The sequence below is a fragment of the Panthera onca genome, chromosome A1 (assembly GCF_046562875.1).
Source record: "Panthera onca isolate mPanOnc1 chromosome A1, mPanOnc1 haplotype 2, whole genome shotgun sequence".
NCBI classification, from domain to species: domain Eukaryota; kingdom Metazoa; phylum Chordata; class Mammalia; order Carnivora; family Felidae; genus Panthera; species Panthera onca.
In genome coordinates, this window is record NC_138339.1 from 27693804 (window position 1) to 27815699 (window position 121896).

The following is a 121896-nucleotide window of genomic DNA, read 5'->3' on the forward strand; positions in this document are numbered from 1 at the left end:
CTTTTTAACTATTTTAAAAAATTTTTTTAATGTTTATTTTTGAAGGATAGAGAGAGCGTGAGCAGGAGAGGGGCAGAGAGAGAGGGAGACACAGAATCTGAAACAGTCTCCAGGCTCTGAGCTGTGGGTACAAAGCCTGACACAGGGCTCAAACCATGAGATCACGACCTGAGCTGAAGTGGGACAATTCACCAACTGAGCCACCCAGGTGCCCTCAACTATTTAAAAGCTTCCATTAGATTGGTCGTTTCTCTTCTTACAAGAAAAAAAAAAAAAGATACGTAAAATATCTTGGAGAAATACTGTTCCCCATCACACATTTAATTCTTTTTAACTGTTGCATAATATTTCATAGTTTGATGGTGCTATATTTTTATTAGTTCCTCATTGATGCTTCCAGAATTTTACAGCCCTAAAAATGATGTGATGACTGTCCTATATATAAATGTCTTCATGCACACATGTGAGGACTATTTGGGTAATTTTCAAATTGCCTATTTTCACAATAGCTTCCATCATGTGATACAAGAATGCAGAGAACAAAAGTAGAATAGCGTATGCATCATCACAGCGTGTGTGAGAAAGAATGGCCTTTTTCTTCACACTGGTTGAATAAGACTCATCATTTTGTTTTCCTTATGTAAACTTGAAGACAGACTGCAAAGCCTTTAATAATTAAACCCACCCAACTTAAGATAAACACATAATACACTGTGTGGGGGAAATGTTCCCAGAACGTGTTGAAGCACAACCTTGTGCAACGTGGCATAACTGTGGAATGCTGGGTGCTGACAGCAGCAGGAACACTCTCCAGCAAAGATGGGGATGATGCTTTCTGAGCAGTTAAAAGGCAGGCTGCAAAGCTAAGCGGGGGCTGGGAAAAGCAACAGACCAAGGCATTCACAGAGTGGCAATTTCTGTTCAGCTTTGGGCAAAGAATTCAAGCGTGAGAGTTGCATATTTGTGAAACAGTCAAAGGACAAGAGCTCAACTGTGATGGTTGCCATGAGTAAGCCATAGGAGCCTGTCGGTTGAGAGAGCAATCAAAGTGGGTTTCAGCAGATGGAAAAGCTCCTCTGAAGAGGAAGAGATAGAAGTGAGTGGAAGGGAAGACATCCCTGCACATTCATTATAAACCAAGCCCTACCATGGGAAGAAACCGTATATTCAAGTACTGTGACCAGATGTACTAGATTATAAATGGAAGATGTGTAGGGGAGAGAAAGGAACAAAACACAGCCAAATACTGTAAGTTTTTAACGGGAGGAGAAGTAGCACGGGTTCCCTTTGTGTGACCTCTGGATGTTTTCAAACATATGCAAATTAAGTCAGGTTAAACACACTGAGTAGGCAAAATAGTGGACCTACCCCCTAAGAGGTCTATGTCCTGATTCCTGGAATATGTGAATATCTTATGTAATATGGCAAAGAAAAATTAAATTGGCAGAATTAAGATTGCTAATCAGCTGGGTTTCAATAACATTGTCCTGGGCTCTATGGTGGGGCTGACTTAATCAGAAGGGTCTGTTAAAGTGGAAGGAGACAAGAGTCAGAGATTTAAAGATGCTGCACCGGGGGGTGGCTGGGTGGCTCAGTCAGTTAAGCATCTGACTCTTGCTTTCGGCTCAGGTCGTGATCTCATGGTTTATGAATCTGAGCGCCCACGTTGGGCTCTGTGCCCACAGTGCAGAGCCTGCTTGAGAACCTCTCTCTCCCTCTCTGCCCTGCCCCCTACTCGTGCGCTCTCTCTCTGAATAAACAAACATTAAAATAAAGATGCTGTGCTGCTGGCTCTGAGGGTGGAGGCTGAAGCCACAAACCAAGAAACGCAAGTGGTCTGTAGAAGCTGGAAAAGGCAAGAAAACACGATTCTCCCGAAAGCCCCTAGAAAGAACCAGCCTCGTTTACACCTTGTCTCTAGCCCAGTGACAGCCACTGCAGACTTCTGACCTCCAGAACCATGACATAATAGACTTGTGTTGTTTTAAGCCAATAAATTTGTTGTGATTTGTTACAGCAGTGATAGGGAACTGATATCCATACTGAGGAGCTAGAGTCTCTGCTACTGGAGAGTTCCGCAAGATGACTCCAGGCTTCTTAAATATTGCAGAGCACTGATAATAAGCCAGGCACTTTGTTGAGTGCCAAAGGCTCAGTGGTGAACGTAACACCTCCCGCTCACAAGGAACTCACAACTGATCAGACCGGGGCCTGCCACCTGGTAGGGATTCAGTATTCACTGGGTGGGTGGATATTTAGATGAATGAATTGTCTAGAAGGCCCTGCAATGCTCTGCTCTTTCACAGACCCATTCTTCAGCCTCCTCATTCTTAATTGCCATTTTGCTCTTCCTTGAACCCACCAAACTTGCTCCTGCCTCAGGGCCTTTGTACTTGCTATTATCTTAAAATGTTCTTCTGACATTTGTATTATTTCTCCTTTATTTCCTCTGCTCAATGCTACCTTGTTAGAGAGGCCCTCCTTAACTACTAGCACAATCTATATGTCCACATCATTTTCTAGATCCTTTATCTGACTTTATTTTTCTCCATACAATTTGTCACTTTCATGTAAGGTGGTTCACCCAGTTGAGGGAGGAGGGGAGTCCTAAAATCCAGCCCACCCTCTAGTCCCAAAGCTTAACCACTTAACAGGGGGCCTGAGTCTGGATGAAGGAAGAGGCTTTTTTTTTTAATTCTAATTCACACAAAATTGTTGCCTATTCCCTCAGCTCTGTGTCTTTTTCTAACTTGCAGAGACATCAGACTATTTACTAATAGCCCTGTTTTTCTTTACCTAGTAGAATAGAAGCTCCAAGAGAGCAAAATCTTTGTCTATTTATTCGCTATTGCTTCCCTAACGCTTAGAACAGTATTGGGCACAGAATAGGTTTCTTCAATATGCATTTTTTTTTTTTCTGAGTGGATGGACAGATGCATGGAGACTGTGAGAAACTCAGAGAGTGCCAATATAATGGTGTCAAGAGGAGATTATGGATGGGATAGTGTGGGAGCTCAGAAGTAAGGTCTCTAACCCATTCTAGAGAGGACAGATGTGTTTTAAGAAATTATACAGTCGAAGGGAAATCTTATTTACATTTCCTGTCCTTAAGTTTCACAGTCTTTGAAGCTGAAATAATTAGGAGTTAATCACAGTTTATTTGGGGATGGAAGAATCTGGAAGGACCCTGTGCACATGCTTCCTCTGTGTGATTCTGTAACAGCGATGCTTGTTCAGGATCAAGGAAGGGACCGTGAGCCAACACACTGAAAGCAATGTCTGCCCAGATTACTAGCACCGCATTTCAGTTACTGAACAAAGTTTCAGCACATTTACCCGCGACTAAGGTTTACATTTGGGGACAGGGTGAAGATGGCAAGGAAAGAAAAAAACCACACACAGGTTTGACCTGTGTCTTTAACCTTCTTTTAATTTAACCTTCTGAGTCTTTAACCTTCTTTTAATTTTACAGATGAACTACTTCTGGTCAGAGCTAATTAAATGGAGGTGGAACAAGAGTGTCATTCTTAAAATGGGAATTCAGTGCCTGTTCTGGTACCTCACTTCCCTTCACCATGATGGGCAAAAGCCAGGGTTCAGGAAGGAGAAGTTACATTGAATACACTGAGAAACAAACTCCCAGCCAATTCCCAGAATGACAGAACATTAAAACTTTTCAGTTTGATGAAGACCAACTTAACAGTAAGGGAAATGAGAATTAGAGAACAGGAAACCAGTTCTTCCTTTTTATCCTCATATATGTTAAATACTGTTCATAGTAACAAATACTCTTCTTGCATAGAAAATCGAGACCCAGGGGCTGTGATTTGCCCCAGGCCACACGGAGTCAAAACCAGATAGGGGAAATCTTGAAGCTAGTTCATTGCTCTCATCCTTGTTCCATGTTGGGAGATCTCTTAAGAGACAGAATAAAGGGGGTGGGCTCTTTCTAAAATTTTGACTCAGGATCTTGAGCCAACAGTTTTAAACCTTAAGTTAAAAGGCTGTCTAGGTTTTCCTTAAGAGATATTTAAGCAAACTCATTTAAACAGCTCCTCCAACCTATCTTGGTTGGTCTCTCTTGGCAGTCTTGGATCAGTAGCAATTAACTTCATCCTCCGAACTGGAAAGAACAAACACCAAATCTAAACACCACCTTTGAAGTTCTTAGTAAATGTTTTCCTTCTCTCTCTACCGAGCCTGCTTTTTTGAAAATGAGGACACATCACCTTCAGCTTGACTTGCCATGGGTCCGTCGTTTATTGCAGGGTTCGTGATCATACTCTTATACACAAGGCTACGGAGCCGGTGCTGTTCCTTCAGGTACTAGCCACAAGCGCCCCTGCACCTGTCAGATCTGAATTATTGTTACTGTGTATGTCAGGCCACTGAAGAGGAGCGGTGGTATAAGAACACGTGCTGCATAAATCAGGGCTGTGTGGTGTTTGCCAAATGTGCCCCACCCCCTCGAAAATGTTCCTGGAACTGCTAATCATTAGCAGAATTAGTGGCCCATTGCTTAAACTACTCATTTCCTGCACTCCGCGTTCCTGATTAAGCATGGCTCAAATCTCACCGGGAGAGGCAACACAGACGGTGCCGACACCGTCAGTCATATCTGAGCCTTTTCTCTCCGCTCCCGGAGAGCCAGAACACCGGGCGGCGGAGGGGGTGCAGGGGGCGCGCAGGGGTGCGCCCATACAGCCGGGTACACCGTACACTACTGCTTTACGTAGGTAGGGTCGTGGAACCGGGCGCTCTCTTCCATCCTCCGATGGGATTTCTCTCCTCTCCCCGCATCTTCAACCCTGACAGGTAAAGTCCCTTCGAGAAAAACACAGGTGACGTTTCCGCCGCAGCTGAGGGAAGTTTTGAAGACAAGCCTGAGGCTGTGCGAGTCGCGCCCGGACAAAACAAAAAAGACCGGAAAGCCCAGGTTGGCCCCAGCGGCCCTGAATTTTCCGGGGCCGGAAGTTCCCCGCGTGGCTATGGCTACAGGCGCCGACGCTCCCGGCTCTGTTGGCGGCGTTCCGTTCCCATGGCAACCCCATTGTCTTCCGAGGCGGAACCTGGGCTGCTGGCGCGCCGCAGGCGGACCTCTCAGGGTCTCGCTTCCGCCAGGCACCTTTGCGGCTCCCTGAACGAGGTCCGTCGAGGCCAGGACGCTGACGCCGCTGGAGGAAGCTGAGCTCGCCGGCTGAGGGAGACGGGAAGGCTAGTTCCGGGGCGTGGCTTCTCTGCCCTAGGCCGGGTCGGGAATCAACCCCTCCTTTGCGGCGCCCCGCGTGTGCTTTTCCACGTGGAACCTCTGCGGCAGGGACACCGCCCGCCAGACAGAAGCCTTGGGATGCTCGCCTGGGGCTCGGGATGTGGCGTCAGGGTTTACGAAATTGCGGGGAGAGGAGAAAGGGTTTTGCGTTTGAGAGAGGCGCCAAAGTTTGGTGTTATAATTTATTCAGGGACGTATGGTACCTCGTTGAACAGAACTCAGGAGTTTGAGAACTCACAACTCCTCGCCCTGGCCATAGTTTTGAAAGTCGAGATTAGAAAGAGAAATTAATGAAGTTTCCTTCTGGTTTTTGGATTGTGGACGTTCCGGAGCCTGGGTCAGAGAGAGCTGCTCAGGGCTCAGGTGGGAATGAGTGACCTTCTGCAGGGTGAAATGAGGAGCGACTTGGCGGGTGTTAATGTTCAGTACAAAACCGTACATTCGATTTGGATTTAAGCGATGGGGAGAGCCGTGAGAATTGAATTTCACAAATAATTATCAATCGGATTTTTGCCACGAGTTTTCAACCATTTCCCCCCATCAGCTAACGACAATACCAAAATAGACGCGTGTGTGTTCCTTAACTGGGACTTTCTATTAAATAGTGGGAATGCCCTAGGGACAAGAAGAATTAACCGATAAACTGGCTATACCTCATTTAATACTAAAAGCTCCTCCTTTGCTTGCATCCATCTTGCAAAAACAATATCAGACTTGAGCAGAACATAGTTTTGGTGATTCAGGAGCTGTAAATGCACTGGCTTTAAGGGGGCAAGAAAAAGTCAGGGATTTTGGAGGTACTATGGAGTAGGAATTAGAGGAAAGAACTTTTGGGGCGCCTGGGTGGCTCAGTCGGTTAAGCATCCCACATTGGCTCAGGTTATGATCTCACAGTTTGTGAGTTCAAGCCCCACGTCGGGCTCTGTGCTGACAGCCTGGAGTCTGCTTCGGATTGTGTCTCCTTCCATCTCTGACCTTCCCCCACTTGTGCTCTGTCTCTCAAAAATAAATAAATGTAAAAAAAAAAAAAATGCAGAGGAAAGAACTTTAATTCAGAGGTTTAGTTTGACGAATGTCTTTAATTTCTGCTTTCCAGGTGTCTCTATGCATGAGTGTGTATAGTCTATTTTTGAATTTCAGATGGGTTATATATTTAGGCAGTTTCAGTTTGATGTTAACAGCATCCAACAGAGGGAAAATAGGATAGCTTTTTTCCCCCAAAGCCGACCTCACCTGTGATTCTTGGTAGGAAGAAGATGCAAGCCAGCCCCATCCGCATTCCAACCGTCAGCAATGACACTGACTGGGACTTCTGCTTCCACTTGTAAGTAGCTCAGAACCTTGACATCACACTCAGTCACTGGCCTGGAACACAGGGACCTCCCACTTCAGGCAAACCTGGAGTGAGGAGCTTTGAGCGCCTGTTACATAGAAGAGAAGGTTGAAGTTCTGTGATGTGTTTTAATTACGATTCTGCTCTAAGATCCATTTGTATTTGTGCAACCTGTGCAAGAAGGAAAATAATTTTTTCCTAACCTATTTTTTACAGATAGGTTAATTATAATTGTAACAAGATTGGTAAAGTCATGGAGAATTCAATATAACAGAGTTAATGAGCAAATTACAATTGTGTTGTGAAATAGACAATAAGTAAATTAAACTTTCACATCATAATAGCTAATACTTATTGAGCAAATACTGTGTGCCAGGCACTGTTCTAAGTGCTTCTGTATATTAACTCATCTAACTCCCAACGTCCCTGTAAGGGCGGTGCTATTATACTATTATAATTTTATAGCTAAGGAGTATGAATCAAAAACAGGTTCGGGAATTTGCCCAACACGGAGCTAGTGATTTAAACTAAGCGGTCTGACTCCAGAGTCAATTCTTGAACCATTCCTTTGTACCAAGAGTTCCCAACCTTGGCATTGCTGACATTTTGGGTTGGATAACTCTTTGTTGTGAGGGCCTGACCTGTACACTGTAGGATGTTTAGCAGCATTCCTGGTCTCCACCCACTGGATGCCAGTAGCACCGTCCCAGTAGTGAAAAGCTGAAATACCTCCAGAGGTTGCCAAATCTCCCCTAGGGGAAATGTCACCCTTGGTTGAGAACCATTGCTCTGTGCCAGTGCTATCAAATAGAAATATAATGCAAGTCATAAACGCCAGCCACATAGATAATTTAAAATTTTCCAGTAGCCGTACTAAAAAACAAAAAAGAAATAGGTAAATTGAAGTTTAATACGATGTTTATCTTAATGTGTCTGAAGTATTTTATAAAATAACTAATGAAATATTTTATATGTTTTCTTTAAACTAAGTCTTTGAAATTCAGTGTGTATTTTACACTTATAGCACATCTCAGTTCAGGCTAGCCACATTTCATATGCTTAATAGCCACATGTGACAAGTGGTTAATAGCTTAGTAATTCTGTCCCTCCTCATGAAATATCTTGAGGTTAAGGTTTATGTAATTTTTTTATATAATATAAAAATTGAAATTAAGATATAGAGTTCATAGTAGAGTATCTTGGAAGTAATCAGATAATTCATATTTATTATTACTAGTCAGAATTCATATTTATTATGGCAACATATAGAAGAAGTTACAAACCTGGCAAGGCAGACCTTTCATCCAACCTGCCTATTCTTATTTATTGACTTTTATTTTATCTTTCAAGGTATCTGGCCAGCATTCTCCAGTTGTCTTATCTTTCATAACAAGATGTTTAATCCAAAGCCAGTTTAAGGTTTTGCATTCTCATTTGTCAAGACCTCAATGTTTCTCCTCCCTTTGAGGTCCCTGCTGTTCAAGCTTACTGCCTTTGGTCTCGGCTTAATTTCATTGAAGGGTGAACTTCAAATATTTAGGGCGTGGGTCACCTGGGTGGCTCAGTTGGTTAAGCATCCGACTCCGGCTCAGGTCATGATCTCATGGTTCCTGAGCTCGAGCCCCACATTGGGCTCTGTGCTGACAGCTCAGAGGCTGGAGCTGCTTCAGATTCTGTCTCTCTCTGTCTCTCTCTGCCCCTCCCCCACTCACACTTGGTCTGTCTCTCCAAAATGAATAAACATTAAAAAAATTTAATAAAAATAAATAAAATAAAATAAAATATTTAGGGCTTATAATTTTTAAGATCCATAATTGACAATCTCTTTGGTGACCCTGATATATTGAACTTCTCCAGATCTGTGAAGTCTGCAGCCTAAGCAAACTGAGGGACTAAATTTTCTTTTATTTTTCTTGACTCACGATCTCTTGCCACAGACTCCCTCTATCTTCAGTATTTTTCAAGTATCCTAAAGACTACCATTTCTCTTTTCATTCATTTGTTCATCCTTTAACAAGCCATTCATTATTTGTTGTTACTGTAAGCCAGGTATCAGGGTTTCGGAAACAAATGAGATTTAGCCCTGGCTCTGGTGGAGTTTATTTGCTAGAAAGCGAAGACTCAGAAACAAAACAAATTTTGAAAATGAGACTATAATGTGATTTGCAGTATAGTAGAAATTTGGAGGAAATTTTTGCAAGCCCTTCTGCTTACTACTCCAGTGCAAGACTCCAGCAGAGGTGACGCCTGAGTTGGGTCTTGAAGGAGGAGTATGGAATTCACTAGGCAGAGAGGAGGGAAATGTAGCACCTACCTTCTGATCACATTACATCAGCCATGTTCTCTGGCTTTTCCATTGAGTTTGTGTGTCTTCTGAAAGCACACTTCTGTTTCTTGCCTGAAGAAATGTTGCTCTCCTATCCACTTGGCCTGGTTTGCTCATATACCTCTGGGTAGGTTATTTAGAACAGGAAGTCTGGATGGATATTAACATCTCATTTTTCAAACCTAATGTGAAAGATTTCACTTGACATTTGTTTTTCTTTCTGTATTTTCCTTTTTTTTTTTTTTTTTTTTACAGTGAACATTCATTACTTATCAGTGGAAAAGGAAGATAAATTTTATTCTTAAAACTATATAGGGGTTGAATTTTTAAAAGCTATTGTGAATACAGAAGTGATTCTTTTGGGGGACTTGTTTATAATTAATTGAACATTCTGTTGTTGCACTTAAGATTTTAGAATTCCATTTGTTCTGGATCACTTTGATTTTTCTGGCCATGTTAGGACATGGTTATGTCTTTGGTGTGTATAAGATTAACTCTTGACTTTTATCTTTACCGTTTCCAATCACCCATTCATAATTATGTTCAGCTTTGAAGTCAGAGATCTACATTGAGCAAGTGAGAAAGGAGAGGGGAGAAGGAGGGTAGGAGAGAGAGAGAGAGGTGAGTGGAGAGGGGGAGATTTTCAACCCACTCAGCTCTTTTTAATACATTTATCTGTAACACAACTGAGAAGTCCATTTTGCTTCTGAATCTGCTCTTGACTGTGTGGAGTTCCCTGGCCTCTCCTTGGTGGGGCCACATTTGCTTTAGTTAGTTGGCCACTACTTTTAAGAAATATGGAAGAGGACACGTGAAGTCTAGCCACAAACTGTTAATTCCCTTCCCATTAATTCATTATATCCGTTTTCTTTCCTGGTTTGAATCAGAATTTTAGAATATAAAAGATCTTTGAAATCTTCCAATTCACCACCTTCATTTTGTAGATGAAGAAACCAAATCATGGAGCTAATAAAATGATTATAACTAATGCTAAAATAGTACTTACTAAATAGCAGGCACTATGCTACGTGATTCATGAGTATTATCTGATTTAATCCAATCTCATTGGATTGACCTCATTTTACAAAGAAGCAAATTACATGATAACTTGCTTAGGGTCATGTGGTTAGTAAGTAGCAGAGCTGGGACTGTGGTGTAGGTGGGTGGTTTGCCAAATCTGTTTTATTTGAATCAACACATTGCCATCCTGATTCTGGGCTTCAAGGGTGACAAGAGACTTTATTCCTTCAAGTTTATGTTAGCATATCCCTAGCCCCCGGCTGGGAGGGCTCTGTCCTTCAATTTTACCTTGTTTGAGATATGCAGAGGTCAGATCTGAATCCATGCCCCTCGCTGGTATCTACAGGTCACAGCAAGCCAAGAAGCCAGCATACCAGCAAAGAGATGAACTGTATTCATCTAGCGGGTCTGGAGAGAGTGAAGAAGACACTAAGGCCACGGAGGAGATGGCCGTAGGCTGCATGTCTCTTCCTGAAGACAAATTGGCCCAATCCCAGAAGAAAATAGCTCAGCTGATTAAGAAAAAAATGGTAAAACCAAAAGCTCACTAGGTTTTAGTTTCCCTTTAAAAATATGTCCATGATTACAGAATCTCTGCCTTAACTGGAGATTGAAGCACTCAAAGTAGAGGAAGTTGTATTTCTTTATAGGTGGAAGAAACGAAAGCAGAGCATAGTTGGGTAGCCAGCCTGCCCTCAGGCTTCACACAGGGCTCACTGTGCATTCTTTGATGGAATAGCTGTGCTCCTGGCTTTAGACTAAAAATTAATGCTTTATTCTTTGTGTTGATGTTTGATGGGTGACCTTTCAGTAAAAAACTTTTCAAAAAGTCTCTCCTGAAAGGTTTCAGAATGGTATCTCTTGGGTGACAGGAAAGGCCAGGCTAGTGAGGCAGGAGGCTGAGAACAAGAGTAGCCGGGCTGAGGTCCAGGCTCAGAAGCAGCAAGGATATAAGTAAGATGCCAGTGGTTTCAGTGGACTCATAAGCAAATGAAAGCACCAGAAACAGGAGGTAGCAGCAGAGGTCGAAGTCCAGGTATGCATTTCTAAGAACAAGGCAAAGACTTGTAACTAGGACCTCGCTTAATGAGAGTGTTCAAAATGCAGGAACCTGAGACAGGATGACAGTGACCTTCACTATTAGAATGCGGGCACCCGTCTGCTCCCAGGGCATGATTTATCAGCAGAGGAATTCATGCAGTGACTTCCTGGCCAAGGGAAAAAATGAGCTTAAAATCATGTATGGAGAAAGGTCTGTAGATGGCTTTAGGAAAGGCTGAGAGACACCTCACAGGCAGATGATAGAGGCTGATACCCCTCGTTGGATCTACCTATACATTTACCCCACCTTTGTAAATTGTTCAGAGGACTTGCAGAGGACGGCCGCCTTGGCCTGTACCCATTAGTATCTCACAGACCCAGGCCAGAACCTTCACTTTTAGAGACAGACAAGTACCATCTGCCAGAGTCCAAGTATGGGTTTTTAAGGCTTCATAACTCTGTGGCCAGTTTAGATAATGACAAAGATTTAGATTTAGGAGATAAACGAGCCCCACCCAGCGCTCACAGGCCCGAAGGGCAGGAGGGTTGGCAGTAGGCGCAGACCTCTAGAGCCCACGTTGGTTATCTCCATTTTGCCAGGGCAGGGAGTTTGAGGATGGATGAATGCAGAATGTCCAGAGCCAGGAGAGCACGCAAGGCTTTGTACTCCCGTTCCAGTGACTTTTCATGGTATTCTGCTTCCTCCTCAAAATGAAACTTAATAAATTCTGTGGTGAGCCCATGGAGAACTCTCAAAACTTCTGACGGAATGGGTGTTTTTAAAGCACGAAGGGGCCTGTGCTGTCACCCTCTCTGCATGTGTATGTGTGAGCCTGGGACAGGTGAGGCGGCAGGTGAGGAGGGACACAGGGATGAGGCAGCAGCTGGAACCCAGGGTGGTCTTGCCCAGAGCACCACGGTCAGTAGACACTAGAACCAGAGCTGAAACGCCAAGCTTTGAGTCTTTGAAGTGCTGCTTTCACCTCACCAGGAGATACAGGCTTGATTTTGTCAGTCAGTGCAGCCATTTGATAGCTGTCTTTGTAAAGTCACTGAAATCTGTGACTCTAAAATGCAGTTCTGTGACTTCTTGGGGAGCTCTGCCTGTGAGTTCTACAAGCAGCAGGGGCTCTTTCCCCACCCCATCCTCTTCTCCTGGCTGAAAAAGAGATGACTCATTCAGCGCATGTTGAATGAGCATCTCCTCTGAACTGGGCATACGGTAGTGAACATGAGGAATAAGCTTCTGTTCTCAAGGAGCATCTATTTGGGGAGACAATTAATAGACAAAAAAATAACCATTAGTGTAATATCAGAGAGAGGTAAGTGCCATGAAGAAAAAAATAAAAGAAGTAATGGGATAGTAAGTGACGGGGGTGAAAGGCTGTTTTCAGATAAGATGCCAAGAAAGGCCTCTCTGAAGTGAACAAAATGAAAATGAAATGAGAAAGTGATTACGTATTCGAGCGTCCCAAGCGGGAAACAGTAGGTGCAAAAGCCAAGTTAGAAATTAGTTTGCCATGTTCAGGAGCATCAGATAGGTTTTCAAATCCATGCTTATAATAATAATAGTAACAAACTATTTGGTCACCAGTGGAGGATGCTAGTGACTGAACTCATTACTTTAAAAGCTAGCAAATAAAGGGAAAGAATAAGTTGTGTATCTTGTCCTTCTATTATAAACTGTACTATTGGGTAACCAAACAGGAGATGAGGGGAGAGTTGTCTGTAGAATTAATCCAGCTAACACATGAAGAAACACTGATAGAATTGGATATTGGCATTTTATAACATTTTATGAGTGAATCCATGTAGTTGTGCCAATAATCAGAAAAAAAGCCAACCAAACATAGGTGTCTTCTGATGGAAAAATGTATGAGAACTATGAAATCGTTTTGCTTAAAAAAATAATAAAGCTAAAGTAAACCCAACTTCTTTTTTTTTTTTAATTTTTTAATGTTTATTTTTGAGAGAGAGAGACACACAGAGCATGAGTAGGGGAGGGGCAGAGAGCAAGGGACACAGAATCTGAAGCAGGCTCCAGGCTTTGAGCTGTCAGCACAGAGCCCAATGTGGGGCTCGAACCCATAAACCAGACTTCGAGATCATGGCCTGAGCCAAAGTCGTATGCTCAACCGGCTGAGCCACCCAGACGCCCAAGCAAACCCAACTTCTAAATCCAGCTACCAATATAAAGGCAAGACAGGGAATGGAGGGACATGTTGAATGACACCATAAGAATGCATTCAAAAAATTTACATGTTTGGAAAACAGAATTTACATGTTTGGGAAACACTATCATCCAAATGACCCAATTTCTTCAACATACAATTTTCAATAAAAAGAACTAGAGGTGGAGATGGAATCTACAGAGGAATGAGACTCAGGAGACTGATCTCTATGTGCAGACAGACAAATTATCAAAAAAATACTAGATTTATGAGGTAATTATTAGATTTATGAGATCATAGATATTTAACATTACAGAATTACTGTTAATATTTTGGTGAGAGTGATTTTCTGGTTATGTGTCTAAGTCTGTGTCTTTTGGAGATACTTATGAGATATGAAATGATTTAATACTGATTTTCTTCAAAATAATAAGGTGGGTGGATAAGAAGGATGGATATGAAACAAGACTGACCATGAGTAGATACCTCATGAAGCGAAGTGAGCCATTCTCCATGCTATTTTTGTATATGGCTGACATTTTTCACAATAAAAGGCTAAAGGAAGTCACTCTGGCTGTGATGTGAAAAGCAGACTGGGGGAAGGGGGACAGGAGTGGAAGCAGGGGTGGCTGTCATGGTCAGCCAGGTAAAAGGTGAGGGTGGCTTGAGCCAGGCACTCGTGGCAGAAATGAGGAGAAGAGCTTGGTTTAAGGACTTAGGAATAAGGGACAGTCAGCAGGCCCTGTTGGATTGGGTGTGGGACGGGAAGGGAGGAGAAGAGACAAAGACAACAGGTGAATTCAGTCCTACATTCCCATGAGAAGAGAGTGGGCTGGAGCTGTCCCTCCTTTCCAAAAAAACATACTGACTGATTTGCTGTCTGCAGAATATCCAAGCAAACAAGGAGCTGATTCGCCGTGTCATCCTTTCTCGGATTATTTTTGGGGAAGAACACTGGAAATGTGCACAGGCTCTGGCCAGCCTGGCTTATGGCTACCTGACACTGAGAGGTACTTGGTTTCCCCAGCTGGGTCTGGGTGGGCCAGCTCGTGAGAGCCAAACTAAGCCAACCCACAGCCGTGGTGGGGGTGGGGATGACCGGGGGAGAGTCCTTCCTGCCCCCAACTCACACCTCCTCAGGAGGTGGGAAAGTCCGTGGATGAGGCAGTGTGTCAGGGATCTTAGAAATAATGATGATACTGATGATAGTTAATTTACTGAGTACTTAGCATGTGCCAAGCTAGTCTCATTTAGTCCTCTTAATATCCCTTGGAGGGAAATACGCTTATCATCCGTAGTTTACAGATGAGGGCACTGAGGCACAGGGGGCAGAGGACAATATCACGGGTTCCAGCCACAGGTCCACGGGGGGAGGACAGGCAATTATGTACGCTCAACATCAGGGTGGCAGACCCAGTAACGGGACCTGAATTCCATGGACAGCCCTCAAGTTCCTGGAAAGTCTGCTGAGGAAAAGACAGTCCTCATCCTAGAGAAATGAAGCTTCTGGAAGGTATTCTGTACAGAGGAACAAGATAGGAATGCATTTGCTAAAACTGAAACCTAAGTGTAAGATCCACAAGGGCAGGAATTTTGCAGTAGAGGCTTAGGAAATATTTGTTCAGACGGACTGAGGCCAAAACACATCTCTGGAACTGAGGACACAGTCAGCTCAGGGCTCTGTGCCCCTTGGCCAGCCACGTCCTCCAGTAGGGACATCTCTACCATGGATCTCTTTGTACAAACTCACATGTGCTTTGTTTAAATGCCTCTGTCCCTGAAACAGAAGCTCCATGAGAGCAGGGACTGGTCTCATGTACAGTGCCTGGTACACAGTGTGGATCAGCAGATGTTACCACTGGGTAGAACTGAGCCTCTGGCCCGGGGCTTTTTCACATACCCCTTGGACCTGAGTCTTCAGGTGGGGCATAGCTTATGTAAGTGAGTGACTTAAGGTCTTGAGAGATTTGAGGGCTCCAGGGGAAGGGAAGCAATATGCCTGGGCCATAAGGAGCCTGAATATCAAAAATCAGAGCTTTTGGAAAAGTTGAAATGGAATCCAATTTATTAACCACTATCATAAATTCTATTAAACTCAGAGCGTGTGTTCCTTCTTAGGGCTCCTTAGGCCCTTTTGAGCTCATGTTTTACATGAAACTTTAGATTCATTGACTACTGATGTGGCAAGCCCATGAGTGGTTGACACTGGGGCCAGTGAGGTCACAGGCTCCTTTAGGCCTTAGAACACATCTGTTGTGTTCTGAGAGAAGGTTGGCATGGCTAAAGACAGGAGGGGGTCCTCACCTACTGGCAGAATGGCAGCCACTTGTCTGTGAGATTTAAGAGACGCCAGGAAGGTCTTCAGCAAAAGGCAATTTTCTTCTAGAGCTACACTGTTCTTCATTTGGAATTTCTCTATTTCATCCTCATAAATTTGTTGCCTTCATGATAACAGTCACATTTTAGCTTTGTGCCACTTTAACACTTAGAGAATTCCTGTTCTAAGTCTGGTGGCACTGTGGTAGGCACCAGGGATACATAAATGAATACTGGTATTCTATAAGCATACAGAGATCTTATAATAGGCAGGAACAAGTTATAATAGAGGCGGGAACAAAGTTCTGGAGAAACAAATGAGGCAGGTGAGTGCTTCTGCCACTGGAGAGGGAAATCAGGGAAGGCTGCAGAAAGAAGGTGACATTTGTCCTGTCTTTGACAGAGGAGTACAAGTTTTCCAAGTAGATTTCGAGAGGAGTGGTAGAGAACACAGAGTTGGGCCTCCATATGTGTTGATCTGAGGAGATGGAGTGAAAGGGTGTTTTATTCTCTATGAAACTACTTGCACGGAACACTGTAGTTTCCCCCTGGACCAAGAAGTTAGGGTAGAACAGGAGACACCTTAGGACAGACGGGTCATGCCTGGTAATAGGACTGGAAAGTTAAGTTGGCCCCACGTATCAAGGACTTTAGGGAATTATTAAAAGTTTCTGAGGGAGGGGCACCTGGGTGGCTCAGTGGGTTGAGCGTCCGACTTCCACTCAGGTCATGATCTCACCCTCATGGGTTCGAGCCCTGCGTCGGGCTCTGTGCTGACAGCTCAGAGCCTGGAGCCTTGCTTTGGATTCTGTGTCTCCCTCTCTCTCTGCCCCTCCCCCGCTCACGCGCGCACGCTCTCTCTCTCTTTCAGAATAAATAAACATAATAATAAATTTTTAAAAAAGTTTCTGACTGAGGTGGTGACATAATCAAGCTTCTGTTAGAGACTCTGGAGGATGGGTTGGATTGATAGAAAAAGTAGAGGTGCAGATCAGTTAGGCCTTTATCCTGCCCAGACAGGAGTCAATGAAGGCACTGGCCACGACAGTTGGAATGCAGAAGAAATGACTCAGAAGTGGTGATGTTTAGTGGGCAATTCTACTTGGAGCGAGAAGCTGAGGGAAGAGCTGAGGTTGCACAGGGCATGACCTAGATGGTTAGCTGAAATGGAGAACTAGAGGGGAAGAGCAGGCATATGGGGGAAGGAGGAAGAGGATGCCGAGTCTGGTTTCAGAAAGGCTGGATCTCAGCCAGCGTGAGGTACTCAGAGGACATCGTGGTGGGATGGTCAGTAGGCAGCTGAGGAGTGGAGCTCGGGCTCAGGAAAGATGTCGGCTTGGGAGGGTTAGCACACAGGAGCAAGTTGAGGCCATAAGAGCGGATGAGCTTGACCAGCAAAAGGATGTAGAAAGAGAGGGAAAGAAGGCAGAGGAGAGAAGATAGGAGGATGAGAGCATCGGGAAGGTCCGCGGAAGCAGAGTCGGCAAAGGAAATAGAACAATCAGGGGGGGCCGTGTCGGAGAAAGGGTTTCAAAAAGAAGTGCAGTGTCAGGTGGCAGAGGGAGGTCAGATGACATGCGGGCTGAAGAGAGACCCATGGATTTGGCTGGCAGGTGGCAGATCACTGGTATTTGCTTTGGCACCGACAGGGACACTCTTGGGCCCTGGGAGAGCCCAGACTCGGCGAGACTGTCTAGGAGACTTGCTGAAACTGAGACTTGAAGTGATGGCGGCTCGAACTGGAGGGGAAGCCCCACGAGTGTTTGAAGGGGACATTTGTCTGAACGTGGGCCAGGCCACGGGTCCCTCCTTGTGTTGGGAGAGGTTATGGTGGTAGGTCTGTGGAAGGAAGTTGGTCGTCATCTTCTGAAATCAACCCATTCCATGAACGGTCACAAACAGACTCTGAGTTTTACTTTTCCAGTTAGGTTCCAGGCTGAGTCAAGATAGGTGAGTCGGTCCTATCACAAAAGATGGTGAGAACACCATCCTTTTTTCCTCGATTTACAGTTCTTCCTGTCACATGAATGGTGAACCACATTTGGGGTAGTATGTTGGAGGGAGGAAAAAAGTTTTCCCTTAAAGGAAGGTTTTGTTTATTTTTCCTTGATGGGAAAAACAACTTCCTGATTAGACCAAGTACCTATGTAGTTTAACAGTGCCCAGCCTTGAACCCAGACTTTCTGAAACCTAGCCTAGAATTTTTCCAGAATAGATTATGATCGTGACCTTTTCTTGAGAAAAACCTCCTATTTCAGTTATAATATTTACCCAGTCTCTTTACTTTAACTCTTTTTAAAGTCTGTGGTCCACGGAATAAACCATCCAAAGCTTTGAGAAATCACAAACCTTCAAGAGGGATGAAGTCTTGCTGAGCTCCACTTAGTTTTGTTGTCATTAATCCTCAGCTGCTGTAAAATGGGCGGAATTTATGAGCCAGCCTTCTGTGTAGGTGGGATGTATGCATCTGTGAGTGTTCATGCTTCACTGCACATGTGTGTTTTACAGCCTTCAGACCTTCTTGCCTCATTTCCTTGTGAGCCTCTTCCAGAACTGGGGGGTGGGGGTGGGGGTCAAGCCCAAGGGCTGACTTCTCTCAATAAATAGTCTTCCAGTGAGTATTTACTGAGAGACTTACATATTTGAAATACCATGAAGAGCACGTTGGGAAATTTAAGGTAGAGAAGGCACAGTCTTTGCCCCAAAGAACTTACCACCTCGTGTGGAAGGTGAACTACATACAGACATAGTTATGACAGAAGGCACCAGAAGTCAAATGCCATGTAAGTGATTTAAATACAGGGCTTTGGGGAAGTTGGGTGGAATCATTTCTGACTGAGGTGGTAAGTGGTAGACTCAGAGGGCAGGGGTCATTCAGGAAGACCCTTAAAGAATGTGTAGAGCTTGGGCAGAAGGAAGGGGTGGCCTTCTGGTGAAGAACAGAGCCTGGAGGGACAGCACAATGTGTATCTTTGAAAGCAGTGAGCAGGCTGTTGGGGTGAACCTGGAAAAGAGGGTGTGTTTGCAGACTGTGGTGGGTTTTATATATAGGCTAAGGAATTTGTGATTTGTTTGGTAGGCAAGGAGGACTCCTGGAGATTTTTCCAGCAAGGAGATGAATGAAGCAAAGTGTGCTTTTAGAAAGGTTAATCTAGCAATGATGCCAGAAGGTAAGCTATCCAGTCATCTAGGTGTATGTAGTAATAATGTGCTAGTGAAGTGACAAGTGGGATGACGAGAAGGTAAGGATTTAAGAGTCTCTGAAGGACAGATGCATTTATCTTTTATCTTCTTGGGACTTTTTCTTGAATACATACTTATAACATATGGATAAGATCATGCTTGGCAGCACTATTTATTGTCGTAAAAGATTGGAAAAAAACAGTGCCCTCACCACTAGAGGACTAATACCCACGGCAGGTTAAATGCAGCTTTAAAAAGGGCATGAGGAAGTGCCATATACTACTAGGAAAAAAGCTCCTGGATGCATCGTTAGGCAAAAGAGAATGTACAATATGGTATGGTGTTTAATATGCCTCATTTTGTGAGGAAAAAAGAAGGGGAGAGAGAGAATCTGTGTTTATATTTACATAAACACTGAAGGATACACAAGACAGAAGCAAAAACAAATTACCTAGTGGGGGATTGCAGTGAAAGGGAAGATTAGAAGTGAGGCCCCTCAACATTGACCTTCTCATACAATTTTAACTTTTGAACTGTGGAAATGTATTATCTATTCAAATATAACTGTTAAGCTTTTTTTTTTTTAAGTTTATTTATTTATTTTGAGAGAGAGAGGAGCAGAGAGAGAGGAGGAGAGAGAGAATCTCAAGCAGGCTCCATGCTGTCAGTGCGGAGCCTGATATGGAGCTCGAACTCATGAACTGTGAGACTGTGACCTGAGCCGAAACCAAGAGTCGGGTACTTAACCGACTGAGCCGCCCAGGTGCCCCCTCAAACATAGCCTTTAAAAAAAAAGGCTGTGAAGGAAGAATTGGCAGGATGTGATGTTCGATTAGGGGTTGAGGGGAATCGAGGCCCAAAGATGACCATGAAGGTCCAGCCCCGGCAGGTGCCATTTACAGGGGGAAGTAGGTCAGGGACAGGAGCGCACTGGGGAGAGGAGTGGTGTATCCAGGTTTTGGTGATTCTGAATTGCAGTAGAGAAATCCACTAGCACATTTTTGGGGCGCCTTGGTGGCTCAGTTGGTTGGGCGGCTGACTTTGGCTCAGGTCATGATCTCGTGGTCTGTGAGTTCGAGCCCCACCTCGCGCTCTGTGCTGACAGCTCAGAGCCCAGAGCCTGCTTCAGATTCTGTGTCTCCCTCTCTCTCTGCCCCTCCCACGCTCACGTTCTGTCTCTCTCTCTCTTTCAAAAATAAATAAACATTAAAAAAATTTTTTTTAGAAATCCACTAGCACATTTTTACCTGGTGCTGGAAATTTGGGACTAGAACTTGGGAGGACAGGAGGAGAGTCGCAAGCATGGAGGAGTGTTTGAGGGCAGACCTGGGAAGGGGACGTGGAAAGTTGTAAGCTTGGAGGCCAAGGTGGAAGTGCTAGGAATTGCTCAGACTTCCAAGAGGGAAAGAGAAGAAAAGGAAGACACTGAAAGACAGACCCTTGGAGAAGGGAGCAAAGAGTTATTAGCAAGTTATTAGTTATTAGCAAGAGTTATTAGCAAGGAAGCAATTAGAGAAGGTTTAGAAAGGAGAACTGGGTTGGTGCAGTGTCCTAGGGGCCAAGAGGAGAAGCCAAGCAGCTAAGAGTGTCTGAGAAACTGTGACTGGATTTATTTAGTAGGAGGTCTTTGGGGGCCTCAGGAGAAAAGTGCCAGCAGAGCGGTTGGAGCAAAAAGCCAGATCCCAGGCACGAAGGGACCGCGTGGGGGCCTGGGCCCTGCATACTGAAAGGAACAAGAGAAAAGTGGAGAGTAACTGGCCGAGCCAAAAAAGTCATGTGAAGATGATTTTAGAAGAGGAAGATTGTAGAGTGAGGAAAGAGCCCTTTAGTGAGAGCATTTGAAGGTTTTAAAAAAGAGGCGATTGATGGAATGGGATTCAGGAGTCGACACGAGAGAGCACAGAGCCTTTGCAGGGCACAATGTGAAGGCTGCTGTATGGTGGGCTAGAGCATGGGCCGGGGGTGGGACCCTAGTGCCAGCAGACCTGGGGACGAGCCTAAGGAGCCTAGCGCTTCAGTGGGTGAGCAAAGGGCAGGCACAGAACAACAAAGTGCTTGTCACCTAGTGGGGAAGTGTTGGCATGAGTTCAGGAAGAAGAATGTAAGTGCATAGACAAGCGGTTTCCTGATATTTTGCTTATTATTAATAAAGCAGTAAATTAGCCTGTTATTGCTGAGACCTTCTAGGTATCCCGGGCTCTATTATTACAAGTGCCGTAAAATACAGAAAAAAGAAGCGTAAGTTATGAACTCTACCTTCTCTGTCTAGTTGGTGAAAAAACAAAAGCAAAAACAACCCACACTGATACAGGGATAACAGGGAATGATAAAAACCAGGTGACCTGACCTGCAGGAAACCTCATGCCTGCCTGCAATGAGATTGCATTTGAGAATGCAGCCTTTTCCAGGGATTCTGTAAGCAGCTCTATGAAACATGTCCAAAGCAAGGGCACATTTAGTAAATGGCTTCAGAGAATGGACGCTGGTAGGAGGAGGAGGAGTAGTTTTCTCAAATTCATTTCGTTGCTATGTGCCAGGCACCATTTATTTTCATGAATTAATTACGTTCTTACAAGAACCCTACAGGGTAGAAAGTATTTTCATTACCATTTTATAGGTGAATAAACTGCAGCATAGATAAAGTAACTTGTTCAAGGCCACAGGGATAGTAGGAAGTGGCTGAGGCAAGAATGGTATCTGGGAAGTCCGGCTGTAGGCTGGCTTCTTAAATATAGATGATCAGAGGTGACAGCAGCAACTCCAAAGACTGGGTGTCTCCGAGCAGATTCCCTCTGGCCTGAGTCAGAATAACAGACATCAGTTGTGGAATCACATCCCAAACTAAAGCAAAATGCTTTGATATGTTTGGTGGACAATACTGGGACCCATTTCCAATTCACCAACATCCCCTGTAATTTCTGAATCTCAGGCTCCAGGAGCAGGTCTGATTTTTCCCTCTGTAATTGCCGAACTGTTGGCGCAGGGAGAAGGATGGTGTCCTTGGCTTGGAAGAAGGGCAAGTAAAGGAAAATGACTTGGTCTCTCAGAGTTGACATTGGAACTAGGGAGATGGGGCTTGGAGTTCAAGAACAAGATCATCACTCTGTGAGCCTCCTCCAGAGAGGGTTGACATGAGACTCATACATATACATCTATGCAATGTTATCTTTACATCGAAGAGGGTGTTCTTGAAATCAGTAAAATGCAAATCTATTTCAAATTATTATTGACACTGATTCATAGTACTTTTTGTCATCATGAATTTTCTCACGTAGGAAATGCCAGAAAAATATCACAAAGTGAGTTTTTTTTAACATGAGATGAGCTCTTTCATAGTTGAAAATATTGGAAAACGTTTGTTTAGAGCAGTGATCTCTTAAACTCTTGAGAATTAGCTCCCTTATCACTACAAAAAACTTGAGTACTCTCCATATGTGTGTATTTATGATAAGTTATGGCAGTAGTATTAATATCTTATATAATATATATTCATAAAAATAGAAAACAAAAATTTTAAAAACAGAGACATTTAGTTTTTTTCCCTACATCATTATGGCATCTTGCAAACTGTAGGGCTACATGCACCCCACTTTGGAGACCAGAATGGATTCTGGGAACAGTAAAGGAGTGTCTTTTTCCTTTGGGGTTGACTTTAAGGAGCCAATTTATTATTTTATTTTTTTTTTGAAATAAAAAAATGTTTATTTATTTATTTTGAGAGACAGAATGTGAGCAGGAGAGGGGCAGAGAGAGAGGGAGAGAGAGAGAATCCCAAGCAGGCTGTACACTGTAGCTGAAAGCCTGACATGGGGCTTGAACTCATGAACTGTGAGATCACGACCTGAGCTGAAATCTAGAGCCGGATGCTTAACCGACTGAGCCACGCAGGTGCTCCTAATGAGCCATTTTAATTTTTTTTTTTCAACGTTTTTTTATTTATTTTTGGACAGAGAGAGACAGAGCATGAACGGGGGAGGGGCAGAGAGAGAGGGAGACACAGAATCGGAAACAGGCTAATGAGCCATTTTAAATTGAGATCCGTGTTCAGTTTGTTTAAACCCAGTGGTTACACAGCTCAGCTTTTTCATCAGAAGGACCACACTGTGGGGCATGATAAAGTGGAGAAGAGGAACCCGATAATTGATTGGCTGCTGAACTTAGAGGAAAAGTATTCTTCTGGGGGTTTCACAGCCAGAACTGGACACTTAGGTGGGGGTGGCTGGCAGGGCGGACTTGCAAAGCCTCGGAACTATTTTCTCATTAGTTTCCCATTCAGGAGCCCAGAAGCAGCATTGTGCTGATTCAGGGGTGGTTTTCAGTGGCTCAGCCAGCTTCACTTTGCTCCTTCCTACAGACAGAGGGAAGCATCTAGATTGGGTTCCTTCACTTCTTGCTGGCACACTTCCAATGGCCTGTGTGGTTGTAGAAACAGCCTATTTGGTAAAAAGACTTCCTTAGTTTCCAGTTTTATTGTCTTTGTCTGATGTCCTTGGCAGGTTTTTCTGTAGCTGCTCCCTTCTTCAAGACCTATAAAGACTTCCCATTACCCACCAGATCAAATCCAGCCTCCTCAACTTGGCATCCAAGATTCCATTTTTCCCATCCAATTCACACGTTGGGTGTCTTTACATTTAAATCTCCCTTTCAGTCAGGCTGGTTTCCTTACTGCCTTCCATGGTGCTCCTATATGCCCCCACCCCACCCCACCAGCATATGCATGCACATGGGTGTGCCTGTGTGCATGCACGTGCACACACACACACACATACACACACACACACACACACACACACACACACGCTTGCCTATTCTGTCTTTATGGCCTCAGGCTGTTTACTACAAGTGGAAACCCCTCCTCATTCTTCTCTATCAGTCAAACTACCTACTCTTCAAAGTAAGATGAGTCCCACCTCTTGTATAAAGATTTTACTAAATGCTTTTCTAAGTGTGGTCTTTAGACAGCCTGCATCAGTATCACCTAGGATGGTTGTTATGAATGTAAATCCTTTGTTCTCACCTCAGAACCTGTCAACCATAACTACTGGAAACAAGGCTCAGGAATCTGCATTTTCACAGGGTGTTTATGAAGTGCAGTGCAATTTGAGGGGTGCTATTACCTGGTAACTTAGGGCACAGCCATCTCTTTTGCCACAGACTCCATTTATCTCTTAAGTTGAGACCTACAGAACAGGAATCTCTGAGTGTTCTACAAAGACTTCTTGGCTTCCAGGTCCCTTTTAGGGCTCTCCCAGGGAAACTTTGTTCCCCCTACCTTGTAGCGACTCATTAAGGAGGTCCTGCACATGGAATGTATGAGGGCCACAGGCCTCAAGACCTTTCAAGATCATCTTTGTGGCCATTCATTCTACCTGTACTGTGAAAACAGGCTCTAAGGGCCAGAGGCAGAGCGGACTGAGGGATGGGGCTGTGAAGTGAGAATTACGGGTGCAGTGGGCCTACCTGGCAGGGGTAAATATGTTTACCAACCCGCAGAGAGGAGAGCTGAACGTGAACACCAGCCCTAACTGTCTTCAGTAGAGCAGAGGAGATAATGTTCTAGGATAATATGTTCTCTGCTGGCCTTTCTCTTTTCTCTGGAGCTACTCTTTTCCCATCAGGGATCCCTTTGTCTTCTTAGTGGGGGCCTCACTGCCTTTAGCAATTAGAGTGTGCATGTGTGTGTGCATGTGTGTGTGTGTGTGTGTATGTGACCAATTAGCCTATCCAGCCTCATCTTGGATTGAAAAAAAAAAATCCCCAGATGGAAGTAATTGTATTCATAAGCCCTTGTATTTTTAGAATGCTTTTTCCAGAAAGCTCAAAGCGTAGCACTCTGTGGCCTAACCTAGTTTGTTCCTGGACTAGCTCCAGGTGTTCGGTAAAGGCACAGCTTCTATAATTATTGTCATTTTACATTTGGAGGATGGAGAAGCTTTGTGGGTTGAAAAGGTCACATGGCATTAACGGCAGGATTGGGAACAGGATACTCAGCTTCTACTCCTGGTCTACTAGTGATTTCCAGACTGGACCCCAGATAAATGCTCTGATGGCTGCATAAGAAGCACTTGTGGAATTAATTAAAAATATAGATTGCTGGACTCTATTCGTCTAGAGATTCCAACTCAGTAGGTCTGGGGTGGGGCCCAGGAATCTATATTCTCTACAAGCATTCCAGATCATTCTGATGCGCAGCCAGCTTTGGAAACTAATACTATAGAGCACATGACAGACACACTACCCACCTATTTCCTCCCAGAAATGTCTTTCACTGAAACATGACTTTTTAAGGTTTTTCTTCTTGCCACCCACCCTCAAACTTCCCCAGGCCTCCCAGCTCAGGCCAAGAAACATGCTGAATCTGCCAGGAGCACGCTGCTGACCTGGAAGGAAAAGACGACCTCAAACACGGAGAAAAAGGAAATCCTGGAAGCTCTGGTCATGCTGTACTACACCGTAGGGGTGGCCTGGCTCCTACAGAACCAATATCCTTCCTTTCCTGGCTGGGCCTGTGATCAGAGCTGGGGGGGGGGGGGGGGGGGGGTTGGTTGGGAGCACATGTCCCCAGGCGGGTCGTCTCACCTAGGAGCAGGGGAGATTGAACCAGGCTTTACAGCTCTATTCTGACATCCGGGGCCCCCCACAAGCCTCTTACCTCCATCTAGAAGGGTATGAATATTCCTCCTGTATCTGTTCATATAAACTCTGAGTTGAGCCATGAGAGGGGTCTCACTGGTGACCTGTCCCCTAGCCAGCTGAAAAGTTTTCGGAGTGTGTCCTGCTTGATTGAGCACCCAAGAAGACCAGTTTTAGCAGTGAGGACATGGGTGATAGTGGGTGGGGGGTGGTATAGGAGTGGGGAGAGCGGGTGGTAATTTAAAGCAATGTTTGTCAAACTAGGCAGCACCTGTAACACCTGGGGAGCTTTAAGAATTATTGCTGTTTGTGTCCCACCCTAGAGATTTTGATTTAGTAGGTCTGGGGTTCATCTGTTTATTGAGATTTTTTAAAGTCCCCCAGGTGATTGTAACCTGCAGTCAGAAGTCTCTGATTTAATGGACTCTTGATCATTTTTGTTTTTCTGAAATGCTGTTGAGAATACTGCCATGAAGCTGGAGGCCAAGCAAAAAAGACAAAAGAAATAGTTCTCTATGTCCCCAGAGGCGGACCATTACTCTTCAAAAAGCATGTGATTTTAACAGCCTTTTGGTACTATCTCTACTTGAAAACTGTGCATGGTATTTCGTGTTCACGATCGATCATACACTAAAGTTGGAACAATGCAGAGATTAGCGCGGCCCCCGAACAAGGATGATACGCAAATTTATAAAGCATTCCATATTAAACAAAATTAACCATGAGTCTTCTTTGAGACCATGTGTCCTTAATGTCTCCTCTTTACCACGTTCCCCTCTCTGCTTTTTTGGTCTTGGTACTCAACTTGTAAAAACTGATTCGTTGCCTTTCTCTGTTATGCCTTTAGAAAGGGCTACTGACTATGTGGGAAATAGGATATTTGGGAATTAAGGGGATTTTCTTTCTTGCTGTTTGCCTTTTGCCAAAAATCTGTTTTGCTTGGACTTTCTAAATGATCCAGAAAGTCCCTTTCAGCAGAATTAGTTCCTCTCTTTTACCATTCACAGGAAGCAACTTGGGAAAAGTGAGTATTGTCACACCATGGATGCCTCTAAAGGAAATCTGGCATAATTTACAGTTTCTGTTCACTTCTCCAAATGCTCACCACCCACCACAGCCCTGGATTCAGGCTACTGCCATGAGAAACCCAGGTCTCTGTTTATTTTCTAAAGAATTCTTGACCACATATACATCTAGAAGATAAAGAACATAGTAAAGTGCCTGTTTTTCAAATTCTGCTTCATTTTCTCAAGTGGCCCTTTTGTTTACTTATCAACCGTTGTCCCTGGGAAGTGGGGGAGTTTGTGTGCCTAGCATTTTCCTTGACTGTTTCACTGGCAGAGAGGCTTATTTCAACCTGCAGAAGGCAGAGAGAAACATGAAGGACCTGAAAGAATTATGTGAGGGAAGTGTTCACAGATTACAAGTCTCGGAGAAAGACCTGACAATTGCTTTGGGCAGGTAAGATCTGGGCTTTGAGAGGCTTAGGCTTTTGTCAATGAGGCCCGGTATCACATGATTGTTCTGTGCTCTTCTGTATAAGGGGAGAAAAAATCCTCAGGGCAAAAAACCCAGATACTCAGATGGTGATAAAAGAGGCTTTTTATTTACCAAACGCACACACCATGGTCTAAGCTTTATGTGCAGTGCCCATTGAATTCTCATAGACAGCACTGAGGTAGTTGGTGCAATTATTGTAGAGAGAGAGAGAGAGGAAACTGGGGCTGAGATTAAACAAACTGTCCACGGTAACAAGTGTTGGATCCATGGTCTAAACTCATGGACTCCTCGCCCTTATTCTGTCTTTCACACCTAGTCTCAAATTATGTCTTTTTCTACACTTGATCTTAGCCAAAAGGCCGAGAAGCGATTAAATTATGTCTTTTTCTGAATCGCCACCTACTTTTGTCATGAAGCATGGTATCTTAAAAGACAAGGAAAGAGTACTTAATGAAGACCGTTTGTTTATTGGAAGCCTATGAAAGCTATGCACGGCATATGCATTTTTAAGGAAAGTTCTGTTCCATATGGAAACCAAGTACTTGGGATGTGTTCAAGCCAGAACAAGACTTAACTGGTTTGCAGTTGAGTTAGGTATCCTTAGAGAGAATCACAGTATTTACATATAAGAGTGGGCCCAGCAGATTATCAGGAGAAAAAAAGAATAATAAAGCGTTTACTGTTCCTTAGATTTTTAAGATATCTGCACATCCACAATCTGGTTCCAAAACTGTAAACACTTGGCATGGTAGGGTCGATGACGGAATGGTAAGTAAATGAAATACATGAGTCATGCCTACCTGCTCTAAACAACCATGAACCTAGAAATCAAATGGGAAATGGTGGGGAGGTGTTTGAATGCCCAGTGTTAGGTCAAACTATTGATATAAGTCCACGGAGCCATAAATTAGAGTCTAGTGAAAGTCTGCTGCTGTCACATGGGTCAGTGGCTAAGGTTTTTGTGCCGTATGTGAAAGATAGCCTTGTTCCTTTTTCAGAATAAATACTAGTGCGTATTTCACTCATTCATTCTACAATATTTATTTAGTATCTATTTTGTACCTGCACCGTTCTAAGTGTTGGAACAGTGTAACTATCTCCAAGAACTATTCTAAGTGCGCTACATCATTTATTTAGTTCAATCCTCTACCGCAAGCTATGAGGTAGGTATTTTTGTTTTCATTTCACAGGTAAGAAAATTAAGGCACAAAAAGAGGAAGTAACTCAAGGTGACAGAATGACTAGTAGAAGATCCAACACTACAGATGGGTCTTCTTAATCCATGGCTCACCTTCTGTACCACATTGACTTATATTTCATACTGAGCAAATATCTATTAAGGGCAAATCCCCTTTCTCATTTTAAAGGTAGGGAAAATACACTGTGATTGTTTAGGCCAGACAACTTGGCTAATATCTCCCTACAAGCTCTTGATGAGAGGCATTTTCATTCTGTAACTTCTGCTGTAATAGTCAAAGGAAATAGTGGTCTGATTGATCAAATATTTTTTCTGGAAAGAATTACCGGATAACATGCCAGTGCTCTTTTGATTGTTAATCCCAATCTTCAGAGGAAGGATGAACCTTTCAGTTTAAAATAAATTGTAACTTGTGGAATGCCTTATATAAAATAATTTCATATACATACATATTTTTTCCACTTTGGGAATACAAAGATGGAAGAAGCAAAGGGGGAGGGGAAGTAATATTGATTGTGTATCCACTATATGTTAAGTGATTTCATGTACAATTTTTTATCTAATCTTTATAACAACCTTATAATTTAGGTATTCTTATTGTTTTATTTGGAAGGAAATGTAGACTCCTGGAATTTGACCATAAAGCTAATAACTGAGGGGGGCACCTGGGTGGCTCAGTCGGTTAAGTGTCCAACTTCAGCTCAGGTCATGATCTCATGGTTTGTGAATTCGAGCCCCACATCAGGCTCTGTGCTATCAGCTCAGAGCCTGGAGCCTTCTTCAGATTCTGTGTCTCCCTGTCTCTCTGTTCCTCCCCCACTCACTCTCTGCCTCTGTCTCTCTCTCTCTCTCAAAAATAAATAAACATTAAAAAAAATTTTTTTTAAAAGCTAATAACTGTGAGAACCAGCTTTGCACTGCCATGTTATTTGCCTGTGTCTTGCTGTCTCTAGAGGAATAAATTTTAATGAAATGCTTTTTTATTCTCATTTTTTAAATTATATTTTGTTTTGGAAGATTTGAAAATATAGATATGAAGAAGAAAATAAAAGTTAGTTTTAATTTCACAACCCAAACATAACTGCTATGGATATTTTAGAGATAAAGATTGATCAATCGATAGATAGATATGTCAGGGTCCATTTTAAGTAGTCCTGTCACTTTTTAAAATTTGCCACACTTTTAATTTCTCCTCATATTATTTAGTCTAAAACGGAAGCATGATTTTTAAAGCCTGAAGTATTTTATTATATGATGTGCCATAATTTATTGAACCACTGTCTTTTGGAAGGAGTATTTACATTGTTTTCTCTATCCTCATTTTTAACTGAGGAGGAATAAACTAAATCAAACAAGACAAAGCAATGGCTTTGTATTGGTCTGAAAGAGAGGGAGTCAGAATAAAATGTTATTCTGATTCTAGAAAGTCTGTGTTTATGGGTAAATAACCCATCTTGTGAACCACTGGAAGCCATTTTATGCTTTTTTATAAAATTAGACTATAGCATGCTGTATTAATGGGAGTGAATATTAGTCAGTGGAATCTGGTGGGTAAAACGCAGGTTAATGGGAGTTTGTTTATAGCAAGACTGGATTTTGGTCAACCACTCAGATAATTGGCCTCTAAAGGCCAAATCTTAGAATCATTCATTCTAAGAATGATTCACTGATTCATTCTTAGAATCAGTTCCTTTTGTGTCTGCAAAGTAAGGGGCCTCTCTGACTTTGCATCTTTGTCCCTCTTCTTATAGAGCCTCCTTGGCCGTCCACAGATTGAACCTTGCTCTGGCATACTTTGAAAAGGCAATTGGCAATGTTATTGCTGCTAGGGGTGATAGGACATCAGATCTGGTCAGTCTGTATGAGGAGATCGCGCAGATCGAGCAGCTGAGGAGGAACCATGATCAGGCCATCCAGTACTTGCAGCAGGTTGGTGAGTTGGCTGGAGCACCAGCCTACTGGCCTTCTTTGGCCCCATGCCCCATTCCCAGGACCAGGGAAGCTTGGGCTTCTCAGAAGAACTAGGGGGTGGGGTGGATTTCCCGCCAGATCCACACAAGAGCCCTTCCTCAACCTGAAACAACGTGGGCAGAGAATCCTGACTCAGGATGAGTGTATCTGCTGTTTGACCTGATCTGGGACCAAATTTCCCCTCCCAGGCTTCCCCTCATCTCTGTGGGTGCTGGGAAGAGGTAAGCAAGTGAGTCTGCTCCAGGGAAAAAAGCTGTAGGGGCAACCAAACTTAAGGCTTTAGCAAACACAAAGGGCTTTTTTAAAATGAAAAAAAAAAAAAAATCATGATATTTTGGTGTGATGCTGTCATTTGTCCTCTAGGCTAGCCCAGCTGGTTGTATCAACAAGTCTAAATTTAAACCGACAAAAGAGTATTTCACTTGGAGGTAACTAATTTGACAAATGCCCAGGGGAAAACAAAACAAAATAGGAAGGAATGTTGAGTCATTATAATGAAAACAGTGTGGGGCTTTTTGATGCATCCTGTACTTGAAACTTCCCTTGAAACTTATTAAATTCGCCTTTTCTCTCCTCAAATAACCTGTTTGTGGCTTCTGGTACCTCCGGAAGCCAAAAGTGGATTAGATTTCCTGTATCATAGAAACCGTGCAATGCAATTCAATGGTATATGTGAAAACAGTCTGATACTGTAGAAAAGGCATTGCAGGTAATCACACTGTGGAGAAATGTTAGGGGATGTTGGTCTGAAGGCAGGGAGTCCACTGTTTACAGAGCAAGCCATCAGCTTCTTGTGTCCAAGACTGTGCAAGCGGTGGTCAGATCAGGATTGCCAAAACAAGATATAGTCAGTGTTTCCCAACAGCAACACAAATAGTTAACATTTATGGACTGCTTTTACTATGTGCACTTGAGGATATACTCATTTAATCCATGCAATACGCTTATGAAGTGGAGGCATTATTATGATTTGATCTCATTTTAAGGATGAGGAAACGGAAGCTTAAAGAGTTACAGCTAATTCAGCTGAAGTTGTGTCGCTAACAAGTAGGAGAGCAGGGATTTGAACTTAGAGAATTTGAGTCCTCAGAGCCCGCACACATACCAGCTCTGAACTCTACCTTAGCTCCATAGTGTTGTCTGAAATCTCTGGGGCTCCTTGAGATACCTCACAGTGTCTGACCCGTGTGAACTATGAGGCACGGGGGAAGGGGGCTTTTTTCTTTCTGGTGGGTGTGGGCCAGGGGTTTCTCTCTTCTTTCTCCTTCCACTTTAGTACGAATGATAATAGTAATAAAATCTCCACTTCTGTCATGCTTAGGACATTCCAGGTGGTATCCTAAACACTTTACACATATTAATTCATTTAATCTTTACAGCAACTGCTTGTAACAGTCATTTTTGTCATTCCGGTTTTATATTTGAAGAAGTTTGTGACTTGCCTGAGTCATCAGTGGCTGAGCTGGGATAGGAACCCAGGCAGTATGGTTTTAGGGTCCATACTTAACTCTCCTGAACTTCCTTTGATAACGAACCTTTGAGAAGCGTAGCTAAAGTTGTGATTTTAGTTTTGCTATGACACCTAATAAGACATCATAGTGGCTAATATTTATTGAGAACTTACCATGTGATGGTATTATGTGTGCTTTGCATGTACCATCTCATTAATATTTTCCAAACCACAATTGATGGAAACTATATATTTCTTTTACATGGGAAGGTGAAGTTACTTGCTCAAGACTCACAGGAAATAGCTGGGACTCAAACTCACCTCTCTTATAACTCCAAGATTAGCTATCCACAGCTCTCAACTAGCAATTTCATGAGAGCTATTAGAAAATCCTCTGGGGGTGCCTGGGTGGCTCAGTCGGTTGAGCAGCTGACTTCGGCTCAGGTCATGATCTCACAGTTTGTGAGTTTGAGCCCCACGTCGGGCTCTGTACTGACAGCTCAGAGCCTGGAGCCTGCTTCGAATTCTGTGTCTCCACCTCTCTCTCCCTCTCCCTCATTCACACTCTGTCTCTCTCTTTCTCTCTCAAAAATAAATAAACTTAAAAAAAAAATAAAAAAAAAAAAGAAAATCCTCTGAAATACTGTCATTTGGGTACTCTTGATAATGATTTTCTCTATTCCAGGCCTATTCTATCTGTGTTTCTTTGTTCACTGAAGCCAGCCCCCAAACTGCAGAGGCAAGTGCGTTACTAGCCAAGGCTCATGCCCTGTCTGGAGAGGCCCAACACAGGGGTAAGTAGAAGAGGTAGCTTGCAGTTATCACCATTTCCCATGGTGGGGGGAAGCACACTGGCAATGGTCTATCTATCGATGTGAACAGGTTATAATTAGCTATTCATGACTGTGATGGAAAAATTAGACTGGAAGCCATTTTGTACAAAAGCATTTACACATGAATTTAGGCACAATAATATCTCCATAAATTAGTTGGGACATCAAAACCAATAAAACCATCTGGTTTCTATTTCCTTTATTCCCTTAGAATCTCAGCAGAACTCACCTGCATAAAGAGTAGAGATCATACACGCTATGAATGTGAGCTGTGAGATATTGGTTGATGAGGAAATCCAGTGATGAAAGACAAAAACATTGGCTCCTTCTTTCTTCCTCCTCCATTCTCAACCTCCTGGACTCTTTTCCTCTGACTGTCAAGAGAGAACGCTTGTAGCAGCTAGAATTTTTATGACTATATTCACAAGTGAGGTATTGGGGCTTCTGGAAGAAAGCCAGGTGATGAATTCATCAACAGTAGTCCTTTCTCAGACAAGGTCATCCTTTGGAAAGTGAGTAGCTTCAGGAGAGACACAAAAGAACGGATGAGAAAGGACTGTGTGCCGTGCTCAGCTGACTGGGTCAGATTAACGGACACTAATGGATTCAATGGCCCATCCGGAGGAATTTGAGATTTGTGAAAAATATGATTTAAACATTTTAAAATGTTGATTATCTCTGCTCATAAAAGGAATCCATTTAGGTGTACATTATTTTTCAGTCTTTTATGAAAAAGAGAGAGGAAGAGTGAGAGAGAGAGGGAACGAATCGCAGGGAAAGTTTTGCATCCTACTTTTCTCCACTCTTCTATTTTCCCAAGTCATTAAATAATTTTGTTCAGTTTTCAGAAGTTATTTTCATATTTTGATTACTGTTTCCTTTAGCATGAATGTTCATTGAAGACTTCCTGATTCTGTGTTTCCTAGCTAATCATCTTCTTTAAAAAGTTTTCTTGTGTATATTCAGAGTATTTGTACTCCATATGTACATCTGATTTTTTAAAAATAGTCTTCATGGTTATAACACATTTAATGTATTTGTGAATATGTAAAAATTGTGTTCAAGTGAGAAACTTCTATGCTTCTGGGTTGGGAGGTTCTAAGGCCACCTTATTCTTTTCTTGTATACTAATTTTTACCTGTAAAGATTTGGATCTTCACCTATCATTCACTAAATTCCAGATGGATCACATCTGACTGATCACAACTGAAAATATGAATTATCCCGAAGGAAATACAGCACTACAATCAAAACTCCTAAAATTAATAATTTAAGGAAATAAGAACTTTCTGAGCACACAAAGATATACTAGAAGAGATTGATAGATTTAATTTTAAAAAGATCTAAAACCTGTGTCTGTCACAAAGTACCATAAATAAAATAAAAAACAGTGTAATCCAAGATGAACAGATAATTTGAATAAGCCCTTAATTATTGGGAAAAAAAAAAGAATTTGTGAGAAAGATACATCAACATCCAGATGATTCCACTGGATAATTCTACCTAATAAAGTATTAACACCCATCCTGCATAATCTTCTCCAGAAAATTGAAGAGGAGGGAAAATTTCCCAACTCATTTTATGAGGCTTGCATTACCCTGACACCAAATCTAGGCAAAGACCTTACAAGAAAAAAAACAAAACAAAACTACAGAACAATACCTTTCATACACATAAACCCAAAAAATTCTCAAGAAAATACATAGCAAAGTATAAAAAAGAATAATACACCATGACCAAGGGAAGCTTTTTTCTTGAGAGTGTCAGCCTGGTTCAGTGTTTAAACCTGAATGAATGTTCTCTACCATATTAACAATCCAAAGATGAAAAGTACGTAATCTTATCAACTGATGCAGAAGAAGCATGTGAAAAAATTCTGCATGCATTCACAGTGGAAGGGGAACTTTCTCAATCTGATAAAAGACATGTACAGAAAACCCATAGCTAACATCATGCTTCATGGTGAAAGACTGCTTTGCTCTTAAGATCAGGAATAAGGCAAGGATGTTCATTCTCACTAAGCTTATTCAACATAGTACTGGAAGTCCTAGCTAGTGCAGTAGGCAAGAAAAAGACATACAGCCTAAAAGAAATAAAATGGTCCTCATTTGCAGCAATGCAGCTGTTTCTGCTGAAAATTCCAAGAAATCTGCAAAACTCTTAGAACTAGTAAGTGAGTTTAAGCTTAGCAAGATCACAGGATATAAGGTCAACCATAAAACCCAGTCACATTTCTATATATTAGCAATTCACAACTGGAAACTGAAATAAATATTACTTACAATAGCCCCTCCTCCCAAATGAAACACTTAGGTATAAATCTAACAAAACATGTACAGTATCTGTATGCTAAAAACTACAAACTCTGATCAAAGAAATCAGAGATGATCTAAATAAATGGAGACATAATGTATTCTTAGATTGGAAGATGTCTAGTAAAGCTGTCACTTCTATAGAAATTGATGTATGGATTTAACACAAATTATCAATCCAAGATCCCAGCAGGAATTTTTGTAAATATAGACAAGCTGATTCAAAAATTTATACAGAAATGCAAAGAAGTTAGAATAGTTGAAACAGTTTTGAAAACTAATAAAATTGGAGGAATCATACTACCCGATTTAAGATTTATTATAAAAGCAACAGTGGGGCGCCTGGGTGGCTCAGTCGGTTAAGCGTCCGACTTCAGCTCACGTCATGATCTCGCGGTCCGTGAGTTCAAGCCCTGCATCGGGCTCTGTGCTGACCGCTCAGAGCCTGGAGCCTGTTTCGGATTCTGTGTCTCCCTCTCTCTCTGACCCTCCCCGTTCATGCTCTGTCTGTCTCTGTCTCAAAAATAAATGTTAAAAAAAAATTTTTTTTTTAATAAATAAATAAATAAATAGAAGCAACAGTAATCAAGAGAGTTTCGTATTGGTGAAGGGACAGAGATCAGAGTCACGGGAACACAAAAGAGAGTCCAGAAATAGACCTGTGTAAATATAACCAATTAATTTTTGACAAAGGTGCTAAGGCAATTCAATGTGGAAAGAATAGTCTTTTCAACAAATGGTATTGGAACAATTGGAACAATGGTATTCACATGCCAGAAGAAAAAAGAGAAAAAACTCACTTTCGTAACATACACAGTCATTCAACATAGATCATTGTCCTACATGTAGGAGCTAAAATTTACATTTACTTTACAATAGAAAAATAGGGAGAAAAATAATACCAAACATTACATAAAACAAATGGCCAATAATCACAAAAAAGTTTCAATCATAGTAATAATGAATCAATATAAAACAGCAAGGATACCAAGTTTCCATCAGAATGTCAACATTTAAAAGAAATGATAGCATTTAGGATTGATGAGAGCAATTTGACACAAAATCTCTGAAAGATAATTTGGCAGAATGTTACACATCTTAAAACAATACATACCTTTAAAATCAGTTTTCACCTATCCTATGTAAAAATTTTTTAAATATGAAAATATCTAGTATTTGCCAGATTGTGGAAAAACAGTTCTGCTCACTCATAGATGGAAGGAGTGATAAGAAATTTGGAAAATAACTTGATAAGACCTAGTAAAACCAAAAGGAAACATGTAGAAGGATGTTTACTGTGGCACTCAGTCTGTAATTGTAAAAAAAATTGGAAACAACCTAAATGTTTATCAATTAGTGAACGGAATATTTGATATATTAATTGCATGGAATTCTGTAGTCTGTAAAAGGATTAGACTTTATAAATAAAAAGAAAGTTAAAAACAATATTAAGGAAAAAATACCTTGCATTTTTAGGACATAAAAATACTATTGTTTATAGTCACACACACATATGTATATATACATGAAAAATGAACTGCAAAGTAACTAAGACCGCATCAAAATGTACATCAAAATGTAAACAGGTAGAGACTTCTGTCTATGCCTTTGTGAAGAGATCTGTGAATCAACACACACATACACACATACAAATTAAGATGTTCCAAAAATAACCATTTGAGGACACTGGCAATAAATAAGCAGACAACAAATTGGAAAGCATTCTTGCAAAACTGCTAGAGCTTTGGGTAAAGAGAGTCTTCTTGTCTTTTTGCCTGAGGCTGCTCCCATCCACCCACAGCACCAGCTCAGACAGTGAGAATACAGCCATTTGATCAGCAGGTGCTCGCCAAGAGAACAGCAACTTTGTGGCAGAGGCTTTGGACTCCATTTGGAGCAAGGGGCAAACACATTGATTCATCAGATAAAAGTGGCAAACTCAGAAGAAATGCAAGGAGGGAACGCCTTCATACTTGGTAGCCTAAAGTTGCTGTCCTGGTTTGTAGGCATTAGAAGCCCGTCAGAAATCTTAGGAAGAACCTGGAAATGAGAGCCAAGAAAAGGCCAGAGAAGCTCTCCCAACATCCCTTGCCAACTGGGAAACTATTTACATGTGTAGGGGAGATATGGCAAATAACAACCAAAGAAGACTTGAAATGTGGCAGAGCTTTGAATGCACACCCTAATCTACATACAGATCAATCAACAGAGGATAGAAGTCATACATCGTAAAGGTTTTTGAGCACAACCTCTTTTCAAGTCAGTCACTTGGGTCAGCACTAAGCTATGCAGACACAGGGGTAACCCCAGGAATCCAGACCAAATTTTTAAAGGATAATCATTAGGGGCACCTGGGTGGCTCAGTCAATTGAGCATCTTACTTCAGCTCAGGTCATGATCTCACAGTTCGTGAGTTCGAGCCCTGCATCAGGCTCGATGCTGTTAGCCTGTCAGCGCAGAGCCTGCTTCAGATCTTCTGTCCCCCACTCTTTCTCTCCCACTGGCATGCTCTCATAAAATAAATAAAACATTTACAAAAAAAATAAGCATTAAACACAAAGATTTTAGATTTCTAGTCTGGCATATAGGGGCTTGGAGGTGGTCACTCCATCCTAACTACAAGTAAAAAGCTGAACAAACTGGAAAATCAACAGCTTTTCTTAGATCTGTCAGGGAAGTGAGGTCACAGGGCAAACTGATGCCCCTGAAATTGGAGAGACAAATAAATACAGAGAATCACAATTTGCCTGAGCAGATACCTGTCTACAGGAACCAGTACTGGGTAGGAATACCTGAACTATAACTGATAAATTTCTGGAAGCTCAGTGTGATTAAGACTGAGAGTTAAAAATTCCAAGAACCCAGTGACGGGGGCCGGGGGGGGGGGGGGGTGGTCTCCACACTCTTGTGAGATTTACCTCCAGGAGCTTGACCAGGTTCTCAAAGTGAATATTGGAGAAAAATGCCCCCTTGCTGCCAGGAGAGAGAGAGGGGGAAAAATAGCCAGTTAAAATATTCCAGAGCTGGGGCCCCTGGATGGCTCAGTTGGTGAAGTCAGTGGCTGACTTTGGCTCAGATCATTCTCATGATCTCACAGTTCAGTTTGTGGGTTTGAGCCCCTCATCCGGCTCTGTGCTGATAGTGCAGAGCCTGCTTGGGATTCTCCCTCTTTCCCTCTCTCTCTGCCTCTCCCCCGCTCACACTTTCTTTCTCAAAATAAATAAACTTAAAAGAAAAATCCTTTAAAAAATATGCCAGAGCTTTCTACTAAACAAGGCCTGTCCTCAAGAAAAATTATTTTACCAGAGCCTAAACTGTTGTTGTTGTTGTTGTTGTTTCAGAACCTAACCAACCCAAAGGGAAGGAAATACCCAACTTTAGCCCACTCTCGCTATCCCTTCCCACCTAAGGGAGAAAGGGGCTGAGAAGCACTTGCGAAGTTCACAGTCCAGGGGCACAGGCTCACTAAAAAACTGAGACCTAACATAGGATGATAGAATGCCTTCCCCTCAAAGCCCACATCTTCCCACCACGTAGCTAGTGGCCTATTTAGAGCATTTTTTTTTTACCCAGTACATCATGTCCACCTATCAAGAAAACTTCAAGGCTTAGTAAAAAGCAAAAGCAAAAACAAAAAACAAAACAAAACAAAAACAAACAAACCCACACAGTTTCAAGAAACACAGCAAGCATCAGAACCAGACTGAGATATAGTAGGGATATTCGAATGATCAGGCCGGGAATCTAAAACAATTATGTGATGTCCAAAGGCAGGAGGTAGACTTCCTAGCTCAGGATGAGCGAGAGAGAATTCACCCTTCCTCTACCTTTATTATTATTGTTTTTATCCTGTGAATCCTGGCTATTGGAGAAACAGCACCTTGTATTGGATGCTGATTCAGAGTATACACAGCCTTTGGGAGAATTCAAGTCTTGCAAAGTATTGCCACCTAGCTGGCACTGTAACTGTCTTCAAAAGACTGTACCACCATTCTATCAAGCTGGCTGCTTCAGTATGGTGGAGAACATGGTAAGACCAGTGAATTTCTTGACATGGGTCCATTACGGCCCTTCTTTTGCTGTGAAGTGAGTTCCTTGATCCAAAGCAATGTTGTGTGGAATACCATGATGATGGATGAGGCATTCTAAGTTTATGGATGGTAGTTTTGGTAGAATCATTGCATGCAGGGAAGGCAAATTTATATCCAGAGTAGAAATATTCCAGTTAAGGACAAAATGCTGCCCTTTCCATGAAGAAAATGGTTCGGTGTAAGCAACTTGCTACCAGGAAGCTGGCTAATCACCATACATAATGGTGCCATATTAGAGGCTCAGTGCTGCTGTCTGCTGCAGATTGGGCACTCAGCCATGGCTTTGGCAAGTAAACGTCCTTATTCTTGGGCTCATTCCTGGTTAATCAGGGTTTTCCAGAGAAATATAACCAACAGGAGTGAGGGGACCCCTGGTATAATATGTCTCAGAATCCAAAGGCCCAAGAACCAGGAGTTCCAATGTTTGAGGGCAGAAGAAGATGGATTTCCAGCCCAAGAAAAGAGTGAGAGAAAATTCATCCTTTCTTTGCATTTGTGTGTGTGTGTGTGTGTGTGTGTGTGTGTGTGTGCGGGTGTGTGTGTGAACTTGGTGAGGACAGATCTTCTTTGCTCAGTATACTGATTCAGTTGTCTATCTCTTCCAGAAACACCTTCACAGAGACACCCAGAAATTGTTTTATCAGTTATCGGGACATCCCTTAGCCCAGTCTAGTTGACACTGAATTAACCATCCCAAATGCCATATGTGGGCAAGTTATATGAAAAATCTCTGTACCTTCCACTCAGTTTTTCTGAGAATGTAAAGCTGCCTTAAAGAATAAAGTCTATTTTAAAGAAATCAAACACCTAAGCAAAGACATTAGCATTCAGACACCATAGAGGAGACAGATTCTGCCATTTGAGTCTAGGCAATTCACTAAAACAAAACAAGCAGGGGCACTTGGGTGACTCAGTCGGTTAAGTATCTTGACTCTTGATCTCAGCTTAGGTCTTGATCTTAGGGTTGTGAGTTCAAGCCCCACATTGGGCTCCATGCTGGGTGTGGAGCCTACTTAAAAAAAAGAAAAAGAATAAAACAAAATAAAAACCCACAAAAATATATCAGTCTGTTGTTGCTACTATATAATATCTAAAATGTACAGTTTTGGGGTGCCTGGGTGGCTCAGTCAGTTGAACATCCAACTTTGGCTCAGGTCATGACCTTGTGGTTTGTAAATTTGAGTCCCGTGTCAGGCTCTGTGCTGTCAGCTCAGAGCCTGGAGTCTGCTTCAGATTCTGTGTCTCCCTCTTTCTTCTCCCTTGATTCAATCTCTCTCTCTCTCTCTCAAAAATAAACATTAAAATTTTTTAAATAAATAAATAAAACGTGCAGTTTTGGGGGTGACTCAATTCAGTCAGTTGAGTGTCCAACCTTGGCTCAGGTCATGATCTGGCACTTCATGGGTTTGAGCCCCATGTTGGGCTCTGTGCTGACAGCTTGGAGCCTGGAGCCTCCTTCAGATTCTGTGTCTCCCTCCCTCTCTGCTCCTGCCCCATTCACACTCTGTCTCTCTCTCTCTCTCTCAAAAATAAATTAATAAAAAAATAAAAAATTAAAATGTACAGTTTTCAACAAAAGAAACATACGAAGAAACAACCCATAGCTTATACTCAGAAAAAGAGCCGTCAATAGAAATTGACTCTAAGTGGGTTAGATATTGGGTTTAGAAGACTTCAAAGCAACTATCATAAATATGTTCAAAGAATTAAAGGAAACTGTTAAAAGAATTAAAATACAATGAAAATTACCTAGCAAATAGTAACTATTAATAGAGAAATATAAACTATTTAAGAGCTCGCTTTTCTCCTTCTACCATCTTGGAACCTATGGAGGCCTGCTGGGAACAGGACTCCTAAAATGACAAATATGTCTGGAAGGCTGTGGTCCAAAGCCATTTTTGCTGGCTATAAGTGGAGTTTCTGGAACCAGAGGGAGCACACAGCTCTTCTTAAAATTGAAGGTGTTTCTGCTTGAGATGAAACTGAATTCTATCTAGGCAAGAGATGTGCTTATGTGTACAGAGCAAAGAACAACACAGTGACCCCTCATGGCAAACTGAACAAAACCAGAGTGATCTGGGGAAAAGTAACTTGTACTCATGGAAACAGTGGCATGGTCCAAACCAAATTCTGAAGCAAGCTTCCTGCTAAAGCCATTGGCCACAGAATCTGTGTGATGCTGTACCCCTCAAGGATTTAAACTAACTTAAAAGTAAATGAATAAAGGTGTAGATTTGTTCTCTTGTAAAAAATAAATAAATAAGTAAACTAAGAAAAAAAACAACCAAATGGAAATTCTAGAGTATATTACACTGTACGTTACAGTGTATATTCTACTGTATATTACAGTAATTGAATGAAAGAGTCATTAAATGGTCTCCACATCAGATTTGAGATGGTGGAGAACAGAATAAGATAACTCAAAGATATCTCACTAGAAATTGTCCAATCCAAACAGCAGACAAAAAAGGCATTGAAGAAAAACGAACAAAGCATAAGAGATCTGTGGAACAGCTGGTGTACCAACATATATGTACTAGGAGCACCAGAAGAGGAGGAGACAGAATGAGGAGCAAACTATCTAAAGAAATAATGGCTCCAAACTTCCCACGCATGATGAAAATGTATCTACAGATCCAAAATTCTCAATGCCAAGTAAGATAAACACAAAGAGAACCACAACTAGACCTACAGTCAGATTTCTGAATGACAAAAAGAAAATCTTGAAAGCAACAGTGGAAAAAGAGCTCCATACAGGGAAACAATATGATTGATGACTGCTTTTTCATCAGAATAAGGGAGGCTAGAAGGTAGTGGAAAAACATATTCAAAGTGTTGCAATACAATTCAGCTAAGAATTGTATATCCAGGAAAACCTCCCTTTGAAAATGAAGGTGAGATAGGCATTCCCTGATAAACAGGATCGTTGGTAGCAGTCTTGACCTAAAATAAATACTAAAGGAAGCCCTTAGGCTGAAAGAAAATGACAGCATACAGTAACACAAATCCACAGAAAAGAATGGAGAGAATTGGAACTGATATGTGGATAGGTATAATAGACTATACACACAAATGCAAATAGTCATCACCTTGGGAATGAGTAAACAAAATGTAGTGTATATCTACACAATGGAAAAGTACTCGGCAGAAGGAGGAATGAAGTACTAATTCATGCAGGAGCATAGATGAACCTCAAAGACAGCATGATGCATGAAAGAATCACAAAAGACTACATGTGTTGTATGAATCCACTTATGTGAAATTTCTAGAAGAGGCAAAAACATAAAGATAGAATGAAGATCAGTGACTGTCTGAGATGGGATGAGAGCAGGCATTGACTGCAACCAGCCATGAAGAAAATATTTTGGGGGTGATGGATATGTTCTAAAACTGGATTTCAATCATGATTATATAATTATAAGTTTACTAAAAGTTCATCAGACTGGGTAATTACAATGGTTGAAGGTGTGGTATGCCAATTATACCTTAATACAGTGGTAAAAAATGTTAATGGTGCCTGCTTCTGAGTAGTGTGTGTGGAGATAATTTTCATTTCTTTTTTTTTTCTTTTTTTTTGCTTCTATTGCATTTTCTAGACTGATTCCATAAACATCTATTATGTTTGGAATAAAAGACAACATTAAAAGTAAACTTTTAAGCAATAACAACTACATTTAAAGTACTTTTGAAACAAAAACTCTCTAACACACATAGGCACACACACACACACACACACACACACACACACACACACACACCCTAACAGGAATCCCAGTAAATAATACTCTCTATCAGAGTTTAATTTAGTTAAATATATAGTCTTTCATTACAGTTGGGAGTTTAATATGGTGACCATTTTGGGTCTTGGGATAAGCCTGTTCAGACGTAGCTTTCTTTCCCTACAGAAAAATCCATGCATTTAATCAAGAGAATAAAATTACATCAGTTGATGCCATCAAATTATATCTCAGACTTTCTGAGGGTCCTTATGAGACCTGGAATGAGAACAGGCATGGACTTGAAGTATGAAAAGCTGGTATTAGATACTTGGAAAGGCTAGCAGCTTGCCTTAATTAGTGTTTCCCTTTTTTTGCAGATGCTGTGGAGATATATTTTATAAAAAGTATCAGTGCATATCAAGCAACATTGGGCCCAACGGATTATGAAACACTGACAACCATTGAAGAATTTTGCAAATGGCTTGTCCAAAATGGAGAAAAACAGGTAAATATGAACAGGCAAATCAACTAGAGGCAGTGTGATCTTGGACAAGATCCTTAGCTTTTACTAGGGTCCATTCCTTCATCTATAATATGAGTATAATAATAGTTCCTCTCTCATAGAATAGCCATGAAGATTAAATAATTATTTATGAGTTAACTGTTATTATTAAATATAAGCATGAAATTTCAACTCTTCATAGAAACACATTGCTTAGGTGACATATCACAACTGACAGATCCTGGTAAGGCATACAATGCCACCTCCATAGAGTTTACGGAATAGAAATGGCATATTACTTCAGAATTGCCAGGATTATTTAAAAACGTTTTTTTTTTTAATTCCCTAGGAAGCTTACAGACTGCTAAAGGCCTCACTGAAGTCTCAGGTCATCAGCTATGGTGATTGTAGTGACAAAGTGGCTGAAACTTTTTACAACATGGGCAGGATCTGCTTTGCCAAAGGAGACCTCAGAAAGGCGATTCAGCTGCTAAGGAAGGTGCATGCTGGTTGGTTTGCGCATTTTCTCCTGGGCCTGTAAGCACTATGTGAGGAGTGAGGTGTGTGTGTGTGTGTGTGTGTGTTTGTGTGTGTGTGTGTGTGTGTATGCATGCATATGTTCCCTTCCTATCCCCTCCCCTCCTCTCTGTTTCCCTTCACTTCCTGTCTTTCTTTCCTGCCTCCTTTCTTCTTCCTTCTCTATTTCTTTTCTTTTTTAAGTGAAGTAAAAATTCACTTTCTAAGATGTGCTGAGGGAGATACAGAAATTTACTGTGCCTATGCTTGCACCAGAGTCCTAAAAAAATAACACCCCACGGGCACCTGGATGGCTCAATCGATTGGGCGTCTGACTTCGGCTAGGTCGTGGTCTCATGGTTCACGAGTTGGAGCCCCACTCCAGGCTCTGTGATGACAGCCCAGAGCTTGGTGCTTGCTTTGGATTCTGTGTCTCCTCTCTCTGCCCTTCCCCAGCTTATGCTGTGTCCCTTTCTGCCTCTCAAAAATAAATAAAAAACATTAAAAAATTTTAAAAATAGAAGAGTAACATGCCAGTGTTGGAATCTAGGTACAGCCGTGGCAGCACCCAAGGTTGGGCAGAGTCAGGAACACCTTATATAAGCCATTCTTACCCAAATACTGATTCCCCTTCCAGGGGGCTCAGACAACACTGGAAGTTCATGTCTTGTAGTAGAATCTGGCAAGAGGTGTGACCAAACAGTTGTTCCAGCTAGTCAGTCTACTGACAGACCAAGGCTAAAGACTTGGTAAGAGTGGTCAGGATGTCTCTACATAAAATCTAAGTTTGTTCAATGTTGGAGAAAAAGTTGGTAAAGATCACCCAATACTCATGTAAGCAGAGGGAGGAGTCAAAAGCCATCCACACATATACATTGGCAAACATCAGGTCTGGAGAGATTTTTATCTCATTTCAGGTTAACTAAACATAATCAGAAAATAAGTATGACAATAGTAAATAGCAGGAGAAAGGGGGTCTTATTTTGAAGATTCTGAGAAAAAGAAAGCCTTCTGAAAATAAGTTACAGTGACCAGTATAGTATCTTCAAGGAAAGCATGAATTTATGGATAGGAGCAGAAAAACCTATAAGGAGAGAAAACTTAAAAATGAAACGGTGAAACGGTGACAACTTGAGGCCAAAAGATGAGATGAGATTAAAATGTTAGGAGTGAAATAAGAAGGGACAAATATAAAATTCAAATCTACATGGAAAATGGTAAAGACTGTCTTAACATGTCATAGTGATGGGGAGCAACATTTCCCAAGTCTAAAATTGCAGCATTCAATAAAAATCAAAACAAAAATGAAACAAACTAACAAAAAATGATTCCTGAGCCCCACCTCACACTCTTAAGTCACAAGTTCTAAGAGGTTGGTCTAGAATCTGTATTTTTAATACTTCTAGAGATGCAATATCCTGCCAGTTGAAAGAATCAGAGATGTAGAGGACAGACTCAAAAAGCTGTCTTAGAATGCTGACAAAGGGAGAGAGGTGGTATAATGAGAAAGTAGTTGATGTAGAGGGCAAAGTAGAGATTCACCTAAAGAATTGTATATATTTCTGAAAAAAGCACTATTAATACTTGGAATAGAAACAGTAATCAAAGAAATCATTGAAGACAACTTTTCTGAAATGAAAAAAAAAAACAACAGCACACCTGTTATAAGGGCTTACCATGTTCTACACAAAATGGAAGGAGAGCCTGATCTAGATTTTACCTGGCAGTGGCTGTTTGATGGCACAGCTACATCATCCATTTGGAAAGGGACTCAACTTGGAGATTTAGGATACTGTAAGGTAGGCGGGGCTGCATCTTTGCCATGAGCTTTTATCCTTAGGGCTTTAGTCCCTACTTCAATGTCCCAGGCCAGAAAGGAGGAGAGGGATAGAAGGGCATGCTGGCAGTAAGGCTGTTGTTTTGAGGCTTGAACACCTTCCTCATGCTGAATGTCCACCATCAATGGGATGCCGGTGATGAAGTTTCTGAATTAGACTATGTTAATAGATGCTGTTCTGGGGATTGGAAACTGCTCCTGGAGCTAAAAAGAAGGTAAGAAACCTCAGCAAAAATTGATGCTAAGAGGAGGCCCCTTTGGCAGACAGAATAGAGCACAAAGGGGGCCATACATACAGAATCCTGGTGACACTTTTGTCTAATGTTTTTTCTTGGGCAGTTCAGTTTTCATGTAAAAGGAATCAAAGTTAAATGCAGTATGGTGGGGGTGAGAAGGTAAAGAAAAGACAAACATTAAAAATTACAATCTGGTGATAGAATACTTTTTATTCACATACAGTAAGCGGCACACGTTTTACAGTGTACAATTTGATCAGCTTGGACATCTCTATTGACCTGTGGAACCATTATTACAATCAAGATCATGAATGTATCAGTCACCCCCAAAAGTTTCCCCATTCCCCTTTGTAAATAATCAGCTTCACCCCTCCCCCACTCCCACCCCCAGGCAATAACTGATTTGCTTTGTCACCATAGATACATTAGCATTTTCTAAAATTTATATAAGTAAAATCCTATAGTTACACAGTTTTGAATCATTCTTTCAGCATAATTATTTTGAGAATTGTCCATATTATTGTGTGTATCCATGGTTTACTCTTGTTGCTGAGTATTACATTGTATGGATGCCATGATATTTTTATCCATTCATCTGATGATGAACATTTGGCTGTTTACAGTTGGGTTTCTTATAGATAAAACTGCCCTGAATGTTCATGCACAAGTCTCCGTATGGATATGTACTTTTTTCTCTTGGGTGAATACTTAGGAGTGAAGTGGTTAAGTAATATGATAGGTGCATGTTTATCTTTATAAGAAACTGTCAAAATTTTGGAAAATGGTTACATTATATTACATATTCCCACCAGAAGGGTATGAGAATTCAGTTCCTCCACATTCTTGCCAGTAGTTGGTGTGGTCAGTGTTTTTAATAGGTATATAATGGTATCTCATTGTGGTTTTTTAAAATTTTTTTATTTTTAAAAAATTAATGTTTATTTTTGAGAGAGAGACACACACACACACAGAGTGTGAGCAGGAGAAGGGCAGAGAGAGAGGAAGACACAGAATCCGAAGCAGACTCCAGGCTCTGAGCTGTCAGCATAGAGCCTGACGTGGGGCCCAAACTCACCAAGAGTTTGATCTCAGCGAGAGTGAGATGATGTCCTGAGCCAAAGTCTGACGCCCAACCAACTGAGCCACCCAGGTGCCTCTCATTGTGGTTTTAATTTGTGTTTGTCTTGAGCATCTTTCTGTGTACTTAATTTCTCATCTGTCTATCTTCTTGGGTAAAGTGACAATCCAAATCTTTTGCTTACTTTTCATTAGTTGTTTGCTTTCTTATGATTAACTTAATTTTACAAGTTCTTTATATATTCTAACCACACTGTATATGATGCCTGTAGACTTGTATATGACTCCTTTAATATTGTAAAGTTGCCTCTGGTGGGAATGCAAACTGGTGCAGCCATTCTGGAAAACGGTATGGAGATCCCTCAAAAAATTAAAAATAGAACTACCCTACGACCCAGCAATTGCACTACTAGGTATTTATCCAACGGATACAGGTATGCTGTTTCAAAGGGCACATGCACCCCAATGTTTATAACAGCACTATTGACAATAGCCAAAGTATGGAAGGAGCCCAAATGTCCATTGATGGATGAATGAATAAAGAAAATACACCCATACATACATACATACATACATACATACATACATACAATGGAGTATTAGTTGTCAATCAAAAAGAATGAAATCTTGCCATTTGCAACTATGTGGATGGAACTAGAGGGTATTATGCTAAGTGAAATTAGTCAGAGAAACACAAATTCATATGACCTCACTCATATGAGGACTTTAAGATACCAAACAGATGAACATAAGGGGAGGGAAGCAAAAATAATATACAAACAGGGAGGGGAACAAAACATAAGAGACTCTTAAATATGGAGAACAAACTGAGGGTTACGGGAGGGATTGTGGGAGGGGGATGGGCTAGATGAGTAAGGGGTACTAAGGAATCTACTCCTGAAATCATTTTTGCACTATATGCTAACTAACTTGGATGTAAATTTAAAAAATTAAAAAAAAAAAAAAGACTCTGAGACAAGATGAAACAGGGAAAGACTAAAAGGGAGTGTGTCCAGAATAAAGAGAAGAGCAGTACAAGATGAACTGGGAGAGGCAGGGGTTTACAAGGAAGGGGAGACCAGCAGGGCCTTTTGCACTAGAGGTTTAGGAAAGTGATATGATCAGGGGTGCCTGGGTGGCTCAGTCGGTTAAGCGACGGACTTCAGTTCAGGTCATATCACAGTTTATGGATTCGAGCCCCACCTCAGGCTCTGTGCTGACAGTTTGGAGCCTGGAGCCTGCTTCGGATTCTGTGTCTCCCTCTCTCTCTTCCCTTCCCCCACCCACCCTCTGTCTCTGTCTCTCTCAAAAATAAATTTAAAAAAACTTTAAAAATTTTAAAAATAAAGTAAAAAAATATCGTAAAGATGCCAATGTACAATTGTTGTGTGTTTGTGTAAACATGTTATGTTCCTAGTTCATGCCATAAATACTATAAAGTGGGAAAAAAGTTCTTCATATATTCTAGATACAAGTTCTCTATCAGATATATGATTTGGAAATATTTTGGCATGAAGTTTGCCTTTTCATTTTCTTAACAAGCGTCTTTTGAAGAGCAGAAGCTTTGCAATTTCATGCAGTCTAGTTTATCAATTTGTTCTTTTGTGGATTGCGTTTTGGTGTTTTACCTAAGAAATCTTTGCCTGACCGAAGTCAAAAATATTTTTCTCCTATCTTTTCTTCTAGATTTTTTGTAGTTTTAGGTTTAACATTTAGGCCTATGATCCACTTGAATCAGCTTTCCTGTATGGTACTAGGAATGGATCCCAGTTTGTTTATCTGTTTGTCTAGCATGTGGGTAGCCAGCTGTTCTAGCACCACTTTTTTTTTTCAACTTTTTTTTTTTTTTTTTTTTAATTTTATTTTTGGGACAGAGAGAGACAGAGCATGAACGGGGGAAGGGCAGAGAGAGAGGGAGACACAGAATCAGAAACAGGCTCCAGGCTCCGAGCCATCAGCCCAGAGCCTGACGCGGGGCTCGAACTCACGGACCGCGAGATTGTAGCACCATTTTTATTGAAATGAAATCCCTTTCTCTACTGAATTATCTTTGCACCTTTGTCAAAAATTCAGTGTGTGTGTGTGTGTGTGTGTGTGTGTGTGTGTGTATTATTTACGGACTCTTGTCTGTTCCACTGATCTGTTTTTCCATCTTCAGGTCAATACATGCTGTCTTGATTATTGTAGCTTTAAAACAAGTCTTGAGGGGCTCCTGGGTGGCTTAGTCAGTTAAGCGTCCGACTTCAGCTCAGGTCATGATCTCACAGTCTGGGAGTTTGAGCCCATGTCGGGCCCTGTGCTGACAGCTCAGAGCCTGGAGCCTGCTTCGGATTCTGTGTCTCCCTCTCTCTCTGACCCTCCCCTGCTCATGCTCTGTCTTTGTCTCAAAAATAAATAAAAACATTAACACAAGTCTTGAAATCAGGTAGTGTTGTTTTTTCAACTTTGTTCTTTTTCAATGTTGTTCTGAGTATTCTCGGTTCTTTGCGTTTCCACAGGAATTTTAGAATCACTGTATCGGTTTCCCCAAAAACATGTGCTCAGATTTAGCTTGAGATTACATTGAATGTGTAGATCAGGTTGGGGAGGATTAACATTTTAACAATCTTGAGCTTCTCACCCATGAACACGTGATATTCTCCCATTTGTGTAGGTCATCTTTAATGTCTCCCAATAATATTTCTTGTAGTTTTTTTTTTTTAACGTTTATTTATTTTTGATACAGAGACAGAGCATGAACGGGGTAGGGTCAGAGAGAGAGGGAGACACAGAATCTGAAACACGCTCCAGGTTCTGAGCTGTCAGCACAGAGCCCGACGCGGGGCTTGAATTCACGAACCGCGAGATCATGACCTGAGCCGAAGTCGGACGCTTAACCGACTGAGCCACCCAGGCGCCCCTATTTCTTGTAGTTTTTGATGTACAGGTCATGTGCACGTTTCCTTAGATTTATTCAGACTGATTTCCAATTTTTGCTATTTTAAATGTATCATATTTGAATTTCAATTTCTGATTGTTGATGCTAGTATATAGAAATATAACAATTTTTAAATATATAATTTTGGGTCCCATAACTTTGCTAAACTCACTTATTCTAGTAGCTGCTTATAGATTCATCAGATTTCCTACATGGATGATCATGTCATCTGCAAATCAAGTTTACTTCTTTTTTTTTTAATGTCTTATTATTTATTTTTGAGAGAGAGAGGTAGAGCATGAGTGGGGGAGGGGCAGAGAGAGAGGGAGACACAGAATCTGAAGCAGCTCCAGGCCCTGAACTGTCAGCACAGAGCCTGAAACTGGGCTTGAACCCATGAACCACAAGATCATGACCTGAGCCGAAGTCAGACGCTTAACCAACTGAGCCACCCTGGTGCCCCTCAAGTTTACTTCTTTCATTCCAATTTGGATGCCTTTTATTTCTTGATACATTGACCAGAACATCTAGTACAATGTTGAGTGGAAGTGGTGAGAACAGGCAACCTTGTCTAATTTCTGTTTTCAGGGGGAAAATTTTTAGTCTTTCATCAATTAGGTTTGTCGTTAGCTGTTGACTTTTTTATAAATACCTTTTATCAGGTTGAGGAGATTCCCTTCTACTCCTGGTTTGCTAAGGAGTTGTTTTTAACTCAGGAATGGATGTCGGATTTTATACAATTGGGTGTTGGCTATTGTAAAAACTATTTTTCTGTACCCACTGCTATAATCTATTATTTTTCTTTATGGATAGTTCTTATTCTTGTGCCTTTAGGTTCACTAATTTTTTTCTTCTCTAATATCAAACCTGCTCTTAATCCCTCCCATCCATCTTTTTACATTTTCATCTCCAGAAGTTTGATTTGGATCTTTAAAAAAAATAAATTTTTCATGTCCTCATTTAATTTCTTTAACATATGCAATGAAGTTATAACAGTTATAATATACTTCTCTGCTAATTCTAACGTCTATGTCAGTTTGGGGTTGGTTTTGATTGATACATTTTTCTCATATGGATAACACTTTTCTGCTTCTTTACGTGCTTTTGCAATCTTTGTTTGGATTCCAGGTGTTGTGTATTTTACCTTATTGGGTGTTGGATATTTTTGTATTCCTATAAGTATTCTTGAACTTTGTTCTGGAACTCAGTTTAATTATAGTGTAGTCCTTTTAGGTCTTGCTTTTTAAGATTCAGTAGATGAGACTAGAGCAGGAGTCAGTGAAGGGCTAATTATCCCCCATTACTGAGGCAGAAGCCTTCTGAGTCTGCCACCCAAAGCTCCATGAGCCATGAGGAGCTAGATTGGCTGACTGAAACAGGCCCTGTGCCCAGCCCTGTGTAAGCACCAGGCCCTGTTCCCGCCAGCCCCTTCAGCTGATTCCTTTCCCAGCTTTAGGCAGTTTTCTCACATAGACGTGCTAGTCAGTACTCTGCTGAATACACAAGGGGGATCCACCACAGATATTCCTGGATCTTTTTCTCAGCTGTCTCCTCTCTTTTTACTCAGCTCTGAGGGTCTCCGGGGACTCTCAGCTCCTTATCCTCAACTTAGGGAGTCTGCTGAGCTTCCCTCTGTTCCCTTCCCTGCATCATGACCTGGAACTACTCTCAAAGCAATAATCTCGGGGCAGTTTTAGGATTTATCTCACTTGTTTCCCTCTCTCAGGGATCACTGTTCTTTGTTGGCTGATGTTCAGTGTCTTAAGGATTGCTTCATATATTTTGTTTACTTTTTCATTTTTTGGTTATTTCGTGTGCAAGTGTAAATCTGATCCTGATTATTCCATCTTGATTGGAAAGAGAGGTCCATAATAAAATTTTAACTGGAAAACTGCCTAAGAGTAAAGTGATATAGGGGCACCTGGGTGACTCAGTCAGTTGAGCGTCGAACTCTCGGTTTCGGCTCAGGCCATGATCTCGCGGTTTCATGGGTTCGAGTCCCACATCAGGCTCTGCACTGACAGTGTGGAGCCTGCTTGGGATTCTCTCTCTTCCTGTCTCTCTCTCTCTCTCTCTCTCTCTCTCTGTCCCTCCCCCACTCGCACTGTCTCTGTCTCTCTCAAATAAAAAACTTAAAAAAAAAAGAGTAAAGTGATACAGCTTGAGAATGCAATGCAAATTTAGGACCCATACACCCAACTTCATTTATATCCATCCATTTGGTCATACCTATTTGGAAAATCTTGATGGAAACCACTACTACAGCCATGTTTGGGCCCTGTTACTCTCGTTATCCATAGCCACATGGTGGTGGCAGGTGCAGTGGGGTAGAATGACGCACATAAAGCATGGAGGTGTGCGGAGCCTTCCGTTCAGTCTCCTTTTCCTCCTTGGCTGGGAACCAGGAGGGGGGATGCAGGGCAGGAATTTGACACGGAAACTCGTGATACCTCAGTTCCAGTGATGCTCTTCTGAGTTTGGTTTATAAAGAAGGTGCTGGCTATCTGATTCTCTTTAACCTATGTTTCTCAACTTACCTACAGTGTCTGATGATTCAAATCCTTTTATATGGAAGAGAGCACAGTAAAAGCAGAGACACAAAAGACCTCCTTACCCTAATGCAGAGGTGAGTTGTGGCCCTGGTCACCAACCGGGTCATCAGTATGGATTTGTGGATAGCATGGCCTTGCCCAGATTCAGTCAGTTAGGGGGTGAGCGCCTCTGCGATTCTTGCTAGGGGGGCATAATGCCAACCTGGACTATGGATGTGGCCAAATCCTGTGGAGTAACTAGTCGATTTCTAGTAGTCTGTCAGAAGCCAATGCCGTAGGGGTCTGCTGCAATAATATTTAGTACTTATAGTATCTCTTTCAATGCTGAGCATTAGACCTAAGTCCTCTAAGAGTATCTCAGCTGTTAGCCTGTGACAAGGTATTCAAAGTAAATGAATATATTCAATTGAGTATATTCAAAGTAAATGAATATATTCAATGAATATATAAAATCTAGGTCCTTAAATATAAGACAAGTTTTGGGGGGATTTAATTAGCTCTAAAATTAGTAATAAAAGAGGCTCTTGAGAATCTTTTTTTAAATATTTAGAATTTAAGCTAAAAGAGTGTTTTGTGAAGATTTGCATCCTTCTTTATCTTTGTGTTCATCTCAGAATGACGTTGACCTTGAATTATTCTCTTCTAAGAAAGATGAAAATTAAAATTTGTTGAGTATATACTAAGCCCCTATAACTGAGCTAAGTCATTTTCATAAAGAATTTAATCCTCACAAATACTCAGTATGATAGCTCTCATTTGACAGAGGGTTTGGATCTAAGTAAGTGTGACTCTAACGGCCACATGCTTTCCCCCTAGAGCCTAATAAAGGGGCGGGGGGGGAGGGGACATTGTTGTGGAGCGAGAGTCAGGACCCTGACTGTAGTTCACTGGAGGCAGCTCACAATTGGTACCTTTCTCAGCAAGCTGGGCAGGTGAGGGACAAGATGAGCAGAGAGAACACATTCGGCCCATCATATCCCCACCTACCTGAGTCAGAGCCACACCTAAAGTAGGCCCAACAGAAGACTGTCTCCTGTTTTATCACCTTTCAGAAGGGGGTTCTCTAGCCTCCCTAGTGATGCCTGTGTTAGGACGGTAAACGGGGAACTTGGCCCCCTACCTGCTGGTGCATATGAAAGTATATTTTCCTGGTCGAGAGCCATAACGATATTTAAATAATGAGTATAACGTAGAACTTTTTCCAATTCCCTGGCATTGTAAAATACATCTACTATTTCTAACCCACAAATATTCCTATTAGGTAGGTATTTTTGCCTCCCATGTTCAGGTGATGAAACTGAGAATCAGAAAGTTTGAGTATCTTTTTTAAATACCTAGCTGGTAAGTATTAAGTAGTAAGATTTGAACCTACCTCTATCGTATTTCAAAAATGCACTTCCATTTCCTATAGAATAAGGGTTTTGACTCTCATGTACTTGAGAATATATATGGAGACACCTGGTTAGCAGGTAAGTCTCCAGAGGTGCATTTTACATACAGAGAAACTGAGGACCGATATGTTCAAGTTAATTTACCCAGGAAGAGGCAGAGCTGGGATTCGAAACCAGGTCTCTCTAACTCCAGAATGTGCTCCCTGTAGGCAATGTAGCTTACACTCTGAAGGTAGGCTGTCCGGATTTAAAACTCAGGCTTCAACATTCAGCTCTCTGACCTAGGTGAAGTTACTTAGCCTTTCTCGGCCTCTGTATATTCATCAAGAAAGTAATAATACCTTCCTCAAAAAGTGGGTTTTCTGAGAATAAGATCACATATAATACAGCACCCCTAGATCAGGTCCTGGCAGGTCTTCAATGCTCAGTGAATGTTGGAATCATCACCTTCGTCACCATCATCATCACCATCATCTCTCTGATGTGCTAGAGGTAATAGGTCCGAATGTTTAAATAAAAAGCTTTTGTATATCATGCAGCTATTATTATTTTACATTAGGAGTAATGCATAAAGAGTAGACATCTCACCCCGTGACAGGATGAAAGGATTCATCCCTGTCAACTTAAACTGCCCCTGCCACTTACTAAGTATGTGGCCTCGGGAAAATCATTTAACCTCCTTGAACCTCGGTTCCTCCATCATTAGACTACAGATAATAGTATACCATAGTAAATCATCGCGAGTTTTAAATAAAATAATGTATATAACATGCATAGGACAGTGCCTGGCAGAGTATGTGCTCAATAAATGTTAGCAAAACACCCTTCACCCCCCCCTTCTCCCTCAGAACTGGAACTAAAGTCCTACTCAGCTTGTATTTAATAAGAGGCACTTTGCAGGAGCTGGAGTGAATCCACTTCCACCGTAGCCTGAGGTTGCTTCTCCTCCCAGTCTTTTACTGTTCCTTGTCCATGGTTCGAAAAGAATCATAGGAGGAAGAGGAATTGGGAGGGGGGTGGTATAACCTAATTCAGACCCCAGGTAGGATGAATTTCTCTGGGTATGGGGAGATTAATTCTCTGTGTAAATGACAAGAAGACCTGGACCTGCTAAGAAAATCCATGTAAGAAGAAAAGGGTCTTCTGGAGGCCTCTGCTGTAGGAGAAGTGGAGTCACTGGAGGTTTTTCTTCCACTGAAACAAGCCATATCTCACTCCTCAAGCACTGCTGAGAAAGCCATAGGGGTAGCCGCCAAAGCCCAGATGTCAAAAAAACTAGTATGAGAATTGTTCTCCTTGCTCGAGCAACTCACTGGAATAATCAATCCCAGATGTTCTGGAGCCCCGCTAGTTTTCCGATGTGCTCTTGTATTTTTTACCCCACCTCCTCCGGAAATCCAATGACAACACTCGACTGGGCGTTCATTGCCAAGAGCCCAAATGCTTGGCTTTTAAAGCCTCTGCAAAGAAATGAAAGCAGAAATGGGCCCTTGAAATCGGAGTTAATTCTAAGGTTAAATGATCATTGCAATCCTCAAGTAAGATTTTAGTGTATCAGAAAGGCACAGAAAATCTCAGCCTTGGAAGTAAACTTTGAGGCAGTGTAGTCTTTTACCTAAATCACAAATGAACTCCAGTTTTAATTTTTTACATGTGAAGCTTCTTCTAAGCACTAGAAATACTAATATATATTTTTTTAATTTAATGTTTGTTCAGTTTTGAGACAGAGACAGAGTGCAAGCAGGGAAGGAGCAGAGAGAGAGGGAGACACAGAATCCGAAGCAGGCTCCAGGCTCTGAGCTGTCAGCACAGAGCCCGATGCGGGGCTTGAACTCATGAACTGTGAGATCATGACCTGAGCTGAAGTCAGATGCTTAACCAACTGAGCCACCCAGGTGCCCCAAGAAATACTAATATGTTTAAGATTGAGTCCTTTCAGAAAGACAGACACATGTGACCAGATTACTAGTCTATAGTAAAGCATTAACAGAAATGTAAACAAAGAGGACAAGTAATAAATTGAGAGGCTAGAGATAAGGGTGGAAACTGTATGTACGTTGGGGGCAGCATGCTGGGTCTTCAAAGAAAAGTAAAATATCAGCAGGTAGAAGAGAAGCCAGAGGCGGGCATTTCAAGTAGCATGAACAAAAGCATAGAGGCATGGAGATATCGATAGTTCTGAGAAAACACAAGTGATCAGGGGTGGTCATAGTTTAAGGTACATGGGTAAGAATATACTGCAGATGAGTTTGGAAGGATAAATTGGGGTGAGATTATGGGATGTTTTATGTGCCCTGCTGAGGAGTTTAAAACTTACTACTGAGAATATAAGCAGGATATGACATGATCAATTATTAGCTTTACAACATTACCTCTGACAGCAATGGGAGAATAGATGGGACCTAGGGAGAGATTAGAAGTAGGGAGATCAGTTACGAGCAGATACAACAGTCTAAGGGAGAGGTGTCAGGAGCCTTAATTATCTAAAGCCCTAGTAGGAGGAAGGTGGAGAGGATGGATTGAGAAACAATTTGTGGTCTCTTGTAACAAAGCCTTAGAACCAGTTAGATGTGGGGTGTAATACAGGCAGGAGTCACAGACAGCTTTGAAGTTTCTAGCTTGGACAGTTGAGTGAATGACCATGCTATTAAATGAAATAGTGTTGACAAGTGGAGATCATCCTGGAGGATGTCTAGGGGTTGTGAGGAATATGATTTCTGTTTTGGATGAGTTTGAGGTGCCCACAGTGCATCCACTTGGCAGTGTCTGATGGGCTGAATGGACCAGGAGCTCAAGGAGACAGATTCTGAAGTGAAGGGAATGGATAAGAACCCCATGGAATATGTAAATGTGAAATGAAAAGACTTAAGAAAGAACACTTACACTTACTTTAGAAGTGTGTATGCAGTGTGATTTGAAATCAAAACAGGGCTCAAATTTGAGCTTTCCCATTTGCAGTGAGACTTCCTATGTCTTCCTTTCTTCGTTGGAAAAAAAAAAGTGTGAAGGGGCATCTGGCTGGCTCAGCCTGTAGAGCATGACTCTTGATCTTGGGATTGTGAGTTTGAGCACAGAGAGTTTACTTTAAAAATTTTTAAATAATCTTAAAAATGTGAATAAGGGCACTCTATTATTTTAAAGGTTATTTATTTATTTTTGAGAGAGAGAGAAAGAGCACAAGCAGGGAAGAGGCAGAGAGACGGGAGAGAGAGAATCCCAAGCAGGCTCCATGTTGTCAGTGCAGAGCCCAGTGCATGGCTCGATCCCACAAACTGTGAGATCATGACCCGAGCCAAAATCAAGTTTTGGATGCCTGACTGACTCAGCCACCCAGGTGTGCCTGAGAGCATTCTATTTTAAGTGCTTTACTTAATGTATGACACATAGTAAGCTTCCGTGAAATGTTCATTCTAATTATTGTTTTTGTATTATTTGGGGGTAATGCAGAAAGAGGGTCTTCTGCCTTCCTTGTAGATTTTTTTTTTAAATAATATCAAAACAGTAGAAAAAACTCAAATGTCCACCAGTAGAAACACCAGTGCATGTTTATGATCAATATAATGAGGTCCATGTTTATGATCATATAATATGGTCATTAAAAAGCATGTAGTAGAGCTTTGAAGAGTTATGGAAGAATATTGCAGATAAATTGTTAGGGGTAAAAACATGAAAAATACATATTAATGAGCATTGTCTATAGTATAACCCATAAATAAATATATAAATGTGTGGTTAGTGAAGGTAATAGTAATTATCTCTGAGACATTGGATTATGCGGGACTTTCAACTTCTGTGTTATATATTTGTGTTGGCATTTTTTTACAACAAATATATATCTATGATAATAAAAAAGATAAATTTTTAAAAAGTATGGCACATGTATCAAACAGTAAGAGACAGTGTAATGTACTACAGCCAGATGCCTGGGTTATAATCCTAGCTCTGTTACTTATTAGTTGTCTGACCTTGGACAAGGCACTTTGCTTCTCAGGTTCCTTATCTACTAAATGGGGATAATAATAATAACTACTTTGTAGGGTAGTTTTGACTAAATAAATTATGTAAGTAAAACTGCTCAGAAGGATGCCTGACACATCGTATGTGCTAACGAGAGGTGATGATGACATGGATGATGATAAGAGAATGAGGACTCATAAGAAGCCATAATGCTGGCAAATAGGGAATCATCACAGACATTAGAACGAGCTATATTGGTAGAGCAGATTTTTGAGATTACTCCGGTAATCCAGTATCTGATTAAACACCTCTCCACATCAGGAATCACTCATTACCTGTCAAAGTGGCCCTTTCCAATACTGGACAGTTCGACTTGTTAGAAGAATATTAAATAGTCAAGGTCATGGACTTTAGAGTCAGATGGACCTGTGTGTGAATCCAGACTCTGCCATTTTTTACGTGTCATTAGGCAAGTTATCCTAAGCCTCAGTTCCCCCTGAGGCCTAGAATAGTATCTATAATATGGAAACATAATGAAGAGCAATTGAGATTATTAACCTAAAGCACTTAGCACAGTATCTGGCTTATGGTAGCTGCTCAATAAACATTAGCTGCTTTTACAACTCTAGCTTTTCATCCAGATGTATTGGAAGTCTGAGAGTATGGTGCATCAACTTCATTTTTGTTATTTTTAAATGTTTCTAGGACAGCCACATGCCAATAAGCCATTTTTGTATTACTTTTGATGGGTCTTAACATGTAGAAGCCAACAGAAGCAGCAAGGAAACCCATCCTTTTCACAATAGGGGAAAGAAAGAATGCCTATTAAAAAAAATGTTTTATTTTTATTTCTGAGAGAGAGTTCCAGCAGAGGAGGGGCCCGGGGGTGGGGGGTGGGGGGACAGAGGATCTGAAGTGGACTCTACACTGACAGCAGAGAGCCTGATGCAGGGCTTGAACTCACAAACTGTGAGATCATGACCTCAGCCACCCAGGCGCCCCAAGAAGGAATGCCTATTAATCGATTAGTGGCCTCCTGCCCTCTCAGTCATGTAAACCAAACAGAACAGCCTCTTCTGGGCTGAGGAACTAAGGAGGGAAAGCCAAAGAAAGTAGGGTTTGGGGAGATTATCTCCAGAGAGAAGTGCAGTGAGGAGGAGAGTAGGTGATGTGCTGTGTCAGCCAAATAAGCCTCAGTGATGAAATTTATGCTCCATAAGCTGGTTTCCTGGCTGCTGCATTTATCTTCTTTTCCTATCATTTATCAGTAAATATTCCAACACTGCCTCTACAAAATTAGAGGGGGAAATGTTTGGGCAAACTTGGTGTGTGAGTCGGTGAGGGGCAAATCCGCTCTCGCATGCTGATGCCAGGGGGCAGGAGCTCTCCCAAATCAGGACGCCGGGGAGGGCTGGAGGCATTGGGGCAGATGGAGGCATTGGGGCATTAGGCACCTTTAGCTCCCCACCCCAGGGCCCCCCCGAAGAGGAACAGAGGCTGCTAAGTGACAGTTCAGAGTACCCTGTCTTTAGCAGAACAGAGGAGGGATTCTGCAATCTACAGCACTCTGCCATGTCCACAAAAATAGATCGATCGGAGGATACCGTGTGGACGAGGTCAAGGAGATCAAGTATTTTTCATCGCATGGGCCAGCTCTGTTAGTGTTTTCCTAGAGCGATGCTTGAGGTTTCTTGAGCAAAAGGCTGAGCTTGGTGGAGTTAATTTATTAGTATTGTCTGCTGTGGGGCACGGGTGGTGGTAGAGCTGAACTGCCACAAATTTGCTATTCGGGCATAGACGAGAGCAGTATTCTTTGAGGCCCAACTCTGCTATGAAATACCCATGTGACCTTTGGTTGCCTAAACATTCTGAGTCTCAGTTTCCTCATCTTTATTCCTTCCTTAACACATGTTGTGAACAACTACTAAGTGCTAAGTATAGAGATGCAGGTGCTAATAAAGATAAATACACCACGGTCATTCCTTTGAGACAATAATCAAGTAGGAGAGGCAAACGTGAAGAAATAATGCAAACATGAGTGAGTCCTGTAGTAGAAATCGCAATGCAGTGTGAGTGGGAAGGAGACAGAATCTAAGAAAGCTGGAAAAAGACTTCCTAGGAAGCGTTACATCTGAGTTGTTTCTTGAAGGGCAAGTAGCCATTCATCCAGGTGGAGAAGAGAAACCATTCCAGGACGAAGGCACTGTATATGCAAAGGCACTGAGGCATGACAGAGGAGAGTGTATCAAAGCAATGGTAAGTTCTTTATGGCTGCCGTACAAGGCAGCATTTCCTAAAGGGCATTGCAAGGGTTGCTGATTCCAAGGGATGTTGCCCTGGCCACAGGGAGGAGGCAGAAAGGCTCCATGGCAGTTCAGTTTAGGAAAAAACAAACTAGGGTAAACGAAGTGACACATTCATTTCCCGGACTTCTCAGAACTTTTCAAATACTAAACTTCCCTATTGGCATGTTGAGAACAAATTAATTAAAAAAAAAAACCCACCAACTCACTGTATTCATATATACCTGATTTCTTTTTGAAAATGATCAGTGATTTAAATTTTGGCAAATGAAACACAGCCTTTAGAACCAAAGTAGAGAAACTATCTAAGATTTAGTTTTATTAAGAGAAAGGGGTGTAGCACATGCTTGAACTGAGGGTACAAGAATGCTTTTGTAGTTTGGCAAAGAATGTGGGCCCCACTTCAGGACATAATAAAGTCTGTGAACATGACTATCTCACCAATGAACTATTTTATCTGATCATAGAAACCATGACTTCAATGCATCCCTGTGAACTAATTTTTCTGTATGATTCATGGTGGTTAAGAGCTAGCTCTGGAGACAGACAAGCCTGGGTTCAGACCCCAGAACCACCACTTTCTATCCGCATGTAATCCTGGTTTGCTCACCATAGAATGGAGGTGAGAAGAACACAGGTCTCTTAGTGTTGCCGTGAAAACAAAATGTATGTAAAGGGGTTAGCAGGGTGCCTGGCCCCATAGTAATCATGTAACAAATAACATCTATTTTTGTTTTTACTGAAGCCTGGGCTTTCTTTTAAGTTTATTATCTTCTAGCTACAACATTTGATGCATGCAGCACAAGGAGAGAGGGGCTAGTAACTATTCTTGGTAAAAAGCTACCACACCAAGCTGGTGTGGAAAACACTTCACTGGTTAACATCCCAAAAGTGAGCTGGATGGAACTTATCAGCCCTTGGAAACGACAGTCTGATACAATTACTCCAATCCAAAGAAGATAATGTATACTCAACGGATGGAAGTCAGTGTCCTTTCAGTGACCTGGAGATTTCAGGCCAGGGGAATCCTGCCACCTTGTGGTGGGAGGGTGAAGAGGCCCAGGCGGATTTCTAACTCCTATGATTGGAGTGGGATGGGAGTTCCTATTCCTAGCAGAGGCCCCTCAGATTTTTGCCCCCCTCAGGTTTTATGAGACCCTGAGCAATTGACTTAATTTGTGCCTATTTCTTCTTCAGATCTGAAATCATATTATCTCTTGGTTTACTGAGAAGGAAGTTAAAGCACCAGATAGCTTTCTGTATTTTATGCAGTCAGTAGTAGAGAATGAATATAAAATAGTGGAACTTGAATATAAAAAAAAAGCCTCATAAAATTTTGTATCTCGTATTTCTGTGGAACAAATATTTTTTTTCAGTCAGATAGGGGCCATGAAAACCACACTTAACAGTCTTGAGGTCTAAATAGGAGATGACTGAAGAACACTTAATAGAAACCAGGTTTCTGGACCAGATTTCTTTTGGACCAGATTACTTCTAACTCCAGCCCAGCTTCTCCAATATTAGGAAATCAGTGTATGGGACTCTTAATGGCTGGAAATGGGGAAGATAGATCCTCTGTGTAGCAATTAAGAGGGCCCTAGGCCCTAAAATCTGTGTATTCATGAGAAGAGATCCCCTGAAAATTATGAACAATATAAAAGACCCTAAACTAGGTACATTTTTTTTCAGCTGTGATTAAAAGCAATCCCGGTATCTTAGATATCCTTAGCTGCCATATGTATCAAAGGAAGAGTTCCTGCTCCTCAGGGAGAAAACCCAAGACTCGGGTACCATTTTAGAGGCCTGTTAGAAGAGTCAACATTTTAGGGGTATGGGCACATGGTGAAATAGTTGCCTCAGACTGAAGTTCAGCCACCTAGCTCAATAAAGCAGTGATTTGGAACTGGAAGACAGGCAAGAATAAAATAAAATGCACAAATGTTTGTCTCCTTTCCTTTAGGTCTTCTGTTATCAGTAAAGAGAAAACCTCTATACTGGATAGCCAACAATAAAGCCAACCTTGTTGATAACAAAAATTCTGGATCACAAGATATATTTATCAACACTGATAACAATGGCAGATCAAAAGCAGAACTAAGAACTCTAAGGGGGGGAAAAGTTTACTTAGCAGCAGCATTACAGGTAAAAATACTCAAGAGCCATTAGAAAGCAGGATTCTGATCTATAACTTGGGGTGAGGGGGGCAAGGGACAGGGCAAGTGTAGAAATCTTTTTTTAGATACATGCTTTTAGTTTCTTAATGACTGGGGACTCTAATACCTTTTGTACTTCCCTTTTTATAACTTATATTTCATTTTTTTCAGTTCTGGTTTTTAAAGAAGATTCTGCAACACCTAAGTAGTTTATTAGTGACCATTTTAATATACTGTTTGGAAATACTTTTAGTTGTAACTTGTTTCAGGTCACTAAAACTGCCTTGTGAAGAAACGTTTGATCTCCTGAAAACATTTGCCCTGGTCTCATGCCATATTAGAGTCAGAGAGGGCTTTGATTCTTATAAATGAAGAAACTAGGGACAAGAGAGATGGATTTGTTCAAGGTCAGCTGGGTGATTATAAAGCTGACTTCCTGAGTCACAGATGATTACTTTCCACCCCACTATGCTGCCCCCAACCCCAAACTGGATTAAAAAGGCTTGTTTTGTGGAAGGAATCTTAACCAGGTTTGTTTAAAAAAAAAAAGCCCTTACCTCCTGAACAAATGTGTGTCTAGGAAAAGAAAACAGCAATCTCAAATCTCAAATATTCCTTACTGTCTTCTTCACGTATTCAGGGAGAAAAGAAAAATCGGATTCGTGTGAGTTTTACAAAATAAAAAACTTACTTCTCTCTTCATCGTTTCTGTTACCTGAGCTGATTTAATGCAGTTCAAAGACTGTGTCTTTAGGGATCCAAGCGTCTTCTAACATCTCCGTATCACTTAGTGCTTAGGGAACTACATTTTGGTTCTTCATGCAAAAAATTATTTTTTTATTTCAGTCATTTGCTCAGTCTGTAAAACCTAATGATCAACCAGTAGCCAAGGTATGGTGGTGAGTGGCGAGTCATTGCCTGGTCTGTAGACTGGAAGGCTTCCTCCTGGCGGCTGTGTTCTGAATGCTTTCAGCTCAGCTCTCAGGACCAAGGTCTCAGGTTGCAGGCCTGCCTGAAGGCAGCTATATCCCACTGACCTTTTCTGCAGTGCTTATCAACTGGTCACCGGTCTGTCGTTGCTAATTTTAGCCCTGTCTGGAGATGGGCCTGCTGTCCTTACCCAGAATATTCTGCACTGACTAAAGCAGCCTCAGAAGAGTTGCTTCCATTTTCACATATCCGGACGAAAATGGATTTTCGACAATGACTGTGATAAAAACCAAAGTACCAGCCAGACAGAAGTGGCCGTTTGGACTCTATTTTGTGTGGCACTAAAAGTTTTAAAAATGTTACTACTTTGGGAGACCCCAAAGTCTTAAGATCTCCAGACTGACAAACCTGTATCAATAAAACAATAGCATAAAGTGTTAACATTGTAAAATAAAATGTTACGGTGTGATCTTGATATTGCATCTGAAGTTAGTTTTAAATATTTAAATATATCCAGTGTTTATTGTCAGTGTAAGGTTACTAATAGTCCATTTTCTGAGATTTTGATGTTAAAATGTTTAATGAAATGGTGGTGATAATGAATGGTAGCTATGGTTTTAACATCCTTGTATCTGAGAAAATAGTAAGTTGTTACTTATGTTGGTTCCAAAAGTTTTAAAATTTTGGTATTCTGTGAAATCCTTGAGTTTAAGAAACCACCTTGGAAATGTTTGACACAGTAAAACCTAATGTAAAGTTACATTCTCTCTTGGAAAACTGTAGGTGAGAACTAAGCTACTTTCTGAATTCATTCAGTGGGAACCAGCAATTTGGATAATCTACCCCAAACACTTGATGTTCCTAACAGACCTGAGTCAACAAGGTCATTCACAACTTTCGGATTCTTTTTAAATTAGCTAACAGGAACTAAAATCTTTGAGGTGGATGAGGGTTAGCTATTTCCCTACAATCTCTACCAAATTAGAAAAAGAAGAAAAAAATCAAGCCTAGATCATACTGCCCCACAAACAGACTTTAATAAACATTTATCAGCAAGCATGCAAATGCCCATGCAAACTGCTCCCTAAGATCAGTGAAGCCCTACTTCTGTTTTGGTAGTTCACCCACCACTTCCCACGAAAGGTCTGCTTGAGGCCGACTTGACAATACTCCAGAAGTGAGGCTGTCCTAATTTAGTTAGCAACAAGAAGCCAGAAATCCTTGGACAAGGTGGCAGGAAGCCAGACCATTTAGGGGTCAAGCCTCAGGCCCAAGTCTAAATGTCCAGGTCACAAGCCTCACTAGACTCTTATGTCCTTTTCATGCAAAGGTGGGGAATTACTCTTTAGTAATTTAGTCATGTCACATGTCCTGAATACCTCTAGTTTTACCAATGAGAGCCGCTATTATATTGATTTATCTATTATATTGATCAACAAACTAGTAATTTCAAAAATAAAACCTACTTCAAATATTACTAATTACCGCAGTCTCTGGCAGTGACTGAGACACGGACAGCACAGCAGAAGCACTGGCAACAACTGTCTATTATGGCATCTCTGTCCGCTCCTGGTGTGGGAAGTCCAGGTTGGAGCTGCTGGCAGCCTCGGGGGTGCGTGTAACCTGACTTGTGCCTGAAAACACTACTGAGGACACAGTTAGGAAAAGAAAAAATGTTATACAATTTCCCCAATTTCTCAGGACCCTGTAGTTTTTGTTTCAGGTGGGGCCAAGGGGAAGTCAGTGTGAAGAAGGTAAGGGAAGAAGGGAGCACCCTGTTCTGAAAAGTTCCCCACCCTGAACTGTGAAGAATGCCACATGCTTGCCCTTTCTGCGACTGTAACCAATTCTTACTAGGACTACTTGATGCACCATAGAAACTCTGTGGCTTCTTATGAAAGTGGTTGTGTTATAAGACTTTAACTTTATTAGCAAAACAGAATTCAAAAAATCGTTTTTATTTTGAATCATTTCATCAATTGCAGGTGGAAGCACAGTATCATCAAACGGGGGGAAAACATTAAAAACGGAGAAAAAAACTACACATTCCCTTAGTAAGCACAATGAAAATAAAATGAGATAAACTGCAAAAAGGAAAAACTAAAGGCCTTCAAAATAAGATTATATTTTTTCTGTGTGTGACACATGAAATGAATTTGTAGTCACCAAAGTGTCCCAGTCTGCCTGAGGAAGCACTCCCCCTGCTGGAATTTCAAGGGAACTTGTACAAAGTAAATTCTGAGGTCAAAGAGAAACCACTAAATAGGAAATTCTATATTAAATCAGTACCTTGGTGGGTGATGTAGAAAGAATTACACTCATTAGCTTACGAACTCTAAATAGTTAAAGATGTGTGCAGCTAAAATGACGATCTTAAATGTGCAAAAATGTCCATCTTTCCCTACTGAACCAATATACATTTTAATTTCTTCACAGGTTCAACTTTTAAAAAATACTTCAGATCAAGATCAACTCAGAGCTAAGTAACTGAAATTAAATAGTAATTAATAAAATGCTAAAAGATAATCTGAAATGGAGGTTCTTTCACCTAACAAATATTTATTGAATAGGCACCATTCTAGGTACAGGACGTACCAGTGAACAAAAACCAAAAGTAACTGCCCTATTTTAAAGGAAAATTATAGGGGGCACCTGGGTGGCTCTGGTGGGCAAGTGTCTGACTTCGGCTCAGGTCATGATCTCATGGATGTTGAGTTTGAGCCCCAACAGTGCAAAGTCTGCCTGGGGTTCTCTCTCTCTCTCTCTCTCTCTGCCCCTCCCCTATTTGCTCTCTCACTCTCAAAAGAAATCAATAAACTTAAAATTGTTTTTAAAAAATAAAGGAAAATTATAGTCCTTGAAATGCTGATTAAATATTTTCATAATTATGTTTTAGATTTGTTCTGTTCTTGATGTAGATTCATTTACTTCTTGAACATATACTATACTTTACAAAACTCCACTTTTTGTACCAGCTAGCATGCTGAGATTACTGGGGGGCTTCGTAGTTATTAGGTAGTCACTCTGGACTAGACACCAGAATCGCCCATGTGCCTGGGAACAGTGCCCACAGCTGTTCTGGGGGATCATTTCCCTGAAGTTCTTGCTGAACTGCTCTCCAAACCAATTTCCTCTAATGCCAAGTGGCCTATTTTAAGGTAGGCATTCCAAATATACCCTTTTGATGAATATTATTCAATGGTTCTTAGCCATCAATAACATGGGACATTTTTATTGGGGTGGGGAGGGGAGAATCGCAGGTCACAATGACTGGCACTAGTGGGGCCCGAGGCCAGGGAGGCTAAATGAATCCTGCAGTGGCATGTTTTTTCCTATGAAGAACTATCATACCCACAAAGGCCAACAGTGCTGCCCCACACAGAGCTGTTACCACATGTACGGACCTTTATTTTGGTTATATATTTCTCTGTTACAAAACAAGTCAGGTAATTTTAGTATTGTATTTTATTAAATATTTACATGCCATAAAAACTAATTGAAAATGACCCAAGAAAGTGCAAAATCACTTGATAACTGGTTTTCTATACTTGGTTTGGTTGAGAAACACGTTATGAGCAAATAGAAGGTATCTAAGTACTTACTTGCACTGAATAGTTCTGAGAGCGAGAAGAAATTCTGTAACTCTGAAGACTTTTATATCTTGTTCATAGATTTCTTTAAAATGTATACTTTAAAGGTAAATCATACAATTACTCACACTTGTTTGGCAAAGTGTAAACTTCTGAACATTTGGGAAGAAATCACATGTAACAGCATTCACTTCAATGTAATTGAATGCTATAAATGCAAAAAAATAAATGTATCCTTCAAAATAGTGGTTCTCAAACTTGAACATGCATCTAATTTCCTGGGGGAAATGACTGAAGCTACAGACGGCTGGCCACCCTCCAGCATCTCTGACAAGTCTCCAGGTACTGCTGATGCTCTCGGTCCAGGCACCACACTCTGAGGACCACCGCGTTAAGACACAGTCCAGAGGTCAAACTAATAATCAGTGCCCAGATGCTGCTTTTTCTAATGGTAAGTAAATAAAAGAACATTTCAGGTACAGAATCACCAAACTTTATATTTTTAGACTCTTTACATGTCCTACTTAAATAAGTTGTTCATCTTGGCTCAAAATGAGTCCCATGAGTTCAAAAGACAGAACCACAGTCCAGTCCAGTACTGGTTAATCTATGACTACGTGAAAACATTTACTTACAAAATACACAGCAACTATTAGGGTACATGGACCTTGTTCCTATCTCCTCCATGCTTCTTCCCTTCAGAAAACCCAGTATTCTGGAGAGTACTATACCCAGAACGAGAATGTGACCGATCATGAATGTCAAGACAGCTATCACAGCGAATGCCATACTTAAGACTCTGATTCAGGAACCTCTTCGTCAGGGCAGCAGTAATATTCCACAAAACATATCTGTCCATCTTCATTCCTAATCATATACTGTAATGAGAGGAATCCTCGGTTATCTGTTCGAATAGACACCTTACAAGATAGGACTAATGCCTTTGTAGAGGGTTTCAGTAAAGAAATCTTGTATCTGTAGAGGAGTAAATAAAAAGCTGTTGTTATTTCGACACACTTAAAGCAGTGCTCCTAACTCCAAGTGAAGGACAAAAATGATCCCAGAACTAACAAGCAGTAAATGTAAGAATGAAATCAAATACTTGTCCAATTTGCTAATATTTTTCATTTTAAAAATGTCATCCACTCTCACAACCCCAAATCCTCTAGCACCCTACTATTTATAGCTTTAGAATGTTATACATGTAGCAACAAACTGAAAGTTTTAACATTTATTTAATAGATACATGACATAAACCTCACCTTCCTGATTAATATATTAAGAACTGACCTGTTGACCTGGGTCTGATTACATTGAAATGATTCCATCAAATCAGAATCTTTGGGATAATCAAGGTGGGAGCTTCCTGCATTCCCAAAAGTAGATAACCTACAGTAAAAAAAAAAAAAAAAAAAAAAAAAATGAGCAACTCATTTATTCACTGGTCCAACAATAAGCCACATTAGGATCCCAATAAAGACACTTCCTTGAAAAGCTAATCAGCAGAGTGAAACAGATATGTAAACAAATGCTGACAATACATTGTAACACTTAACAGTAATAAAGATTCCTCCAGGATGAGGTGGGAGTACAGGGGAATTAGCAACTAATAAACAGCTTTGGAAAATATCAATCACAAAAGGAATCCAGGGGTGTTTGCCTCAATTTTCGTTGCCTTAATTCTACTCTGATACTCACTTTTCCACATCCTTAAATCAGAAATAGAGGCGCCTAGGTGGCTCAGTCGGTTAAGCATCTTGATTTCGGTTCAGGTCATGATCTCGTGGTTCGTGAGATAGAGCCCCGAGTCAGGCTCTGTGCTGACAGCACACCACCTGCTTGGGATTTTCGCTCTCCCTCTGTTTCTGCCCCTCCCCCACACTCTCTTTCTCTCTCAAAATGAATAAACATTAAAAAAGAAATAATATAAAAGGACAAGAGAGTTGAAGAGTGATGGAAGGCTCTGATCTACTTCATCTGCAAGCCGGGGTCCTGTTCCCTCTCTACTGCCACAGCCAGAAATTACGGCTCCTCTGTTTTGTTTCTTAGGCTGCTCTTCAGGCTGTTTCATGGCTTTTCTTGCTTGGTGATATCAGCAGTTTGTGTGTAGACAATTTGTAAATGTTTATATGTTTATTTAATCTGCAAGAATCTATTGATCACTTGCTATGGGGTTAACACGTCAGTAACCGCTACGTGAGCACAGTGACAGAAGACCTACGTGCTGGTCTTCCCCAGGTTCCATCTTGTCACTCCTCTGATGTAACCTCCTTCTCTGAGGCATCTCATCCATACCCAGCCATGATACTGACTCCCAAATCTAAATTTCCAGTCTAGACCGATCTCCTGAACTTCCTATGCCCAACTACTCCCTAGTATCATAGGTGCCTCAAATTTAACAAATCCAGAAAGAAATTTCAACTCCCAGTTCCCCCCACCAAGTTATTTCCCATACCAGAGATGAATGATGACACCATGATCCATCCAGTTACTATGCTGAGACATCATTTAAATGGTGGTTCTCTGAAATATACTGTAAAAGTGCCCAGAATTTTAATTCATGTCACTGCTTAGGGTTTGATTTCCATTTTGGTTAACATTTTAACCAATCTTGAGCCAAATTTTTAACTACCCAATGTCATGATAAGGGCCTTCAGTTCTTCTAGAGTAGATGTAAAAAGAACATCTTATACGTCTCATTCTGTATGTATTTAGCTCCTTTACTCTTTAATATTCTTATGTATTTCAAAAGAGAAGAAATATTTAAATCTTCTCTCCAAATTTATTTTAATTCTGAAAACTTCATAATTTGTTGGTTCAAAATACCAGGAGCAATTTGAGAGTTTCTGATACTATATTCCTGCTGAAAATTGCCCTTCCTTAGGAAGCTTACCTCGACCAATCATCCCTAAGAACTCATGTTCTGTTAAGAATCTGTGCATTATTTTGGTACTTAAATGGCATGCGATTCTGTTCCTTCTATGCTGTTTCACATATCTTCTCTTCAACTTGATTTTAAGTTGTTCCTTTCCAAAGTGCTTAAACAGGGGAATATGCACACAGTAGATGACTGATAGTCAGTGAATGAACCATGTATAGAAAACATCTGCTTCCTTTTGCATCCTGTACTAACTCGAAAGGAAAGAAAAACAGATCTATATGATACAAACACCTTTTCCAAAAGTTTAAGCCCAAATTTTCCTCATGATGTAACTTGACCTACAACAGTACAATGAAAAGACCATTAGTTTATGAAGTAGGAGACTGGGCTACTGATCTACAAACCAACACTATGAAGCTTTAAGTACTGAATTCATCTTCCTGGACCTTTAAGTTTCCTGATCTGTAAAAATAAGAGTAAAAGCTCTCTAAAGATCTGAAAATTCTAGGAACCTGGATAATAAAAGTTCTGCATCCTAAGTAAATGTGTAAGTAGGGAGAAGGAATAGACTACATGAGCTATAATTGTGCTGTGTTCAAACACCTGAAATAAGGCTTGTTGGGAGACATGGTGATCTGTAGGACCTCACTCGTCATATCCAATTCGGAAAATGCTTCACGAAGCCCCTCTGACTGCAGAATAATTTTATTAATAACATTGGTGCTGCAGAAATCAAAATCCAGAGTCTCCTCAGGCTCCTGAGTATTGATTTTACAGACTGTCATCACCCCTCCTTCTTCCAGAAAGAGCATCAAAGGGTAACCATAACCTTGGTAACACATCCGCAGTGCAGTTAAAGTCCCTGCAATGGAAATAAATCAAAGTTTGAGCTTAGCTTTATAGTACAGGTTCAGCTTCTCCTTAAATGATACATGAAACTCCTGAAGATTATTTTATTCTGCCCAATTTTTAGCACATATGTATTTCTTTAGAAGAAAGGATTGTATCTTGGATAACTGATGACAGTTATGTGTAGACAATTCGAAAAATAACTGTAACAAAATGGGGAACCAGAACGAAATATAATGTAACTCTTTGAAATTGTTTTCCAGCTTGCCAAAAACACCTCAGAAACAGCTTACTGATTTTATAGCTTTACAATTTCAGGATGGAGAATCTACATGGACCAATACTGCAAGTAATAGACTTATTGCCAAATAAGCTATGCTATTTCTTAAAGGTTCAACGTGTGCACGCAGCAGTGGACTGCTTTGGTACTGCCTGTAGTATAATGTCAGTGTATTCGTTGTGTCAGTGTATTCTATTGGGAGATATTATGTACACTTCCACAAATTTTAAGATCAAATGAGGAAAAAAAGACCGGGTGGTTAATGGTGGTGTGGGTTTTAACACTGCAAACCACTAGAGCAGAGGAGGAATACGACTGGACATCTTAGGCTCCTGTCCCTTACTGGATGGAGAGCCACAGTACAGAAGAGGGTTAGCAGATGCTTTCATGAGAAACCAGCTGGGGAGTGCTGCATTAGAAAAATGGATAATTAGCAATGATAGAATTGTTGGTATAAAATTAAAATACATTTTCTAGAGAACCACAACCTAATTTTCCCTAGATTATCTCCAGATTCCTTTCCTATGAAAGAAAATCATTCTTCTGGTGTTTCCTTATAGTCTTATATCCATAGCAACTGAATTCGCTATTCCTAACAACAACAAAATATATAAATATTTTTAAAAGAAAACATTTCAGAAAATAGACAATTTATGAACAGGTCTTAAGGAAATAAGAGCAAACAAATTTTGAACAGAGTAAATTAGGAAGTCAGGAGCACTGGTTTTCCCTGCCACTGCACTGTGTGAATTCTGAACAAGTTAGGGAAAAGAAGCAATACATGTTTCACATGTTTTCACAATGTTAAATAAAGATAATTAAGACATATTCAGTCTCCTCTTGGCCAGTTCAAATTTAAAATCCCCAAAACTTTGTAAATTAAAAAAAAATTAATGTAAATATTTTTGCAAATATGTAAAGACCCATAGCACACTTACTATTAATATTGCTAGAAAAGTTAGAATCCGTGACTGTGACCAAAAAAAATGAATTTGCAATTTCTAAGATATATTTATTACTTCTATTCTAATGATTTTTCCTGTATTTTCTGATTATTCTGTATAATGCTTTTGTGTCATTATAATGATAATAAAATGGTTCACCTGGCATAGGACTTGATCCAAATATAGATAAACAGTCTAAAAGGACAGTTAAATTTATTCGAAAAGTAACAGACTCTTCCTGAACTATAAACTCTTGAAATATTCCAGCCTGTGAAAAAAAGGAAATATGAAAATGCATATGTATTAATGAAAACTCAGAAGGTTCTATAGTTCACTTTATGTTTTAAAAATAATATTATGCTAATTCCATCAAAATTTCTGATTACCAAGAAAAACATCTTAAGCTTTTTCAACTATTATCCTTTAGAATAATACTACTCAGTAGTTAATGGTGTAACAGTGATTTCGGTACCATGCAAAACTTTATGAAGGGTCCTTTATCTAGTTTCTTGGATCTAAACTATCATCCACATGACTCCCTTGTCTCATTTTTATGCCCATCAATAGGGCTAAAGTCATTTGGAAAATAGCCAAACATTTGATAATGCGTAAGTGATACTAGTTTTCAACTTCTTTTGAGGACAGAAAACGTATCTATCCCCCTATACCTGACATCACACTGTGCATTTAGGTGTTCAAAAAACGCTGGATTAATTCTGAAATGCTATCTGAACCACAAAAATATTACTTTGTAAGAATAAACATTTTATTATCACCAATAAAAGGGAAAAGCGAAGTAGTGGCCAAGAGCATATACTCTGGAAACAAATGTCTGGGCTCTCAGCTCAGCTCAGCTCAGCGACTTGCCAACTCTGGAACTGATGGCAAATCACTTAAACTGTGCCTCAGTTTCCACACACATAAAATGGGAATAATAACAGAACCTACCTGATAGGACTACTGTATTAAATGAGTTAAGTATCTAAAACACTCAGTGTAGTGCCTGGCCCATAGTTTAGCTTAGCAAAATTTAGACATTATTATTACTAACCATTATCTCTATAAAACAAGAAGAGAATTTGCCAGGAGAAAGAATTCAAATACACTGTTCTCTAACTTAAATGATGTCTATGAAGCCCTGTGGTATTCATTAAACTGGGTGAATTATATCGTATGTCACAGGCTTAAAGATACCTGTTTGCATACCTGAATAAAAGCATTTGCTTGCACACACTTTGCATTTTCCACTGTAACCTTGATTCCATTTTTAGTAGCGAAACAGGTAGCGTGTTCTCGGAAATGAATAGCCTTCAAGACAGTGGAGAGATTCCTAACGTTGTCAAGGCTGGCCACTAAGCTGTAATCATTCTCATCTTGGATCTGTGGAGTTAGGAGGGGCATGTCCACTGCACATCTGGCCCCAAGGGACGTTCCCGGTGCCGACACCTGCTGCTGCGGATCGCGAAACACCCGAGGAGACTCGACAATAAAACTCCGGATCAATGCCCGCAAGGCTCGCGAAGTCAACCTGCGCTGAGGCGAGGTGGAAGAGGCCTGGGTATTAAACTCCGCGGGACAGGGACTGGACCCACCTCGGTCACTGCAACTCTCTGTAACTCTGGGGGAAATTACACCTGTCTCTACGCTACGGTTTCCTCGTCTTTAGTAAGGGGCCAGTAACACAGGAAAAGTTGTGAACAGAGGCAACAGGCAACTACCACGGTAGTTCTACTTGAGGCCAGTTTCGCCACGCCAAGCTGGGGCTGCGTGTCCCCGCGGAGTCGGGTTTGAGCTGTCCGGCGCCCCCAACCTTGCCCCAACAGAAAAGGCGATGGGGGGGGGGGGGCGGGCCCCAGTTTCTCGGAAGATCCTCCGGCCCCTGAGGCGCGGAAACCTTACCTTTGTGGCGGGGTCCGGGCGTCCGACAGCCCTTCGCAGCCAGGGGGAAGCGAGCCGCGCTTCCCGAGTAGGTGTGGAGGGAGTAGAGCGGCTCCCGCCACTCTTTTCAGACCAGACAGCCACTACGGCCACCGTCACCACAGAGCTAGAGGTGGCCTAGAGAGGCGCGAGTGCGTTACGAGAAACCGGAAAGAGGTACCATAGAGCCGGGGGACTGCAGAGCCGAACGCACGGTATCATAGAGATCGGAAAGGGGAGCGAGCGGCGGAGCCGGAAGGAAAGCCGAGACCGAAGGAGATCGGGCAAGATGGCGGCGACCAAGAGGAAGCGGCGTGGAGGCTTGGCTGTTCAGGCGAAAAAACCAAAAAGGAACGAGAAAGATGCCAAGCAGCCAGCCAAGCTGCGCGACGTGGCAGAAGAGACGAAGGAAGAGGAGAGAGACCGTATTCCAGGCCCCGTTTGCAAGGTAGAGGAAGCTTGCCTCCTGGCTGCACCTGCAGCTGCGGCTCTGCGCGCCGTCCCTGGGGCTGTCTACCTGACGAGAGCCCTGCTGATTTCGGAGTTGCCTGTCTGTGAGGCGAGCTCGGTCTCAGCTCACCTCCCAGTCGGACAGGGCACCGCGCTGACAGCTAGCTCTCATGCACGTGGCCGCCCTCCGGGAGGCGGCCGGCTGGGGAAGTGGGTGGCCTTCGGAACACTTACCCGTTCTTAGGAGGCGACTTACGGGGTACTCAGCCTCAGTATTCTCTTCTAGTAACTCCATTTCCCCCCTTGCGGGTGGTATTACTTTTCCTTAAAGTTATTTCTCGCTTTTGAGTATATTTATTCCAGTGGTTAGGATTCCCTCATTCTGCGTTAGTTACTGTCAGTCGGAGATCCTGAAGCTTGTTATGCGGTCCTTTGAAGAGTTCATGTCCTTGGGATATTGACTTTGACTTCTGTGATCAAGTCTTTAACTTTTAAGGGATGATGAAAACTAGACTGGATACAATGAATTTTTCTTTGCATTCAAATTTGTAATATGTCAGGCGTGCACGAAGCTAATATGTTAGCTTTGGGGTTGCTAAATTAGAATGTGACTCCTTTCTGAAGTGTTGGCAGTTTAGAGAGAAACTAATTCATGGAAGTCCATGGTTTGTGTTCAGAAGACGGTGAACACAAGTTGTTGGGCCTAACTTCCATTCCTTAAGCTAGATCGAATACTGTGGAGACAAAGATGGTCTTTGATTTATTCCTGTTTTGATTGTGTCTACTTTCCTAACCCTTAGCTTAGTACTCTAGCAGGTAGTAGGTGATAAATGACCACATACGGTGGTGGCAAGCGCTAGGAAAGGAGTTAGCTTTGAGGGATAAAAAACGAATTTAAATTCTAGCCCTGCAGTTAACTCATGGCTTCATTTTGAGCTCTTTTCTCATCTGTAAATTAAGAGGAAGAAAATGTGTTTTACTTTTCGTGAAGAATAAGATGGACTTCTAGAAGATGTTCAGTAAATGTTAATGCTCTCACTCTCCTTCAGTTGGAAAGAAATATGGTAGTTATCTATGATCTGAGCCATAATATGAAAAATTGTATGGAAGTGCTTAAGATAGAGGTTGCTTTTACTCTAGAACAGCGAGGTCGTGAAGGATTTAGCCCTTGAGCTGGATCTCAAAGTGAAGGCACAATTTCAATATTCGATATTCAAAAATGAATGATCAAAGGCAGTGAAATGGAGGGAAAATGCTGAAAATTAAAAAAAAAGCCAAATTAACTGAAAGGTAGGGTTGATTTGGGGCATAGTGAGGTAAAAAATATATTTTATAATTTAGTGTTATAGCGATGTCATTTTGGAGTTTGATTAGAACATCCAGGGAGGTTAAGGATGTGATCGAACCAGTGCTTTAAAAAGATTAAGCTGTTGTTATAGTTCCCCCGCATCTATTGGAGAAACCCCCTGTCTGGAAAGGCTAGCATTTAGGGGATTTAAGGTGATAAGGCTCTGTTGAGAATATGACACTCAGGACACTGAAGCAATCTGCTTAAGGTCGCACAGTAGTGGCTCTACTTACAATACACACATTTTTGGTGTGTTTTTCAATACTTCTACGTTAATTCTCTGTAACCTAAGGGATGTCTTTGTGATAAAAGTGTTAAACTCAAAAAAAAAAAAAAAAAGATGATAAGGATCTGAATGAGGGTACTGTGAAAGGGAAGGGATTAAGAGTTGTTGCAAGGAAAAATTGACAGCATTTAGAAGTGCTTATGATATAGGATAATAGGGCAAATGGACAATTTAAAGCTTGGGGGATGGAAATGATGGTGGCATCATCAGAAAAATAAACAAGAAATTTACTGTATTTAAGGTTTAGTATTCCTAGAGTTGAACTTGAGGTATTAAGTCAAATACTTGGATTACCAGGAGTGGGGAGAGTTCCTTACCTTTCCATAGATTTGACGATTGAAGCTATGGAATGATTATGAGCACTCTGTCCTGGAGAGAACAAAAATAAAAAGAGGGCTAGGAATCTTTAGAGTCAGGAGGAGGAATTGGAGAGATGGAAGAAGAAAAACCAAAAATGAAGAAAGTCAGAGAGCGTTTCTGGGAGGCAGCCGTGGTCAGTGAATACCACTGAGAGATTGTCAGGATTGTTCGGTCTGCCACCTGGAAGCTTTTTATGAATGTTATTGTGTCTCTCTACTTACCATATATAACTTTTTTTGTTGTTTTTTTAGGAGTTAACTTTTCCATTGGCTGTATTCTTTTATTAGAACCAAGAGCTACCTTTAGCTTGTTTCTTTAGATAGAGGATCCAAATTTTGTCTGTTAGATAAAACAGGGACATTTGAGTTTCCTTTTTTTTGCCTCATCACATGATGCCCTGATGCTTTGCCACTTCTGTCTTATATGACAGATAGTTGTGGTTCTCTAAGGATTTCATGCTGTTCTTGCCTCCATGTCTTTACTGATTTGCTTGCTTGTTGACTGTCTTCTCACATAAGAACAGTGCCTGACTCCTGGTAGGAACCTAGTAAATATTAAGTTAATACTAAAGTTCTCTTGTGAAAGAAATATTGACTAGAGTTCATTCTGCTTTCAGCAGTGGAAAGATTCTCTAGTGAAACATCTGTCTGAATTACATGGGAGAGAGGCAGAATTAAGCATGTAGTATGGATACATTAGAGGATAGTAGAGTACTTAAAAACTGGATACTTTTAAAACTATCTTTGAAAAAACAAACAAGGTACGTTCAGTGTGAGATTTAAAAATCTTCACATTTTCTTTTTCTTTAGGGCAAGTGGAAAAATAAGGAACGGATTCTTATCTTTTCTTCTAGAGGAATAAATTTCAGAACAAGACATTTAATGCAAGACTTGAGAATGTTGATGCCTCATTCTAAAGCAGGTGCCTTTATATCCTACATTTTAAAAGTTCTTATATGTTTATGTATTTTTATTTTCAATCATTGTTCAACCTTGTCATTTGTTCAGCTTTATTAGGTAAAGAACTACGTCGCCTCAGAAGTTCATCTTTTCAATAATGGGATTTTTCCAATTAACATTTTGTTAGAAATTCTTTGCAAAATTCGTTAAACATTCCCTTCACTTTCTTAGATATCCTGCTATTAATTATCAAAACATTTTTCGAGGATCCTTCATTGTAATGCTCTCATAGCTTACAAGCTGGTTTGTCCTTCTAAATAATTCAGGACTGCCATGTATTGCTATCTGCATTTTTTTCTAACTGTTCTTGGGATTCCTGGGTGGCCCAGTTGGTTAAGCCAACTCTCTTAAGCCAACAATCTGGCTCTTGGTTTTGGCTGTTGGATCGATTCCCATGTCCAACTCTGCGCTGACAGAGCGGAGCCTGCTTGCAATTCTCTCTCTCCCCCTATCTTTCTCTGCGCCACCCCTGCCTCTCTCTCTCTCTCTCTCTCTCTCTCTCTCTCAAAAATAAATAAATAAACTTAAAAAAAAAAAAAAACTGTTCTGATTAAAAAGTTAATGGACTGGAGTAGGATTTGAAGCACCTTTAATTTGGGGCTCAGCCTACTTCTAAATGCCAAGATACTCTTTTTGGCAATGATGTATCCTGCAGTCAAGTGAAGTTTTAAGCTTAGAAGTGTGGCAGTACCAGGGTGCCTGGGTGGCTCAGTCGGTTAAGCATCCAGCTTTGGCTCAGGTTATCATCTCATGGTTTGTGAGTTTGAGCCCCATGTTGGGCTCAGTACTGACAGCTTGGAGCCTGGAGCCTGCTTCAGATTCTGTGTTTCCCTCTCTCTCTGTGCCTTCCCCGCTCACAACTGTCTCTCTCTCTCTCTCTCTCTCTCTCTCAAAAATAAAACCATTAAAAAAAAATTTTTTTTTTAATTAATAAAATCTCTTAAACTGACGATTGTAAAAACAGTACTTTTTTAGAAAGAATGCGATTTGTTTGAATTAGCTTTGAAATCTTATTTACTTAATTTTTTCTTTTTATAGATACGAAAATGGATCGTAAAGACAAGTTATTTGTGATTAATGAGGTAATTTTAGATAGTAATTCAAGTAAAATATTCTAGGAACACTAGGAACAATATTTTAGAACACTAAAGATAGTTCATTTAAAGAATAAATCTGTTATTCAGTGACTTTTAAATTGTTTTGTAAAAGATACTCAAATTTTATTAACTCTTCAAAAATCTGCCTTACAAATTTTTATATACTCACTGTCTATATCTCACAGTTTAGTGCTTCACTATATATATTTCTTAATCATTCTTATATTTGTCTTATCTCACCAAACATACTGAAATTTCTGGAGGACAAGGATTTTAACTTATCCTTTTTTTTCTTATCATGTACAGTACAGTGCTAAATTCACAGTAAGTGCTTGTTAAAAAAAACTGTCAACATGTACAAAGTAAATTAAAAATTCATTAATTATTTTTAAAACCACACATTTTAAAAATGTATTTTGCCAGTATTAAAAGTGAAACACGTGGTATTTGCTCTTAAGATACTGTAAGTTAATAATAGGTTACTTTTCCAAGTATTGTTGAAGATACTGAGCTTAAGTTTTTAAGCAAATTTTTTAAGATTTAGAAGTGTTTTCAGATAATTTTCTTTTCCTATTAGAAAGGCTTATTTAGCACAGATATTTGAACCTCTGCTATATATTCTAGTGCATTATTCTACTACTGTGGAAACTGTTTAACAAAACAACACCACTGTGTCCATTGGGGCTCACATTCTAATGGGGGATTCAGTTTATGAACAAGTATAATTTCAAGTGAAGATAGATGAAAAAAAACAGCATATGAAAAAAAACAGTTTCCAGTAACTGAGGCTTGACTAGAAAACAACCAACTTAGTGTTATTGTTCTAAGACCAATAAGAAACAAAAGCATTGGACCTATCACTTTAAGTTGTTAGGTTAAAAGTCTCAAGTAGTTGAGAGTTGATGCATATATATTGATTTATGAATATTACAGTAATATAAACCTTCAGGATGTTGAAGTTTAATTCAACTTGAAATAGGTTTTCTGTATTTCTCCCTTTCACTAGTCCCTTAGTGACTTTGCAAAACTGAGTACAGATGAGGAAAAAAAATCTTAAATTTCTTGAGCTTCAAATCAAAACGCTGAAGAGTTAAAAATAAAAATAACTAGGGGCGCCTGGGTGGCTCAGTTGGTTAAACGTTCCAAATGCAGCTTAGGTCATGATCTCACGGTTTGAGTTCGAGCCCCACTTCGGGCTCTGTGCTGACAGCACAGAGCCTGGAGCCTGCTTCAGATTCTGTGTCTCCTCTTTCTCTCTGCCCCTATCCCGCTCTCACTCTGTTTCTCTCTCAAAAATAAAAACATTTAAAAAAATTAGAATAACCATCATAGGGGTCCCTGGGTGGCTCAGTGTCTGACTCTTGATTTCGGCTCAGGTCACGATCCCAGGGTTGTGAGATCCAGCCCCACATCAGGTTCTGTGCCGAGCTGGAGCATGCTTAAGATTGTCACTCTCTCTCTCCCTATGCCCCTCTCCCCCACACATGCACTCTTTCTCTCTCTCTCTCAAGTAAAAAAATAATAATAAAAATAGCCCTTATAAAGGATGTATTTGGTTCTTTAAGGACCATATTTTCCTAAGATCACTGAGCTGATTGTAGTGTGCTTTATCCCTAGGGCATCTTTTTTTTTTTTTTTTTTTTTTTTTTTTTTTTTCCACTTTTTGTAGGCTGTACCTGGGAGTATGGTCGGAAGAAGAGGTTGCCAGTAAGCAGAGAAGAGGCCAAAGTATCTAGTTTACCTTAGGCAGAATACCTAAGAGGAACTTTAAATGGGTGTTTTGGTGAATTTACCTAGATTTAGACATTTGTAGCCTATTAATCTGCTTAAGTTTTTTGGAGGAGTCTAGATATTAATTGTATTGAATTGCTTTGGTTCTCATTTTTATTGTCTATTTCATTTTTCTATACTTTGTTTAGGTTTGTGAAATGAAAAACTGCAATAAATGTATCTATTTTGAAGCTAAGAAAAAACAGGATCTCTATATGTGGTAAGGGTATATATTAAGTAAGATTTTGGTGGAACTGTTCTTGTAAATGGATTATTTGCATCTCTTAGGTTATATATCTCTTTCAGTCTTTTATATAAAAAGACTGGGCCAGGGGATGAAGCAAACTCATTGATTTCACAAAAGTCAAAACTTTTAACTTTTTTTTTTTTTTTCAACGTTTTTTATTTATTTTTGGGACAGAGAGAGACAGAGCATGAACGGGGAAGGGTCAGAGAGAGAGGGAGACACAGAATCGGAAACAGGCTCCAGGCTCTGAGCCATCAGCCCAGAGCCTGACGCGGGGCTCGAACTCACGGACCGCGAGATCGTGACCTGGCTGAAGTCGGACGCTTAACCGACTGCGCTACCCAGGCGCCCCAAAAGTCAAAACTTTTAAAGAAAATTAAATGTGTGGATATTACCAGCATGTTACGGTGTTTTTTAAACCATGAGGTAGTAAGAATTTACCACATTCTAAATTCTAATTAGTTGAAAAAACTGCATATTTTTCAGGCTTTCAAATTCACCTCATGGACCATCTGCTAAATTCCTCGTTCAAAATAGTAAGTTGACTCCATTTTAAGATTTTTTTTAATGACAAAATTGAAAATGTTCTTTTGGGATAATTGTGCTAAACTTATAACTGTTTTTATTGTTATAATTTTTCTAGTTCATACCCTAGCTGAACTAAAGATGACTGGAAACTGTTTGAAAGGTTCTCGGCCCCTTTTGTCTTTTGACCCTGTAAGTATCTCTAGTGTATGAGGTCTAATTTTCTTACTTTGCATGGTGGTTTTTTAGTGGATATAGTTGTGTAATTGAGTTAAATTTTTTTAAAAATCCACAATTTTAAACAAAACACTGTTGTCAAATAATATGTTCACTTTATTTTTTTAATAGGCTTTTGATGAATTACCGCATTATGCTCTGTTAAAAGAACTCTTAATTCAGGTAACTATCTTTTCTAGAAAGTATTTTTAGTAATATAAATGAGTATCTCCTTTGGACTTTTTGTTAATTTAGCTATCTAAAACGTACATGGAATGTGGCAGAATAAGAAACTGACATATCATTTATTTTTATCTTTACTAGATCTTTAGTACACCACGGTATCATCCCAAAAGCCAGCCATTTGTGGACCATGTGTTTACTTTCACCATTTTGGATAATAGGATATGGTTTCGGAACTTTCAGGTTAGCTTTAATTAATTTTTAGTTATACTTTGAAATGAAGTAGGATATATAATGTTTGTGAAAATGTAAATAATAATTCGTTTTGTTTTAAATAGCTTTTTGCCCCCACAGACTTGTAGCAATTAACTACTGTCTCATACTTCTCTACACGGCTATCAGTTGTTTCGGAGTAAGGTTTTTCTAACAAGCAACTATATATTCAGTAAAATATAAGTTTCTCTCCAGAGGTTGGAATCTGGGGGTAGAGGGTGTTAAGACTTCGAAAAACATGATCCCTGTCGAATTCATTCAATGAGAACTATAAGATGAATCATACAGTGTTTTAGGAGAGGTGATTCTGGAAATCTTGAAGCAGGAGTTTGGCAGGATGGTAAGTCTGCAGAAAAGTGGAGAGGTAGAAAGAAAAGCAAGACCATTTCAGACAGCATTGAAAGTAACCTAGGCTGTTTTTTGGACACCTGGGTCGTTCAGTCAGTTGAGCGTCCGACTTCGGCTCAGGTCATGATTTCCCAGTTTGAACCCTGCATCCAGCTCACTGCTGTCAGCCTGTCAGCACAGAGCCCACTTCAGATCCTGTCTCCCCACCCTTCTCTCTGACCCTCCGCTTGCTTACTCTTTCTCTCAAAATGTAAAAAACATTAAAAACCAGTTATCTGGTTGGCTCAGTCAGTTATGCATCTGACTTTGGCTCAGGTCATGATCTCACGGATCATGAGTTTGAGCCCCACATTGGGCTTGCTGTTACAAGCGCAGAGCCTGCTTCAGACCCTCTCTGCCCTCCCTGCTCCTGTGCTCTCTTTCTCAAAAAAAATTTTGTTTTTATTTTCATTAATTTTTAAGTTTTTTTAAATGTTTATTTATTACATAGAGACACACAGAGAGACAGAGACACAGGATCCCAAGCAGGCTTCAGGCTCTGAGCTGTCAGCAGAATGCTCAACGTGGGGATTCCAACTCATGAGCCATGAGATCCTGAGCTGATGTTGGATGTTTAACCAACTGAGCCACCCGGGTACCCCTAAAAAAAAAAAAAAAAAAAGTAAAAACCTAGGCTGTTTTCTGCATTGTTGTTCTAACAAACTTATCCCTGTAACCTCTGAGGACAGACATACCTGAACCAACACTGTTAGTATTTGTAGCTCAGAAGTTGCCCCTTAATTTGACAATCAGCAGCCATTCAAAAATAAATTTGGACATGTATCCTTTTATAAACCTCTTAATCTAATTTGAATTAGACGTATAAATACAATTTAGGGGTTGGCTTAAATTGTAAAAGGCTTCCCCCATACGGTGCTTTAATACATTTTGTTATAGTGGTCGCAATTTTAAACATTCATTTAACCACAGTTTTTCAAGAATACGTGCATTGTGAGAAGCCAGGTAAAGACCAAATTGAAATTACTCAATTTTAAAAGAACACACTGAAAAAAATGTAAGTATTTTCCCATGACAATTACCAGTACCTAGTAATATATTTCAGAAAATACTGATAATTTGGCTACGTTTTCACTTCCACCTTAATTGGCTTTCACTTCTTTTAGGCATATTTGTAATGAGGTTAGAGCCAGGGTAACTTTTAGGAATAGTATATCCAAACCAAAATGAAGTATTTCCTTTGTATTAAAGATCATAGAAGAAGATGCAGCTCTTGTAGAAATAGGACCTCGGTTCGTCTTAAATCTGATAAAGATTTTCCAGGGAAGTTTTGGAGGACCAACTCTATATGAAAATCCTCACTACCAGTCCCCAAACATGGTAAGCTATTTTTATTGTTTAATGGTTCCTCAGTGCCCAGGGAACTCTGGCCAAAGTAATTCTGTCAAGTGATTTCTGTTAAACCATGAAACTTAATTTGTTTTTTGCTGCATACAGCCTTGCAGATTACTACTTTTTTTAATGACATGAGTGAAGGGGAAAATACGATTCATAAGTGAATGTCCTCACCGTATATGTTTATTTTTAGTTTGAAAATATCTGATGATATTTTTTTGTTTTTTAGCATCGGCGTGTCATAAGATCCATCACAGCTGCAAAATACAAAGAGAAACAACAGGTGAAAGATGCACAGAAAATGAAAAAGAAGGAACCAAAGACTGTTCTTCCACACGATCCCACTGCAGATGTTTTTGTTATACCAGCTGAGGAAAAGCCGATAGAAATACAGTGGGTAAAACCAGAGCCAAAAGTTGATTTGAAAGCAAGAAAGAAAAGAATTTACAAAAGGCAAAGAAAAATGAAACAGAAGATGAACAGTGGGAATACAAAATGAATCAGTGGATAACTAACTTTTCAGTAATTTTGTATTTATTTTGTATTCAACATGTAAATACTTTTATTATCCAGGACTACCTTATATCTTATTAGTGTGGCATGTAAGACAAAGAAAAATCAAAATTTGTGGCTTCAGTGGTGTGTGTGTGTGTGTTTTTTCCTAAATATCCCCAGAACTCATCAGTTAATTCCTGGGGTTTTTTTCAAAGCTTATTTGGTATTACTAAAAATTTAGCACACTTAAGGTTTAGGCCTGCTGTCTTGGATTAAAATTTGGGGGTTAACAAAGCTGAAATTGAAACAGATTTATTGGGTCGTTATTACTTGTAAAACAATGCATTAGGCACTTTGAGAGCTTAGTTTTAGATGGTAAAGTGCAGGTAAGGAAAGCATCTTAACTGAAGTTGGAGTCACCGAGTCCCCAATTAATGAGGTGTTGGAAAAGCCAATCTCTGATCTTGTTTTCTCACCTCAAGAAAGAATACAATTAAAATTCTTAGATTTTGAGAATCAAATGGGTTAATACATGTGTTGAAAGTATTTTGTGGATTAGAGATTTAATTTAGAAGCAGTGGGTATAAATTACTTAATAAATTAACAGGAAGAAAAATGGAACGAACAGTAGTTAGAGGGCAGCAGAACATCTAAGTTTCTCCCCTTATGAAAGAGCTGTTTGACCATCCTGCAACATTAAGACCTTGTGGTTCCCCTAAATACTGTACTTCACCAAGTTTAGTGTTCATTTATTTACTTTTACCCTTGACAACAGGGAAAATTTTTTGTTTATTTGGTAGGTTAAAAAAAATACCTTTTTTTTGGCTGGGTACTGGTTTTTATTTTGTGACTAACCTTGTTTTTGTGTGGTAGTTCTCTTTTACTAATTTGTCAAAGGTTACACAGCAAGGTTATCCTAGACATCTTTCCTAGTTCCTCACTTGTATTTTAATTTTGTTCTGTATTTTAAATCTAGGCAGAACAGTTTTCCACTATATTTCATTTTTTAATTATCTTCAAAGAAACGTCTTGAATGTGCAATTAGGCTACTTTATTTTGAAATAGTCTAAATTAGGCTATCTTGAAATCTAAATCAAACAGGTAATTCAGAGGTTCACATTTTTTTGTTAATTTATTTTGAGAGAGAGAGGGAGAGAGGATCCCAGGCAGGCTCCAGGCTGTCAGCGCAGAGCCCAGTGTTGGGCTCGAACCCACAAACTGTGAGATCAAGAGTCAGCTGTTTGACCCAGGTGCCCCCCAGAGGTTCAGTTTAAATACTTGTGTGTGGTTAATGAAGGCTAAATCTGGTTAAGTGCAGGGGGGAGCGGGGGAGGTAGCTTATTTATTTAGGCAATTAAATATATCCCAGGATGAAAAGAAGTTGTATTCATGATTTGAATTTAAACACCCATATCCTAATAAATTAATTATAGGTTATAAGAAAAACTGGCTCAACAAGTTAGGAGTTTGAGTGAAGACCCAAATTTTTAACACTTTGGGAGGTGTTTTAGAGTTGTAGTGGAATTTCCATTTAACAATTTTGATTATCAGTTTCTACATATTTTCCTATCCCAAATTACCTTTCACAGTCATTTATGTGGATGCCTCATTTGAATGAGAATTCCTCTTTCAAGTCCTGTTCATTTAGAAGTCAACTTACATAATAAAGGTAATCCTTTAAACAAATTTATATCCAGTGTAATTGTCTTCACATCTCTATACAATATTACAGGAAAAACATCCCTCTTCTTTCAGGAGAAAGGCAAATGACTGGCAGGTTGTAAGCAAAACCAGATGTAGTCGGAGGAAGAAAAAAGTTTTGTGTCAATTTTTGTCTCCTTGCCCCCAGTCCCATTCTCCAAAGGGGAAAGTTTCCATTTTTCCCTGTAATGAAACTCTTCAATCCCTCTCCATTGCCAGTTTACAAACTAAGGCTGTATAGTATCTTCCTTCTTTGAAAAAGAGGAGTATGAATTTTGAGTGTGAGTTGGTTGGACTGTGTGGGGAAAATGAGGTTTAGGGTTGGCTTGTTTTGATAAGGTGCAGGGGGCAGGCTATTAAGCAAGGGACAACCTTGTACAATAGATCTTAGCAATAGAGCCACCCCCTTCTCTAACTGTACATGGTTGACAAAATCTACACCTAACAACTGATGTACGTAAACATTCCACATTACAATGAAATGTTGGTGTATATATTTCACCAATATATTTTAATGACAAATAGGATACTATTTTGACACCTCAAATTGGAGCAGTTGTACAGATCGTCCGTCCTGTAATAGTGTACCGGTCGGATTAACAAAAATTGGTTAAATACGATCCCTTAACTGCATTCTTTACCAATCTTGGAAATGTAGGATGAGAAGCCAGAATGTTAGGATTAAAGAGTGATGGATGGATGGGTCAGCACAATTTTATCCATACTGGTGGTAAAACATTTGGTGTGTTACTTAAATGTCTTGGTGCTCTCTCACATTGTTCCAGTTTAAGGCTTATATTTACTGTTATTTCTCTGCATGTGGGTCAGGATGAACAGTGTTAGAGATTGCGATAACTGGCAGCTGAAAAAGAGAATTGAAGAGTTAAAAAACCTGGTGTTCCATCCAACTGAATCCAGCCATTGATTAGTTGGGGAGGCCTGAGCAAGTCACTCGACTACTTCGAGCCCGGGTTGCCTCATCTGTAAAAACAGGCTCTGCTGAGAAATTATCTTCAGAAAACAAGATGTTTTCCAGAATCCCATCAGACTCCTGTCAGCCCTCAGGTGGGCTGCCCAGTAGGTGCACCTTACACTGACCGCCTTCTGTGCCCCTCACAATGACGCCTACCGTGACCCCGCCTCCCACCTGCAGGCGGCCCCGCCTTCATCCTGCCGCGGCCCCGCCTCGCACCTGCCGTGGCCCTGCCTCCATCCGGCCGCGGCTCCGCCTCCCACCCGCCGTGGCCCCGCCTCCCTCTCGCGTAGCTTTTCCCGGAACCGAGCCCTCCCCCCGCCCATGCGGGGCCGCGGCCGCCGGCACCGCCCCCTCCTTGCGCCCGCGTGCCGCAGCCCGCGCCGCCTGTCGCCGCCGCGCGCCTCCGCCGTCCGGCGCCGCTGCCGCCGCCGCCGCCGCGCTCGCTGGCTGGCCCGGTGCGGGCGCCGGACCCCCGCCGCCGAAGAGAATCAGCAGCGCCGTCGCCACCACTTCGGCCCGGGCCCGGGCCCCGGCCCCGCCCCGGGCCCCGGCCCCAGCCCCCTGCCCGGTCGGGCGATGAAGTGTCACTACGAGGCGCTAGGGGTGCGGCGCGACGCCAGCGAAGAGGAGCTCAAAAAGGCCTATCGGAAGCTGGCCCTGAAATGGCACCCGGGTAACTACTCCGCAACCGCCGCAGCCCTCGCAAAAGCCCCTCCACCCTTCCCACCCTTCCCACCCTTCTCACCCTTCTCCCCGGAATAACTCCGAGACCCTGGCCAGTCTCGACCTACCGAACCTGTAACTTCCCTCGTCCTGGAGACCGGCCCGGTCCCCACCAGGTGCCCCTGCGCAGTGCTCCTCTCGCTGGGCGTCCGCTCCGCGCCTCAGTGGATGCATCCCTCTACCCTAGGCTTCGCTGGAGCCCCCAGCACCCCGTCCCCTCCCAGGCGCCCCCACCCCACCCGACGCTTCCCGCGAGGCCACCTGATGGGAAGGACAACATTGTACCGACTTCACCCGCTCCTCCCACCCCTTCGCCAACACCACCGAAGGAGGAGTCGTGGGTTCTCTGGCTTGTCCCTTGCTGGAGTCCCGGCCGCTCAGCTAGCTGGATTTTAACTTCATCACGGAGTCCCAGCTACCCACGTGTAATTTATGGACCCTTATTGAAATTTAGACAAACTAGTAAAATGTCTTTTAAATAGCTGTGCCTTTTTTTTTTTTTTCCCTCTCCAAGTAAGCTGTTGAAGTACAAACCCTGTACTCCACTTCGGATGTTCTGCAGATTGAGTTTTAATTGGGTGTCTTCCCTAGTGAAGTTTGTATGTGTACTTAGAAGTATGTTTCCTTTGGATGTTTTATTTGGTGGTAGTTCAGGCCTGTGTGACCTTTGTGAAGTAATCTGATCTTACAGACTGGGAAACTAAGGCTGTAGTCGAATGTCAGCTTTTTGAGGTTTATAAGAGGTTTACACATTAGCACTAATCAGTAAGCGCATTTATAGAGTCTCCAGTACATGCAGGTCACCATAGTAAGATTCTGAAATGCTAAGAGACTTCAAGAGTGTTGCTGGGAAAATATGCCCTACACCAGGAAAAGGCAGCTACAAGTGCAAACCAAACAGCAGAACATACACAATTGGTAGTTGGATTGATAGAACAACTTACAAATGCCCCAGGGATTCAGGGGAGGGAGTTTTCACTGTGTCTTGAGAGGCAGCGAGGCTTCCCGTTGGCACAGAAGCCTGGATTTTAGCTGGATCCTAAAGGAATGGAATTAGGAAAAGTGAACTTAACAGTAGAGGGAAAAGGAAGAGCATCATGGTGGACAGAAGATGGCCCAGGGGATGGTTTGAACGAAGGCAGTGTTTCCTGGAAATCTGAAAATATGGGTTGGGAGAAGAGCTGAAAGAAGGGCCTGGGACTCAGAGTCGGAAGGTAATGTCTGTAGGTGATGGAACAAGAAATCAAGGTACGGGTTTGTTACTTAAAGTGGTAATGATTACCCACAGAGGAGCTAAACATGTGTATTGGAAAGGAAGAAGTAAGCTAAACGTTTGTTACAGCAGGAAGTCAGTAGCTATATCCAAAATTAGTAAATACAAAAACAGCATAGAAACATATTCTTAGAGTAATAGAGGTTGTCATCAGAAATTGAATTAGGAATTAGAAGGAAGTTAGGAATTCCTTGACTCTCTGGCTGGGAAAGTGTGAGAAAGGATTAATGCTTGTGACCCAATACATACATTTTGATGACAGTGTTCCGATGTTTTTGAGAAGTAGTTTTAAGATTAGATTGTAAAGGGTCTTGAATGTTAGGCTAAGGACTGTGAAATTTGTTTTTCTGATAATGGAGGGTTGAAGCTGATTTTATTAAGATATCTTGAGGAGGTACTGTGATGGGAACTGAGTGGATTAAAGAGAGACAGAAGTCCGTTAGAGTCCACCGTGACAAATAGAGGCCCAAGCCAGGTTGGGGATCAGTGTGAGGGAAGGGCAGGGCTGGGTCGAAGAGATGCTGTAAAGGAAAAATGACCAGATTTGGTGATTAATTGGAAATCAGTGCAAGGAAGAAGTATGCAAATGTTATTAAAAACATCAGTTAACTATTTTGAAACCAAACCAATTAGTAACTAAATGTGAATATCTTCTCTGAATGCCATCATAAGTCATAGCATCCTAAATATCTCTTGGTTTGAAGATGCTTATACCTTTAAAGGATACATACTCTTCCAGGAGATACATGATTCTGATATACTTTGCTGTGCTGGCTTGTTAATTTGTTCAGTTCGTCACTCGGCAAATGTTTAATTTCATTCTATGAGCAAGGTCCCATGTTAGATGTTTCTGAGGTTGATGTATGGACTTTTCTTCAAAGAATGATTTGTACCTCAAGGTGAAAGGCTGCTCATTTTTCATTGTTAAAGGTAATTTCTTCTGTTTTTTTTTTTTTTTTTTTTTTTTTTTTTAATCAACTGAAAATAATTCTCAGGGTGAACAGTACTGCCTAGTGAAGGGAAGGCTTTTATCAGATGACTGCCCTGAGCACTTTACTGTGTAAATGAGACAGGAATGGTCCCTGCCTTCTGCCGGCACGTATAGTCTTCAGGGAGTCACAGGAAAACAGGCAATTTCAGTCTGGTGAGATAAGAGCCATATGAGAGCAAATAGAAGATGCTTATCAGCACACATACATGACCTGGACTAAGTTTGTTATGGGTGGGATAGATGTTCATCTCTGAAGAAGGGACTTCTAAGGTGAGACCTAACACCAGAAAGCAGGGAATACAGGTGGAGGGAGGCAAGACAAAGCATGGCAGAGTGCAGGAAGGGAAAAGACATAAGCATGGCCAGGTGGCCAGCAGCCAGGTCTTGGAGGTTGGGGTAAACTGGATTAGGCAGATTGGATTTTCACCACAGGGCATTGGGAAGCCACTGAAGAGTTGGAAGCAGGGGTTTTTGTTTTTTGAGCATCTCTCTGGCTGTTATGGAGAGAGTACATTGGAGCAGGCAAGACTGGAGGTAGGGAGACCAGAAGGTCAAGGTACATTGAAGACCCATGGTGATGATGGGACCTGGGGATGGAATTTGAGCCAAGTGCCAGAATTCTCAGTGAGTTAAGTGGAGGAGGGGTTGAGAGATGCTTGGACAGTGAGAAGGGGAAGAAGGTGGGTGGTGGCCAATGAATAGTCTGGAAGGAATGCTAGTTTGCCCTCAGGGATGAGTAAAGGACCAGAGGCCAGGAACCAGGAGGATGCGGCTCCAGCACCAGCCCTGCCCTGTGAGGGCTGCAGCTGAAGGGGCCGAGAGGGAAGCCTACGGGGAAGTGGTGTTTTAAGGGAGCCTGGCCTCCGTCAAGGCAGGACGTAAAAGGCTCAATCCATGAAATCTTCCGGAAGGCACTGTAAAAATGTTTAGGAGGGAATAGAAGAGAGTGTCAGGGGATCAGGAGAAAAGCACAAAGAATAGTGTGAGAATGTCTTTTAAACTTTTTCAGCTGGATTTGCAATGCCTGTGGCCTTTGCATGTGGCTAGTAATAAATGTGGGCTTTCTGTTTCTTTATTATTGCTTTTTAACTTACTGCATTTTTTATTTTAGATCCCAGTTTAACATGGTCAACCCTTTCAGGTATATTTAAGTGAAATAAAAAGCCATATGACAGACTGAAAAAAATATTTAAGAAAGATGCTTCAGTAAGGGGTTAGATCTTATTTTCAGCTGGTGCATTGACGGACTTCATGTGTTTAAAAGCTTGAGCTTTCTCCACATTTCTTTGGGGGAGGAAGGAAGGGAGTGGGAAGAAACGGGACAACAAAGTACAGTACTGATTAAAAGGTGAAGAAGAACCACCCACTTACCTCCCCCAGTCACCTTTTTTGTTTTATGTGGGAAGGTTTATTTGCTGGCATTTTCTGCCACCCCTCTGTAATTTGCACTGTGCTTTTTTATTTATCTGACAAAAAGTTTATGAATGATTTGATGAAGATGTAGAAATCATGAGCGTTTTTAGCTGGACTCTCCCCTTGAAGGCAGATCAGGACTGTGTTGAGCTGCGTGTGACGGGAGGCTGGCTGCAGTAACTAAACCAAGTAGTTTTGTTTTTCTCACCTAGCAAGGAATCCACCGGTGGCCCAGCTTGGTAGCCCCGGCTGCTTGATGAAACCTTCAAAGACCTGCTCCAGGGTCCTGACCAGAAGGCTTGAGCGCTCGCACCAAGTATAAGCAATTAAGCCTCAAAGATAGTTTGTTGCTCTCTCGCCTCGCGGAGAGGTGCTGAGACAGGCAGGCTGCCATGGAGCAGTTCTCCTCCACCGGGTCCATGGACTCTGCTCAGCCGCTCGTAGGTGGGCCCTCACTTGCTGTCCAGGGTGGCAGTTGGGGATCCCAGAGAGCAGAGTGGAGGAGGACAGGAGAGAGCAGGGATGGAGAGTGCCTGCCAGTTGCCTTTCAAGGAAGACTTTTAAAAGCTGTCATAGAGCACTTTTACACGTGTTCAACGACAGCTTAGTCATGGTCCTGGCCCCAGCTTCAAAGGAGACTGAGAAATGGAGTTTTTATTACAGGACCAGATGCCCACCACAAAATCAGGGTTCACTTGTTACTGGGAGAAGGGGATGAACTAGCAGTCTCTGTCTCAATCCTCAGCATCACCTGTAGGCCTTATACCCTGGCTTTGGGCTGGGTTAAGGGCAAAAAGTGAATGCCACCAAAGCCCATTCGTTTCATGGGGAAAATAAAACCTTTCCTGGGAAGTTTCAATTGGTAGGCATGTGTTTATATCTCCTTGGCTAAACCTGGGTCACCCGATATCCCCAACCTCAAGAAATTCTGGGGCGGTGAATTCTTTAACTGGGTACTTTACCACTGTGAACAAAATCAGGGTTTTGTTAGAAGATGAGACTAGATATGGGGTAGACGACTAGTAGTATCTTTCGCAGAGTGGTAATCAAAATTTAAAATAATTACAACAGGGCACTGAGTGTCCTGTGTTACCTAAAACCTGATGCAGCAGGGCCACAACAAAACAGAATTTGGTAGTACAGTAAAGCCTTAGCTTGTGAGCATAATTTGTTCTGGAAACATGCTTGTAATCCAAAGCACTCCTATATTAAAGCGAATTTCAGAAACCATTGGTTCAGTTGTGTTCATGTGACCTTTGGCATCATGTGCTACTTGTATTGCAAGACATCACTCGTTTGTCAAGTTAAAATGTACTAGAAATTTTTTCTCATCTTGTGGAACACTCGCAGAACGAGTTACTTGCCATCCAAGGTTTTATTGTGTTCATTGGAAATAACAGAAAACCTAGCTGCAGTGGCTTACAAAAAATTAAGAAGGTTCTCTCTCTCTCTCTCTCTCTCTCTCTCACTCACTCACTCTCTCACTCTCTCACTCTCTCACTCTCTCACTGCGAGAAGGCTTGGAGGTAGGTTCCTGCTGGCATTGTTTCAGTGGTTCATGTTTCGGTGGTCTCAAGATGGCTGCTGAAGCACCAAACATCATGTCCACATGCAAGGAAAGAAAATACACTAATAGACTTCTGCTGTCATCTCATTGGTCGGAACTGTGTCATAGGGCCATTCTAGCCGCAAGGGAGGCTGGGAAAGTAAGTACTTTCGCTTATCCAGCCTCCACAGTAGAGGCTGCAAGAGGAAAGGGGAGAGGTGTTGGACGATCTAGCATTTAGTGCCTGCCACAGAACGGATTAAGAGCTTTATCTGAGTGGGTTTTTTTTTTTTTAAGTTTATTTATTTATTTTGAGAGATTGTGTGTGTGAGAGAGAGAGAGAGAGAGAGAAAGAGAGTATGAGTGAGGGTGGGGCAGAGAGGGAGAGAGAGAATCCCAGCATGGAGCCTGATGCCAGCCTGACTCAGGCTCAATCTCCTGAACCTTGAGATCATGACCTGAACCAAAATTAAAAGTCAGACGTTTAACCGACTGAGCCACCCAGGCGCCTCTTGAGCTATATCTGAATTTTAAAAAGTCCATTATATAGTTAGTTGGCTTATCAGTAATATGCAAAAGACTTGCAACTTTGTTAGCTGTAAATTCAGCATGAGGTAATGATGTCACTGAAGGTTAATGCAATGAGCTGTAGTGATTAAAAGTAGAGTGTGAAGAAAAGGAGTAATGACTGGCTCCTTGATTATTGGTGCCTGTCTTCAACTGCATCGGAGGTAGGGGATTGTGGTGTGCCCTAAGAAATGGGAATATTTCATGCAGGGAGAAGGTTGACTATGAGATGACCGTTGGCTGTCTTCAGATGGACTACGCTGTGGAAAGGGATTTAGACTTGCATCATATTACTTTTCATTTATAGTTAGGCTGCAGGGATGGAGATTTTTTTTTTTTTTCTTCCAATTTAACGGGGCCGTGATTCTAAAATAATATGGAAAACTTTTTATGTTAAAGTATCTTTGGGGTGCATGGGTGGCTCAGTTGGTTAAGTGTCTGACTCTTGGTTTGGGCTCAGGTTATGATCTCATAGTTCATGAGTTTGAGCCCCTCGTAGAGCTCTGTGCTGACAGCATGGAGCCTGCTTGAGAGTCTCTCTCTCTCTGCCCCTCCCCTGCTTGCACCCACATGCTCTCCCTCAAAATAAATAAATAAACATTTTTAAAAAAGTATCTTAAGAGCCATGGCAAATTGGTGCATTTGAGAAAGTATCGTCAGTGATAGTTGAGCAGAATATCACCTGAAGGACTGGGCACCAGTGTGATGGTACCTAAAAAGAGGAGGCAGGATGTCCTTGAAGGTCTTATTATTCTAAGGCTGCAAGATTCATCGTAGGGAGTATGTTTCTATCACACTTTTCCTCCAGTCTTAGAGGGCAAGTATTGAGTTGTAGCTTATGAAATTTTGGAATGCTTCATAGTAGATTCAAACATTTAACTTCCTAAGCATATCACTGATCTGTTACTACATAACAAATTACCAAAAACTTAGGGCTTAAAACAACAGACACAGCAAACATGTTCATCATGGACTCAGTTTCTGAGGTTCAGAGTGTGGGAATGGCTTAGCTAGTGGTTTTGGCTCAGGGTTTCTCATGAGGTCATATCTTCAGTGGGAAAACCCACTTTCAATCTCACATGGTATTGGCACGCCTCCTTTCCTTGCTGGCTACAGGCCACAGGCCTCCATTCTCCACGTGGGCCACCTGAGTGTCCTCATGCTGTGGCATCCGGCTACTCCCAGAGTGACCCAAGACAGAGCAAGAGTCCAAGATGGAAACTGCAGTCTTTTTTAAACTAATCTCAGAAGTAACTTACCATGCTGTCATCCTTTCTGCTGCCCACTGTTGGTCACACAGACCATCCCTGGTGACCTGTGAGGGGACTACACAGGGTGTGAATGCCAGGAGCTGGGGATCCTTGGGGGCCGTCTTACAAGCTGGCCACCTCCCTGAGGCAAAGATGTTCCCTGAATTCTGTAGTTAAGGAAGCACAGCTAAGGGAAGAATAATTAATATACATATTTTAAAGCTTTATGAGGTTTATTTTGATATATGTTGATGAGAAAGAAAAACAGTGTGAAGAGTAAACATAATACTAAGTAAGTTGTCTATAACTGGTTTGATATATATGTTTTGCTTTTTCTGAAAATGTGTACTAGTCAGGGTTTTCTGCTGGTGGCTATCCAGTTTGAGTACTCAGGGATGCACCACGGCTGAGGGGAAAGCATGAAATTTCCACTCAAGTAGATACTTCTCACAGATTCTGATTATCAACTCTCACCCAGGTCTCTTGGCCTTTCCCTGGTTGTTTTCCTTTGTTTTGTACACGCCTCATCTGTTTATGACATTTGTGATGAAAGAGGTCCCTTTCAGATACTGTCCTCTACTTGTTTGATGTCTAAATATCTGCGACTTTATTTTCACAGATAAGAATCTGGATAATGCCGCAGAAGCAGCTGAACAATTTAAGTTAATCCAAGCAGCGTACGACGTGTTGAGTGACCCTCAGGAAAGAGCATGGTGAGTGTCACACTGTCCCTCCTATCTTCATGTGTTTTCTTGGAAGGAGTGATCAGTAGAGGATTTAAAAAATACATCACATATAGACGTGGACGTTAGATGTTTCGGTGTGTTCTGAGGCGTCTCTCAGCTATTCGTTATATAAAACGTAGTATTAAGGTTGAAGGAACCTTAGAGGTGATTCATTTTATGGGTGATGGGACAAAGTTTGGCAATATTAAACGGATTTAACTTTGATACCGGTGACATAACTTCTCATTAAATGGGATCTCTTTGGTGTATGACAAACTTACTGGTGTTGGACAAGCATATTGACTTGTCCTTAAAAAACACATACGTGTCAATGCAAGAATTGCAAGGCTTCTCTAAGAACTACTTCATATGAAGAAATTGAGTTAAGCTACTACATCTATGATGGATACTTTTACTTATGCTGACCTGATACAAGAATTTTTAAAGTCGAGTTTTCAGATCCTTGATGAACTCTTTCCTACAAAGGAATAGGTTTTAAGCCCCGACGTAACTGTGTAAGAGCCTGCTGTTACGAAGAGCACCTGGGGGTTGGGTGCTGTTGTGGGAGTCTTCTTTGTGTTAAAAAACGTACAGCACACGGCTGGCTGTCAGGGAGAAAGGCTGTAAAGAAAAATCGTCACAAATTGTCTTTTATATAAAAATCAGAGAGAATCCTACATGTTTCTCCTCCCTAAGAATTTGGAGATCTGGCCTTAGAGAATGCTTAAATTCTTTCCTGACTTCCTTGGCTCTGTGCTCTTCTCCTTGTCCTAAGGACTCTCTTGTCCTTTCTTCTGAAGCCCCTGTCTATTAACAGTCTTGCTGCCTGCAGGCCTGGCTGCACTGTGGCTGGGAGCACAGCCCTTTGGGTGCAGGAGGCCTGAGCTTTGCTACTTATTGGGTTTGTGATGATGGACAGCAAGTTATTAAATATCGCTGAGCTTCAATTTCCTCTTCTATCTTTAGGGGTAAGAACTAACGTTACAGAGTTATCATAAAGAGTGATTGTGCGTGTGTGAAGCTCCTAGACTGTTTACATAACCCTACAAAGAGTCTTGTTCTGGTCGATGTTGGTGGTAGATCTGATCACGAATGTATAAGGAGTCTATAGAGCAGGTTATGTCCAGTGCTGACTTTAGTAAAATGCAGCTGCTTTTCTGGGAGTGTCCTGGGAATTCCCTGGCTTGTTAAATTCCATCGTTCGGATGGACTAGTACTGTGTAATGCCGCGGCATATTAGAAGTTGCAGTCATAGTTTTAATCAGCAGTTTTGTGAAAGATTATTCTTTTCATGTTGATATTTAAAAAATTTTTTTTCAGTTGTAGACTGGACATAATAAAATGTATAATAATAATATTTGGTCTATTTCAGAGTAAGGAGTCCTTCTGAATTCTTACTCAGCACTCACTGATGATGCTAATTTGTTTTGTTTGTTTAGGTATGATAATCATAGAGAGGCTCTACTGAAAGGTGGGCTTGATGGAGAATATCAAGATGACAGCTTAGATTTGCTTCACTATTTCACTGTTACCTGTTACTCTGGTTATGGAGATGATGAAAAGGTAAGATAAGTGAACTCACTCTTAATTTTGTATCAAGCACAAGACTTTCAAACATAAAGAGAATTCCCTTTGTTTTTTTGAAGCGTATTTATTTTGAGAGAGACACGTGCATGAGTGGGGGAGGGGCAGAGAGAGTGGGAGACAGAATCCCAAGCAGGCTCCACACTGTCAGCTCAGAGTCCTGCGTGGGGCTCAGACCCATGAACTACGAGATTCATGACCTGAGCCGAGACCAAGAGTCGGACACTTAACTGACTGAGCCACCCATGCGTCCCACAAAGAGAATTCTTAAAATTATAACAGGTGAAGCAGTGTTCATTTTGGAAACTGAAAACACATTGGCTTCATATTTAAACTGTCAGCATATGAAAACCTCCAGTTGAAACCTAAATGTTCTTGCGGTGACAAAGCTCGGGTCTGTAATTCCTTAACATTAAAGGTTTTCATGTTACATTTAATTTTTTAATTTTTTTTTAATGTTTATTTATTTTTGAGACAGAGACAGAGCATGAACGGGGGAGGGGCAGAGAGAGAGGGAGACACAGAATCGGAAGCAGGCTCCAGGCTCTGAGCTGTCAGCGCAGAGCCCGACGTGGGGCTTGAACTCACGGACCGTGAGATCGTGACCTGAGCCGAAGTCGGATGCCCAACTGACTGAGCCACCCAGGCGCCCTTTCATGTTACATTTTAAAATCTTATTCTGTGGATAAAGAAATTGTGGTTTATATACACAATGGAATACTACGTGGCAATGAGAAAGAATGAAATATGGCCTTTTGTAGCAACGTGGATGGAACTGGAGAGTGTGATGCTAAGTGAAATAAGCCATACAGAGAAAGACAGATACCATATGGTTTCACTCTTATGTGGATCCTGAGAAACTTAACAGAAACCCATGGGGGAGGGGAAGGAAAAAAAAAAAAAAGAGGTTAGAGTGGGAGACAGCCAAAGCATAAGAGACTGTTAAAAACTGAGAACAAACTGAGGGTCGATGGGGGGTGGGAGGGAGGGGAGGGTGGGGGATGGGTATTGAGGAGGGCACCTTTTGGGATGAGCACTGGGTGTTGTATGGAAACCAATTTGACAATAAATTTCATATATTGGAAAAAATAAATAAATAAAATACACAAAAAAATAAAAAAATAAAATCTTACTCTGTGATCAGACAGAAAAGTGATAAGAATTTGTGTTTCTGCTACTGTTTTTTTAGGGCTTTTATACAGTGTATCGTAACGTTTTTGAAATGATTGCGAAGGAAGAACGAGAATCCGTGTTAGAAGAGGATATGGAGGATTTCCCAACTTTTGGAGACTCTCAGAGTGACTATGACACGGTAAAAGAAGATTGCATTGCCATTTTATAATTAGCATTTTATTAGTGTCTCCCCCCGCCTCTATTTAAAAAGACTGGTTCCTAGTTCTGGGTCCTGTGCTGTAACTTTCTTCCTCTCTCCTTCTGGAGGGGCTTTCAGCTCCCTCACAGCCTCTGTTTTTACTTTTCCCTGTTTATTGAGCGTGGTCCCATCCCATTAATTGCCTCCTTCAGTTTGTTCTGGAGAGGGATTTATTCTGTAAAGCCTTAAAAGGATTGTCTTCTCCATGGATTAGTAGTGATACTATGTATATGAAAAAGATGTTTTGTGTCACTGATTTTTGCTGCCTCACTGAAGGAAAAAATCTTACACCACAGCATTTGACTTGTTTTCTTTGTCTCTAGGTAGTCCATCCTTTCTACGCTTATTGGCAGAGTTTCTGCACTCAAAAGAACTTTGCTTGGAAGGAAGAATATGATACACGACAAGCTTCAAACCGCTGGGAGAAGCGAGCCATGGAAAAAGAAAACAAAAAGATCCGCGACAAAGCAAGGAAGGAGAAGAACGAGCTTGTGCGCCAGCTGGTAGCTTTCATCCGGAAGAGAGATAAAAGAGTGCAGGCGCATCGGAAACTCGTGGAGGAACAGAACGCGGAGAAGGCGCGGAAGGCCGAGGAGATGAGGCGGCAGCAGAAGCTAAAGCAGGCCAAGTACGGGATGCGGGATGCGTGGCGGGGCCCTTTCCAGGTAGAGGTGTGGGGCCAGACCTGACGGGTGCTTTCCAGGGGGAGAGGGGGCCAGATCGTCATCCTGGCTTCGTCTTGTTTTTTTAAATCCTGGTGTTGACAGTTTTTCATCTACCATGAAAATGTATTTCTTTTGAATCCCTTTATTCTTCAGATCCTTTGCAGACACTTGTGAGATGTAATGATAGTGACTGTTAATTTGAATTCTTGCTCCGTGCAAGGCCCTGTTCTAAGCTCTTTTCTCACAGCAGATCTGCAAAGTAGGTTCTGGTTTTGATCCTCGTTCCTTTGAGGGAGCGAGGCAGAGAGGTCCAGGATCCCGTAGCCGGGAAGTCACACAGGCAGGAATTGGCCCCGAGAAGCCTGTGCAGGGCCCTGGCTTTGCACCCCACTGCAATGCTGTGTCTGTCGGTGTACTCCAGATATGTAGTTCATTCTCGTGCCTGTAAAGTTTGAGTTAGCGTGAGAGCATCGGGTCCAGAGCATTCTTCTAAAAATTACTCACTTCTTCAATTCTACCCACCCCACGCTTCATCTTTGGAAAATTAGCACTTTACTTGACACTTAGAATTTCAAAGTACCTCAAGACTTTTAATAAGTTGCTAAGAGTTCTAGGTTTCAAAGCCCATCATCTAATAAGCAGTTTGAATCACATAAGCACATAACAGACAGATCAGTGACTTTGCCCCCGCTGGAACTAAGCCCAGGTTTTAAAAGTGTGGAAGCGCTGACGGCTTGGGAGGAAGGAGCTCTAGGGGATGGATTGTCAGCCCAAAGAGCAAGTCGAACCGTGTGCAGACCTGCTTCTGAGTGAGAGACTATGCTGTGTGTCTAGACTGGCTGGCCAGTACAAGGAACAGAGCTGGATGACCACGGCCGACCTGGAGAGGGAGCTCAAGGAGATGGAGGCGCGCTACGAGAAGGAGTTTGGAGACGGCTCAGCCGAAGATGAAATGGAGGGGCCTGAGCTCAGAGACGGGCACGATGGTAACTTCATTCGTTAAGAAACTTTAGAAAGTAAATGTTTTTATGCGTGGATGAAAGGAGAACAGATGCAAACCTGGAGACCTCGGAGTTCCAGTCAGCTGTGGCTGGTGTTTTCATGCCTGTCTGCTTTTTAAGCAGAGCTGGAAATCCGGACTTTTATGTCACGTCTTCCAGTTTTTAAAGGTGGCAGATGATTCAGATGAAAAACAGTCCAGTATAGGCCAAGCAAAGGTAGTCCACTGAAGTAGTCCGATCCCTATAATTTGATTAGTAAACTCTTTTCTGGCCATGTTTTGAACAGTTTGTGCTTCTGACTGCATACATGATCTGCCAAGTGGGCACAGTGACAGGTGTGACTGCTGGTTACTTAAAAACTGCAGGGAAGCTCGCAGTAGGTCAAGTTTTAACGTCAACTCTTCCCAGAAAAACTAATGTTGTACAGGAGCCTCTGTGAGCTATATAAATTCTTCCTCTCATTTCTCACTTTGTTGAGGGTCTCCCCCTGGTGTGCTGTAGTGTGTCATTTCTGTGCCTCTCTCGTTACAGCACAAGGGACGGGACTGCCGTGAAAGGCAAGGTTAGGCCTTGTTGAGAGTACCTGACCTTCCGCATGGTCTCTAGCTGCTCCACGAGAAATAATGTGGAATGATCTACACACAGCTTAGTCAGTTTCACCTTACCTACACGTGGGTAGCCCAAATGATAAAATGGTGGATTTTTATTTACTCAAAATGATCAGGAAATGAAATGTTTTATTAATGACTTAGAAGTAGTATGTGTGAAAGTCTCTTGAAAATTGTAAAGCAGTCTATAAACGTGAGGTGGCATGATTAGGTAGAATTATATAATTTTTGAAGTGCTTTTATATACAAGAGTGTGCTTGATCCCCACACAATACCCTTTAAATGTACGTTTTGCTCATAAAATGATAGCAGTTTTACTGAAGCGGAAACTAAGACTGAGAAGCTAGGACATAGGCCTGAGAACATATGGCCATTTTTAGATCCAGATTTTGACTTCAAATCCAACAGTCTTTATTAAATATTTGATTAATCAAAGGTTATTTCATTTACACGATATATTGAAAGGGTACAGGGAATTGGACAATAATACTATTTGCTAAATGTTAATATTAGGATGTGTTTTGATCATTTATGATTTCAGTGAGAATGTCCTTCAAAATCATATTCACATCACCTATATATAAAGAATCAAAACGTAGACTGTAGAAGAGTACCTTGGGATCTTTATTGATCTCATTGCATTTATTGATCATTTGAGTACCTTGGGATCATTTATTGATCTCAGTGGCAGTCAACTTACTTGTTTTATTCCTTATAAAGATAGATTATGAGATTTTTCAAAGACTTTGAATTCAGTGTTTTAGTTGCTTAGATTTTGCGAACTGTATTGGTAGTAATTATTTGTTGTAAAAAAGCCCTAAGCTTATGAAAAAACAGAGTGTAAGGACGTGCTAAAGTTTACATGTAATATGCTATTTTATGACCAGCCTGTCAAATAATGATGGAGTGTTACAAGCTTAAGTTTATTGAAGCAGTTAAGAGTAGGTTACAATTATAAATGTGTTTGCATCAAATCTTGCTCAAGAAGTAAACTAAAAAACCTTTGTTGAAAAAACTTCTTTGTGGTAAAACCATGAAAGCGGCATTTGGTTTTCTGAACTTAGCTCATACTGAGAACTTTGAGAAGATTTTGAGTCTTTTCAGTGTATTTGTGAGAAGGACTTGAAAGATAAAATGGTTTATTTGGAAGCCTTCCCTTATAATTCAGGGCTGCTTTTAAAAGGTAATCAAATCCTAGGCACCTGGGTGGCTCAGTAGTTAAGCATCTGACTTCGACTCGAGTCATGATCTCACGGTTGGTGAATTGGAGCTCCGCTTTGGGTGAGCTTGTGCCCGGTGAGCTTGTGCCCGGCTTTGGGTTAAAAAAAAATAATAACATGAGCCCCAGGTGAGCTCTGCTTCTTTCTCTTTCCCTCCCTCCCAATCTCTCTCTCCCCCCCCTCCCTCCTTCCCTCTCTCTGTCCCCCCCACCCCTTCTTTACCCCTCCCCTGCCTTTTGTGGGATTCTCTCTCTCTACCGTCTCTTGCACCCTCTAAATAAATAAATAGATAGTTAGATAGATAGATAGATAGTAATCAAATGCTAGTAACATTGTTTGTTTTGTCTCCAGAAATGCAGTTTCTAATTTGTGTGTGATGTTAGATCGTTACTAAAGAGATGTTTTAGATCTGTGTTCTACTCAGCCAGGATTCTTACTGCCGGCTTCCCTCTTGTAGGTAGAGACAGTGATGAGGTCGAGGATGCTGAGCTGTACGATGACCTTTACTGCCCAGCGTGTGACAAATCTTTCAAGACGGAAAAGGCGTACGTTTAATATCTTTAAACTCCCCTTTTCTTCTGAGGGTGAAGTGTAACTCTGAAAGTCCTAAAGAGAAAGTGCTTGTAGCAGTTGGACACCAGCCCTCCCATGTCTTCTTGGGGGGTTTCTGTCTAACAGAGGAGGAAGAAGGATCTGTACCAGCAGTTAAGCGTGTTGTACTGATTCTCATTCATGCCAGTATTCCTGTGTAATAGCTGCTTTTTAAAACATGGATGCATCTCCAGAAAGAAATGTTGCTTGTTGTGACAAAGAAGACATAGTCACACGGACAACCAGAAGCTAATCTAGACCAAAGCTAATCTCTGCTGTTGCAGGCAGACTCCCTTCCCGCCCTCACGCTCCTGTGCGGGCCATTGCTGCCAACGTAGGAACGTGTCCTGCCTAGACCATATCTGCTGAAGCGGAAGGACTCTGCCTTTGGGGAACAGCGAGGAAAAGAGAAATGTTTGAAAGGATTCGATTATAAAGGGCAGGGGGGACCAGGGCAGAAAATGAAAGTAGAGGCAGCAAGGGACAAAGAAACAAAACACACGCAGTGAAGGAGACAGGAGACGAAAGGATGGCAGTGGTGCTGTGGGGTCATCAAGGGAGTTGGTGTGTAACCCCGAGGGAAGGGAGAAATGGTGGAGTGGCGAGAGAAGTGGCAAGGGCAGGAGAGTTAGAAACAAGCAAGAAGACAAAAGCAGCAGTGAGGAGATTTGGAAAATTATTTTTTTAAACAGATTTTTTAAAATTATTTTTTTAAGTTTATTTTGAGAGTGAGAGCGAGCACATGGAAGGGGCAGAGAGAGGGGGAGAGAGAGAATCCCAAGTAGGCTGGGTGCTGTCAGCACAGAGCCCGACGTGAGGCTCGAACTCACAAACCGTGAGATGATGACCTGAGCCAAAATCAAGAATCGAACGCATAACTGACTGAGCCACCCTAAAAAGTTATTTTTCACTCGGAAATAATGTCAAACTTACAGGCAAGTCACAAGAATAGATATAGAGCACCCAATTCACCTGTTGCTAACATTTTGCCCCATTTGCTTTAACGATTCTCTTCCTCCCTCCCTCCCTTTCTCCCTTTCTCCCTTTCTCTCCCCCCTCCTCCCTTCCCCACTCTACACACACAGGTTTTGCCTGACTAATTTGAGAGCAGGTTACATCCATTACATCCATAATGCTCTTTTACCTTTCAGTACTTCAGTATATGTTCCTTAAGAATAAGTATATTCTGTTACGTGATCACAGTACAGCTGTCAACTTCAGGAAGTTTGTAACATTGATATTGCTTCCCTCTCCTTTACTGGCCTGTACTCCACTTTCAGCAGTAGATCTGTGTTAGTGTCCTGTACAGTTTCTTTTCTACTTCAGCACAGAATCCAGTTTAGGATCATGTGTTGCATTTATTTAGTTAGTCTTGTTTAATCTGGGCCAGTTCCTTTGTCTATGCCATTGTTACTCCAGTATACGGCCCTTTAAAATATTTTTTTATTAGAGTAGTTATCCTTTTGAGTTTGTCTGTCTCCTCATGATTAGTTTCAAGTTGTGTATCTCCAGCTGGAATACCACATAGACATGTTGTGTTGCTCTCAGGGTTTCCTTTCTGGAGGCATATGATGTCTGTCTAACCTTCCTTGTGGTAATGATTTTGATCACCCAGTCCAGGCATTGTCTAATTTTTACTCTGTAGAGTTAGTGTATTTTTCCCTTGCAATAGATTTTACCTTATAGGATGTTTATCTGAGATACTTTAAAGTAGGCAAGTATCTGAGCACCTGGGTGGCTCACTTGGTTGAGTGACTTCAGCTAAAGTCATGATCTCATGGTTCATGAGTTCGAGCCTGCGTCGGTCTCTGCAGACACTGAAGAGCCTGCTCGGGATTCTGTCTCCCTCTTCCTGCCCCTCCCCCACTCTCACACACTCTCTCTCAAAAATAACCGATTAAAGTTAGGCAAATATATTGCTCCTCATCACAATTTTCTAGATTTGGCATTCATTGATGATTGTACCTTGTACCAGATGCCACCGTAATGGTCCCAAAAGGGGGCTTTTCTGGTACCAGTGCTCCTGCTATATTATTAGTCCTCATTTGGTCTTCTGCTATAAATAAGAGCCTTGCCTTTCCTCTGTCTGTCTATTATCAGTATGAATTTGTAAATTTTTTTCAATGTTTTATAATTTATTACTGTACTTTTCATGCTCAAACTTTTCCAGATATGGTTAGTGAGAGTTCCTTCAAGGTGGCTCCTTGAAGAACATCCCGGGCGTTCTTTTGAGCACTTACCTTCTGGTACAAGATGTTCCAACTTCTCCAAGGAAACATGGTCTGAAGGAAAATTTTAGTGGAGAGGAAGAGTAGCAACTCAAACTAGAAAACCACAACTCTGAACAAATGAGATGAAGTTGATAGTGACATAGTTTCCCACTTTTCTTGTTCATCTAACAACTCGGTACTTCAGTGTTGTCAACTCAGTTTTGTGAAGTGTTACTTAGTGGTCCACAGATGCACTGAAAGAGACGCGGCTCGTGGAGTTTTAGGCAGAGGAGGACAGGTGTGTGTGAACTCACACTTAGGATGGTAGGAGTGAGGAGGGAGAGCACTCTGGAGGAGGTGAAAGACAGTTACTGATAAAAGCAAAAGGAGGTGAACTACTCTTGTACTTCAAGCCTTCACGTCATAACCCAAGGGGCCTTCCTTTTTAAGTTGAATGTCGTCCTATAATTTCCCAGGATCTCTCGAAGCCCACAGCACACTCTGGAACGTGTCAGCGCTTGGCAGATACTCGGTGATTAGGAGGAAATGGTGGAGAAGACTTGAATCTTAAGGACTGGAAAATTAAAATAATAGAATTTGACCCCCCCCCCAAAAAAAATTTTTTTTTGAAGAAAATCTGTAGATGGAAGGACAGCTAGAGGGGAAATACTGGATACAGGGAAAAACAACCACTGCCTGACAGGTCCTGACACGGTCTTTCTGGTTCTCTCTCTGGTATCACCAATAGTTTGCTTACTTGGAAAAATAAATTTTAACATGGTTGTACGTATTCAGCCACATATTTGGGCACATGTGACTTCTCTTGCAGTTACTTACAACAGATTGTTATTTCAGGATGAGGAATCATGAAAAATCAAAGAAGCATCGGGAAATGGTTGCCTTGTTAAAGCAACAGTTGGAGGAGGAGGAAGAAAATTTCTCAGGACCTCAAACTGATGAAAATCCGTTGAATGCCAATTCTGAAGACGATCTAGAAGATGCACCAAAACAAAAGTACTTCTAAAAATGTTATTAAACATACTTATAATGTTAGAGATGAGATTGCACTTAAATGCTGTCTTATCTGAAAGAAGTTATTCTGTTATGCTAATATTTTCCACATGTTTTTCTACTCAAGGGAACTTACAAAATTGAAATGGGTAAAGCATGATGTCAAGAATAGTTTGTATAGAATTTTTTGACCATTAAAAGCAGTTTTATACCTAGGTAATTGACATGTTAATTACTGTCAGTGGAACCACTGTTACAATTTTCTAAAATGATAATGTGAATGTTTTCTTTTTAATATCTTATAGTATTAAATACTTTTAGTATTTTACTTCTCTCTGTATCAGTAGTGTTGTAGTATTTTTTTTTTTTTTTTCATTTAGCAGGTAGTCACAGAGTTAAGTATTTGATGTTTTGATTTATATTTGTTCACAGGCTTTCTAAAAAACAGAAGAAAAAGAAACAGAAACCAGCACAGGTATGTTGAAAAGTTTTATTGAATATCAAATTTAAAGATAGAGTGCTTTTGTTTACTCAGTAGAGTCTGCTTTAAGGAGAGGGACTTTCAGTATAATTTTGTTGGTTATAAAATGGTTTGAAGGGAATTGAAAATATTTTCTTTTGTCATCCCTTTTTCTCCATTAATATGCATGTAGCTAATTTACTTAATTTCTGTGTCAGTGTGTTTTAAAATTTGTCAAGTGGAATTAATTCCCTAATAGTAATTAGCTGAGTGATCATATTTAAAAAATATTGGGACGTGTGATGACTGGGTTTTTAGATGAGGACAACAATTAAAACCAGAAATATGTGAAAATCTGAGGTTTGGTTATTGTATATCTAAGTTTCTTTTTCTGACAACATAAGTGGAATTTTGTAAAAGGAATATTTGGTTAGACATGTGTAATGATTGTGATTCTTGAAAAAATGTTTCTTAATACTATTCAGAAATTTAAATCATTTAAATATTTCACACCTGACATCTAAATCCAATCTCTCTTATGAATATTTTTAAATTGTGGCACCTGAGTGGCTTAGTCGGTTAAGTGTCAGACTCTTGATTTTGGCTCACGTCATAATCTCATGGTCATGAGATTGAGCCCTGCATTGGGCTTGGAGCTGACAGAGTGGAGCCTGCTTGGGATTTTCTTTCTCCCTCTCTGCCCCTTCCTCACTCTCACTTTCAGATAAACATTTTAAAAATATTTTAAAATAAAAGGTTATTATGTTGTTACATATGTGTAACAGTCCTAGGGATGTATAAAAAGAGGGCTTGTCCATTTTACTAAGGATACTTGGTGGGTCTAAAGGGAATAGAATTGATTCCTATGCTATTTTAATATAATCTAATTCTATTAGTTTATATTAGGTTTTAAATGTTATAGTTCTTTTTGAAAACTGAAAATATTTTCTAATACGTATTTTTTAAATGTTTGTTTATTTTGAGAGAGAGAGAGAGAGCATGCATGAGTGCTAGCGGGGGAGGGGCAGAGAGAGGATCCCAAGGTTTTGCACTGGCAGTGCAGAGCCCGATGTGGGGCTTAAACTCAATAACTGTGAGATCATGACTTGAGCCCAAATCAAGAGTCAAGTGCTTAACCAACTGAGCCACCCAGGCGCCCCAAAAGCTAAAAATATTTTTAAGAAAACTTAGTTAACAAAACTTTAGATTTGGCTTATCTATTTAAATGGTTATATGTTTGAAAATTTTTGTTTTATGTTCCAAAAATGATACGTGACATGTGAATTAATCACTGTTAAAATTTGTGACTTGGAACTTTTCCTTCAATTATAAAACCACATAGCAAGTTGTATGTTCCTTCATAAAATGACTCATCTTCCACCCAAAGATTACAGTTATTAGAACACTTCCTCTGGCCTTTGTGTGTGCCAAAACTACTAGAATAAGGACAAAACAAGAGGGATTTATACCTAAGCCAAACCTACCTTGTCTTGAATCATGAAGGCTAAGTCCTATAGATTGCCGTAATAGACACACGTATCTTTATATTCTTACCAATGGAAATGTTTTGTTTACTACCCCATTTTTCCTCTCCAAAGCTGTGTTTCTTTATACTAATACCTCGTGTTGATTTCTCATTCTATCAGGAAGAAAGCCCCAGTTCAGACTTAGTTTTATGTAGTATTTTTCCTGATGTTTTCGCAGTTCTTTCTGATGGGAGGGTAGCACAGAGACATGAACTGGTAGATTGAAGAGCAGGAGGCAGCAAATACAGAGAATCAGGAGGCGTCAGACTGGAAAAATTTTCTGTATGGTCAGAAAAAGAAAACAGCATGAGCCAACAAGATTGTGAAAGAAAACCCAGAAAACTGAGATTGAATGTGAACAAATGGCCCTGGCTGGCAGAAAGGAGGAATCCAAGTAACTTTTGAACACAGTACTCTGACATCCTCCATGAGACACGTTCTAAAGACAAAATTAACTACAAGATAAAAAAATCTTGAACTCCACTTAGTAGACATTTTGGTAGTAATATTATTACTAGAAATGTGTGACCTGAGTCTAATCATGAGGAAACAGGCAAAGCCAAACTGTGGGAACAAAGCAGCCATCCAATTGTCAACATCATGAAAGACCAAAAGAAAAGAAAAGAAAAAAGTAGGGCTCTGGTTCTAGAGTAAAGGAGATTAAAGAGATACGACAACTAAGCACAACGTGTGGTCCTTGACTCTAGCCCCTGTTGGGGCTTACAAGGAAAGGACATTATTGGGTTGTGAATATGACTTATGTAGCAGATACCATCAGTGCTAAGGTCTTCAGTATGAAGAGGGTAGTGTGGAAATGTAGGAGCATGTTTTTGTTCTTACAAGATACATGGTGAAGTGTCATGATATCTGCCTGCAACTTACTTTCATAGTTCTGGGGTGGGGGAAAGTGTGTGTTCAGAGACCCACAGGAAGGGATAGGGGAGAGCAAATGTGGCAAAATGTGGCCTCAAACCAGAACAACAAAAAAACACAATAGCAGGGGTGCCTGGGTGGCTCAGTCAAGTTAAGCGTCAGACTCTTGATTTCAGCTCAGGTCATGATCCCACTGTTTGTGACATGGAGCCCCACATGGGACTGTGCTGTCAGTGCAGGGCCTGCTTGGGATTTTCTCTCTCTCCCTCTCTTTCTCTCTGCCTCTCCCGCGATTGTGTGCGCTCTCTCTCTCTCTGTCTCAGTCAAGAATAAGGAAAAAACAAAGCACGGTTGCACTTAGTGAGGATATGTTTGCCAAGTTTTGTCTTTTTTTATAATGCTTATTTTGTTTTTTTTCTTCTTTCTTTTATAACTATAAAAGTAATAGTTGGGGCACCTGGGTGGCTCAGTCGGTTAAGTGTCTGACTCTTGATTTTGGCACAGGTCATGATCTCACAGTCATGAGATCAAGCCCTACATGGGGCTTTGCTGGGTGTGGAGCCTGCTTAGTATTCTGTCTTCCTTTGCCCTTTCCCCACTTGCTTGCTCTCTCTGTCTCAAAAAAAAGTAATAGTTGCTCATTACAGATCATCTGGATACCAGAAAACGATAAATATCCCTAATTCTGCCTATAGATATTATTTACTATTGAATTAAATTATAACCAGACATTATATACAATTTTCTCTTTTACATTTTTGCTAACAGGTTGTATTTTTCTACAAAATTGAATCGGTAACTTTGCCAACGTGATTTTTTAAGAGCTTCATCATTCCCTTCATATATTCAACCATTCACTTAATGAACATATGGATTGTTTCCAATTTTTTCCTAGTTTAATATTGCTGTAATGACCATTTGTGTTTTTTGTGTTGGTTTTTTTTTTTAAGTTTATTTATTTATTTTGAGAGAGCACGAGCTGGGGAGGGGCAGAGAGAGAGGGAGAGAGAGAGAATCCCAGGCAGGCTCAGCACCGTCGGTTCAATCCCACGAACCATGAGATCATGACCTGAGCTGAAATCAAATCAGACGTTCAACCGACTGAGCAACCCCAGCATCCTTCACCCCTCATGTTTTAAATTGCTAGCTGTTTCTCCTTTTTATTTCCTGAAGATATGCTCCTCCAGAGTGTACGGGACCTTGTAATTGATTATAACTATTTGGCAACATAAGAAGCTGGGATTATTATTTATTTTGTAATGCATATATGTTTTACGACCTAGAATTATGATGATAATTTCAATGAAAATGGAACTGGAGAAGGAGTAAAAGTTGAGTCAGAAGATACCAACTTAAATCAAGACCAAGCCAAAGAATTCGAATGTAGTCCCCAAGAAAACATCAGTGCCACTGAGACTGTTGAACGATGTGATGACCCTAAAAGTGAAGCTAAAAAGTAAGTCACGTTGATGGTGTTTTCTAATTAACGTTGGTAGTAAGAATGCCTTCTCATAGATCAGATAACATCCCGCCCGCAGTTACGAAGTAGATCATGTATATCCGTGACTTCCACGTTACCCAGACAGACAGGTGCAGCATGTGGGAAAGAGGATACTGGAGGAATGGGCTCACGGACATTTCAGCAATATGGCCCAAATCAGAAAGTCGCTTTGATCCAGTTTTCATCCTGTTGAGGTCTTATTTTGTCCCGAATCTGTAATCCTTGGCACTCAAGTGAGAACAAGGCTCCTGATGAGGCCGCACCCCGCTTGCCTGCAGCATTGCTGACTGTGTCTTCATGCTCACGGTGGTCCTCCTGAGTCTGGCCCCACAGTGCAGGTCATTAGGATTTATACCGCAGCCTGGGGCCTTCCTGCTGGAAGGAGCCCTGGAATTTTGGTGCTGCACAAGGTCTTAGTGGCTGCCAGAGGAAGGTTCTTCTCAAGGGAGATAGCATACCTTGTCTTCCCCTTCCTGCCTTGTCTTTCTTCTCTCCATCCTCTGTTCCTCTAGAGCAGAGAAATAATTTCTTATTCCTTGAGGAAAGATCTGAACAGTAAGTAGCCTCAGGTCCCTGTCTAGGACCATGAGAAAGGGTTCAATTGACCCAGTAAAGTGGGAGCCTGAGTTGCAAATGCTGAACACCAGAGCACCAGTGAAGGGGCGGTGAGTGCATTTGGGGGTTTAGGAATTCAGGGGGCGTCAGTGAGGGACACAGGACAGAGGCCTGGACTAGGGCTGTAGCTGTAGGAAAAGGAAGGAGAGGAACCACACAAACCGGTAAAGTGTTTCAGCTGTGTTTCAACTGATTTAAGTAAATTCGTTAGTGTTTGTGTCAACTTTTCACATCTTTTTTTTAATTAATTTTTTAAATTTAAATCCAAGTTACTTAACATATAGTGTAATAATGATTTCAAGAGTAGAATTTAGTGATTCATCACTTACTTACAATACCCAGTGCTCATCCCAACACGTGCCCTCCTTAATGCCCTTCACCCATTTAACCCATCTCCCCACCCAACACCCCTCCAGCAACCCTCAGTTCTTTGCATTTAAGTCTCTTATGATCTGTCTCTTCCCTTCCCCTGTGTTCATCTGTTTTGTTTCTTAAATTCCACATGTGAATGAAATCATGTGATACTTGTCTTTGACTAATTTCGCTTAGCATCATACACTAATTCCATCCACATTGCTGCCAATGGCAAGATTTCCTTTTTTTTTTTTGATTGCCAAGTAGTATTCCATTGTATATGTATATACACCACATCTTTATTCATCAGTTGATGGACATTTGGGATCTTTCCGTACTTTGGCTGTTGTCAATAATGCTGCTATAAACATTGTGGTACATGTGCCCCTTCGAATCAGCACTCCTATATCCTTTGGATAAGTACCTAGTAGTGCAGTTGCTGGGTCGTAGGGTAGTTCTGTTTTTAATTTTTTGAGAAACCTCCACACTGTTTCCAGAGTGGCTGTACCAGGTTGGATTCCCACCAGCAGTGCAAAAGGGTTCCTCTTTCTACACATCCTCACCAACATCTGTTGTTGCCTGAGTTGTTAAATGTTAGCCATTTTAACAAATGTGAAGTGCTATGTCATTGTGGTTTTAATTTGTATTTTCCTGATGATGAGTGATGTTGAGCATTTTTTCATGTGTCCGTTAGTCATCTGGATGTCTTCTTTGGAAAAGTGTCTGTTCATGTCTTTTGCCCATTTCTTCACTGAATTATTTGATTTTTGGGTGTTGAGTTTGGTAAGTTCTTTATAGATTTTGGATCCTAACCCTTTATCTGATAAGTCATTTGCAAAAATCTTCTTCCATTCCATCGATGCCTTTTAGTTTTGCTGTTTTCTTTTGCTGTGCAGAAGCTTTTAAGCTTGATGAGATCCCAGTAGTTCATTTTTTATTTTGTTTCTCTTGCCTCTGGAGACGTGTTGAGTAAGAAGTTGCTGGAGCGCCTGCGTCACTCAGTCAGTTAAGAAGTTGCTGAGGCCAAGGTCAAAGAGGTTGTTGCCTGGTTTCTTCTCTAGGATATAGATGGCTTCCTGTCGTACATATAGCTCTTTCATTTTGAGTTTATTTTTGTGTATGGTGTAAGTGGTCCAGGTTCATTGTTTTGCACATCGCTGTCCAGTTTTCCCAACACCATTTGCCGAAGAGATTGTCGTTTTTCCATTGGATTTTCTTTCCTGCTTTGTCGAAGATTGGTTGGCCATACATCTGTGGGTCCATTTCTGGGTTCTCTATTCTGTTTCATTGATCTATGTGTCTGTTTTTGTGCCAGTACCATGCTGTCTTGATGATTACAGCTTTGTAATACAGCTTGAAGTCTGGAATTGTGATACCTCCTGCTTTGTTTTTTTTTTTTTTTTCAGGATTGCTTTGGCTATTCAGGGTCTTTTCTCGTTCCATTCAAATTTTAGGATTGTTCTAGCTCTGTGAAGAATGCTGGTGTTATTTTGGTTGGGATTGCATTGAATATGTAGATTGCTTTGGGTAGTATCAACATTTTAACAGTACTTTTTCTTCCATTCCATGAGTGTGGAATGTTTTTCCATATTTTTGTGTTGTCTTCAATTTTTCTCATAAGATTTCTATTGTTTTCAGTGTATGGATTTTTCACCTCTTTGTTTAGGTTTATTCATAGGTATTTTATGGTTTTGGGTGCAATTGTAAATGGGATCAATTCCTTGACTTCTCTTTCTGCTGCTTCATTCTTGGTGTATAGAAATGCAACCAATTTCTGTACATTGATTTTATATCTTGTGACTTTGCTGAATTCATGGATCAGTTCTGGAAGTTTGTGGGTGGAGTCTTTTGAGTGTTTCACACAGAGTATCATATCATCTGTGAAGAGTAAGTTAAAAGTTTGACTTCCTCCTTACTGATTTGGATGCCTTTTGTTTCTTTGTTGTCTGATTGCTGAGGCCAGGACTTCCAACACTATGTTAAACAACAGTGGCAAGAGTGTACATCCCTGTCATGTTCCTGACCTTAGAGGGCAAGCTCTCATTTTTTCCCCATTGAGGCTGTTATTAGCAGGTGGTTCTTACCCTTTCTTTTGATGGGATGTATCACATTGATTTGGGGATATTGAACCAGCCCTGCATCCCAAGAATAAATCCTACTTGATTGTGGTGAATGATTCTTTTAATGTATTGTTGGATCCAGTTTGCTAGTGTCTTGGGAATTTTTGCATCCATGTTCATAAGGGAAATTGGTCTGTAGCTTTCCTTTTGAGTACGATCTTTGAAGCTTCTGGGTGAAGCTGGTCTGCTTCGTCAATCCTTGCCATTGTGGCATCCATTCAAGATGATAACATTTTGATTATAACATCTTAAATTCTGGCTGACTAGATTTTATTTCTTTTATCTCCGCAGAAAGGGATTCTCTGGTGTCTTCTATGCGTTTTTCAACCTTAGCTAGTATTCTTATTATCGTGGTTCTAAATTCTAGTTCAGACATCTTGCTTATTATCTGCATTAAGTCCCTGGCTGTCGTTTCTTCCTGTTCTTCCTTTTGGGGTGAATTCCTTCATCTTGTCATTTTGGAAGAAGAAAAAAAATTAATAAAATAAAACATTGAAATTTAAAAATTTAAAAACAAGAAAAATAAAGGGAAGCTAGATCCTTAGGTGTGTTTTGGTCTGCATGTTGAAAGAAGCTTGATAAAATAGGGAAAAAGGGGAAAGGAAAAAAAATGTAAGAAAAAGTTTGGAAATTAAAATATAATAAAGTAAAGAAAATGAAATAGAATAATAAATTTAAGAAAATAAAGTAAAAAAAAATTGAAATAAAATTTTCTCTTTCGGTATCCAAGAAAGAGAAAGAAAAGAAAGGAAAAAAAAACAGAATTTAAGCAAAAATAGAAGCAAAGAAAACAAATAAATGAACCAGCAAACAAAATGAAACACGAATGAAGTTCCATCCAGTTTCCCCTAGAACTGAAACTATGAAACCTTCTAATAGCCTGTACACTAAGCAGGTGGTTTTGACCTCTGCTGGTCTTCTAGGGGATGGCTTGGGCGGTGTGGTTGGGCAGGGCTTGGTGTAATGGCTCCGTTCTCCGGTATGTGGCACCACTTAACTTATTGGAGTGGATTGGTATGGTGTGCATGCATGTGCACACATGGGATTGCATGGGAGAGGTGAAAGTGGCTTCACCCAGCTCCTAGTCTCTGGAGCAGGAACTTTGTACTCTAACTGATCCATGATCAAGCACCCCTTCTTTGTCTCAGGCCTCCGTCCACAGCCCACCTCTACCCTGTCCATGTCCAAGCCGTCCACCTGCCAGACAACACCTCCCTCCAGAGTTTTATCTCAGATGGGGTTGTGTTTCAAAACCCCGCACTTCAAAGACCCCCATGGCTCAGACCCACTCCGACGCTATGGGGGAAGGTCTTGCTGAGGAATGGCCGGGTGCTGGCTTGTCCCAGAAAACGTTCATGTGATGGCGCAGCAGCAGAAGTTCAGAGGTTGTGGCAAATCACAAGACACAGCAAGCACCAGGTTTCACTGCACTCTGCATCTTTGTCCCAATACCAGCAAATATGGCTGCTTTCTGGGGTCTGCTGGGACTTTTTTTTTTTTTTTTTTTTTTAACATTTATTTATTTTTGAGACAGAGAGAGACAGAGCATGAACGGGGGAGGGTCCGAGAGAAGGAGACACAGAATCTGAAACAGGCTCCAGGCTCTGAGCTATCAGCACAGAGCCTGACGCGGGGCTTGAACTCACGGACCGCGAGATCATGACCTGAGCCGAAGCCGGCCGCTTAACCGACTGAGCCACCCAGGCGCCCCATCTGCTGGGACCTTTGCCTGTGTGGAAGCCATATGCCCTCTACCAAATGCTCTCTAAGCAGGGGACCCACTTCTCCCTGTATGGGACAGAGACCCCTGAGACCTTGCTGCCTGCTCCTGGGGATTCACCCTGCTTCCTCACCTGAGCACTGCCAGGTACTGAGGTCCAGAACTTCAGACTCTGTGCTCTACTGTTTATAGAATCCTAATGGTATTGAAACCCCCTTCTTTCTCCCCATCAGTAATTTTGGGGAACAGATTTCCTGTTCAGTCCTCTACGAGTGTTCTCACTCTCTCTTTCTCTTTATCTCCAGCTGCTTCCGGGGGAGTGCTTTTATTGCACGCTACTGCTGTGCCACACTCTCCCCCTTTCTGTCCTTTCTCTGCAGAAATGGCTCCCTATGCTCCACGGCTTTTCTCTCCCCCAATTCATGTCTCCGCAATGCATACCTGCCTAATTCTGTGGCTCAAGTTACTGTTGTGTTAATCCTCAGATCAGTTTCCTAGTTGTTCAAAATGGTTTGTTGCTGATCTAGTTTTTTGTTTTTGGGGACGAGACGAGCTCAGGATCTACATACTACTCTACCATCTTAACTCCCTCCTCAAATTTGACATCACATGTGATCTCTAAATTTGCTCTTTAAAGCAGTTCATTTGAGATGTGAAAATTAATTAGGTTGGCCATAAAAATTAGTGAATTAGCCCTTAAAGTGCATGTCACTCTTTTGAATCTTCTTGGGAGCAAGGTAGCAATTAGGGATACGTTATTGGGGCACCTGGGTGGCTCAGTCGGTTGAGCGTCCGACTTCGGCTCAGGTCATGATCTCACAGTCTGTGAGTTCGAGCCCCACGTCAGGCTGTGTGCTGACAGCTCAGAGCCTGGAGCCTGTTTCAGATTCTGTGTCTCCCTCTCTCTCTCTGACCTTCCCCCGTTCATGCTCTCTCTCTCTGTCTCAAAAATAAATAAACGTTAAAAAAAAAAAAAGGGATACGTTATTATTGGATTATACAGAATTCTTTAATTTATTTTCCAGTACTCCTAAACCCAAAGGAAAGAAAGCCAAAGATATGAAGAAATCTGTCAAAGTACCTGCTGAACAACAGGCAGTGGTAGGTCAAAGTCATATTGACATGTTTTCAGTAGACCTTGTTTAAGTAATCTAAATTCTTAATTCTAATTCTAAAGACATAAGTATTTGGTGAACCGTTCTGCACCTACTGTATATATAGGTGTGGATCCATCAACAGTTTTTCTTGGTGGATGTAGAATGTATAGATAGGTGTGTCATTGTTTTTCTTTAAAAAGCACATTGGAAATACCAAACTGTACTAAAACAGTTACTGTTCTGTTTTCCATTACTTGAAATCTAAAACCTTGATCTGGTCCATATGGTACATGCTATTGAACGTCTCAGGACTCTTTAAAGTTGATGGTGCTGGCTGATGGGACTTAACTTCTAAGAACAGCTGCCTCTTTGGAAGCCTGTCTTGGTGGCTGTCATTTTGATAAAAGTTCTTTATTTTGAATTATTTGATATTTAATCTCAGCATGAAAACATAAATCACTGCACTCAGGTAATAACACTTTAATTGATGTGTTTTTTTCTCTCTTCAGAGTGATGTTCTTATCAGCTGTACAACCTGCCATAGTGAATTTCCATCCCGGAATAAACTTTTTGACCATCTGAAGGCCACAGGTCATGCGAGAGCACCTTCATCATGTTCTTTAAACAGTGTAACAAGTAGTCGAAGCAAGAAAGAGAAACGTAAAAACAGATAGAAATTCTGTCAACACTTTTTCTTTTTGATTGTTTCTAGATTTTAAAACCAAAAAGTGAACTGAAATCATCTAAACAGTTAAAATTTCAGTGATCTGCAATTTATTGCATTGTGGAAGATTATTTTTTATCTTGTAAAAACATTTTTTCGTTTAATATATATATTTTTAAACATTTCATTAATGGTTGAATTCTACTTTGCCATCTGAATTGACTTGAATGTCTCAAAACAGGTAAATATTGTAAAGTATGCATTCTTGATTTCTCTTGGCTCATGTGAACAGAAATGTACAGGGAGAATTAAATTATTTTAACACATACAGATGCTCCTTTCTGTTTTGTTTTGTGGAATTCACATAGTATTTTCACATGATTCAGTGCTTTTGTATTGTTATACTTCATGATCTGTCAAAGACAGATTGTTTTAAAATCATCGTAGAGTTTTTTTTCCCACTTGATAACATGACTCCAGTTCTGACTTTCAAATTATTTCTAAATAATCTATTGTTGATTACTGTATTTTTTTTTTCAAGGACAGTGATAGGTAGAAACAAATTGAGCATACATAGTTATATTTCAAAACTAATACCTCTTCAAGGTGTCACTGTTGATTTTGAGATTTTATAGGTAATTATCAGTAAGGTAGATCTTTGGTGTTTTGCTCTGATTTAAATCGTGGAGGTGGGGCGCCTGGGTGGCTCAGTCGGTTAAGCGTCCGACTTCGGCTCAGGTCATGATCTCATGGTTCTTGAGTTCGAGCCCTGTGTCGGGCTCTGTGCTGACAGCTCAGAGCCTGGAGCCTGCTTCTGATTCTGTCTCTCTCTGTCTCTGCCTCTCCCTTACTCACGCTCTGTCTCTGTCTCTCAAAAATAAATAAATGTAAATTGTGGAGGTGGAAGCAAATTAATGAAGATGTTGCTTCCTTCTTTGACACAGTGACAGCCATAAAGCATTATGGATCAAGGTGGTGGATGGTTCAGATTTTATACCGACTTTTTAAAAAAGAATATTCTGCCTTGGGGTTTGTTTTTTCACTATTTTCAAAAGTTTTTAATTTTGTTTTTTTCATCATTTAATGGAAGACACTTTTTAATAAAAGTTTTTTCATAGGGCTGATATTTATGCCATGCATTCTATAGCAAAGATGAATATTGACTCAAAGGAAATCTGGAGAATTGTTGAAAGTGAGTGTGGTCAAGTATATGGACCAGTGATGAGCCAGATTTTAGGATGAGGATGGATTAAGTAGGCAGTTCTTCTAGTTGGCCTTGAGAGTAACTCTGAACTCACTAGCTTAAAATATATACTTTCTTTTGAGCAAAGTTCTCTCCTTATGTCCTTGAATCCTCAAATGTAGGAATCTTCAATTATGCATGAGCTCTAGAACCTGAATCTCCGATGGCAAGGACTTTCCTGAAAGTCTCATGGGATAGTATTGAGCTCAATCATTCTGTGTGCTTGACTTGAAAATATGCATTTGTATTTTAATTTTTAATTGTTTCCTTCTTCATTTAGAGATATAAGTAGATTCTCTTTATCTTTTTTCCTTTTTGTTTCTAACTTCTATCACTAACTTCTCCTAATTGACGTTTCTTGTCCTTTTCTTGTCCCTTCAGGGAGAATAGCAGCCAGGTCACAGGGCTCTTCCTCCCAGGCTTGATCTGAAAACGTGCCCCCCTCCTCTAACAGAACGAGGTGGATTGGCTGTAATTATGAATAGGAATATTGATGAGCAGGAGGACATACTGATTGCATGTACACTAAAAATGTGAAGTCCTCTTGAAATGCCCTATAAATGCCCTTCAGACTTCCCTTGCTTTCGCTTGTAACCACCATGCAGGTGTTCAGTTTCTGCTTCATGTGAGGGTTGGTAGGGCTTACTTGTCACTTTTATTCTGATTGGCAAAACTCAACCAGATTTTGAAGGGATCTTCATCAGCTGTGATTAAAAGTTAGAGCTCATTTGTAGTCCTGTGCATGTAATGCTGACCAGTTGTTTAACTTCTCCGAATTTCTTTCTCCTCATCTCTAACAGTTCTTAGCATAGTATTGTCTCCCTTTATCTTACAGGATTATTACAAAGGGCAGATAAGATAGTATTATGAAAGTGCTTTCTAAATACAAAAGCTTTATATAGAATGTTGAATTTAAATGCGTTAAATCTTTTTTAGTTAAATTTAGTTGAATTAAATGTGTATTAAGTTTTTTGGGAATGTCCTTCCTATATACTAATCTACTTCTGAAGAGGAAAACAGCAACATGTATTATGCTGAAGGTAAAAGGTTATTTTTGGTGAATCATAGACATTCTATTTCATTTGTCTGAAGGAAAACAGAATAGTCTAAAATACACGAGCACGTACCTTACATTGATCTCATTAAAGGTCAGTGGTAACCATCACCTTGACTGAAATAAGTTGAGGTATGGAAGATGGATGGAATGTGGGTTCTGTGAGGAGAGGGTTAGGGCAGATCCCATATTCTCTCCATAATTCATTGAGTGGCGCCAAAGCTGGGGTTCTCTAGAAAGCCCAGTGAGACTTTTTCTGTTTCAAAATAGGAGCAGTATCCTTACTTAGCTTAAGTACACGATGGGAAAATAGAACTGCATCAAAATAAAAGCTCTTTGTAGGATGGTAGGCAGCACGAGTAAAAAGACAAGTCTCAGACTGGGAGAAGTTGTTTGCAATATGTATAAGTGACAGGATTAGTATCCAGAATACATGAAAAAGTCCCTCCTACAAATCAGTGAGCAAATGACAACCATGTATTAATTAATACCTCAGTTCTCAAACTTTTTTGGTCTCAAGACCTCTTCACACACTTAAAAATTGAGAACTCCACAGAGTGTATGTGTGTGTTTAGGTTCTATCTATTGATACTTACTCTCCTAGAAATTAAAATAGAAGAATTTTTAAAGTATTAAAAATAGTACAGGTTATGAAATTACACAGTTATGAAAAAGAACTTTCAAAGTTTAATGAGAGGAATTGGCTTAACATTTCTGAAAACTTCTTTGTCTAGCTTAATGAAAGATAGCCAGATTCTCAAATTGGCTTCTGCAGTCGGTCTGTTGCTCTGTGTTTGGTTAAAATATATGAAGAAAATAGAGCTTCACATGGGTCGGAAATTGGAAAAGGAAGGACCTTGGGGGCCAGTTTGGAATCCCCAGGGTCCTCACATGACACCGAGACCACATTAGAAAAGTGAATAAAAATTTGAACAGAAAAAACTTGAATAGTTTAAAAATATGAAAAGATGATCATCGTTACTGATAACCAGGGGACTATGACTTAATTTTTGTTTCATGCTTTCAGACCGGCAGAAGGCAAAAAGTCTCACAAGATCAAGATTGAATGTTAGGATGAAGAAATGAAAATTGATTTCTTCTGAAGTAAAATTGATTCAGTTCGATGATGTCTGTGAAAGTTGAAGATATGGATAGCCTGTGACCCTTGGCTCTGTGACCCTGGGCACATAACTAGAGTCTCCCTTCTCAGAGTCCACAGAGCTGCAGTGTGGACTTCACCTGGGAACTCTCTCTGGAGTGCAGCTCTCCGGTTCCGCCCGGGACTTGCCGTGTGACCATCTGTTGTTAACAAGATTTCTCAGGGGATTCCTACCCTCCTTGAAGCTTGAGGAGCAGTACTCAGAGACCCTTGCGTGTGTGTACAGGGCACATTATTACTACATGGACGCTCACAGCTAAATTGTTTTAAAATACTTAAATGTCCATGAACAAGACAATGGGTATGTCCATGAACAAGACAACTGAGGCCTATTTATAAGTGGGCAAACAATTGAGCAGTTAAAATGAGGGAACTTGATCTGTAATACCAGTGGATAGCTGTTGAAAAAATGTTGGGTGAGAATAAGCCAATCAGAAGATGAAACGTATGCCATTTATAAAGTTTTTAAAAATACTGTTGTTGTCTATGAAGAGAAAGTAGAGAAACCTCGCTGGGAAGCACTGATGAGAAAAGTAATCGCCTCCAGAAAAGGGAGAGTAACGGAATCGGTGCGGCAGCAGGAGGGACCTCATCTGAGTCCTTTTTTTCTCAGATCTGGAGGAAAATATTAGCATTTGTTATTTCTGGATGGTGGGTAGTGAGGGTTAAGCCGATTTTCATGAAATACTTCAAACAGAACTCTGAGTTAATGTTTCCCTTCTGGCCAGCAGAAAATACACCCTCACGAAAGGGGAGAGGAAGGGTTTAAGATCTCCATTTTACTCCTGGCATGTTTTGTAAGCACATGGTGGAAGAGGCTTTTACAGCCTCTCAGTCCCCTTCTTCCCTCAAACTCTGATATCTTGTTGGCACAAAGCCACCCAGCACATAACGATCATCTTCCCAGCCTCCCAACAGCTAGATGTCAGTAAGTTCTGGCCAGTGATTTGAGCAACTCTTGGGACGTGCCCTTCAAGGCGTGGGATGTCTTTATTCCTTCCTCTTGCGGGCTTACAGGAAGAGGTAGCAGCCGGAGCTCTAAGCCCAGTCTGGGACCATGAGTCCTTCCGGGGCAGAGCAACTAAAGCACAGGAGCTTGACGCCTCAGAGGGACTCTCCAAGCCCCAGACTACCTACCTCTGCACCCCAGAGAAATCTCCCACGTTACAGAAGCCTCTGTTGTTTGGGGCTTTGGGTCACAGGTGACTCAAGCCCTGACTGATTCGGCATGTGCACGGTCACCTAAATGAGAGGTATGACTTCAACAGTGGCCAGGACATGGGCTCTTAACTCTGGAAGGGCTTAGATCAAATTCCAATGCCAGCATTAACTAGATGACCTTGGGCAAGTCGACTATTCAAACACTTTAAGGCTTTTTTTTTTTTTTTTTTAATCCGTAAACTAGAGATGAGACCAACCTTGCAGAACTACAAAGGTTAAAGCTTTAGGGGTGAGCACCACGCTTGCACATCCTAGGCATTCAGTATCTGCTAACCATTACTTCTTTCCAATGACCTCTTCTGCTTTAAGTTTTCTTGCTTTAGCGTCACCTGGGTGGCTCAGTCAGTTAAGCATCTGACTTTGGCTCAGGTCATGATCTCATGGTTCGTGAGCTCAAGCCCCACATTGGGCTTTCTGCTGTCAGCAGAGAGCCTGCTTTGGATTCTCGGTCTCCCTCTCTCTCTGCCCCCCTCCCCCAAGTAAATAAACATTAAAAAAATCGTTTTCTTGCGTTAACTGTTGTCTTTAATTTCTGGAATAATCCAAACAATGAAGTGGTAATGTGGAGAGAAGTCCATGATTATATCGATCCTCTAGTGTATTAAAAAAGAAAAGTACTACTGTATATGTTAAAACTTTCTGGCCTAATGGGGAAAAAATCTGTACAGGCTGAAGCTGACAATTTGCTATTTCAGTGCTGTTGTGTGACATCAGTGGAAACTGTCCTGAGGATCAGTGATTTAATTACGTTGGAAGGCTCAGCACATTTGTATACAGATAATTACTTTGCCATTAAAGCCACTCAGGGCCCCAACATCATGAATGTCCTTTCAGATACAGGGTGCCTTCTGAAAATAGAAAAGGCTCAAATTATCCTTTGCACTACAAATCATTTGGATGTCACTTAGAGAAAGCTTCTAACGATTTCTAAAATTGGAAAGATCCTCTTAGCATTTGGGTGACATGGTATCTATACATCTCTTCAGGGGCTTTTTTTTTTTTTTTTTAACATTTTTTAATTTATTTTTGAGAGACAGAGACAGAGATAGAGCATGAGCAGGAGAGGGGTAGACAGAGAGGAAGACAGAATCCGAAGCAGGCTCCAGGCTCTGAGCTATCAGCACAGGGCCCGATACAGGGCTCAAACTCACGGACCGCGAGATCGTGACCTGAGCCAAAGTCTGACGCTTAACTGACTGAGCCACCCAGGCTCCCCTCTCTTCAGGTACCTCTATTCAAATTTAATAAGAACTCCTAGTTTTGTGAATCCAAAGGTAACCATATTCTTGGCGTGTCCTGAAGCAGAATTTCCAACAGAGTTGCTTGTCAGAAGTGCCAGAGGAGGATGCCTGTGGCGGGGCGCGGGAGCGACCCTAAGTGACAGCGGGGGCCTGGGCTGGGCCTCTCTACCTGCACTTCCAGAGAAGGCCAGAGCAAGCTGGCACCACCACTCCACCCGTCCCCACTCCGGGCTCACTCCAAAGCTCTGTTTCCCAGCAACCTAGTGTGGAGGACATCTCTGCTTGTCCTTCATTCCCGAAACGATCCTTCTGTTCCGATGTGCTGGGAGCAGGTGGGAAGCACTTGCTGAGTGTCTTAGTCCTGCGTTCATGTTGCGGCCAAGACTGTCAGGGCCGATTTGGCCTATTTCTGTTGTGGAGCTTGACCTTCAGTTTTCAGTAAGGAGCAACGGTTTCTCAAACATTGACTCTGTG

At 41.1% G+C, this 121896-nt stretch overlaps 4 protein-coding genes and 2 pseudogenes across 17 annotated transcripts; 5 read left to right on the forward strand and 1 right to left on the reverse strand.

Moving 5' to 3' along the window:
* The first annotated feature begins 4727 nt into the window (after positions 1-4727).
* TTC23L (tetratricopeptide repeat domain 23 like) lies at positions 4728-63497 on the forward strand. Of its 9 annotated transcripts, XR_014137887.1 has the most exons (14): positions 4731-4815; positions 6519-6593; positions 10295-10478; positions 14047-14170; positions 24985-25141; positions 26628-26753; positions 29742-29919; positions 32097-32205; positions 42744-42871; positions 43218-43367; positions 51995-52077; positions 59501-59607; positions 61615-61796; positions 61979-63497. XR_014137887.1 is itself a non-coding variant. In XM_060634457.2 (13 exons), the coding sequence occupies exons 1-12, from the start codon at positions 4775-4777 to the stop codon at positions 59580-59582; spliced, it is 1437 nt and encodes a 478-aa protein (XP_060490440.1). In that variant the 5' UTR covers positions 4731-4774; the 3' UTR covers positions 59583-59607; positions 61615-63497. The 9 variants fall into 9 exon arrangements, 8 of the variants coding, with proteins under 8 accessions (XP_081652161.1, XP_081652156.1, XP_060490446.1 ...); XM_060634457.2 differs by having other exon boundaries at positions 61615-63497; XM_081796031.1 differs by lacking the exon at positions 4731-4815 and adding an exon at positions 4855-5218 and having other exon boundaries at positions 6523-6593; positions 61615-63497.
* LOC132682571 (U6 spliceosomal RNA) lies at positions 25910-26002 on the forward strand (annotated as a pseudogene).
* On the forward strand, positions 40499-40896 carry LOC132680734 (large ribosomal subunit protein eL33 pseudogene; annotated as a pseudogene).
* Positions 63498-64679: 1182 nt separating the features above from the next.
* RAD1 (RAD1 checkpoint DNA exonuclease) lies at positions 64680-73332 on the reverse strand. 4 transcript variants are annotated; one of them, XM_060634471.3, is made up of 6 exons: positions 73181-73332; positions 72488-72730; positions 71441-71549; positions 69812-70070; positions 67618-67716; positions 64680-67302 (listed from the first exon to the last, which is right to left on the reverse strand). In XM_060634471.3, the coding sequence occupies exons 2-6, from the start codon at positions 72680-72682 to the stop codon at positions 67119-67121; spliced, it is 846 nt and encodes a 281-aa protein (XP_060490454.1). In that variant the 5' UTR covers positions 72683-72730; positions 73181-73332; the 3' UTR covers positions 64680-67118. The 4 variants fall into 4 exon arrangements, with proteins under 4 accessions (XP_060490454.1, XP_060490452.1, XP_060490450.1 ...); XM_060634469.3 differs by having other exon boundaries at positions 72488-72733; positions 73181-73331; XM_060634467.3 differs by having other exon boundaries at positions 72488-72809; positions 73181-73331.
* Positions 73333-73410: 78 nt separating this feature from the next.
* Positions 73411-83288, forward strand: BRIX1 (biogenesis of ribosomes BRX1). Its single transcript, XM_060634466.3, has 10 exons — positions 73411-73646; positions 76452-76563; positions 77640-77683; positions 79618-79688; positions 80202-80251; positions 80359-80432; positions 80589-80639; positions 80781-80882; positions 82509-82637; positions 82882-83288. Exons 1-10 carry the CDS (start codon positions 73488-73490, stop codon positions 83149-83151), a joined length of 1062 nt encoding a protein of 353 aa, XP_060490449.1. The 5' UTR covers positions 73411-73487; the 3' UTR covers positions 83152-83288.
* A 2895-nt stretch (positions 83289-86183) lies between these two features.
* On the forward strand, positions 86184-120518 carry DNAJC21 (DnaJ heat shock protein family (Hsp40) member C21). 3 transcript variants are annotated; one of them, XR_013554783.1, is made up of 13 exons: positions 86187-86497; positions 94207-94300; positions 95752-95875; positions 97086-97208; positions 97592-97896; positions 98768-98919; positions 101220-101307; positions 104419-104577; positions 105007-105049; positions 108717-108889; positions 114769-114844; positions 115350-115745; positions 118829-120518. XR_013554783.1 is itself a non-coding variant. In XM_078444826.1 (12 exons), exons 1-12 carry the CDS (start codon positions 86401-86403, stop codon positions 115512-115514), a joined length of 1599 nt encoding a protein of 532 aa, XP_078300952.1. In that variant the 5' UTR covers positions 86187-86400; the 3' UTR covers positions 115515-115832. The 3 variants fall into 3 exon arrangements, 2 of the variants coding, with proteins under 2 accessions (XP_078300955.1, XP_078300952.1); XM_078444826.1 differs by lacking the exon at positions 118829-120518 and having other exon boundaries at positions 115350-115832; XM_078444829.1 differs by lacking the exons at positions 114769-114844; positions 118829-120518 and having other exon boundaries at positions 86184-86497; positions 115350-115832.
* The last annotated feature ends 1378 nt before the right edge of the window (positions 120519-121896 follow it).

Excerpts from the sequence above, each read along its gene's own strand:
- TTC23L (XM_060634457.2), top strand. The coding sequence starts at position 4,775 with ATGGGATTTCTCTCCTCTCCCCGCATCTTCAACCCTGACAG. Across the intron at positions 6,594-10,294 it reads TGGGACTTCTGCTTCCACTT|GTCACAGCAAGCCAAGAAGC; the intron begins GTAAGTAGCTCA and ends TGGTATCTACAG. Across the intron at positions 10,479-14,046 it reads AGCTGATTAAGAAAAAAATG|AATATCCAAGCAAACAAGGA; the intron begins GTAAAACCAAAA and ends TGCTGTCTGCAG.
- RAD1 (XM_060634471.3), bottom strand. The coding sequence starts at position 72,682 with ATGCCCCTCCTAACTCCACAGATCCAAGATGAGAATGATTACAGCTTA. Across the intron at positions 67,717-69,811 it reads CCCAACAAGCCTTATTTCAG|GTTATCTACTTTTGGGAATG; the intron begins GTGTTTGAACAC and ends TTTTTACTGTAG. Across the intron at positions 67,303-67,617 it reads AATCAGACCCAGGTCAACAG|ATACAAGATTTCTTTACTGA; the intron begins GTCAGTTCTTAA and ends ACTCCTCTACAG.
- BRIX1 (XM_060634466.3), top strand. The coding sequence starts at position 73,488 with ATGGCGGCGACCAAGAGGAAGCGGCGTGGAGGCTTGGCTGTTCAGGCG. Across the intron at positions 76,564-77,639 it reads GATGCCTCATTCTAAAGCAG|ATACGAAAATGGATCGTAAA; the intron begins GTGCCTTTATAT and ends TTCTTTTTATAG. Across the intron at positions 80,252-80,358 it reads TAAATTCCTCGTTCAAAATA|TTCATACCCTAGCTGAACTA; the intron begins GTAAGTTGACTC and ends TAATTTTTCTAG.
- DNAJC21 (XM_078444826.1), top strand. The coding sequence starts at position 86,401 with ATGAAGTGTCACTACGAGGCGCTAGGGGTGCGGCGCGACGCCAGCGAA. Across the intron at positions 94,301-95,751 it reads GACCCTCAGGAAAGAGCATG|GTATGATAATCATAGAGAGG; the intron begins GTGAGTGTCACA and ends TTGTTTGTTTAG. Across the intron at positions 98,920-101,219 it reads GCTCAGAGACGGGCACGATG|GTAGAGACAGTGATGAGGTC; the intron begins GTAACTTCATTC and ends TCCCTCTTGTAG.